General features: G+C 40.2%; 2 protein-coding genes across 6 annotated transcripts; both read right to left on the bottom strand.

Moving 5' to 3' along the window:
• Nucleotides 1–4,924: 4,924 nt before the first annotated feature.
• Nucleotides 4,925–13,774, bottom strand: SPON2 (spondin 2). The gene is made up of 7 exons (XM_007422871.3): nucleotides 13,618–13,774; nucleotides 13,372–13,431; nucleotides 12,127–12,359; nucleotides 11,501–11,724; nucleotides 10,632–10,823; nucleotides 7,687–7,861; nucleotides 4,925–6,871 (listed from the first exon to the last, which is right to left on the bottom strand). Exons 3-7 carry the CDS (start codon nucleotides 12,347–12,349, stop codon nucleotides 6,693–6,695), a joined length of 993 nt encoding a protein of 330 aa, XP_007422933.1. The 5' UTR covers nucleotides 12,350–12,359; nucleotides 13,372–13,431; nucleotides 13,618–13,774; the 3' UTR covers nucleotides 4,925–6,692.
• A 43,353-nt stretch (nucleotides 13,775–57,127) lies between these two features.
• CTBP1 (C-terminal binding protein 1) lies at nucleotides 57,128–118,196 on the bottom strand. 5 transcript variants are annotated; one of them, XM_088139442.1, is made up of 10 exons: nucleotides 118,142–118,196; nucleotides 113,829–114,044; nucleotides 82,931–83,085; nucleotides 69,081–69,225; nucleotides 66,204–66,410; nucleotides 64,976–65,190; nucleotides 62,437–62,567; nucleotides 60,115–60,242; nucleotides 58,463–58,580; nucleotides 57,128–58,248 (listed from the first exon to the last, which is right to left on the bottom strand). In XM_088139442.1, the coding sequence occupies exons 1-10, from the start codon at nucleotides 118,179–118,181 to the stop codon at nucleotides 58,062–58,064; spliced, it is 1,542 nt and encodes a 513-aa protein (XP_087995568.1). In that variant the 5' UTR covers nucleotides 118,182–118,196; the 3' UTR covers nucleotides 57,128–58,061. The 5 variants fall into 5 exon arrangements, with proteins under 5 accessions (XP_087995568.1, XP_087995569.1, XP_087995570.1 ...); XM_088139443.1 differs by having other exon boundaries at nucleotides 57,128–58,245; XM_088139444.1 differs by lacking the exons at nucleotides 113,829–114,044; nucleotides 118,142–118,196 and adding an exon at nucleotides 113,480–113,661.
• Between the last annotated feature and the right edge of the window lie 25,983 nt (nucleotides 118,197–144,179).

Below are 144,179 nucleotides of genomic sequence, written 5' to 3'. Positions count from 1 at the left end.
TCTTGGTGTGGTGTTCTTCTTGTCCAGGAGCGATCAGGCTCAAACCAATTATGCCTCCTCCATGGCCCATAAGAATGCAGCTGCTTTGTTAAGATTTCACCAGAAACTCCCCCATCCATACTTTGTCCCAGCTGCAATTAAATCATTCAGTGCAAAATCTGCTACACAGTTATTATATAGGGCTCAACTGGAACTAGGTTCCAGTTTTGCTCCTGGAGAGAAAGCACAGTCTGCAGGATGAATAAAGAGTGGCTTAATAACTGATAAGCCCAAACAGATATTGCAAGTAACTTTTATTCTGATCACTGACCAGAAAGATCTTCTGTTCTGTTCTCCTCTATCCTGTTCTGCAATTACTTTTACTTTCAGGTTATCCTTACTAAGCAATGGGACATAGACATGCCCATGCTAAAGGTAGGAAACTAAGCTAAATTTGGTAAAAATCCTTGGGTCAGAAGATGAAGAAAAAGGAATTAGGCTAAGACAACTGCCCAATGCTTACCTGCTTTAAATAAATTTAAATTTCAGGTTTTGGCTAGATGTTCCTTTGAATACTTTAGGTCATTAAACCTGAAAGCTCAAAAGCTTTCATCATTTTTGAATGATTGTGCTGCCAAGCTACTAAAATTTGATGAAGCATGTAACTGAAGATTTTGTAACTGGTTGCTGGGTCACAGTCAAAGAATATTTATCAGTGTTGTTTGTCAGTCTGGAGATAAGTGACAAGTAGGAAGACCCTTGATCTGGTCAAAAGTCTTTATTTAATAGACTTGGACAAAGGAATGAAGGGAGTCCCATCAAACTTGCAAACAACACACTGGAATGGGATTCAAGCTGACCTTGGCAGGAGGGAGAATTTTTAAAATAAATACATGTCAACTAAATTTTAGATTTATTGGCAAAGATAAAGCTAAAACTCTGAATTTAGCTGGAGGAGTCAGTTGCACAAATATTCAATTAATATCCCCTGAGTTTTCAGGAGTACATGTAAAAAACATATATGGCAGGGTTTCTCAACCTCAGTTACTTTAAGATGTGTGGACTTCAACTCCCAGAATTCCCCAGCCAGCATACTGAGAAATGAGAGATGAGATAGATGAGAAACACTGATCTAGGGGTTTCATAGAACTCCTGCTCAACTTAAGCCTGAAGTGTGAAGACTAATGAAATGGTCCTAATGCTCAGCTCTATTCTGGTTTGGTGGAACCTTGTCTGGAATATTGTATCCAGTTCTGGACAGCAGCAGAGACTGAAGTGAGACTGGTTTTTTTCCCCCCTTTAATAAAATGGTCTGAGACTCTCAGTTGAAGAATAATTTAATTCATAATAACTGCATATACAAGCTGCTCACAGTCTCTATTGTAGGAGACTGTGTAGTAGAAACATTCCTCCTGTTTCTGTATTCCTGGGTCTTCTTATCCATAGAAATTATTGATGACTTCTCTTTCTACTCATTGATTCTGAGAACATGTCACTGTTGAGATAACAACAGGCTGAAGAAATGGAATGTGTTTAGCCTGAAAAGCGAGAATCAAAGATGCAATACTTTCACTGTTTTCAGACAATTAGACGCTTATTAGACAGATGATGGAGTCAAATTATTTCTGTTGGTTCTAATGAGACCTGAGCCAATGGGTTCAGATCTCAAAAACAATCATGAAACTAAGCATTGGGAGTTTCTAGGAGACATAAATTGTTCAACAGTGGAACAGACTGTCCCAGCTGAAAGATTGCTTCCAACAATACCATGTTCCCCTTGTCAACTCTATGGATAGCTGGGAGTTTGACACAGGAGAAATACAAGTGGGCCAAATTCCCCCCAGATATAGTATTCAAAGAGCTAGTTTGAGATAGTGGTTAAAAACCGGGAGACCATGAGTTCTAGTCCTGCCTTAGGCACAAAGCCAGCTGGGTGACCTTGGGCCAGTCACTCTCTCTCAGCCCTGGGAAGGAGGCAGTGGCAAGCCACTTCTGAGATCTTGCCAAGAGAACTGCAGGGACTTGTCCAGGAGTCACCAGGAGTCAACACTGACTCAGGGCACAATCATCATAGCATTCCTATCCAGTAGAATGTTCTCAATCTGCCTTGGAGGCATTTACAAACCACTGAATTGTATTTTCTTGAGTTCTGAGATGGATTAAATAGAGCAATAGCAGACAGAGAGAACAGAGGCATTAGCATGGTACACTTTGTTTTAAAAAGTATCTGTAATTCTAAACACTCTTAGTAGAGAGGAAAGGGGCTTAAAAATCCAGTCCAACATATGAATATAGATGCTGGGCTTTGTTACCCACATAGTAAAAGCTTTTGTTAGAAATGGAGGATCTGAGCAGATAGAAATGGAAAGCAGAAATCTGATTCTTCAGAGGGCTTCTATCAGACTAAATATTTGCCTACCATTGCTTTCCCATGTGCTTTTATCTGATAAATAAATCCCATATATGGAATTATTGTAAAAGGAAAGAGAATACAGAGAAAAACAGACCACCTTTCTGTCTGGTACGTCAAGAGAGAAAGGACTATTACATGCTTGCTTTCTCTGAAGTGACATTGATCCAGACTTGTACAACTAACAGTTTTGTTTTCTGTATTTACTAGAAGCAGCAGAATCTTCTCAATCCGCAGTCCATCAGGGTACTCACATTGTAACTGGAGGTGTAGTTCAGAAGGTATGCCTGAAAAATAGCAAGGGTTAGGGTTTTTGTTCTCAGCCACTGATATCCTTCCATGCACCCCCCCAGCCCCCCCAGCAGTATATTTATGAGGCTCCCCAGAATCGCCTTTCAAGTTGCAGGGAGAGAAACGAGAAAGACCAACCCATCGCCTACCTCCAAGAGATCTAACCTCACCTGACCTTCCGTAACGATGTGCAGTAAATAGAGAGGGCCACGAAAGCCAAGATGAGGGCCATGACCTACAGCCAAATCCCTGCCCCCTTTTTATGTGTGTCACATGATGCATGTAAACAAGGAGCAAAGCTTCAGTTGGGTGGGCATTGCTGCCATCTTGATCTTTTGGGCTCCAGCCCTGCAGATGTGCCTGACGATAAAGATCCAGAAAAGTCCCAGACATGAAAGGGGAGTTAAACTCCTGCTTCAAGAGATGCCTTTCCACTTTTCACAGGTGGGCTGTGAAACTACTCTATTAGGAGTAGTTGGAAAACAGTTAGAAAACCTGTTTCTGGCCATGACTTCTTGACCCAAACCTGTGTCCAACAGGATGTTAAGGATGTGTTTAGAGATTTATTTATTTATTGCCATATATTCAGATAAGACACACTTCAGAATTAAGGATCAAGAAATTCAGGGAAAGCCTTCGCACAGCCCTGATCAATGTCCCATTTCACTTTCTCAGTCACACTCCCTTTGCTCTCATCTTTCCCATGATATGTCGCATATGTTTATTTGTTGGTGAGATTCATATTCTACTTTTTACCTCTAACAGCTCCTAAGGTTTGTTTACTAAACACACACAAACACACAGACAGAAATTCTAATAAAACACTGAGGGCTGATGTTAGCATTCAGCATAACCCTTTTAAGAAATATGGTTGTAAAGCATTGTACAACTGGAAAATGCAGAGAACCCCTTATTTTTCAAGAAGTTATCGTGCACAGATTTCTACTCTAAAGCTCAAGAATCCAATCTGGGGACCATTTTACTGAGTGTGAGGTACTGTAGTGCCCTCTGCTGTATTATCACAGTGGGATTTAATCTGAAATCAAATACAGTAGCAGAAAGGAAGGAATGTAATCACACTTCTGTTTGACACTTTTATAATATGTTAGTTTATTGCAAACTCATTCCTGCTGTACTCCATGTGGCTTACAAGGAAATAGGCCCAAGATTGCAGACTTATTTTATTAACGCTGAGTGCCAGGAAGAGCTATATTTTAACTTAATAAAAAGCTGTCATGAAAATTGCTCCATAGGTTGAAATGCTGTGCATAAATGTATAACATATAACCACCCAAATTACAATGTGTGAACTGGAAAAAACAATCTCCATCATTCCGTCATTTAACTTGGGGGAAATGTTTGTTTTTAATTTTAAAAATTCAGAAATATAGAACACCGTAAGTAGAGGAAGTATATCATATGTATTGGTACACAAACTTTTGAGAAAATTGTTTTTGCAGTTCTGTTTTTTAGGCGCTCATAAGTTCTTAGCTTTTCACAGAACAGGACTAAATTAACAGAAATCTGGATCTCTGTTAAAAGATAAAGTTTGCCAAATTTCATAGAAGTCAATCCAAGAGTTTTCAAAGGATAGTTTTAATTCTGGAGTCATAAAAACATCCATAACTCGTTTTGGATCGTAATGCAGTGAGGCCTACACCAGAAATAAAACCTGACATGAGGAATATTTGTGGTAATCAGCTGAGGGTTCTTACGCCAAGGGAAAGCAATAATGATGCCCTCTTCTGAAGTCAAGGATTGAGGGAAGGCAGAAATATTTCCATAAAAGAAAGCAGAGCCCTCTGCTTCAATTAGGGTCCTCCACCTGCGTATTCTCCTTCAGAGAAAGAGCGGATGCTGGGATAAGTCCTTTGGGTCCACCTCAGCTGAGTAACCCATCTGTATCCTTGCACATCCTGTCCTGATATTGTTTAGTTTCCCTGCTTAGGTAACAGTTGCTGGTTGACCTGATTCTGCTGTTGAGTGTGTTGTTGCAGTTGGAACTACGATGCTATTTTTCGGTGTCAGCTTTGGACATTTTGCAAGTTTTTATTATTACTTTATTATTGTTTATTATTGTGGTTGGTCGCACTGTCAGCCAGGTGTTTAGACTGGATTTGGCATTTTTATCCACCTGTTGAGTCTTTCCCAAGGACCTGGGATAGGCAGATGTTTTTGTCTGATGGTGTTAAAAATTATTATTATTATTATTATTAATATTATTATATTGTAACTTGGGTTGGGATTATTTTAAATGAAAAGCAGGCTAAACATTTTATTTATATATATTTTTTATTTATATCCTTCTTTTAATCTAGGAGCTCATGACGGCATACAGGAGCATTCAGAAGGATGGATGAAAAAAGTCAAAGTCTAAACCTAATTGCAGGGCTACAGCCACCAACTTGGCACATTCACACACACACACACACGTGGACACCCATGTGACAATCCTAGTCCTCCTTTCTCCCCACAATGAACCTGTAAAGAAGATTTTGTTGAGTGAGCATGACTGGCCCAAAGTGAGGCTATCTAGTGACCTTCCATGTCTTGTTTTATTTTTAATGTGCTCTTTTCTGCATTAGTTCTGTACAATTTCTTTACAGGAGTTTTGTCAGTTTGGAAGCTGCTATGCTATATTGTCTTTTCATCTCCATCTCTGGATTAAGTGCTGGAAGATTTTTTTTTTTTTAAGCCTTCTCAGTGTCTCCTAAAAGCTGACCTTCTTTGCTATTTTTATTCCATTCTACCCCCAAAGCGAAGACAAGCTTTGCCTGCTGAACTGGAAGCCATTTTGTGATTATGGCATAGGGCTAGCTTTCCATGGCATCTGCCAGGCGCCACTCTCTCCAGTGTCCCTCCCAAGCTTCAGGGAATTATCTGCATTACCTTCTTCCTGAGACTTTCAACTGCAGATGCCAAGAGTTAAATTGGGATCTTCTGCCTGCAAACATGTGTCCCACCTATGCTTTCTCCCTCAAACCTGGTGACCAGGTGATGCCCATAAAAAACAGATGGGGCTTTGATTGAGCCATCTTGCCATCTTGACTCTTTTGAACATATCTGCAGACCCCTCTGCTGGTGATGAAAGCATATAACATTTGGTCCTTCTCATTATCAGAAACCAGTAATTAGGGACAGGTGTAGGAATAAAGCTGTTGTCTCTCTTGCAACACTAGAATTTGAGGTGGCTGATGGAGAGGTGATCCAGAGCAGAAAAGTCATTCCTTTGCATATCAGGAAATTGATATGTTGGCAGGTACTCCTCTTGTCAATTCCCTACCAAGTTTTGTTGTTTGTTTGCAAAAACCGTGGATTGATATGTACCTGAAGTAGCATGGTTCTCAATGTGATGCTTTGTGAAGAAAGGAGGGAATGGGATAATGGGAAGAGGAGCCTGCAAGCTTAGGGTTACCATATTTGGGCTACACAAACTGACAACCGTTGGGATTCTTGTGTTCCAGCCTGGAAGTCCTACACAACTGAATTATTGCACATGAACAGATTAAGGACACTTTGTTCTACCTTGCTTATTACTAGTCATAGGATGACTGCAATAAGGATTGATTTGATTACTAGCCATATAATTTTATATTAGGACTTCTTCCCTCTTGAGAGAGACTTGGTATTTTTTTTCGTTCAAGTTGATCCCCTTAAAAACATATGCATTTTATTCTCTGGCATAGTGCAAGTCAGTAGAAACTAGTTCATTCTTCCTCAAAAGCATTTTCCTACATTAAATACATTCTAGAAGCAGAAGAGATGAAAACTCTCTTCAATGCCTCCTTTCTCCATACAGATGTTAGTAACTCCAAGTTTATGACATTTGTGACCTCTGGGTGGCACTGTAGGAGTTCACAATAAATGTGTAGAAAACAAACGTATCTAAGTATGTATCTATAAAAGTCAACAACATATTACAACTACCTTGAGCTATAAAAAACATTAACACATAGATACCCTACATATCTCCCAAATAATATGAGGTAAACAATTGTCCAAAGAAATTATCTCAGACACAATTATCTGGTTCACACTGTGTTTCTTCACTCAGATCTGGGCAGGGAGTTCCATTGTTGGCAGGCTGAAGAAGTATATACCGAGTTCGTTTTTTCACTCCTAAATTTCCACATGTGCCACGACAAAGGCCCCAGGAAGACCAGAGGGACGTCTCACAATCCAAGGGCGTTTCTGCAGTACAGAAGCAGTTGAAACACATGTCAGTTTTCACATACAACTACAAGATACAGCTTTTCTTGGACATTCAATTGATTTAATTTTCCCCAAGACAAACATACAGGATAAATGTGTGAAATTGCAGCATGAAACCCCAAAAAGCCACTGCAACAGCTTCAGAAAGAAGGGAGAAAAGCAAATAGAACTGACAAATTTGGCAGTGCATGAAAGGAGGTATGTGCAGATCAGGCAAAATTGGATCCAACCATTGATTCAATTCAGAAAATGAAATCTCATTCCAAGGAAGGGGGTGCCCATTTTTTTTTCCTTTGAGAAAGCAAATGTTATCAAGGAAGCTCTGAAATCTTGTTCACTGTGGTTGCTGATAGGTGATAAAGGACATGTGCTCTTCAAGACAATCCATTTAAACAGCAAGAAACCCATAATTCCTAACAGAATTTTACTGAAATAGCTAAATTCTACAATCTTGGTGTAAGATTTTCCATGCCAGATTTCCCACCAATCAGGAAAGCTCTCCACAGGGAGAAGCTACCATGAATTGATACAGATCCTGGAGGGTGCACAAATACGGCCATGTGGCTGTAATTTAAGGACTGGCAAAATGAAGGAACTATTTAACAAGATTTCCCAATTTCTTGAATATTTCTACTCACCATCATTTCCCTACCTTTATCCTATACTCTCATAGGGGACGTTTTACAGCTGTTGATTGGTGGAATATGTCCCATTTGCCCATTAGGGTATGCATTTCTCTGATGGCTGAATTATTAATACAAAACTTTCACTTTATCAAGGGATAAAGCACTTACCAGAGACTGAATCCTCTATTTCATTTTCTATGGTTGTGACGTTTGGTTGAGAGACTTGGAACCCCAACTTCTTTCTTTTAAGTTTTACCATGGTCACTCGGGCAATAGGAGGCAGAGTTTTAAGCTTGGGATAATAAAATGAGTTTGCTGGGTGACTTGGAGAAGAACAAGTTATCTGTGAAGTCAAGCACATACAAAAAGGAGGTGAATTTAGTCAACCACAAATTGTTGCAGTGGGAAGAACCCTGGTTAGGTTTCCAGCTCCTGTTTTCCACCCTCCCTTCTTTGCAGGCTTCCTTCCTCCTTCCAACAGCCAGCCAGCATTCCCAGTTCTCTCTGACTAAAACACCCTATAGCAGTGTTTCTCAACCTTAGCAACTCATTTAGCATGGCTGGCTGGGGAATTCTAGGAGTTGAAGTCCACACATCTTAGAGTTGCCAAGGTTGAGAAACATTGCCTTATAGTAATACTGAGGTATCCAATAGATAGGCTGGAAGTGTGAGAACATGAGAATAGACTGAAGTTGCCATAACCTAAAAAAGGAGTAGGCACGTATGCAGAGAGGACAAAAGCCAGGAATCTGATCAGAAGTTCCCATTGGGCGGTAGATAAGAAGGAATCAAGGCATTAAGGATCAAAGGAGAAATGTCATCAGAAGACAAAGGAGGCTGGGTGCCAAGCACACAGAAACCCTCCTAATCCCATCAGCAGCTACCAGATTTTGAATGAACAAAGGAAGGACTTTGGGGGATAAATTTGGAGTCATGAAACCTGCCCACTTTCTGAGTCATTCTGGGTCCAGATTTGATGGCTTTCATTCTCTAGTTAGTGCCTAAACAGTCTAGTTGAGAAGGATGTGGTAAGCAGGGATGAGTGTGCGAGAGAGCAAAGGTATATTGTAAAGTTTTGCTGCAACTTTGAACTCATCCAGTCTCTGTGGATGAATTTCATGCCTAGGTGTTCAGTTGAAAGTGATTTGCGTGCGTTCCTAATTATTTCCCAGCTGTTGACCAGGTCGTGTGACTCATGTGCTCTAGCTGACAATGTACCTGAAGACAATGTGAGAAGATGCTCTTGCTACTTTCTATAGCCCCCTAGACATTTCTAGTAGACCATTGCCTTATCTTTTTTTGTTTGTTTGTTTATTTCCTGACAAATGGGTACCTTTGCAAACAAGTGCAGGTAGAGGGTCCTTCCCCCATCTGTATGGGCCTGGTATGTTTAGTCTGTGCAAAAGGGGAACCAGTCTCTTTCCAACATCATGCTTATCACACACCATATGCTTCTGTTATTCTGAATTAATCTCAGATAATTTCTGTTCAGAAGTGTACCAAGGAGCTTCCAAAATAATGGAAATACTGTGTTGTGAACGTTGATGATGACGATGAGGTTGTCTCAGTCAACAAAAGAGGAAAATGCTAAAAGAGCCAAGAATGTCATAAAATGCCCTAATAAGCATGGACCTTCAAGAGACATTGATAAATTATGTCTCTACATGCACAAATAATCTTATTTTGAGTGTGTGATGATACAAACACAAAATTTGTAAGAAAAACTCCTTTATGTTTTTTAAAAATCAAACATTTTAGAAAATCAGAAACTCAATCTTGTGGGTTGTGGCATTACACATGAATTTTTGGTACTATTCTGAGAAACAGAAATCATCGGTTCAATTCCATTTATAAAAATTTATACCCACACACCCCAAAAAGGATTTCAGTGTGGTACACTCAAAATTTAAATATTCTTCTATACAATTTTAATAGTATAAAGACTATCAGTGCTAACATGCATAGAGTATGCAATCACCTACTGTACATATAAACAAAGAATATTTGTTTCCTTGACTGAAAAAAATAGCTCTACATTTCTTCTGACAAAAGATGACTTCCTCTAGAACAGTATTTCTCAGCCTTGGCACCTTGAAGTTGTCTCCAAGTTGCCAAGGCTGAGAAACACTGCTCTAGAATGTGTTTTTCAGTCTTAGAGAAAGTGCTTGACTTGCACTGTCAAAAGAGGAAATGTTGCTGGCATATGGACAAACTGATGGTCTCCCCATCCCTAGAATAAGACCAAGTTTTTAAAGCATGAGTCCAACTGACATCAACATAGACTAGTCCCTGCAGTTTTCTTGGCAAGGTTTTTCAGACATGGTTTGCCCTGGCCTCCTTCTTCCCAGGGTTGAGGGAACAACTGGCCCCAAACCCCAGCTGGCTTTGTGCCCAAAGCAGGACTAGAACTCAATCTCCCAGTGTGTAGCCTGGTGTCTTTAACCACTACACCAAACTCGCTCTCACATAGAACATTAGGGTCTTTTTAAAAAATTGCCCTAGGGAAATTCATTTTATTCAACCATAAAACATATTCTGTATTTCCCTCCCCAAACCTCTTCCCATCTCCTGTTAGTATTTTAGATGAACATTCAGTATGCTATCTTAAACTCAATCTATATTTAAACTTAACCATGATTAGAAATAATCCTGCCGGTTTCATAAGCAATGGTGAGAAGTTAGCTTACTTCCCCCAGTCATAGAAGATTGATTGATTGTGAGAATAACCACAGAAGCAAAAGTTTTCGTCTTGCCATTCCTGAAGAATGTATTTGGGTGCCGAGTCAATGTTGACTCCTGGTGACTACCTGGCCTAGTCCCTGCAGTTTTCTTGGCAAGGTTTTTCAGAAGTGGTTTACCATTGCCAGGGCAGAGAAAGAGGGACTGGCCCAAGGTCACTCTAGTGCTTGAGGTGGGACTAGAACTCCTAGTCTCCCTCTCTCTAACCTGTTCCCTTAACCACTACACCAAACTTTCTCTGTATGGCCAATATAGATATGAATATATAAGATATATATAAGATGAAGCCATCACAGTTGACCTTAATAATTAGCACAAAAAAATATTAATGAAATGGAGAACTCCAGGAGTTGGTAAACTGTAAAGAAACTTACTTCTGTGATTGTATCCCGGGGGATTGTTGCGAAGTTGGGTGAGGAAAACGTAAAGCCGCTATCAGTTCCAGCATCATATGGGAATAGGTCCATAGATACTTGGTGTTTCCAGTGATCCTTTTCACACAAATTAAAATTCTCAATCCCCACAAACCAGTCAGGACTGGGCACGATTCGTACTGCAATGGATACCTGGACATTTAGAAAAACAGTTGCGTCAAAAACTTGTCTAAGCATCGTTCTCTCTAATTAGATCATTTTACCACAGATCTTGATCTAAATAAGCCAATGTAGCCACATGCTAGAATTATTACAATCAAGGAGTTAGAAAATAATCCAAGTTATTTTCAAATTCAACTAAAAATATTTCCCAAGAAGTTCAAAGCAGTTGACAATAAAAATAGACAGTCAGCAGTGTGTGATAGATTAAACTTCCTAGACTATAAGTAATATAAAGTGAAGCATTATTTTAGTATAGTTGAATTCATAGCCACATGAGTCCTAGAGCTGCAGTCTTAGTAATGAGTTATATTTCACTGATGACCTTCTCAATGAATTAAAAGGTTTTTAATTAAAATTAAAAATCCAGTCTTTTTATGGTAATAAAATATGTGGGTGATAGGCACAGTCCTTAATCTTCAGTGCAATCAAATACAGCAGAAAATGCCAAGGCATGCCAGTTGAGATATATTCATGCTCCAAACCCTCTACTGATTTAATTGCTTGCAAATTTATGCAACGGTAATTAAAAGAATAATAACTGCTCATCTTAAGTATAATGGATTATTTCTTTAATCCATTTGCAGCTTTACTGCTTTGCGACGGTGCCTACTCCTTAAACAAAAGGCTACAAGACATTTCCAACTTACTAAGGGGTGTCTTGCATCGACTTCAAAGACAGTTGAAGTCTGTCCCGTCCCGGTGGCCACAGCAGAAGCAGAGAAGATTCCGTAAATGCTTTGCATTTTCTCTCCAGCTGCTTCTATTTCCTTCATGAGTGCCCAGGGTTCCCCTCTTTCAACAAAGTCACGCATGCCGTTGCTGGCATACTCGTTGGCTTTCCACATGCTGTAGTCCGAATTGTGGGCCACGCCTGTTGAAGACAAGACACGCAAAAGACAGATTTGGAATTACTTCATCAATAAAGCCATCTTGTTTCTCTCTTGTCTTTTTGAAGGGAGGCCGTTTGTGTCTCAAACCATAAGGAATGTTGTTTACTTCTGCTGCAGAAAATTGAAACCAGCCATAGACGCTCTCCCGGATCGTGCATTCTGTGATGTACTCAGGGACATGAATTTGGATGTAACTGAATAACCAGCAAGAGAAGAAGAAAGAGGTAAGGACAGGGGTGTCCCTAGGAGGGGTCAAAAAGTTAAGATGGCAGCCTCAACCACACAGAAGGATTGGGGCTTTGATAGTGTGGCCGTGCCCGCCATGTTGATTTTTGGTACTATCCTGTGGAGACCCTCGGATGAGGGCACTTGGTTTTCCTTACCTAGGAGTGAGGACCACTGTGCTGGAGGTCTATACAGTGGATACTGCTTTGGAAAAGCTACTTGGCTCCATTTCCCCGTGAACACAATGCTGTACGTCGCTGGGTCTCCTGCACCACAAAGGGTATCTCCATCAAGGGGGACGCAAACAGCACAACTCAGGAGTGTTACAAGTAGTGCTGTGATGGTCTTGTCAGAACCAGGCATAAGCAGCGAGTTTCCCATTTCCTTGCCCCTGGGGAGAAAACCAAACAACCAAATAAAAACAGCCACATTAGTGGATTCCACAATGCTTAATCTCTGCCTATAATTCATGAAGTCCACAGACATCACTTGATGCCCAGCAGATTTTTTTTTAAAAACCCATGCAAAGAAAAAGGCACTTTCGTTATTTCTTGCCAGAAAAAACAGACAGAGCAGCTAATCTGTTCTTGGGTAGTAATTAGCAATTGCCAGGCAAAAACAAGTCAGCGGGCCTGTTTTTTGCCAGCAAGGAAGACATGAGAAGTGCTTTCGTGCACATGCAGTCATGTCACTACCCCAGCCCTGCCCTGCAACACGATACAGGTGGGTAAAGAAGGGGTTTGTGCAGTGACATCACTGCAGGGCACAGCTTAAATTAACTTGGCCAGATTTACTACTACCGATACTCCTGTGCTAATTGTAGGTTAAGTTTCAAGCACAGAGAACATACCCTGCCAGAAAAATTGCTAAATTTAAAAGAGTAGGGTAGAAGAATTTCAGCTTTCTTTCCACTGACCATCCTTTAAAATTGCAACAGAAACTCAAGCATCCATTTCTAATTTGGGGGGAAAAATTGTGTTTTTCACAATATGCTTTTAACAGGCTGATTTGATTTGTGACCTTATTAGCATCATAAATTTGGCTTAATTCCGGTCACCAATGTTTCAGTACAAATACGTACGCTGAAGAATATATAGCGTTTTTGATTTTTCAGTCTAAGACCTATTTCTTTAAAAATAAAATAAAGAAGCACAGAATGCTCACTTAATCCATTTCAACTTTAATTCATTACCTAGCGGCAGTATTTCAGGGAGGGAGAATATTTTGGAAAACACCAGAATTGTATAAAGGCAAACAAACTTGCAATTCTAAGATTATAGTTAAAACACTAAATTTTAGCTTTCCTTTAAAAAGCTCTTCTGCTTTAAGAACTGGGCATAAATATACAATTGCTCAACTTAATCGCTGTACATTAATCATTCACACAAACATTTTGCACTTACGGGTGTTCCTGTGGCTCTCAGATTGTTAGGAGCACTTGCTTTGACTCCCAGCTGGAAAATCTGCAAGGGGAAGAGAGGAAAATCTAGCTATTTATGCCTGCAAACGTCCCTTTAGTCCAACTACACTAATTTTTCGACTCCCTGAACGCATCTTGTGCTGCTGGAAACATCTGTACTGTCTATGCAGTGAGTTGTATGCCAGCTGTGGAAAAAAGCTGTAAGAACAGTGTTTAAACTTTTGCTAACCTATGAGTTTGCCCTCCCTTCAAGGCTTCTGATGATGTCCATTGCTCTGCGCTCGCCTTCGCGCCCCTGAGCTAAAGAAGATCTGCTTCTTGTGCAAACCTTCTCTTGTGGAAGAGATCTGTATGAGAAGCATATTGCTGTTAAGTTTTATGGTCTGACAGATGGTTCTTCCAAGTATTTATTAAAATCCCTCCCTCTGATGGATCCAAATGCTTATCTCTGAGTTAGGAAATGGATGCCTCAAGAGAAATACCAGTTTTTGGAAAAGCTGCAATGTATGTCATGGGGAGTATCTGGGGGAAGGGTGTAAAACATGGAGCAAAAAAAGTGACTTGTTGGGGCGGGTGTACAATTCTAAGGCTTTACTGTTATCCTTGTCACTAATTAAATTCAGTTTGACTTAAATAATTGACGGGAACCCTGGCCTTTGGTGAGGATGATGGAAGCTCCTTTTCTTCCTTCTCTTGCTCCCATCTAGGTTTCTTTTCTCTGCCATCTTGGTTTCTTTGTTTTGTGCTTCTTGTACTGTTACTTGTTTTTAAATGTTTTTAACAATTTGTAAACCACCCAGAGTTGCTGGGAGTTGGGCAGCATATATATTTAATGAATTATTAAATGATTGATTGATTGATTGATTGATTGATTGATTGATTATGTACCATCAAGTTGCTTTCAACTCCTACTGACCACATAGATAGATTTTCTGCAGCATGATCTGTCCCCAACCTGGTCTTTCAGGTCTTCCAATGGTGTCCCCTTTGCCGCTATAACTGAGTCCACCTTGCTGCTGGTTGTCTTTTTCTTCCCTTTCCTTTCACCTTTCCATGCAGTATGGATTTTTCAAGGAACCTGGGTCTTTCATTAGATTGATTGATTATGTTCTATCAAGTCAGTTTTGACTCTTAGCAATCAAATAGATAGATTTTTCTCCAGGAGGATCTGCCCCCAACCTGGTCCTACAGGTCTTCCAACAGTGCACTCAATACCACTGTAACTGAGTCCATCCACCTTGTTGCTGGTCGTCATCTTCTCTTTCCTTCACATTTCCCAGCATGAGAGCCTTCTCCAGAGAGCTCAGTCTTCACATAATGTGTCCATAGTAGGATAAATTGAGCCTGATCATTTGTGCCTCGAATGAGAACTCTGGGTTGATTTATTCGATGATCCGTTGGCTTGTTTTCTTGGCTATCCATGGAATTTTCACAAGTCTTAAAAATACAGCTTAAAAGTAAGATATAAAATAGGTGTGAAAATGATCAAACAGGATGAGACCCTGAGAGAAATCCATCCTCCCTTATTCCTGCCAATTTAGCCTCTCTCCCCAGGTTTCATAAAACATGAGCCATTTTTATTCCTACACTAAAATAGGAATTCCAACTTGATGCTGATGTTCTTTTATTTTTTATATCTGTTATCAAAAATGGGGAAGTGGAAATGATTAGAAAAGTAGCTGTGTGTTTCAAAGGTTTCCACAGTTTGAGAACAAGCTGTGTTCATGAGTGCAAAGATTATGGTGTGGTCAGATCCTGAACTCAGAAAGGAGGCATCTAACTTTTTTTGTTTTTTATCAAAAGGGGATTAAATTTATGAGGATGTTAGGACATGACATGTAAAAAAGCATATCAAATTTCACAGAAATTAGTGCAGGGGTTTTAACTTGCATTTCTTTAAAAATTAGTCTTTTAAAGTATTAGAACTTCTCAGCAAAAAGACTATAATTTATAAGAATTAATAGATCACTATAAAGGAACAAAGCATGCCATATTTAACAGAAACAGATGCAGAATGTCATATTATGTGGTTTAAATTCTGATGCATGCACAAACGCACATACATTGTATACAAAAGTTTAGGCGCACTATGTCAAATTGTACGTTTTGATGGATCTCCAAATGAATCTGACACAATCTCTGCATGGTATAAAGTTCAACAAGGCAAATTTGTTTACAGATTCAAAATTAGAAAACAGTGAATATGACAGATATTTTCCAGTTAATTCAGTGCTACTTTTAAAAACTACTCTAAAATTGTTAATACGGTCCCAAAATATTATTGACTTTAGGCCAACGCTTAGGCAACTGAAGATAATTCCAGTGGAGCCCTTCTAATCTCTCAGGTTGAGATTGTTGTTTAGCAGGTTTTCCACAGCCACGAGCTCCTCTAAGCAGCTGTCTGAGGGTATGAAAATGGAGAGAATTCATTCTTACAAAGCGGATGATCACTTTTTTAAAAAAAAAATCTAAAATGGTTCCAGCTTGCAATTTCAACTGTGAAAAACATTACTGAGAAATTGAAGTTACATGAACTGTTGAAGTCAAATGCAAGATCTGGAACAGAAAAACCTGTGCTAGAATTGCCCCCAAACGGGCCAGATCTGCACAACAGAATCCACATATCATGGCAAACAACTGCTGAAAACGTTTGCTGACCACAGGTCCATAATACGGCGTTGGTTATACATCAATGATCTGCATGGAACAGTTATCAGTAGAAACCTTTGTTCCAACTCCATCACAAAGTCCTCATCTAAAGTATGCAAAAACCAACCTTGATTACTCTGAAATGTTTTGAAGCAAAGTGGTTTGGAGTGATGGACTAAAAATTGAATTCTTTGGCCACAGTTACTCAAGATACATTTGGAGAAAGAAAGAAAAGATGATATATTTGAAGAAAAGGACACTTTGCCAACCACTAAGCCCAGGAAGTTGCTGGATGTCAATCTGGATTATAGCAAGATATAAATGCAATAAAAAAGCAATCATGGCTCTCTTATGCCTTGTGGGCATGTGCAAAATATTGTGGGTGTGAAAGGAAGAGTGGGTTCAGCTAAATATCAACATATCCTAAAGTTGCATGTCAGTGAAGAAATTGAAGGTGAAAAGAGGTTGGATATTACACAAGACAACAAATTAGAACATACCTCCAAACCAATCGTGAAGTACTCACAGAAAAGAAAGATAAAGGTTTTGGAACGATCTTCATGAATATTTATTGAAGATCTCAAGCATGTATTGTATGCAAGGAGATCTAAGAATATTTCTGGTCTAGAAGAGTTCTACAAGGGGAGGGGGGAAAGTTCCATAATGCAAGAATAAAACACTCTTACCTGGCTACAAGAAACATTAGAATGCTGTTATTTCTGCCAAAGGTGTTTGAAAATACTGACTGATAATGTATCCAAATGTTTGCTCCTTTTTCCTTGTTTTCTTTTTTGTAAACTTATACATGACTGCACAGAAATAGTAAGCATACATTCACATTTGCAGAAAGCTGCTTTAACTGTATACCATGTAGAGTAGACGTTTTGTCAGTTCATTTAGGGATCCATTGAAACCTTCATTTTACCCATAGCATTTTTGTTTGAGACAGAATGTAATGAAATTTGCCACAGAAATGTACTCTGTAGCGAGAAATATCTGTGACAGATCTCAGGCAAGTAGGTTAAGGGGTTTTTGTGCAAAGAGAACGGGGTAGTAGGGACTAGAAATAATAATGCCCTTTGCTTACAGACAAACCTGGTGAATTTCTGCCTGCAACATTAGGAGTAGCACTGATTGAACTAGCAAGGCTGTGCATAAAAGCAAAATTAAAGACACTGGCCATTTGCTGAATGCACTGGGATGTCCTCTAAAAAGGGTCCACTTGGGATTGCGAGAAGCAAAAAAAATGACACTTCCCAGTTGTCCACCGAGCCTTTCAATGTCCATCAATGTTATTATTTACTGGAACAATATCCTGCCTTTCATTCAGAAGCTCTGGGGGTTACATTGCACTCTCTTCTCCTGTTTTTTCCCATAACCACGACACTGCGTGGTAGATGATGTTGAGAGATAGTGACCCAAACTTCCATCACTGAAGGTGGCCTAGAGCATGGACTTCCTGCTTCTAATCTAATACCTTAACCAGTACACTCCACTGCCTCCCAAATTATTACATCACAATCCCTTCCTCAGCACTCTAAATACAGAGAGAAAGAGCACTTTGATCCCACCATTAGGGCCATCTTGATTTTTTTTAATCATAAGCTGGGGACACCCCTGACTTAAGCTTTGCAAAACAACAACGATGACGACAACCACCACCACTAGGAAAAAAGGCTTAGACAATCCTGAGCTGTTTTTTCTTCCACACTTTCCTTCTCTGTTACAGTATTTCCTTATGCATTCATGTTGGGCTCTTTCTCTTATCAGCTTAATACTGCCTGAATCAGACCCAGGCACCCCTGTCTCTGAAATGATTTGCAAAATAAAGCAGAATTCAGTATGGTGCAATTTCTCTTCTTTTATCCCTTAGATGACATTCCGCATAGTGTTACTTGACAGTAAGTCCCATTGGACTCAATGGGACTTACTTCTGAAAAGGGGTGTGTGTGTATTTATACACAAACACACACACTTGCTTGTGTAAGATTTCATTTGCTTCTAATACTCTTGAAGTTAAAGTTCTTTTCATCACGTGAATCAGTTAAGCAGAACTTAACATGTTCCAGAAGTACAAACTCTCCTTTGAAAAGCTCCTTAGAGCTTGGAACATTGTTTCTTTTCAACTGAGAAATGAGAAGGATTATTTAAACAACAAGGCCCTGGAAACCACCTGGCACTTCTGTGGGAATAAACAGACTGAGGTTAAGTGCCCCTCACCTCTGAGTAAATGGCAAGCCTCAGTGTATGCCAACTAGCTGAACCCCTTCGCCCAGGAAAGCTTTGAACCAACCCAGCCTGAGAAAGCAAAAGCATTTTCTCCTGTCATTGTCCTGAATATGGAACTGAATGGAGAGGGGAAATATGTCTTCTAAAGAAGCTTAGAGGTTGTCCAAATAAGATTCAAGCTAAAAAACAGTGCCCTTCAAGTGAGTACTGATGACCAAGAAATAAATTCAACTGAACTCAGGATGGGCTTCCTTCTGAGCAGGCAAACAACTCAATTTCCACCAGAAAAACAAAATGGTGCATAAGCAAAATCATCTTCCTTTATGCTTGATCCTTGAAAGAGCAGAACCAGGCCTTAACTCTGGAAATACCTCAAGCGTTCTAACATGCTGACTTACCTCTGCTTGATTTTTAGTTAGTCTTGGCTAAAAAACAATGAACATCACACAACTTTCTTTCCCTTTAAGTCTCTTGAATCCACCATGAACAACAAAAAAGAAGTGATATGGAAATGTTTTCAATCATTTTCAATTTCTTAAGACATACAGGCAGTCCTTGACTTACGACCATTCATTTAATGACTGTTTGAAGTTATGACAGCACTGAAAAAAGTAACTTATGATCAGTCCTTGCTCTTATATCCATCGAAGCATCCCTGTGGTCACGTGATCAAAATTCGGTCACTTGGCAATAGGCATGTATTTATTTATTTATTTATTTATTTATTTATTTATTTATTAAACTTGTCCCCGCCCATCCTCCGCCAATGGGGGACTCTGGGTGGCTTACAACATATTAAAACAATAAATAAATATACAATTAAAATTTATAACAGGACACATTTACAAAGAATAAAAGGAAAAATTCAGGGGGCCAATGGAAGCAACACCAGGCCTCTAGGGGGCTAGCCAACCCCACATCTGATGACCTCCCTCCCCACCCTAGGCCAGATGACAGAGCCAGGTCCTCAAGTCCCTCTGAAAGGCTGGGAGTGAGGGTCCTGTCTCACCTCCAGGGTCAAGATGTTCCAAAGGGCGGGGGCTACAGCAGAGAAGGCCCACCTTCTGGACCCCACTAGTCGGAGTTCTTTTGCCGAGGGGGTCCGGAGCATGCCCTCTCTGTGTGATCGGGTGGTACAATGGTTGCAGTATCCTGGGGTCATGTGATCACCATTTGCGATCTTCCCAGGGGGCTTCCGACAAGCAAAGTCAATGGAGGAAGCCAGATCCACTTAATGACCATGAGATTTGCTTAACAACCACAGGATTCATTTAATGACTGGGACAAAAAAGGTAGTAAAATCAGGCATGACTCTCTTAATGACTGCATTGCTTAACAGCAAAAAGTTCCAGTCCCAGCTGTGGTCATACATTGAGGAAAGCCAGTACAATGGGACCTGGATGCAGGACATAACTGGACTGATCATTCTGTTCAAGACTACTCATTAGTAGATTGTCATCAAATTGGAGAGAGGTAAACCCGAGTCCTTTCTTCGTCAATATTTTCATTCAAGGTTTCAGTGAATCAATACCGAATGATTGGGTATCAGGGAATGGTTATCAATTGGCAGATGATATAAGTTGATTAGGGTTATTGTACCTTAGAAGACAGAATAAAATTTGAAATGGTCTAGGTGGGTTGGAGAGATCAGCTGAAGGTAGGAAAATGAAAACTGACAAAGACAAGCGCAAAGCCTTATGAAGCAAGACTGAAGAGTGAGACAAGGAAAGTTTATCAGGAGAAAAGATGACCAAGAGGGTTTGTGACTGTATTCTTCAAATACCAGGAAGGGTAGGTAGGTCAAGACCCAAACTCTTTCATTCCAGAAAGTAAGATCCATAACAAAAGGTAGCTTCCAACTGAACATTACAAACATTTCCCAACAGTGAGACCAGTTGGACAATAGAACCAATGACCCAGAGAGGTGGCTGGCTCCCTTTCCATCAATATGTTCAAGCAAAGGTTGGACAGCCATCTTTCTGCGATGATTTTAATTTGGATTCCAGCACTGAGCAGGGGGTTGGATTCAATGGCCCATCGGCCCCCTTCCAATCCTACACTTCTAAGAAAAGAGTCAACCATCTGGGGATTGTTTTGAAAATGTTTTAAAATTAACCAAGATTCTAGAATTCATTGTCCAACAAACTTGGACAATGACAGGCAGGAAGCAATTTTTTAAGAACTTCTCCAGGTTGGAGACGAAGAAGGAGAAAGAGCTAATGAAGCAGAGCATTATAACTGTTTGTTTATCTCTAATGCATGTCCACATAATAACTGTCCTAGGCAGAGTGCATTACTTCACCCAGAAAAGCTTCTGGTTATGTGAAATATTAACTAAATGGCACTATATTAGAATCAGGTTACCTTCTTTTTTATATAAACCAAATTTCAGGGAAGGGAAGTTTTACCTTTATGGAATGGAGTGTTCAGAAAATGAATAGCAGAATGTTAAAACCTCCAAACAACTTATGTTAAGGCAGCTGTTTCCAGGACATAATGAATCTAGTGTCAAGACAAAGGATTTAGTCTTAGTTACAAATGTTCTAAATTTCATCTCTCAGTGCCAGATATTTAACTCATGAAGTGGGTTATTTCCTTGATAGAAAATAAACAAGAAATAAATGTGTCTTTTTGTACCTACATCGTAATGATGAGTCATTATGGCATCAGCCAGCATTTTCCAGCTGAAGAGACCCAGAAAATTGCAAATATGTTTGTGATTAAACATAAAGAGTGATCTCAGTTTGCGCTATTGGATTTCATTCCAGTCCTTTTCTTCCACTTCATGAGGTCACCCAGCTTGGCCTCCATCAACTTCTCAATCTTTCAGCTACATCTCCCTTTTGCCAGCCATGGCAATAGGTGGTTATTCAAAATGCTCTGAAGGATAAAGATCAAAAGCCAAACTTTGCACGGAGCATCCGTTGAGGGAGGAGGGAATGTCCAAAAAGTGAAGATGGAGGTTGTGGCCACATAATCAAAGGGCCATCCATTTTTTGCAGGTGTCGCGCATGCCCACCGTTCCAGTCACCATCTTGACTATTTTCCCTTCTTTTCAACAGCAACATCTTCAAGACATCATGGGCACCCCAGGTTGGCATCCGCTAGGGCTTAAGAGTTTGCTATGCTATAAAAAAGGGGGCTGTTCCTACATGGACATCAAGGATCAATGCAGAATTAACTCTCCAGATGCAAGTAGAATCACGGGCTATAATGGGTTTTCCCTGAGGCTGGACACTAAAGCTGAAGCCCTTCCAGAATGCTACGACCTGCCTCCCCCAAGTCACTAGCAAGCAAAAGCCCAGCCATCTCATCTCATGTCAATTACTATGGCTTCCACTGAGTTCCTGCTGTGAATCCCTACTTTGAAAACCCTCAGGGTTAGAGAAATCACTCTTGGTGGCAAAAATCAAGTTCACCACTAGAGGACAGCAAAGAGATGCAGGACCAAACACTATTTGCTGCTTTCTGGTGCCCTTCTGGAGTTTTGCAGCCCAGGTATGGTTGTCCTGCTTGGTGTCCTCCTTCGGGAAGGCTAAGCTATCAACATTGGGGAGCAGAGCCTTTTCAATCGAAGACCCACTTTTAGACAATGACTGTTCCCAGGCCTCCTTATATTCCTGGCTCTTAGATGCTTCAGGAAGGTGACCCATTTTAGAAGACCTTTGGATACAGAGCAGGAACAATGATGCATTGTTGTTGTTTTTTTAATCACTGAACATTAAGCTTCCTTTGTGTATACGTTTTTAGTTGTGTTATTACAGAAAAAGAGAGCAAATTGCTTTACTTGTGGTTATCCATTGCACATTTCTCCCTAATCCAAAATGCAAAAGAGGCTACCAACCAAAATACAAACGATGGAAGATCCACTACAGTTTGGCTGACCTGTTTCTTATTTTGCAGGATAGAAAAGTAGGTCATCGTTTTCTCGTCTGCTAATCCCATTCTGAGAACCAGCATCTTTAAAAAAGATTAAAGCTTCCTTGGCAGTTTTTTCCCCCCAGCTTGCCTTACAAGGAATCAGGCATAAACCCAGAGCATTCCTATTCTTTCTCAATCCCGTTAGCAGCACAATCTTTTAGAATACATCCAGAAGCAAGCCCCACTCATTTATAAGTAAGGGGAGATAGATTTCCAAGTCAATGAAGTTGTAGGACAATAAAGCTTTCCACACACTGTGACATGCAAAATGTATGAGTTACTCAGTTCAGGAGAAGGGGAAATCATCACTTCATTTGATGGAACTTAATCCAGATTGTAAATATAAGAACAAAACAGAGGGGGAAAGCATTAAATGTTTGAAATATGAGCCATACGTGTTCCTGAACGAAATGGATAGGTAGATTTCAAAAAGGAATCTTCCATAGTTGCACATGTGGAAGATTCCTGAGGGGAAAAAATAACATTTGGCCTTTAAAAGTTCAAATAGGTGCCCCATTAGCAATGTGGTTTCTCTTCCTATATCACCTTTGGTTTTTTGTTTGTTTGTTTTCCTGATCAGAGGGAGATCCAGAGATTTTCTAATCTGTATAGGGTGGGAAATAGTAAACAGAGTTTGCTCTCAGCCCATGAGCCTAGTGAATCCATGTGGTTTTTACCATCTAGAGGATGTTCAATGCCAAATTTCTTGTCCTTAAACTAGGTCAATCAATGGAATAATCCATCATCCTAAGGATGGGATACAATTAGAGATTCTCTCTCCAAAAGTAATGGTGATAGTTTATCCAGAGCTGCAGTAAATAAAGTTACAATGAAGAGTCACTGACTGGATGTAAAGAAGTACTAGCTCTGAGAATAACCAAAAATAGTTACAAACCATTTAGAACTAGTCTTAAAGTGACAACTGTATCAAAACTGGTGCTAAAAGTAAAACACCATTATTTACATAGAATCCTGTGCCATATTCTGGCTTGCCTTGCCATGTCATTCAAGCCCAGGTCATCCAAAATCATCTGGAGGGCTTTAAACAAAATCAGGAGAGAGAGAGACAATAAAGCCAAATCTAAAACATAATCCCAAACCTACAGCAAGGAATGAAGTAGTAAGAAGGGAGTAATACTCAAGAATACACTGGGAGATGCAGCATTGAAACTTAAGATGGGCAGTAGACATGAGCTCAGATGCTTGTACACTAATGTGCAGAGTATGGGGAACAAACAGGCAGAACTTGAAGACCTACTACAGGAGAGCAAATATGATATTGTAGGTATAATTGAAACTTGGTGGGAGTTTCTCATGAATGGAATACAGTACTAGAAGGATATAATTTTTTTCAAAAGAAACAGATCCAACAAAAGGGGAGATGGAGTTGCACAATGCACCACTGTATGGACATTCATGACTCCAAAGATGAGACCATCAGCTAAATTATCATTAAGGAGGATCATATTAACTACAGTTTGTACCCAGAATATGTTTTAAATTTAATCACAGCTTGGTGTATTGTCCAAACCCAGGCTGAGGGCAAGCTTATGTTTTCAATTGCACAGATGAAGGAATGACTCTTAAACAGGGCCACTCTTATCCACTTTTCCCACTTCTCTTTACAGCCCATGAGGGCATCTGCAGATGAGTTCTTTCTCAAACCAAAGCATCTGGGGCAGTATTAGTCTCCTTGGGGTTTTAGAAATTCTTCTTGGAAAAATATAAAAGAAAGCAGGAGATACTAGGTGACCAGGTCCTGCAAACGTTGCTGGGATATTGAGCAAAAGGAATGCATCTGGCTATGTCATCCATGGAACATTCATCATGAACCTGCTCACACCGACTTCTTGGGGAGGTATGGCAAACTGAAGATGACAACCACAGCGAAGACCAAGGAACCAGTGAGTAGACCAGTCCCTTGAAACCCTCCGGATAAGGAGAAGACTGAAGATCACCCACGTGTGTTCTGGACAGCTGTTCCCTATGAGGAGACCAAGAACAGTAGTTTTCCATGGGTTTGAGCACCAGGAGATGAGGGGTTAGCCAACTCACTCACAACTTTTAAAGGAAACTAAATTCACGAACCTCACTTTCTAATCACTTTTGGAAATTGCTCATTAACTACTTCAAAGCTATATTAGAGACCTTCAGAATGACAAGTTTGAAAATGCTGGGTGAGTCTGCCTCTGATCCTGAACAAAAGAAAATTTTAATCATAAACCTAAGAATGTAAAGAATCTGAAATAAACAGCAAAAAGCTAAATAAGATTTTTATCTTAGAAAATTATAAACAGACTAAGGGTCCAGATAAAACTAGAATATTGAAACTTTTACAACAAGATCTGGGAATGAATTATAAATTACAAACAGCTTCTTATGGGAAATACATCTTGTTTTGGTTTTTACAAGAGATAACATAGATAAAGAATTTCATGATTTCAAAAACTGGATACTAGAGGGGATTAAATATTTTAGGTAGAGAAAAGATATATAGGCCTGCAAGATGGTACAAAATGTTATGACAATAAAAATACTGAAGGAGGCTTTTGAAGAATGGAATAAAAAATAGCCATTATATCAACAATGTCAGTAATGATGTCTGCTTCTATGGATAGACTATGTCCAAAGATGTTATGTAAGAAATATCTGATGTAGAACAAACTTTATCTAACAAGATAGAGATGATATCAAAAGTGGATTTACAACTGACAGGCCAAGATAATGCTTTAATAAAGGATATATTACTGGATCTACAAAAGAAATTGGCTGAGGTTTTAAAGTTTAAAGGGTAAATACAAATGACAAACCAAGAGAGTGACCTGGATAATTTTTTCCTACTGGATTTACAAAAGAGGCTTGTTAAAGCCTTGAAAAAACTGTGCAATAGGACAAAGAAGAAATGAAGAAAAATCAAATCCAGCTACAATATTTGAATGAACTAAAGATTAAGGCTGTTAGAAGTAAAAGGAAGGAATATAAAGTTGTTTTATTTGATCAAGGTTAAAATAAGTTATGTTGTTATTTGGTCACCTTTTATGGACTTTCTGCTGACACCAGGACTGAAAAGATGTTGTTTTATGGATTTGTTTATAGATAAGAGATGGGATATGGGATGAAGAGATAAGTGTTTGTAACTTTGGAGAGGGTGAAGAATCACTAAATCTATTCATACTTGTTGTGATGAAGGTTGGAAGTCATTTCTTTATATATTGCTTTTCTATTTCCTTATTATATTCTTACTTCTCTTTCTTCTCTTCTTTCTTCCTTTTTTCTTGTACTTTTTATTCTTTCTCTCTATTCTCTTCTTTTCTTCAAGTTTAGTTTGTATTAGATTTTACTATTATAATCAAAATTTTTAATAAAAATTACATACGAAAACAAAATGAACCTGCTCACACCCATGAAGCTCTTTGGAGCAGTCTCGCAGAAGGAGGTGATACCTCAGAGTCTACTATGACCAATTTGCAATTAAGGCTACTAATATCTATTCTGACTTAAAGCTAATCTAAGTCAGAATAAGGGGCACTGTTTCTATGTCATCTTCTACCTACCTCCAGCCCACTGGGAAGACAACCTTCATGCATCTTTTCCTCGTACACATTAAAGGTAATGTTTTCTCACTTCTGCCAGAACAAGCAGTCCTGCTGCATTTCATTTCACTGTAAGGCTCTTTTGCTTTGATTCTGCATTTGCCAGCAGACACTTGAAGAAGACGAGGTGAGACCAAGGTGTCTCACCTTACTTGTATGAGGCATATAGGCAAGTCCAACAGCCCTTCCCTTCCCCCTCTACCTCAGCCCAAAGTACCTCTCAGACACAGGGCTTTCCACCTTTATTTTAAAGGTGGAGATGAAAAGCAGGTGCTTGCTATGGCTCAATCCACAATACATCCAAGATTTATACTGAACTTTGAAGCTAAAAAGAAGCTAATTTAACTTCCTCTCTTTTGCGACTTCAGAATTAGGAGAAAGCCTGATCTTGTTTCCTTCATCAAGCCTGCTGGTCCCCTCACTGCGATGGGGACAGAAAGCAAGATTATCAGGTTCCAAGTGTATCCACCACCCCTAGATGGTGTATTCAGAGTTTCAGGGTTGCAGCAGGTATAAGCCCTCAGCTGTCTATCTTTCGATAGAGGCACAATTTGTATTCTTCTCTTTTTCATTCAACTTTGCTTCTAGCATAGTTGAAGGTCCTTACATCTCAGGCTTACAGAGCCATATGTCTCTTTATAAAACATTATTCAGATCTATAGAATCCATGAGTGAGTCCTGAACTACCAGGACTTTTTCCATGGTAGTTAAGCTGGATAGCTTTATCTCTTTGGAACTACTGTTATTGGTGGAGAATTGCTAAAGTGCTTAAAATAAATAAACACATGGGATAAATACAGGGGTTCTGCTAATCAAGGAATCAAGGGCATTTTTTCTTACTTTAATCAACATCATTCATAGGTTGTGTCAAACACTTGTGCAAAGATTGCAGATTGCTTGCAATGAAATAAGATGCCAGTCCAACACCGCCCTAAATATAATATACAATGCGTTTTTATTCCTCTTAGGAAAAAATTAAGCAAGACTTTGCATATTTCAAAGCTTCTCACTTGCATAGATGCCTTTTCTACTCTCAGTATAGAAAGAATAATTATAGTCAATCTCCACATTTTGTACTAAGAACAAAAATAATAAATGGACAATTTAAATGGTTAATTTAATAAAAATGTACCATCCCAATGGTGATTGGGGAATTTCTTTTTCTTAATTCTGATTAATGCAATGTGTATGTTTTACAGAGGTATGGTTTATGTTCTACTGTTAATATCTGTCTGTCTGTCTATCTGTCTATCATCTATCTATCATCTGTCTAGCTCAATCCCAGACTGTTAGGTTTGTCCATTTTTTTCACAGTGCACAATAATTCCAGAATTTGGATAATTATGTTGCTCCAAATGGCTGCAGTCAGCTTGCCAGTGGACAAGTGTAAGGTCAGAGCAAATTATACCTTCGTCTCATCTCTCCTTTGCTGCTACGCAGCTGAGATGGGGTAGCAATCGAGCTTTTCTCTATGCTGCAAAGCTTTTTTTATTGTCACACAGTTCATTGGGGGAAAGAAGATGGGGATGGTCAGCAAGGCAATATACTATAAAAGTGCTGACCATGATGGAGAAGACAGTGGTTAATAGCTGAGGACTGAAGTTAAGAGCTGTTCCTCAAGCATAATATTTTATTTTCACAAATTGCTTCAGGACTCTGGGCCAGCATTTTTCCTAGCTAGGACATATTTTATTTTCTAAAAACTGCTGTAGAGCTGACATTAAATTCTTTTCTTATCCAGAACAGTATTTTATTTTCAAAAATTGCTTAAGTACCAGCAGGAGGATATATTAAATACTCAAGTCAAGGGGCCTTGCTTATCCAAAATGGTATTTTATGTCTAAAGTTCGCTGCGGAATTAAAATCAAACTTTTTTCTTATCCAGAACGGTATTATATTTCCAAGATGTTATTGTTCCACCCTGCCCAAGTAAAATTCCAAGCCAACATACTGTACAACCACATTCAGTTTCTCATATTCTGCAGAGTGCAGGGGATTTATAAAGCCATCTGGAAAATGAAAAATGTACGACTTAGGTGCAACTGGCCCTGGGGTGGGATTTGCACAGCCGCACATAGGTATTGTCAAGGCTAGGACAAAAATCAAAAGCATTTAAAGTCCTCCTGAGCATTGAGGAGTTCTTGGTCCGATCTACACAATCCAGGGGCAAAGTAGTGAATGCAGAATTACTTTTCAAGGGTCTGTTATTGCAGCACAATTTATCATTTGCAGTGATTGATACTTTTAATAAAGTAGTAGACCATTAGCCCTCTTGCCTTACTGGGGGGGATTAGGGGAAGACTGCTCCCATCGTGGCAAATACTCTTTCAGCCTCAGCTATTCACCATCTTGGTCTGGTACATCTCTCCCCTGTAGGGTCTAAAAACCTAAGAGTCATAAATAAAACAAAGTTTTGCACTACTTAGTTCTCATTTATTATTTGAATATAGTTTGGGCCCCCACATTATGAATTAGGGCTTTAGCTGCTGTTATTAATGTCTTACCTGGATCTATCTTTTTAAGGCCTGAGAGACAGGCTTGAGTGGCAGATAGAATGTATGTTGTAGTGCAGAGTAATAAATACATAATACAAGTCTGGATAACACCATGCACCTACAACATGTAGTACATTGAATAAACCAAATCCTATTTCTGACCTTGACATATGTGGAGAACACTAGCCTTTGTTGGAAAGAAAACTCATGAGACTCACAGCTCCCTCTTCTTTCTCTGACAATGTTGCTGTTCTGACAATGAAGTTCACCCCACTTCATTCATCTATTCCAGTGTTCCATGCTGGCTGGGGAATTCTGGGAGCTGAAGTCCACACATCTTAACATTCCCAAGGTTGAGAAAGACCACGAACCCAACAGTCAGTATCCAAATAGTTGCTTTGGAACGATCTGCACAGCCTAGTCAGTCACACAAAAGACATGTTAGCAATACTCCCATGGTGAAAGATCGCCTCCCACCACCACCACTACCACCTACAAGCTACATCTACTTTACAGGAAGAGAGAGACTCAAATTACAAACAGATCATTGATGATAACGTAGGCGTCAAGGACTCCTGACTTGGATATAGATGAAGTTGTGGTAAGATAAGCATGCACATTAGAACAATAGTCAGTAAGCAATTACTTATCTCTACTGAGCTAGGTGCCAGGCCGTACCAAGTGCAGAAACTTCTCCATTTTCCTATACCTTCAAATTCAGATTAGGTGACCCTCTCTCAGGCAGAAGAGGAAGTGTTCTTATATGTCCTTCTGAAGGGCATATCTAATCAAATATATGAAGAGTATGGCTGGTCTCAAGCATGAACCATATGGGGAGAAATCTGCTAAAAATGTTCAGGGAAAAAAAAAGTTAACTGCTTTGGGTAGCAGGAAGTACCAATCTGGTAAATAAATTCAATTCAATTAAGTAAAGAAAAATAGGTGGAGTAGCAATGAGCTTTCTTCTTTTTTTTCAGAAATTCCAGTGATTACAGAGCAGAAAATAAAAACTAAAATCTGGGTAAGCATACAGAGAATCATCTACAACTTAAAATAAAGAAGTTGACAGTTCAAAATATCCAAGAAGTATATTATATATATTTTTAGGATAGGAGAAGCTTCCCTGATCAGAATTTGATACATTATTATCATTTTAGTAATCAAGCTTTTTTTAAAAAATGAAAGTCTTTAATCAGTTAAATATTCGTTCTTCTTTAAGATTAAACACAACCTGTGCTGTGTGTGGTGTGCATGTGTGATGTCATTTTTGTGATTATTTTTATTCATTCAAGTAGAACATCTTTCTCTCGCTTTGTCTTGCTTCACAATGTATAATTCACCACCTTCTCTTCTGTTTTAAGTTTTATATACAGGAATGACTGGTATGAAGGGCTGGCAAAGTAGAAACCAATTTGGAGAATTCCCATGTAAAAATCCTTGTAACACTGCAGACCAAAGCCTTACAAGACCAAAGCTAAACTATAGATTGCAATTTCAGCTAGTCAGAATGTCTCTCTTCTGATCAAACAAGGTGCATTCAGCCCTTTGCTCAAGTGCACAGTCATTCCTGCTCTTTTCATGACTTTATTTGGAACAGGCAATTCAAGTCCCATATTTGGAGTATCTGCAGGCTTCCCACTTAACTTTCCATCTAAAATGGCCTTTTAAGGGAGCTCAGGATTTCATTTGGTTTGTCATCTGATACCACCTTACCAACATTTGCAAATTCCTCATAAATGGGATGGAAAAGGTTTGCAAAGTTGATGTAGGCCCAGCTATCCCAGCTGAGAGATTTGTGGGCTTAAGTGGTTAGAAGTCTGGATTTGAATTCTTTTTCTGCCAGATAAGGGTTCCCCCCTTCTTTCTTCATCTTTAACAGCTAGAGGGCAAGTTGCTTCTTGTTGGGAATAACTGTCTCTCCTGCATTTAGCCAATACAGATGGGTGAGAAGTGTGTTTATTTGTTTTATAAGGACTTACCAAAATTCACCAGTTTCTTCATTTATGAAGTAGAAAGAACATAAAGACCGAAAAATAATATATGTGGGAATGAGATGAGTCTAGCCCTCCCTTCAATCTTGCCAGGTATTTTCTCTTTTTTGAAAAAAGATGTAGCAAGGCAGGTCAAAATCTACCCAAAGGCACATCCCAAGCCAACTTTGCCTATGATTCAGCTTTACACCAAAGAGGTGCTGTAGAAATCACTGAAAGCTACTGATTAGTCAGTTTGAGTTTTCCTCCTTGGAAGCCACCCAATCCTTAGGATCCCATCCTATCCTTACTTGATGTGCCATCCTGCAGTTGTCAAATGATGTGTCTTCCTGGGTATCTTCTGGAACTCCAGAGAGTCTCATGACTGGAAACCTCAAAGATTAAGGTTCCTGTTTAGTTATTTCAGACTAAGTGTTATTTTTAAAACGAAAACTCCTGTCTGTTCTGTCCTCATCTGTATTTCATAAATACAGTGAATTGAAAATTGGGACTGATTTTTGTCTTTTTGCCTAATGCGGCAAACGGTCTCACCTGGATCTACATATTTACTTGGTCTTTAAAGTTTTTAATTAAGGAAAGCCCTGGAGAGGGACCTGTCCTTCTCTAGAGGGATAACCTTTATGCCTTACAACAGGAGTTTTCAAACTTTTTCAGGTTGTAGAAACTGTCAGGTTTTGTTTTTTTTTAATTTAATCCTGGAACTCCTGTTTGAGAGGTTAAATTCTAGGGATAGAGCACTGGCAATAAAACAGTGTTCACTGCAATTTATTTATACAAAATGTTATTTGAGTTTCACAGTCGTGGGTGCCTCCAGTACTGTTCCAGAAAGTCCTTCCACTTATTATAAGTATAAAAAGTAAACTATTTATTGTAAATGCAAATCTAAGGTTTAATTCAAATTAAAACTTGAATTTTGCAATTACTTGTGAGGTTAATGTTTTAACCAGACAATTGACTGGGATATGATTACTTTTCCTTAGAAAAATTGTCATGGATGCCCTTGGATCCATTCATTTCCCCCTTAGTTTCTCATGGAGCCCTTCAATTTCTCATGGTTTTTCATGGTTTAAAAAACCCTCCTTAGGACAAGGTAATAGGGAGGGAAGAAGAAAACCCAGTGGCCCTCTGTTCAGTTTCTTTCCACAATGGCATCAAAGCACTTTGCTTTTTCTTGTGTCCATTAAATTATTCCTTTATCAGAGGGCAGCTGAACGAGAGTTTTTGCTGTCATCATCTTTGATTGGTTCTTTTCTTCTTCATCTCTCACCCAGTTTCTTGTTGCAGCAACAGTTCCTGGAAACTATGTTAGGCGACAACTTCCTGAGAATACCGAAATGGAATTTGTCTGGCTTTATCGCCCTCTTAAGTTTTCAAGTTATAATTTTGCTTTTTAGACATTTGCCAGAGAACTTTGACCGATAGCTTTGCACGCAGTCGACCTTTCTCTGTGAATGACTTTTCCTGACATAATAAATTTACTGTTGTTATGACAGATTGAATGTCAGAGAGCAACCATTTCTGTCAGAAAGAGAGCATAAACATCATCAGCGCCATCTGCATGACTTTCTTTATGAAGACCCATCCATCACCCTTCTTGCATTATTTCAGTCATTAAGGTTTTATTTGACTGGTGTAGTTTTAAAATATGTGTTTTGCCCAATCCTAAGTGGCAGAACAGCAGATGGCAAAAAATGCTATTCAGATCAACTCCTCAATTAGGATTAAAAAATGCTGGGATGCCAATTCATTAAAGCTGCTTCATTAAAAGAGCTTTATGACTTCGGCATGTGACTGAAGTGATTGTCAGAAGTTGGGTATCCTTCAAGACTGTCATTTCCTTTTAGAAAGGCTGTCTCTATTTCATGATTTCTCATTCAAAGGTTCAAATGTAATTGCTTTAGTTTGCATTGTAGATGTGTGCATGAGGCTGAGAGAGAAATTCCTGGCCTATTAGAAGGCAGATTTAGGAACAGGCATTCAACTTGTGTTGGATGGTTGAATTCCTACATTACCCTTGAAGACTCAGGAGAACAGCTTCCTTGAATCTGACTCTGCACTGAGAAGCTAAAGCGTCTCCAGTGGAAGGCACGCCTTTGCACAGATAAATGTGTGTGTGTACTCATTCCTGGCTATATCAAATCTGACGGGATAACTCAAGTCCTGGCATCTCCTGTTTGGATTTGTTCCAGGTAGGGCTGCCTTTGAAAAGTATTTAGAAACTTAAGCTGGTCCAGAATAATGATAGATAGATAGATAGATAGATAGATAGATAGATAGATAGATAGAAAGAAAGAAAGAAAGAAAGAAAGAAAGAAAGAAAGAAAGAAAGAAAGAAAGAAAGAAAGAAAGAAAGAAGACAGATAGATTTACTTCTAATTAAAACTAGTAGCTAGGAAGATCTATCATTTTGGAATCTAGGATTCTCCAATCCAAAATAAATTGTCCAATGAAGGGATTCCCACCCTCTTTCTGGGTAATTGGTTCCATTGTCAAATTGTTCTTACTGTTAGGAAGTGTTTTGCTTCCTGAACACCCTGTCAGGATCTCTCTGTAATTTTAATCCATTCTTCCATATCTTATACTCTGGAATGATAGGAAACATGTTTGGGCTCCCGAACAAAAGGCAGAATATAAATCTCATAAATAAAGTAAGCATCACCACTGATCTTGACCTCCTTCTGTGTAACATATTTCAGGTCTACTTTTCTGTTTCTTCTTCTCAAAGTTAAACATTCCCTGCTTTTTCAATCTCTACTCATATGTGAGTTACTTACTAGTCCCCCATAATCTAATTTATCATTCTCTGCATCTGTTCCAACCTGCTATTTTGATTTGGTCCCCTAAGTGAATAACCCTCATTTTCTCCTGTTAAATTTTATTCTGCTCCTTCTAGATTATTTATATACTCTGTGAATATCATTTTTAAGTTTATTTTCTATCTTCTAGGATATTAGCTGTCTCATCCAGTTTTGTGTCAAGTTTAATAAGTGTTCCCTCCATCTCTTTCTCCACTTCTTCAATAACATTTTGAAGAGTAAAAGGCCCAGGATTGAACCTTGTTATACCCTACTCAGTACCTTCTTCCAGTCTGATAAGAATTAATTGATAAACAGGCTCTGAGGGCTATTTTCAGGCCAGCTACTGTCATGCCATCCAACCCCCACTTAATTAGCTTGCTAACTTTAATGTTGTTAATGCTTTACTGAAATCAATATATATTACACCTATAGCATTCCCAGAATTTACTAAGTTACCCAATTAAAAAGCAAAAAAAAAAAAAAAAGCCTGGCAAGATTTGTTTTTGACACATCTGTGCTGACTTCTGGTAATTACTGTGTTGGTTTCAAGGTGCTCACAGATTGACCTGTTTATGACTAGTTCTGAAATTTTCCTAGGTATTGATGTGCAAATGCCTGGTCTGAAGTTTGCTGATCTTCCCCTTTTCCTTTTTTGAAGGCAGGAACATTTGTCCTCCTCCAGTTATCTGGCACCTCACCTATTCTCCAAAATTTCTCACAGATAGTACAGAAAGGCTGGGTCAGGCCATCAGCAGAGGATGTAAATCCTCTGGTTCACTTGGAGCTTATTCAAGTAAAATAGATATTCCCTGACAATGTTTTTATCAATCTCAAGCTTCAGTCCTGCCTTGTCATTCTTTTCTTCCCAATTGCTGGGGTGTGTGTGTGTGTGTGCACACATCCTCCCTCCCCCTTCTCCCCCTTGTTGGAGTAGCAGAAACAAAACAGAAGTTAATTGCCTTTCTTTGTTAGCTTTTAGCATTTCACCTCTTTATTGAGCAGCTAGTACATTGATTACTTTCCCTTCCTTTTATTCTGAAAATATCTAAAGAAATCCTTTTTGTTTTTCTTAGCATGCCTTGACAACCTCAGCACATTCAGAGATTTACCTGTCTTAGCATCAGCTGTGTAGTTCCAACCTGCTTGTCTGCATGATATCTCATGACCTATTCCTCTTTCCATTTCCTATGTATGTTCTTTTTAAATTTTCATTCATCATTGTGCATAGCCCCATTAGCTTCTTCTGAATTATCTGCAGTTGTGATTTTAGGAATTCCCTTTTTAGAAACTCACATTCTTTTTTCTGTTAACTTCTCCTATCATGGAATCCTACTTATCATAGAACTAACTTTATCAAAGTCAGTTAATTAAAAAAAAATGGGTTTAACTACACTCAGGTTTAGTTTCTCTTAGCTTCAAGGCTTCAAGCATTACAATGTTACTGTCGCTGTTTCGGTTACTTCAGCTCTGCATACCAGCTCTTCCCTACTGGCCAATAACAGATCCTCTTGGGGTTTTGTTTTGACTTTGGATTAAAATACCTCCACTTCACCTGGCACGCTTCTGTCTCCCCTTTTGCCTCCCCCGATGCCAGGGCTCTGATATCAGAGACACAAGAGTGTCAGGGGGTTCTGGGGTGGTGAGGGGCACATTGGAGATATCTGAAATTGGACCTCTTCTTCTGAGGATGGACATCTCAGCCTTCTGAGAGGAATCCTCCCTATCCAGTAACAGGCTCTAGGATATTAAATGATATATAAATGCATCACAAATAAATACTCATTCCTTTTCTGAAAACTATCCTGAAAGTAGACTGAAATGTAGTGGATAATGGGCTTAACCTAATATGCTATAATTATGTTGCTTGCAGCTGTTGGAAAATGAAGAAGTCCAAAGCTCTTTGGGACTTTTCCACAAGACGTCTTCACTCTCCCTTTGTTCTTTGTAAGCAAGCAAATTTCCTATTCATATTTATGCATGTATGTCATGAGAAAGAACCATAGGCAACTTTTATCTTCGTTGGTTTGCCTGCCTTAATTTTTGCAGTGATTTTCTAATACCAGATTAAGGAAAAGAATCTGGGAATAATATTCCCAAAGGAGGAACCATTTGCAACTAAAACAAAACAATTACTAAGGCTGTTTTGTTTTGTTTTTTTAAAAGTCAGTGTTCTTTGCAAAAGGCTGTAGAAAGTGGCTCAAAATATTTGACAAGCTGTGACACAAACGACAAGGAATGTTTGCAGTGGTGCAATGCAGACAGATTTATGGAAGCTGGAGGAATGAAGGACTACAACCTTTTCTGGCTAATGTTAAGGCAACCTGATCATTTCACCCATCTGGAAAGAGACATCATACTAATGTTTAACACAAGAAAATGTATCTATTTTCATGCCACAATGCAATCTAGAGATGACCACTGACAGCAGATGGAGTTTGTAACTTGTGCTGAGAGAGTCAAAGGCCCACAGAAGTTAAGTTTACTTATTATTTATTTTCATTCATGGCTTAGATACCACCTTACTGCTCCAGAGGCCTGGATGACCAACAGTTTAAAAAAGCAAACCTCATAAAAACAGTGAATCCCACTGTTACAAATTCTTCAGATCATAAAGTTGGTGGGAAAAAAGTGAACGGGGGAAAAATCAGAACATGGTATTTAAAAAAATGTATTTATTTTTGCTCCAGGAGACTAAATAGGATTGGCTGCATGCAACAATGGGTTTCAATCCACTTGACTTGTGAACTCAGCTGAAAAAACTCTTTCAAACACTGCAGAGAATGTGACTGGATTGTACTTTTAATAAGACTGAAGTGATGTGCACTCAGGTGTGGTAGATAGCATGTGTGAACTGAAGAAGAGAACCTGTAGACCATCTTTGTGATCAGGGTCTCCAAATGGAAACTGGGTGGCACATGGAGAGAGGGGACTCCAGCCCCAAGGTCCATGCACACTGACTTTTATTCTGTTTAGGCACAAGGCTCCTTTCTAAGGTCAGTTGCAACACTTCTCCCTCAGAAAAGCCATTTCATCATTTATATTTAATATTTGCTATAGTGAGAAAATATTGAGTACATTATGACAACTAATGAGCTTGCCTGCATCACCAAGCTGAAGGAAGGAAGAGCACCTAAAACTACCCCCCAATCCAGGGGTCTTCCATTCTCACATCCAGATTGCAAAAGTTTGCAATCCTCACCAGAAAACAAAAGATGTCTTTGAAGAGGCCTATCCAGGGCCATAGAAGCTAGTGCCTCTTGCATGCAAGCCAAGCCAAGAGATTTTAAAACACATCTTATGTAGTGGTGGTTTCTTTAATTGTCTGACCAGCCACGACCATTTGTAAATACTACAGCAATATTAAGCTACTTGCTTCCATAAATTTCTCATTTAATCTAACACTAATTATGACTGTACCTGAAAATTCATAGGAACTGGTGGGAACAATGAATGCATATCCTGACCCTTCCAGGACTTAAATATGCTTATGTTACTCAGAGTATATATATATATTTTTATCACCAAGGAGGAAAATCTCAGGCATAAATACTTATACTGATCCTTTGATCCAATGCAGAACATCCTTCCTATTAAATTGAATATAATTGCATTTCCACATAGTGTGATTTATGACTTGGTTTTAGATGTAAGTTTCCGTAGACTGAGATGGCAAAAGATTCCACAAGGTTGCAGTCAGTCACGTATTTGATTACATGCTTGGTAGCCATGAATATCCTCATTCATTGAATAATCTCAGCAAATCAGGGACAACAGTCATGAACAAGATGGTGTCATGGTGCCATACCACAATCACATTTGTCATATGAAAAATGAAATTGATCTGGAGTGAACTAGATGGGTAAGACAAGGGAAACAATTAGGTTGTGAAGACTAAATGCACATCGCTTGCCTTGTTGAGTTGCAGTCACAAGTTAACTGTCTGATAGAACTGTGGGAGAAGACTTTTGCTGTAATTGATCCCTAGTCATTCATGACTAATTGAGGCTGAACGGATTCTTGGTTCCAGTGGGTGAGGAGTTTTGTCCTGGATATCTTGCTGCCGTGACTGAAAGCAGCAAAGAAGGTGTGACATTTGGGGATCTAACATCTCTAGCCACCTACCTACGCTTATTAAACAATTCACTCCTAAACATTCCTATGGTCAGTTTCTTGTGATGGTTTTATAAATGAAGCTGAGATGTACAGTGCCAATAAGAAGGCATAGACATCTAAAGGCAAGGTCCAAGATGGCACTCTTGAAAAACCTGAAGAGATGCCACACAGAGGAACGTCAAAGCCTGTTCTCTGTCATTGCCAAAGGCAAGACAGAGAATAATACATTCAAGTTATAAGAAGGCAGATTCCTGTTGATGTTAGGTAAATTATCTGTTTTTATCTGAAAGGAAAACTGTCCTTTAACTTCAAAATAATTCTTTCACACTATAACATCCAATAAGTTTGTGGGGGAGGGGGGGAGGATAGAAATGGCAAGTAGTCAGAAGTAGACCACTGAGACTTCTGGGGAAGAAATGGTGGACTGAAGACAGCTCTGCATTTCCCAGAGTGGACAATTGTGGTAAGAACAAGGAACCGACAAGTAGGTCAGCTTTTTCAACCCTCTGTGGAGAAAGAGAGGACATGAGATTGCCCATGTTGCACTCCATATGGTTGTTCCTCACGAGGAGATTGCAAAGCAGCAGTCTCTGGAGGGTGAGAGAACCAGAATATGAGGGAATTTGCCATTCTTGCTCCATCCACAGTTGGAGCCTTCAAAAGACATTAAGTTCTCATTTCCTTGCTAACCACCTTCGGAAATTGCCTATTAACTGCTTTAAAGAAGTTAGACACCTTCAAAATGACAAGGCTGGAAACACCGGGTGAGTGCCTTCAATCCTTAATACAAGAAAATGAAGTGTATCTTTAAAAGTTTTAAGAATTCAAAATAAACAGCAAAAAGTAAGACAAGGTTTTGGGTACAGAAAATTTTAAATGGATTAAGGGCTCAGAAAAAGTTGGAATATTTGATTTTGAATCTTAAGACTTTGAAATTAATTTTAAAGAATAAATGCATTTTGTGGGAAAGAAAAATTATTTTCAGTATAGGAGATGTAACAGATTAAGCAATTTATAATGGTGTTCAGAGATATTGTTGAGGAACGGCAACAGGATTTTGAACAACATTGTCAGCTATGTTTTGTATTTTTATGAACACCCTGTTCCCAGATGAAGGTGTTACACCAGAAGATGCTGTTACAGGAAAATATGTGGAAGAAACCTATCTGAATTTATTATGAACAACGTAAACAAGAATTTATCACTGGATATACCAAAAAAAACAAAATCGGATGAAGCTCTAAAAAATAAGAAAATAAGAATACCAATTCAAGAGAGTAATTGGAATTTTTTTTTTCTTGCTGGACTAACAAAAGAGGCTTGTTAAAGTTTTGAAGAAATTCAAGACAAAGGATAATGATCATTCACATGGATCAAAGAACAAGATTGTTTTATGTAAAAAGAAGGAAGATAAAGTTGGCTTCTTTGATCAGGGTTAAAATGGGTTATGTTGTTATTTTGGGGGGTTCTTTCTGGACTTGCTGACACCTGGACTGGAAAAGACATTGTGTACTGGATTTGCTTACAGTTAAGAGTTGAGATATGGAATGATGAGTTTTATATTTGCTAACTAATGTGGTTTTTTTAGGGCTCTGTTAGGACTTTATGCTGACACCTGGACTGGAAAAGACATTGTTTATTGGTCTTGCCTATAGTTAAGAATTTGGGGGGGGGGCAAGGGGGTGTTCTTTCTCGACTTGCTGAGATCTGGTCTGGAAAAGATGTTGTGTATTGGATTTGCTTATAGTTAGAAGATGAGATAGGGAATTATGAGTTTTATATCTGTTAACAAATGTGTTTATTTTAAGGCTGTGTTTGGACTTTTGCTGACACCTGGACTGGAAAAGATGTTTATTGGACTTGCCTATAGTTAAGAGTTGAGTTATGGGATGAAGAATTATATATTTGTTAACTAAGTGGAGGTGAAGAGATTATGAAATTATTTATACTTGTGATTAGAGTGGGAAGTCGCTTTCTTAGAGTTTTTCTTTTCTTTTCTTTTCTTTTCTTTTCTTTTCTTTTCTTTTCTCTTTTCTTTTCTTTTCTTTCTTTTTTTCTTTCTTTCTATTTTTCTTTTTAGTTTGTATTATCTTTTATTATTGTAGTTAAAACTTTTAATAAAAATATTATTTTAAAAAAGTAGACCACTGCATATCTTGACTCTCCAGGTCAAACATGCATATAAGGATTTTGACCTCCATGATAACTAGCATGTGAGAATAATCAACCTGAATATTTTCTATAACCTCAGGAAGATTCCTAGTATCCGTTGGAGTTTCTTTCACCAATGGTTGTAAAAGATAATGCAAATAGTAGGCTAACGGCTCCAAAACAGCATTGATATTGGAGACAATGGCATGGTCTAGTTGGTTACATATTTTGGTAAAACAGAACATTTATTAATCAAAAATCTCTGTATATCCTTTAACCAGTGCACTGTGCATACTGTAACCCTGATGATTTTCACACCTTTACAAATAATCTTTGCTCCCATCATGTTCATATGCCCCTTCTTGCACTGCCTCTTAGCCTTTAATCATCTCTTTTATTTTTCTTTTGGGGGATCTTATAACTGCATCCAACCTAACTTTTAATTTTAATTATTTTCACTCCATTGGAGACTCCTTGTGCTGCCTTTTTCACCCACTTCCAGATCAGTTTCTTATTTTCATAAAAATTGTCCTGCATTCTCCCAGCCTCTTTTAATGTAACCGTTCCTCAGTCTCTTTGAATACATTCTTTGCCACTCTCATCTTTCCATATCCACTTTACAGAATATCTTTCTCTTATAGTCATTTCTTGCAGCAGGCATTTCCTTATACAATATTTTTTCTCATCTTCGCTTTATCGCTTCATCAAGCTCCTTTTTCATACTTTGCATTAGCGTCAATCTACACAGTTCTGTGGCATTTTGTAACATAATTCTTTCCATTCTCCTCCAAGCAGTTCCCATATCGTCTTGCTATTAATTCAGTTGGGAAATTAATCTATCTTCTAATACTTTTTCATGCAGGAACTCGTATTTCTCTGCCTGCCATTGTTTTACTTGTACTTCTGTTTCCCTTCCCTTCCCTTCCTTCCATGTCCCTTTTTCCTCAAATCCACTCTTGGGGTTACTAAATGGTCTGTTTCCCATTCAAAATCTCTCATTACCCTGTTATCTATCACCAATTCCCTCATTCCTTCATTATAAACAATCCAATCAGTCATGCCTTTAAACTGGTATTAATTCCTTTGCCATGAGCATACATTAATAGATTTATGCTTACTGCAGATTCTGAACAACAAATCACGTTAAAGCAGATATTCACAAAATACTCATGATCTTCAAATGACCCAGTAACTTTTCCTGTACTCGCTTATCTCATGTCACCTAACAGAATTTATTTTTCTCCTGGATTGCATTTGTTCAGAATATTGCAAATTTTTCCCAAGACTTTTTTGATTCTTCCATTATTCCCATTCTCTGGAGCACAATATGCACCTATCACCAATTTATGGATTTTTAGTTTCATATGCACCCACAGCAATCAAGGTGACCCCAATTCACACAATCTGACATACATGTTGGCCTTTTCCCCTTAAATAAGCATGTACTTCATTTCTCTCCATGTATTTGTCAACTCCACTCCACACAATCAAATCATCATCATTCATATCTATTGGTTACTTCTCATTTCTCTTACTTTCACAAACCCACAAACGTATCCATTTATCCTTTTTTTTTAATTTAATTCATTCATACCTGCTCTTTATCATTTAATCTGCTTACATTCCAAGTCATGCTCTTCAATATATTGTGGTTGTCACCAGATGGGCCCCCAGGTATTTGTCTCCATCATCCCTCAAGGTTTGGTTAATCAAGGCTTTCACAGAATGCTTGTTAATAAGAGAAGGGAGGGAAAGATTAGTTTACCAGTCTTAGGGTTCTTTCCACATCTTCTCTGCCGCCTTCCTCTCTCTCTGACCCCCAAGGACAGATCCCTCTCTTCCCCCCATCAGGGCAATCTCTGCCCTTACCTCTTTCTGAGACCATCACTGCCAGTTCCAATGTCAACAGTCTCATTCTTCTCTTGGAGGCAGCACCAGTGCTTCATAGGAAGTGAGGAGGAAATGAAAAGAGCTGCCATGGTGGAAGGCAATGGAGGTCACTAGTAGGAATATTGTGAAGGAATGTAGACTTGGCCTTGGGAATGAGGGAGGAATGAGCAAAACGTGAAGTGGGGAAGTTGCAAGAAAAAACGAAACCCTGAGAAAGTAGAAACTATGAGAAAGACATTTATAAGATCCCTACCTTGATTTTGTTCACATCAGAGAGATCAACTTTCAAGACTGATATCAGACTTTCGAGGTAGGCCAGGTCAGGAAACAGGCATGGTGGAAATTCTAGGAATGCTGTTTATTGTTCCAGGGTAGAACAACAGAATCTTGCAAGTCTGTTAAGAGTTTATTTCCACATTCCTGAGCACTTTATGTTATCAACTTGCTGTTGTTGGTATGGTTCATTGAGTCAGCTCTGACTCCTGATGACAAAAGTCCATGGAGTTTCCTTGCCAATATTTTTTGGAAGTGCTTTGCCCTTGCTTTCTTCTGAGTCACTGGCCCAAGGCCACTCAGCTGGCTTTGTGCTTACAGCAGGACTAGAACTCCTGTTTTCTAATCCAGCACCTTTAACCACTAGCCCAAGTTGGCTCTCATTGCCAGCTTATTCCCTATTACAAGGTATTTATGTCATGCTGAAATTGTTCCTGCTCAAAAGATCTGAGAAAGTCTATTGTTTCTATGGAATGAAAATTCTTCTAAATTCAAAGGGAGAAAACCAACAGCTAGGAGTACAGTAATTATAATACAATGATAGTGTGTTAGAGGCCAGCAGAAGCAATCCAAGTAGGGTTTAAATAGAAAATAAAATACCCCAGTCCTAAATTAATTTATTCCAAAGTAAGCCCTACTACACTGTATTGAACTCTTCTTAGAATATAATGTGAGAGTTTCTAATTTCAGGGAGATTTACTTTGAAGTAACTATGCCCAGGATTTCGGCCAAATTTAGAGCTAGCTTTAGGAAGACTCAGTATTTATATTAAAGAAGCACTATGCTAGCCAACCTCAGGAACATAAAAGCCTAAAAATCATGTGTTTTTAGGATCAGACAGAACAGGCAAAGAAAGCAATTGGTCTTCTGTGATGCATGTAAAAAGTGGGGGACATCAATCATATGGTTTCAGCTGCCATCTTTACTTTTTTGCCCCCAGTGGATACCCCTGATCCAATGGCTGGAGCAGAAGCGTTTCTCAGTGTAGCAGAGAAATTATTATATTGGTAGTAATAGACTAAGCTGAGGAACAAGAGGCTTTAATAACAACTGAACCCAAAGGGAAAAGAATAATTTATTTCAATTTGACAAGAAAAATGGGTGGTACTTAGAGATTTTTACTGATAAATATCATTTCTGGCTTGTGTAATGTTTAAAAATCAGAAATTATTGCTTCCAAGAATAGGAGGTCTTGTACAATTTGCCAAGACTGACAAGTACTAATTTATTCCTTCTTGACATTATGCCTGGGGACGGTTGGAGTGTGATCCAATTTAACTGGAAGACAGCAGGAAAAGGTTCCTCTGGAACTGATTCAAGATCAACATCTTTGTCAAAGTTGGGCTATCTGGATTTCATTTAAATCCAGAAAGGCAGGCAATAGAAATCTACAGGACAAACTGCTTTGGAAGATGGGTTTTTATCTTCCTCAACTTTTGCTTTTTATCACAAAGTAAAAAAGAGTAAACATGGTCACACATAGAGTTAATTAAAAAAATTCAGATGCAGAGATTGTATCCATGTAGTGCTCAGAGGAAACTCCAATTATTATTTTGGCCAGAACCTAAGGTGGTAGGTTTTATAACCAAGGTGAGATCTCTACTTTTTAAAAGCAGCTGAAAGGTTTGTTAAAGATGACTTTATGGCATTCAGCATTTATTATGCTGGTCTGGTGTTGATTCTGAAAAAGCGTTATTTGCATTTGTTGACTCCAGCAAGGTAGTTGTTACATTAAATTATATTTTTATATAAAAATTATTCTAATTTATTGTACTTCTAATTATGTTACTAGCTTGGTGATATTTTTTTTAAGTAGATTTGCCTGCATGGTTTGGTACAGATGGTTTGCAGATGGGGGCTGAATTTATTGTATTTAGGTACAAATAATTCTGCTTTGACTTCCTGGGTTTTTTTCAACTAAGAAGAAAGTTTTGTAACATGACAGGTGTTCTGTTCAGTAATTTGTTTAGGACATGGACACATTTCTATAACTGAACAGAGGAATGATAAACAGGCAGTGTAGCTTTCATTCTTCATCTGTCAAAAATCTTTTCAGATAACTCATTTTCAAAATGAAGTTGTTGCTAAGTGCTTAAGCCATTTTTGCTTAATTTTTTTTCCTCAGGCAAGGAATGTCTTAAATCTCTTCTACGATAATCTTTACTATCATGGGAACAAATACAATTCGGTGCTTCCCCACACTTGATAATATCAGAAGTCTGTAGTAACATGGAAGGAATTCCTGTAAATGAAAGTTGGGCTGGTGTGGGAAGGTTGAGCCCTGCCTCCACCAATGTTTTGGGACTTCTGACATTCTTGCCAACATCTTCCAGCTGTAGCCATTGCCTTCAAGTTTGGGCTACTTGACGTTGCCAATTGAGAATGATGTGAGAAGGTTCAGGCAGAATCATGGATTTGTCAATTCAACAAGTTGGAAGTCATCTAATTAACTACCTCCAGCCGTCAAACCTCCTCTTAACGCACAACTGCCAGTGTCTGTGTAGTTACCGAACTCCTTAACAGTTGGATACCCAGTCATGGCTTGAATACCTCCAACCAAGGGAGGGCCCATCCAGGCAGTTTATTCCATTGCTAAAAAGCTTGAATTGTACTCAGGTTAGCTTAGCTAAAATGTACTTCTCCCCAGTGTCTGCCCATTGATTCCAGTCCTGGAGCAAAGAACCCCACATTGCTTCCTCAACTGCATGGACGAAGGACGCATTCATCCTACTTTCATCTGGCCTTCTTTCCCAACAAAATTGAGAGGAAGAAATTTAGAGGTAATTGGAACAGCATTCAACTTTCAGGAGCTGGTGATAGTGAATTTAGTTCAAAGTAATTCAAGGGCTTTTTTTAAATACTATGTTTAGCCTAGGTGGTATTATTCCAGGAAATCTGTGGCTCCAGGCTGCTGTTAAATGTGTAGACAAGCGGCTTGTCCTGATATATGTATTACACAGACCTGGCTGGGGCCGGAGGGGTGCCCAGCTGGGTTTCGGGTATGGTATCAATCAAGATCCCAGGGCAGGAGTGGGGGTGTGGCAATTGTCATCTGGGATTCCCTACAGCTTTCAAGAGTGCTGCTCCACAGTTGCTGGATGAGAGACCCTGTTCATTACATTAGACTCCAGGAATCATTGGGGCTGTTGCTGTTGTACCAGCCTCACTGCTATATAACAACCTCCCTACCTGAGTTCTTTGACTCCATTTCCATGCTGGCAGTGGAGTTTCCCAGACTTATAGTCCTGGGGGACTTCAACCTGCCTTCTCTGGGGGTGGAGTCTGAGGCTGCTTGGGAGTTTATGGCCACTAAGACAACCATGGGCCTATCCCATGTCATCCAGGGCCTGACATGGGACAGCGGTTGCAGGCCTGATCTGGTTTTCCTGTTGGAGTAGTGACAGTATGATCTGGAATTGGGAGAGCTTTCTTGACTCCCCTGCCATGGTCAGACCACTCTCCAGTAACCACGGGATTCTCTGGTGCTGCCTCCCACTGGAGGGAGGAGGACTTATTCAATTGCCCTCCATCGGCAACTAACAGACCTGGAGGGGTTCCAGAGGGAACTGGGAGTTTGTGTGATGGCCTGCTGCATGGTCCAACAGAACCTTTGGTTGCCGCCTGGAATGAGAGGGCAGCAGGGACTTTGGATCAGATTGTGCCCATGCAGCCTCTCTCTTTCCATGGATCCCACCACTTCCCTTGGTTTACAGAGGAGCTGAGAGAGATGAAATCAGTTAGGAGATGCCTAGAGCATTGCTGGAGGTCAATGAAGAGCAACCTTGACTGAACATGAGTTAGAGCTGCAGTTAAGACCTACCTTTTGGCAGTAAGGGCAGCGAAACATTAGTACTTTTCTGCTCTTATTCCATCTGCAGACAGCCATCTGTTAACCTTGTTTAGGGTGACTTGAATCCTGTTGGGTGGAAGTCTACCTACAGGGCTGTTTGGAGGAATATGCAGGGCACCTGTTGGACAAAATCGCTCAGAATTACTCACAGTTGGATGTTAGCCTTTGTTTAGGTCCTATGGAGGTATCAACCTGGCTCTGTTATCTAGAATGAGTTTGAACCTGTTGGGCCTGGCGAAGGGCACTCATGACTGTGAGCTTGGCCACTTGTTTATTAGATCTATGTCCCTCATGGTTGGCGAAGGCCTCCCAGGAAGTAACATATAGTTGGATTTTGGTGATGGTGAACTCTTCCTTGAGAGGAATTGTCCCTCTGCCTCTTAAGGAGGCATTGGTCCACCCTGTCCTTAAGAAACCATTGCTAGACCCAATCATACTGGACAAGTTTCATCCAGTATCCAACCTTCCCTTTTTAGAGAAGGTTGTTGAGAAGGTGGTCACGCAACAGCTTCAGAGGATTCTGAATGAAGCAGATTATCTGGACCCTTTTCATTCTGCTTTCAGACCTGGGCAGGGACTGAAACAGTACTGGACATGCTTTTGGATGACCTCTGGTGTGAGCAAATTGAGGGTAGTGCATCAACCATGGTATCCTTCTGGACTGGTTATGGGGGTTGGGGGTAGGCAGCACTGCATTGTGCTGGTTCTCCTCCTTTCTCCAGAGCCAGTTCCAGTCAGTTTTGATCAGGAGCAAGAGATCCCAGCCTTGCCCCCTGCTTTGCAGGGGGTTCTGCAGGGTTCAGTATTCTCTCTGCTCCTGTTTGAGGCATCATCAAGCAATACCCAGCTGTATATCTCTGCCCCTGGCAAACTGAATGATGCTGTTAATGCCCTGTCTTGATGTTTGGAGGCCGTGGGGGGTTGGATGGGGAACAACAGGCTTAAGCTCAACCCTAGCAAGGCTGAGTGGCCTTGGATTTGGGGGCCTTCAGGTTCTGGGGACTTACCATCATTGGTTCTGGATGGTGTTGCACTGCCCCAAACAGACCCTGTACACAACTTCGGTGTCCTTCTGGACTCATGACTCCTGCTTGAAGAGCAGGTGGCAGTCCTAGCCAGGAAGGCCTTTGCAGAATTTTGCACCAGTTGCGCCCATTCCTGGATCGAGAGGCTCTACTCTCAGTCACTGATGTCCTCATTACCTCCCAAATGTTCTACAAGGGAATGCCTTTGAAGATCATCCAGAAACTGCAATTGGTGCAAAATACAGCTGCGCAGGCAGTTATGTGCACTGTTCAATCAGCGCACATTATACCTCTGCTCTGCAAACTGCATTGGTTGCCAGTTGGCTTCTGGGTTCAATTCAAGGGACTGGTAATGACTTATAAAGCCCTACATGGCATGAGGCTGGGTTATTTGAGGGACTGTCTCTCTTTGATTACATCTACCCATCCTATCAGATCTGGCAGAAGAGGCAGGCTCTGGGTCCGGTCTAGTAGGGAATGCCGTCTGACGGCACCCAGGAAGATGACCTTTTATACCTTGGTGCCCACCCTTTAGAACATCATCCCCCCGGAGGTTAGATTGGAAAGACTCTAAAGACATGGCTGTGTCATCATGCCTGGGGATCTGGTTATGGTGTGGAGTCTGCTAGATGGTTGTATTGATTGATGCATGACTTACACTTCCCGCTGATTGTGTTTTATGGTTTTAATTTGGTTTTTAATGGGGTTGTTTTATTGTCATCTGTAGTCTGTTTATTGTTTTTGTGGTTGTTTTAATTATGTGAGCCACCCGGAATCATGAAAGTAGTTATCCACTTTATATGAAACATAAGTGTGTTAAATCTCTATCCCTAGACTATCTACTCAGCTCTACATGTCAGTCCTAGTTTTTTCAACCCCTTCTCAGACCATTTGGTTTCCAAATCCTTTTCTATCATCCTCATCACCCTCCCTGGGATATGTTCCAGGTGATTCCAGCTTAATACTCCAGGATGATTATGAAGTATCCTGTGATCTGCAAACCACCCACCTCTAAATCTGCCTGAAGACTGTTTTAGCCTGTTTAAGAGAAGGGGAAATTGGCCAAGAGGATAGATTGGGACTGAAATGTCAAACAATATAACTGTTTAGTACCAAGCAGAGAAATTGCCTTCCTTCCCCTCCCCTGCCCAACAGTTCCCGTATCATTTGATGAAAGAGGACTTGCTTTAGGAATTATTTCAGCTAAGAAGGGAATACTGATGTAACCAGCCAGGGTAAAGAAATATTTTTCACCTGGTTCAGATTATTCCAAGACTAAAGACACAATTAAAAAGATTAAAACAAGTATATTTTATTGCACCTAAAAACCTTCCCCCTTTTTGTCTGGCAAGGAAGACCCTTACTTGTCAAGGATGTTGCTCAGGCATGACACTCCACTTTAGAGTCTAGGAACGAGTCCCAACAACCCATATATTGAAATAAGATTTGATAGGTTAAGCATACTAAGTCTGCATGATGCAACAATATGCTTCTCTCACACAATCGCTAATTACAAGATCACCCATCTTACACACACAAATTCCTGCTCATCACACAACACTAGTGCATTGGAAAAGTACAACCCTGTGATTTCCTGCCACTCCTAGATAAACGCTTCCCCCCCACCCCCAATGAAATGCAAGTTCCAGTACACTTCTGTGCTTGTGGGTGTTTTGTTTAAGAGCCTATTGTGCTCTTGCTCCTCAGATTGTGTTTCACAAGTCTAGCCTACTGGATTGGTAGTCACCCCCATTCTTGGGAAGCAGCCATGTGGACTGGTGAGGAACCTAGAACCATTCTGATTTCATAGGGCGAGTGCTCCATGAACTGAGTGCAGGTTAGGCCTGTGGGTATTCAGGCTGGGTAAGTATGGTTGAACAACTCTCTACATGCTCTGTGTATGGGCAGCACCATGAGGCTAGATGGTTTTCAAGATGCAGGTGGAGAAGAGGACGTGGAGAAAATGTGATTTCAAATGCATTGGGAAGGTGGAACAGACTACAGGAATGTGGGGCTTATGATGGGTTTCTTTCTTTTTCTAGAAGTGGTGCTACTGTCCCCACTAAGGGGGAATTCTGCCTTTAATGACGGGAGATGTTCTCTGCCTACTGATTTGGTTCAGTGGTGTTCAAGCACTGGACTAGGTGTCTCCTTTTGTCCAGGGGACTTCCTACGTGCACCTCTTTCTAGAAAAGAGTAGAAGAAACCGTTGAATTCCTTTTCTTCCAAATGCATCATGCACCTTCAGATCATTCAGGAGTTCTTTCATGCTCAACATTCAATATTTAGGAAACTTTTAACAGTATGACCTTTTCACTGTGAATGTGCGTCCTGAAATGAGACTGGGAGAGGGGAGAAAGGAAGAATCTGGTTGTTCTGGTGATATAAGGCATCCTGGTTTTATATTACATTAAGATTTAGGTTGACTGTATTTATATTATGATATACTTGTCAATTTTGATTGTTTTGTAATTGAGGGGGGTGGCAAGAGTTGAAAGGCAAAATCAAGAATCTTCAGAATGGACATTATATAAAACTATAGTAACAGAAAGAACAGAAACTTTAGCAAAAGTAATGTAAGCAATCAATAAAAGATGCAAAAAAAAATTCAAGGAGCGTACAGCAAAGAACATTAAGATAAACAGCAAAATTAATTAAAATATTAGAAGCTTGAAACTGATTAAGGAGACCACTGAGCTATTAAACATTAAAGATGTATTAAGGAGGATATGGAAAGGAACTTATCTTCCAGGCAAAATAGTAGAAAGTTAGTTCTTTATTACAATCATTAACCAGAATTCTGGAGATTACCAAGATAAATACACAATTTCTCTTTCAAATGAAATGAAATGTATAACTAGGTCATCAAGGCATGATGAGTTTTTTCCAGAAAGCATAAGAAAATTTTGCCACATTCAAGGAAACTGAATTGTACTGTCTGACAGGAATACATAAAATAAGTCAGAATTGCGTGGCTATTTCACCAAACACAGAGTTTAAAAACTTGTTGTCTTATAGAAGGCACAGTATAACTAAATGTGGGACATAGATTCAATGGGTTTGTCTACAATCTTAGCTTAGATGGAACTGGTTTTAGTATTGCCTTCCAGAACAGCTTTTGGGGGAGGGGGGCATCGAAACTTGCTCATCTGAGTGATCTTCAGAGTTTGGGAATAGTTTTTTTATTTACATATCTTCCTGGTTTAAAGAAGGGTGCTTGACTACTCAAAGATACAAACCTGGGTAGGGCATATTGATCCAAGTTTCAGGCACACTGCTGGAGCACAATGATAGCTCAGTTGTAGCCCATCATCAAAATAACTTCTGAGACTCTCTAGTGTTGTCATTTTTTAAAGAAGATCTTTCCCAAGTTGATTCATAATTACCTGCTACAATCAAGGATCCTTCTGGAAAAACCATTACTTTAGCCAGTGAACAATGATACCGATCCAAGTGCCTGCCTTCACTTTAGTCAGGCCTGCCTTCTTCCATAGCACCACATTAGGTAGATATGGGGGCACTTGAAATATAGTAGAAAGTAATTGAACATATAAAACACAATAGGTGGAAGATCAGTTTATAAATCAAATTAATAACATTATTAATTAATAATTAAGAACTAGCTTTGTTGAAAAAAAATATGGTGTAGAAAGTAAGGAAGATGACCTTGACAGAGAAGTATCTGTTGCCTAGGCAAAAGGGGCTAAAGAAAATTTATGTCCAGATAACATTTGGAAGTGACTCAGAGAGACACCTCCCTGCGTCACTGGAGTATAAGAAGGGGGAGGAGGCGCAGCACAATCAGACTTGCAAGTTCCTGTTATTAGAGCCCATCTCAACAGAAGTAGTTTTAGCCTCCCTGTAGAGTTGATTTCCTGGTCTGGTCCATCGAGAGGACTTGTTATCAGGCTTCCTTACTTAAAGGTCTTGTCTTATATAACCTTCAGACTCAACAGCCATAAGATAAAAGGACAGGGTCTCTATTTCCAAAGAACAGGAAACAAAGGGCAGGGGGCTCATTGTGTTCTGCAAAATGAGATTCCCCCAGGAATTGGTGCTGGGTTCTCCTTTTACATTTGTTTAATAATGCTCAAGAATGATTTTATTGGTTAACTGATTCCATTTTTTTTACTCGCTACAATTGAGAGACTTTAAGCAGATTACAATTCCAATAACGAAATGTCCACAGCAAAATATTTTTACATAACAGTAGGTAATAATTGAATGATGAATAAAATCATAAAACAATCAGTCAAAAAGCAATAAAAATAGAAGGCGATGTGATAATTCAAAGGCCCTCTTAAGCGGTGCTGAACCCTAACAAGATAGGAGCTATTTAGATTTTAGGGTCAAGGAGCACAGCAGAAGTGGTATCCCCACAAAAAAACCCTAAAGTTTTCAGGCCTCAATTTCTCTAAACTTTTGGATTAGAGGATTTTCCCTGGAGCTTTGCATCAAATGGGTCAAAATTCAATGGAAGACATGATATTGGGGTTATTTACTGATGCAAAGCCATGTAAATGTTGAAACCTGCACTTTGAATTGCATACAGAGGCTAACAGCAAGTGAGTACAGGGCCTGGAGCACTGGTGTCACACACTCATGTTGGCATGTTCCTGCCCACAAGTGGCCACTGCATGCTGGACTAACTGAAGCTTCCCTGTGGCCTTGAATGGAATTGCTGTAGAAAACACAAGTGGAGTAGCATTACACTAGTCCAATCAAATGGTGTTGAGGCCATAAGTCACTGTAATAAACCTTGTAAGATTGCAACTGGCACACCAGACAAAGATGAGCAAAGGGCCCCTTGGCTACTGACTCCACTTACCAGTCTAGCAGTAGCCATGAGTCCAGGAGGACTCTCAAGTTGTAAACCAGCTCCTTTAGAGCCAGGGTGACCCCATCAAACGGCCCAACTGAAGATGTCAGATTCACAGATTCTGTTGCAGCTTCATTGTGAATTTCTAGGTGAACCTAAAAAGTTTGGGGATAGCTCTTTGTCATTCAAATTTGATGAAATATGTTTAGAAACCTATGTAATATGACTGTTACATAGCTGAGCTGTTTTTCTAATCATGTCCGAGGGAGGAGACATTGTAAGACTGAACCATGAAAGCCATCTGGCACACATTGCTTGAGTAAGTTTCCAAAGCAAGATTCATCCTACAATTATTTCTCCAGTCAAGGTTGATGGTCTCAGAGTCCCCTGAGTGTGCTCTCCAGATGCAAATGATATTGAGAGCATGACCAAGGAAGTTCCACTTCTGAGTGTATTTTATAATGCCATGAAAAATACAAAGAAAAAGCCAAGACGGATAGTTCTAAGAATTCTTGAAATGGAAGTGTTGACTAGGATCCTTTGCAGGAAGAAATCACAGCAAAGAGAAATCCAGCCTGTGTTGTCTGGGAATTGCTATTCTACAGAAAATATCACATACTAGAAAAATTAATTGGGAAGGAAGGAAGGAAGGAAGGAAGGAAGGAAGGAAGGAAGGAAGGAAGGAAGGAAGGAAGGAAGGAAGGAAGGAAGGAAGGAAGGAAGGAAGTCGGTCCAGTGATTGTGATGTGAATTAATTGACCCCACCTATTCTGAACTCTGAGAAGTGATATGAGAGAAAGGAAGGTTTTTGCAGGAGACAACGTAACTGATTTTTTATCCTTTTTGCATGCTGTTTAGGTTAAATGTGACTGCACTAGATGTGAATTCTTACCTATCTACTCTGCTGGTACTCCCAGGAGCAAACTACTTCATGCTGGCCAAACTCTTTTCACACATAGTATTTCAAGCCAAATACCCCCAACCTATACCTAAGCATTTAGGTTTTAGCTCTAAGGGCAGAACTTTTCACTATTAAAATTTCAACATGCTATTTCCAATCCAATTTCTAACCTGTCCTTTTGAAACTTGTTCCTGCCAGTCATTTGCAAATCTGATAAACGTATCTTCCACCTCTTATCCAAGTCATCAATTAAATGTTCAGAAATTTGGTGGTCACATCTAATAGTAGAAGCATAATCTCAATTATGAACTTAAGTCACTGGACAACAGATAACCACAGCCTAGTATCTAATATTTATTCCCCTAAGTCACTGTGGAAGAAGAGCATCCAACAGCCCTCCTAATATCCATAGGGAGAGAGCTTCGTGACTTCTGGGGCCCTAGGCTTTATGGGTAATAATCAGTATACTAACATCTAAGTTATCTAACATATATAGTATAGTATACTAACAACTAACAATCTGTAGCTCCAACAATACAGATATGATCAGACTCTCACCTGTTAGGAAGCAACCAGCTGATTTTGTATCTAATGTAGCTTCTGGGAGGCCTTCAAAGCAGCTCCATGTAGATGGAATTACAGTAGTCCAATTGCAAGGTGACAAGGACATGAGTGACCATTGCCAGCACATCTTGTTCCATAGTGGGCCACAGCAGGTGCACTAAGTGAAACTGCACAAAGGCTCTCTTGATCCTGGCTTTCATCTGCTGCTCCAGGCACAATTCCAGGAGCGGAGTCCAGGAGTAGTACAACCCCATCTGCAGCCAACAATGGAAATATGCTGGGATTGGATGATTTCTGGATCAATAGTCCATCTTGCCAGAATTAAGCTTAAACCTGTTTCTTCCCATCTAGTCCTGTACTATAATTTAGATACCCCACCAGGAGTTCCGGTTTGGCCTGGGGTGATGTACAACTGCGTAGTGTCAGCATACTGATATTTTATCCCATGCTGATGGATGACCTCCCAGCTGCTTCATTTAGATGTTAAGCAAAGTAGAAGGAGAGCCAGACCTGAAGCATCCCACAATGGTCTCTTTCCCCCCACTTCCAATTGGAACTGCCCACTTAGGGAGGAGGCTCAAACAAATCCCAAATGAAATTGCAAGAGCTCATCCATCAGCTTTTTGGACTCTGCCCAGACAGTGTCTAATTCTGATGATTTCATCCACAAAATGCTTGGTAAAAATTCACAGTGGCCTGCCAAAAAGTTTTTGCAGGTCTGGGTCATGTTAAACCAAACTGGGTCATGTTAAACTACACAGTAAGTTCAGATAAATATGTTTCACTGCCCTTTCACTGCCCACCACCAAGGCAAACCCGGGTTCTTTTCTATGCTTGAATTTGCTATTTGTCTTCCACTTTTGTAATTTCATTTCCTAGAACTCTTCAATGAACCAAGAGAAGCCCCTGAATTGTTGAATAAGGAAAGGCAATCTTTTCCAGCAATTTCCATATTCTAAACATCTCCAGCAAGTCCTGAAAACCAGAAGGGTCCAGGTCTATGGGGCAGACCACTGTAAGTTCTCCCACTCCCACAGAGACTGGCTTTGCCAGCAAGACTCATGGTCACCAAAGACTAAACTGTCCGTAACAAAGAACTGATGGTAATGTCCCCCCTGTCAAATAAAGGACCACTTGGTCCAAGTGCTCTGAGATAAGTGCCAGGTCAAGAGTATGGCCTCCAAATGGGCAGGGCCTATAATGACCTATGATAAGCTTATGGTTGACACAGAGGCCATGGAATCCTGAGCCAACTCTGATGAAGGGAGGGGGAGGGAGGGAGGGAGGGATGAAGGTTGGTTGAAATCCCCCATCACTAGTGTATGTGGGAATTCAACCACTAACCTTGCAGAGGTCAAGAAGCTTGAGCAAGGATGCTACGAAGCAACAGGGTGGGTAGTGGCAGCATTGCTAACTTATCCTTCAAGTTGAACTTCACAAACAAGGTCTCACATCTAACAATCTGTGCTGGAGTCATGGGCAACAAAACACCCCAAACCCAAGGAGGAAAAATTTGAAATGGGAACCTCCTCCTTCACTTTCACTCGATCAGATTGCAGTAATACATTGCGTCTTCCCTCTCATCCGTAACCCAAACCATAAGAGCTCCCTTCACAACATCTGCGCATATCCACTCATATCTACCCTTCCCTCACCAACCCAAACCTGGCATCCCTCAACCCCACTAGGGTCTAAGGAAAGGATAGATATGCTACCCCCTTTACTCTTATTCTGGGCATGGTCTCCACATCCATTCCCTGCTTCTCACCCAGAAAAATGCCAATCTACCACAAGTCCCTCATACCAGCTAGTAAGTCCCAACACATCCTTGCAGGAAGAAGCATGGAAAGCTCTTCAGTCAAGGGATCTGTAATCACTAACTTTAGCAAACAAGTTCAGGAAGTCACAGTCAGGCAAACCAATTCATGAGTCTGTACTATGAACATTTTCATAGATTGAAAAGATGCATCTTATACTATGAAACAACTACAAACTGAAAACAAAATTGTTCAAATCATGTTTTTATACAAATCTGGTGGGTACGTTCTTGGAGTGCTGTAGTTTTTAAATGGTCATATCTCAAGAAGGATATTGTAAAACTGAAACAAATACAGAAGTGGGAAGGTGAAGAAGTATGGCTGGAATACTTGCCTGATAAGTGAGGTATGCTACAAGTGAAGTGGGCTCTTTTGTTTTTGAACAGAGACTGAAATTCCTTAAATTCTACATGGTATGGAAAAAGAAAAGACACAATTCCCCCTCCACCACCCCGCAACACACAGACTAAATCTTGAAGTCATCCAACAAAAGGCATAATGTGAGATTTAGGACAGACAAAAGGAAATGCACACAAATAATGAATGGAATTATGAGATAGATACTAGCAGATGGCATAGAAGATTACACAAATTTAGGAAGGAAAGATTAATGAGTAGTTACTATTTATTTTGGCAACAAGAGTAAATGTTGCGGAGAAAAGGCAGAAAAGATTTTCTACAGTCCTCCATTCCAACTCTGAAGACCTTCTAGAAGCATCTGGTTGACCACCAGAAAACAGTACACTGATATTAATTCATTCTATTAGTTCAAGGTGGTATTTAAATATGCCATTATGAAGATTTACATTTTATTAACCAATTGACACAAAATTTTGAGGTTGTGATACATCTACACAATCAGCAAATTTATTTCAGATTTGGGATGCTTTTAAGGCTTACAGTACATTTACAGCTGGTTATTGCATATACTTTATGGAAGAAAACAATCAATGCAATAATTTGGAAAAGTTAAGAAAACTTTTGAGTATTTATTCTATTTTGGAATGATTCAGTGCTTTTACATCTGCTAACTTGTAACATGGTTACTTGTAATGCACTGGATATTGAATAGTAAATTAAACCTTATAAAATAGTATCGAATAAGATGGAAAAATGTGGGGAAAGAGCAACCTATTTCTATAGTTAAGGATCCTCAGGATAAAGTATATAATGGTTCCTATTTAATAAGTCAACATTTAAATTTTTATACTCAACTCTTTAGCCCTGACTCAGTGTTTCCCAATGGATAAAAAATGGAACCATAAAAAAGGGTGTAAGTTGCAACAACCTAGATTTTGTTTCAGGAAAAACCTCTTGATGGTGAGATTTGAACAGCAATGGAACATTTTTCCTAGGAAGGTTGGGGAGAGGTATCTAAGAAGAGGCTGAGTAGCTACCATTTGAAGACAATTCAATTGGTTTTCCTGCACATTGCAGAGGATTGGACTAGATAATAATTGTGGTCAAATCAAGTGAATGGACCTCATGTAGATAAGGCCCATAATGACCTGAGATAAGCTGATGGTTGTCATGGAGGTCATGAAATCCTATGCCACAACTCTGACCCCACAAGGCAGGCAGGCAGGCAGGCAGGCAGGCAGGCAGGCAGGCAGGCAGGCAGGCAGGCAGGCTGGCTTGATATTCTCCAAAAGTAAGTCCATGATTCTATGAATGCAATTATAGTTTTGCATTGTTGGAATGAATTTACACTTCAGATTTGAAATCCTGGACTGAAAAATGTTTTCACTTACAGCCTATGAATTGGGCTATGAATTTAATAAATTTATCAAGATGTTTCTGTATGAGCAAAGCTTAATTTGTTATAACTGAGCTGCTTTTGTGTATGTACTGCAGTATTTGTGTTACATTTTTATACACACACTTTTTACAGTGTTTTTCTTCCCTGTTTTTGGTATAATACGCCAATAAAAATATTTTTTAAAAAATTGAACTAGACAGCTTGATTCAGGAAAAATCATCTGATGTTTTAGTTGCTTCAAACAGGGGCAAAACTTTCATAAAGTAGAAAATTTATCTTGGATCCCAAATGTATGGTTGAGGATAGCAAGTAGGTATGACAAAGATCATCATAAACACATGGAAACTATTAACCAAGATATAAAGTTAAATATTGAAAATAATGGAGGCAAAGATGAAGATTTATGGGTATGAGATGAAGAAAAATGAGATGAAATCAGTCATAATCAATGGAAATATTCTAACCATGACACCTTGGCTGAAAATGCTGGTATGAAATGAAAAGACAGATTTAAATCAGTACTGTATTTTGGTATCTGTGAAAAAGAGAATACAAGAATTTATGAAGTAAGTTAACCACACTGCCTAATCTTTAAAAATGCACATGCAGAAATATATAGGAAAAATAAGACTAAGACTGTTATTTGTTTTATTTATTTAAAGTAAAACTTTTATTGACATTATTCATTAAAAATCAACTCCCACTTGTGATGTTTCCAACCTCCTTCCAATTTTCTCTGTTAGAAGTTGGCAAGAATTGAAATAACATGAATTCTTTTCCAGCCTGCATTAGAAAATACTGGCTTTATAATGCTTTATTTCTAAGAAAGCCACGCAAAAATGAAGTATATCTATGAAATAATCAGTTTAATTAAGTTAAAAAAAATTAAGAGAGTCACATGTGGTTTGTTTGGAATTTTTATTTCTTTAAAATAATTCATACAAATGGATACAGTCACAAACATGATTTAACCCAAAATATTGCTAGCCTACTACATTACTGGGAAGGAATCCATGTAGGCAATGAATTTTTTTTACTTTTCAGTAGCCCTAGTGCCTTTCTCAGTCAGTCTCTCTCTCTCTCTCTCTTTCTCTCTTTCTCTCTCTGCATCCCAGCAATAATATATACTTTAACTGGTGACAAAAAAGCATGACCCCTTGTTTATACAAAAACTTTTTGCACCTCAAAATCTCTTTCAAACATCTTCATTCTGAAATATGGGAAATTTATGCCAAAATCAGGAGAAAGTGTTTGTATTTTATTAAATTATTCTAAAAAATAAGACAAGAAGGTAGAAAAAACAATGCACTGTATGGCAGAGAAAGAAAAATGGGTGGGCAGGTGGGTGGGAACCATTGTCCTGAGAAGTTCATCAACTGCCTCATTTTGGGGCATTTGTTAAACATATAAAAACAAAAAAGTTTTCAAATCTCAAAACTGGTTTGTCAAATGCCTCTCTTATGTTTTTGTTGTTGACAGCCGAGCAAACAAACCTTGGTTAATGTTCTAAAAACTGTACACAGACAAGTACATTCATGATATAATTAACTACTAACTTCTCTGGCTTAACAAAGAACCCACAGGACACAGAAACCGTGATTCAGGTCACTGGACAGGGACAAACTACATTTTATATGGAGGAATAAAGTTTTCAAATCTTCTTTCCATCTCCCACCATTTCTCATTATTATACTGCATATTGGACCAGTTCCTAAAAACATGAATGACCTGTCTCCAGGTGCTTGTTGTGGTTCGGCATCTGTTCCAAGTCCAAATGTTTTACCACGCACTTTCCAAAGTTGCGACCACCTTGTTGGGAATGATATTCTTGTAGGCTACAATTGGTCACTGGGGTGGTCTCTATCAGCTTCAGGTTTCACTGTCTGGCCGGGAGAAGGAGCATGGGGAGGATGAGCTACTGGAGGCAGCCCATGTGATAAAGACATGGCGTTAGGGACAATTCCTTCCACAGCTGCTGGGATGCCAGGTGGAGCCACACTTACAACACCAGGAGGGTACCTGCTGAGAGAGGGGAAAAGGAAGATCTGTCATACCTATGGACCATGGCTTTCACTGAACTGAAAGACTTCTGAAGAAGTCTCAATCCTGAGACTGCATCACCTACTCTATTGCCAGTATATCTAAGGGCTCTGGGTATGGTAGAATGTTACAAAGTTGAGAACGGTTGTTTCCCATTTTGGAATACGTGGGAGGTGATGGAAGTGGAGTGTCTTACCTGTAAGCAGCGCCATTGAGCTCCGGGTGAACAACTCCTGGATCCATGCTCGCCCAGTGTGTAGCTGTGGTCAAGTGTTCTTTGTTGACACAGTTTTTCAGACTGTCTGGAATACGACCTACAGAAGAAGTAAATATCACCACATAAACAATGCAACTGGGGCTATATGAAAACCGCATGTGTGTAACAGAAGCATGGTCAACATGTTTTGGCCACAGCCAACACCAACGTTATGGCTGTACACATTCTTTTCTTCTTTCTAAAGCTTGCTAAAGTTTATCATCTTTTGTGCCCTATAAAGAGATGAAATCTCCAGACAGCTTGCAAGAACTTTGGTATCAATTTCATTTTGCAGCACTTGTGCTACAGAGCTTGTGTTGAGATTATTAAAGCATTATTTACACCTTTATTTTCCCCTCTTCGAAATACTATGCATCCAAAGTCCCACTCTCTTTGGATGGAAGAAGGGCTGTTGCATTCTTCCAATGGGGACAAAGTGGCTTATGGGGACAACATGCATCATAAACACACCAAAAGGCGGGAAAGTGTTGGGGAGTAGACTAGCCTTGGCATTCCCTGTCTGGGCGTTAGGGCCTATCTAGCCTAATCAGCAAAGGAATCTGAACTCATTTCAACAGCTTTACTTCTTTCCAAAACCGCCCACCCCTTTGCTGGTCAATAAAAGCGAATGGATCAGCAGAGTAGTCCTAGCAGGGTAGATGGTAGATAATCCATATAAAGTTACAATTGTTTCCTGTGGCCCCTTTCCCCCATGTTTCTGGTCTTCTCCTTGGTTGAGCCTTTACAAATTTTCTTCCCAGTGCTTTCAATCAAAGGAAATTAGCTGATAGCTTCAAGGCTGTCATTGTTGTCCTCGCTCATCAGAGGCATGCGGAAGAGCTTCAGTTCCTGTAGACAGAAGGAATTCCTGAACCTACACCAACACGTCCCTTTATATGCCCTATTGCTGGCTGAGGAGTAGTAGAGGTTATTTTCTGCTACCCCAGTGAGAAAATCTCTGGCAGTGGTCTACCATTCCTCCTTCCACAGAGACATACGGCTAGAGGCCCCAGGTCTGAATAGAGCCCCTAAATTATTCCTCCAATTAGTTCTGTCCAATTCTGGACAGAAGGGGCAATTATTAAATAAATAAATGATCTTATTCAACTCGGCATACATGGTTTGTGGTTATGGAATCCCCATGATGTTCATATAGGACAACCCTTATAGCATCGGAGGGACCCCCCCACCTGAAGAATAACTTTAAATAATTGCCAGAATATTGAGATTTCAAAATTTCTTTGCTTTTGGGGGGGTGGACCTGAAAAGGGTGCTGACCCCTGACTCAACATTTTTGGACAAAGGAACCATTGACACAAAACTTGTGCAATTTTAAAAGTTCCAAGGTCACAAAGTTCCCTTCTAACGTCCTTTCTAAGGACAAGTGTCATGAGGGACAGGTGAAATACGACAACTGGAATACAAGTTATATCTCTCCTTACACATTAGAATTGTACCTAAATGTTACCATTAATAAAGTGTGGTTCTTTAGTTAACCTAGGCCCATCTGGTCTGTTCGGTACTGCAGAAGACAGAAGAATCGGTGAGCACATTAGGCCAAGGAGGTCACTTAAAAGAACATGGTTGGCAACCTGTGATTGCTCTCCTGATCTCCCGCGCTGCTTCTTCTCGCATCTCTATCGAGGCTTGCTCACTGTACCAGGCAGCATGGGGTGTACAGATGAGATTTGGTGCATCCTTCAAAGGGCCTTGGCTAAAGCTGAGGAAAGCAAATCACAAGCCATTGCATCTTCCTGAATAAAATTTCTTGCGCGTGCACGTTTTCTGAAAATTATGTCATCTAACTCTCAAGCTCTGCTTTGTTGCCAGTTAAAATTCAATCTGGATGATCCAGACTTCCATGTTGGCTCTCTCAATACCATCATCAGCCTGGAGAACAACATGATATTTCTGTAAGGCAGCTTTCCTCAAGCTGATGTCCTCTAAATGGGTTGGGCATCAATTCCCATACTGGCTAGGGAGTTATGGGAGTTGATATCCAACACAGTTGGAGGGTACCAATTTGAAAATGAGGGCTATAAATATTTAGGCAGTCTGAAGCCCAAAGACTTTTAAGTGTTCAATGAGTTTACAATAAAGAAGACAAGATAGAAACTTGATAAAAACAGCCACTCAGTTACGCTAACTCTGTTGTAACACAAGAAATTTGTAGTTTAGCACAACAGCTTCTTTTTACAATTAGCTCGTAAGTAGATTTGGCTGATCTCAAATAGCTAAACAAATTTGGTCCCTACTTGTACTTGGATGGGATATGATCAGGAATCCCAAAGCTAGAGGCTAGACTGGGAAGAAGAAAACACCCTAGAAATACACAATGGCAAACCATTTATGTAATATTATCAAGGAAACTGCCTGGACATGTCCACACAGTGGGAGTCAAGCTTGACTGGAAGACAACTCCTTTTTTAAAAACTTGATTTAAACCTTTTTTTTTTTTTTAAACCTTTAACCTGATTTTAAGGGATTTGGAAATGTCAGAAGAGATGAGACTTTAATGAATGAGTTAGCACAAGGTTTTCCTTACAGAATCCTGAGAATGATGAAAAGGAATAAACTAACCTTATTTTTTAAGGGATCTGTTCCTCACAAACTCTTTTTTGACTGACTTCACGGAAACAGTCCAGTTCAAGGTCATCTCCCAGCTTCTCTATGGTGTCCAAGTCTGTATTTTTAGAAATTTTGACCCTTGAAGCTACTCAGTCCAAGTTTATGAGAGCTATCCTCGCAATCCCAGTATGTATTAAGAATATGTTTAGAGACCAGCCTAGTCTCAGGAGATGCTAGAACGTGTTACTATCTTTTTAACCTCTGGCTAAACTTAATTTTTTTCCCAGTGGATCTGGCCCTGCTGGTTCTTAAAGCCACTTTACCACTTTAAGTCAACCTGGTTAAATCAAGTTCTTGGCAAGCTTCCCACCTAGGGCTCTTTGCCCATTAGGCGTTGATAAAAACACCACAAGCACTCTTAAACAATGTTTTTGGGATACTGATTTTCAGATCAATCTGGTTCCCAGCCTTGCAGCATGTGGGGTTATCTGCAATGGGTATGTGCCAGCTTCCTATCTCTCCTCTGTACAGTTCTGAAATTTTGCCAGACCTCCACTTTGCCCAGGCTGGATCCACTGCCTTCTGTCATTCTCTGGGGCACTACAAAACACTCCTCCACATCAGTGTATATGTCCTTGTGGGAATGGCTCTGTAGAGTCCTTGAGCCAAATGCTCTTTCGTTGATCTCTTTACAGGGAATCCCAGGCCACTTTTACCCACCCTACCCTGAAGAAATTTCCTGCCAGAGAGCATGACTTCTACTGGTCTCTTCTCCTACCTGACCATCATTCAGATACATCTCCCTGGGTTGCCCAATTCTGCACCTCTATATGGACCATCCACCTCTCCTTGTGTTTGAAAAACTGTATCAGTTTCTTTCCTTTTTAGCATCTTTTTACAAAAATCTGTTTTATCTGTATCTGGCTGCTGGCATTATAGCTGTAATAAAGATTTGATTGATTGGTGATGACTTCATATTAATGTGGGCTTTTAAATCACTATCACTGTTATCCAAATATGATCCAGTATCTCCCAGGGGCTCAGAGTTAAGAGAATGATGACAGAAACCATCCACTTTTCAGTAACTGGAAATAAGAGTGAACTGAAGGTACTGCTATCAAGGCCTATACATGATGAGTTCTCTCCCTCCTCCCCATCCCCAACTTTTAAATAAATCTTGCTTCTGTAGATGCTTGTTTTTTTCTGAGTAATCTAGAGCTGCTCAGAGGTGCTAAGAATGTTATAAAGAAAGGACCATATAAATACTAAGAATTCTTATGACGTGGAGATCATGCTATTATTTCAACGGACTTCAAACTCTTTTAAAGAATGAGAAGTCCAGTCACCTGAAAGGTTCCGACTCATGGACATCTAAGGCTGCTCCTCGTATCCTGCCTTCCTTCAGCGCCTGTGCTAGTGCCTTTTCATCAACCAGTCCTCCGCGAGCTGTGTTCACAAGGAAGGCCCCTTGTCGCATCTGCAGGATTTAAAAAGATGAAGCACCATGGCAGTCAGAAATTCTTTGGAACAGAACTCTCTGCAGAAAGGAAACACCTATGATGAAAAAGGCTGCAGAACACACTCAACTGGCCCCTGAACAAATGGGGAAAATATCACCCCATATGTCATTTAAACAACGGTCCAACCCTTTTAATATTCTGGCTTATCCGGAAGCAGCAATGGGGTTAGATCAGTGCCAATCTGCCAGCAAAAGTAACAAAAGATGGTTTCTCGTGGCTTGTTCAACACTACATCTTAACCAGGATCCTTGTGTTCTTCACTAATAAGTTAGAATCATGAGCAAAAGCAAATCCTTGATTTATAATGGGGGGTTTTAACATTTAAACCAGACAACATCTTGGTCAATAATGCTAAGCTGTAATTTTCTATTAGTTTTAACGTATCAATGAGAACACCAAAAACATTTCAAGAGTTGTCCAACATTACACAAAGCTGGCAACATGAAAGTAACAGGGAACTTATTAAAACTAACCAGAACACCTGTACATTTGACATTCATTTAGTGACGGTCTCTGGCAAAAGTAACTTTCAATAATACACTTATAACAAGCTCTTTTTCAACCAGAACTGTTTAAGCTTTTATAAAATTGCAATAAACTGTATCCTTTTATCTTTAATTCTCTGTCTAATATAATACCCATTTCGAAACACATTATGAATTTCATTTGTAAATTATGTCAATCTTGTTCTGCAAGTGGCTGGACTTTCAACGCTGAGACTCAATGCTTGTTCAGACTCATCTGATTCAAGATTCAGAAAGTACAGTGCACAAAGGAGGGCTCCAAAAATATTTAAATGGAAATGGAGGCCCTACTGGATCCATCTCCAAACAGTTCCTTGATGTGTACGTTGTTATTTATTCTGACTTAACAATCCCCCATTTCTACAGTTCTAGCCATTATAACAATAATATAAAATATTAAAAATTATACAAATCCTGTGGCAACAAGACAGCAGATTAAAATTAATTTGCTTCCTACACCACAGGTTCCAAGCAGCTTTCAACAGCTTCTGAAATTAAGAAGCGTCCTGTACCCTAGGGGCTCAAAATCTAATTTGGAAACCAGTATGGCTCAAAGACAGTTAGTTTCTACAACCGGTCTCAAAAGGAGAGGGAAAGATTACTGGGTACCACATGCCACCAACCCTTTGCTTGCACTTGTGATGGTGTGGAGGGCACACCTATGGGTGTAACTGAGTGCTCAGACAGAATCGAACCGAAGCAAGAGACCCTTAAAAAGTTTGGCCCAGGCTTCCTGAATTACCACCCCTTTGTCAGTGGTGTAGTTCGATAAGCAAACTCAGAGGAGCCTCTACAGATGCTCTGCAAGACTATCTTTTATTTCACTCTGCAGGTAAAGACAGAAGCAAGGCCCATTTCTACCAACGCTGTATAAGTGAGCGGCTACAGGTAATCCTCTCTTAACAATGGTAATTGGGACCGGCAACTCCGTTGCAAACCGACACAGTTGTAAAGCGTGACATCACATGACCATGCTAACTTATGACGGCAGTTGCAGTTGCTAAGCCAATTCCGCAATGTCGTTAATTGTGATGTCACATGATCGCCGTTTGAGACTTCCTGCTGGCTTCCCCATTGACTTTGCTAGCGGGAAGCCGGCAGCGGAGGTCACAAATGGCAATCACATGACTACGGAGCGCTGCAACTGTCATAATTGTGAGATGGTCACCGAGTGCCCGAATCACGATCATATGACCACAGGGACACCATGACAGCCTCAACTTCGAGGACCAGTCATAAATCTCATTCAGTGCAGTTGTAACTTTGAATGGTCGTTGAACAAATGGTCGTTAAGCAAGAACTAGCTGTACAAAATATTCTGGGAAATTAAAGATTCCAGTCAATGCTTAAACTTCTCGTTTTATTCTTCTCCACAAGCCATTTTCCATATAAATTCCTCAGTGTGTGCATGGGAACAGCAGGAATTTCTTATTATTCCCTTGGAACACAAGGGGGCGCCAATCCCTCACCACAATCTAATACTTATGGATTATCATGTGCAGAAATGTCCTGATGTTGCAGGTTTCAACTTGTAACTACACAAGTAAATAAAGATCAATATTAGATGGATAATGGCGTCATTTCCCCAAGAAAGAACTTGCTGAGAAATCAATAGTATAGGCCACACTGAAGCTAGCAGGAATGTATTTGCATAGCAGAACATTTCACCTGGTCATGCAGACCATAATAATACATCTGCAATATGGAGATAATGAGAGTACCCTGTCGTGCAATGGCTTCTATAAGGATTTCTAAAGATAAAGTTCACAGAGTACCTTGGACACTCAAAATCGCTATATAAATGGTTATGAACATCATTGTCTAATCTGATAGATCCTTACCTGTTTAATGGTGAAGTCGTTAATCAGGTGATGATTGTGTTCGTTGAGGCTGCAGTGCAGGGTGACGCAGTCGCTATGAAATAACAGATCCTGCAGAGTGCTCACCCGTTGAAGCCCAAGAGCCCGTTCAATGCCATCTGAGAGATACGGGTCATAGAAAATGACATTGAAGCCAAAGGCCTTGGCACGCAGTGCGACGGCTTGACCAACTCGTCCTGCAGGAAAGTATTTTACAGAAAATACACTGAGTATTACTGTCCCCTTTCACAAATCTGGATTGTATGGAGTGCAGAAATGGTTTAGAGCAGTGTTTCTTAACCTTGGCAACTTGAAAATGTGTGGACCAACTCCCAGAATTCCCCAGCCAGCATACAGGCTGAGGGATTCTGGGAGTTGAAGTCCACACATCTTCAAGCTGCCAAGGTTGAGAAACACTGGTTTAGAGTTATATGCATTAGCTTGGAGATTTGATTGTTCCTCACTTAGTTTAAGAGGTTTTAAGAGGTTTAAAACTAAGAGGTGATCGTTCTTCACCTCTTAGTTTAAAAAAGAAGAAAAATGTCGTACTTCCTCATGTCCAAACCAGAGGAAGAAAGTGTAGAGAACTTACAAATCCAAAGCTTATCCAGTAATGGTAAGTCACTGTTTGAATGATACCATACAAAATCTTTCCCATCTTTTAGACTACATCACCTAATAATCCATCCAACAGTACCAAAAGGTCAGACATGTTGGAAATTGTGGGAGAGACTGGAGGGATTCATCCTGGGGAAATCTGCTCTAGGATGGGGTCAAAAAAGGACTTCCTGTGAAACATGAACAAGCAGTGCCAGGACAGCTCCAGAGCTACACACCCTGAGTGAATACCGCTTTATGAATGCTGTAGCATAGGTTCCTACTACCTACTGCATTTCATGCCATAATAAATATCTGTTCATTTATCGTCTTAAATAAATGTAAAATAAAAAATAAAAAATAAAAAAAAGATCAGAGCAACTTTTCTAGAACCTGCATTCAAAACACATTCAACCATTTATAGATATATAGCCACACATGTCATAGAGTGAGAAGATAAGACTTTGTCCACCCGCACCTTACTGTAACCAAAATGGGACTAGGATTCTGATTGCCAGCTGTGACAAAGCCGGTATTTCTATCCATTTTTACTAGGAGTTGGAATAAAGCAGCCCTAAATATCCTTGGCTGTACAAAGATCATTTTGGCCTACCTAACCCAATAATGCCCAGAGTCTCTCCTCTGATTCTGGCAGCTCCAGATGCAACTTCTCGGATCTGTTCCACGCTCTGCACTCGTGTGCCTTCTCGCAAAGCCTGGTGGAGCCAGGTGGTTCGTCTGTACAGATTCAAGATGTGGCACATGGTCGAGTCTGCGGTCTCTTCTACTGATGCAGCTGGGACGTTGCAGACCGCAATCCCTTGAATAACGAAGCACGGTAAGTAACAGCTGACACAGTTTCGTTATGGGACTACAAAGCCATCTTGAACAGCTTTTTGGAAGAGTTAACTTGACACCAATGATATAGTGTACAGTTGAAAACCTGGGGCTGTACCCAGATGACACAATGGTCACAATGAAATCAAAGAGATTTAAGGTAACCAAGATGAATTTTTCAGCTTGATTTCAAGGAGGCTGAAGCACTGAACTTGCTCTGCATCAACCCGTTATGGTCTTTTCTAATTCAGAACCACTGACCTACGTAAAACTTTTTCATTAATTAAACCTTACGTTTATGAACAGATTCATAAATACAATGCTGTATTTAGGAGACACAACACAAAATATATTGCCTAAGCAATTCAAATGAGTTTCTTCCCACAATTTAAAAACTACTTCACTGTACATTTTCAGAATCTCAGTTCATCTAATTTTCACATAAATTTAAATTTTGCTTCATCTCTCAACATTATTTATTCATGTCTCCTCAGGAATCAAAACATACATTTTCAAATGATTCATCCCAAAGCCCAGAATGACATTTGGGAACACTACTACCATACACGAAAACTGGGAACTGCACAATATAGAAGACCTTTTGCTATTCTATTGGATACATAAAATGTCTGGCATGTTAAAGATAGATAATGACTAGAAAAGCATAGAGATTTTGGGATTAAAATTGCTGCAAGTAATCAATTTTGAGTGCATTTACATCTCCGTAAATATCATCAAATTAAATGAGGCATACTCTCAGGGAAGTGGGTATAAGCTTATAGTGTAATGGGCATCAAGTTGCAATATGATTTAAAAATAGTTCAATGAGATAAATTAACAAAGGAACATTGCCAGATTGCAAATCCACACAATCAAACATTTTTGTATGAGGCTGTGCACTGACTCAGGACAAAGCCTAAACCCATCTTGAAACATTTTTTTGCAATCAAAAAAATAAAATAATATACAAGATGTCTATGGTAGTTCATACTGGAGACACACTAATCGCTGCTATCTGAAAGGGTTGCTAAGAGAGCATCAAATGTGCCTTTGGACGAGGAATGCCACCCCGCCCGCCATCCTCTTGAATTCAGTTCCAGCTCTCTCCAAAGATCTGGAAATGGACTCTGCACCACCATGTGATGAAGATCTCAAGCAAAGTGCTTCTGAAGCAGTTCTGTACAGTTGGGTACCCAGAAGGAAAAGGACCATAGAGGACATCGCTTCATTGCAATGGCCAGTCGTTGATCACTTTCTTAAACCGACAAACCATTCTTTTTCAATAAACAAGAGAGAGAAAATTATCCAGTAAGAACAGAGCCTCATTTCCTTCCAGGTTCCATGCTGAGGAGCTGAGAAGATGTCAGAACCGTGCATCCCTAGACTGACAGGCTAGGACAGGCTATTTCTGAAGCATCAAGAAAGACGTACAGTCTCTACACAGCCTTGGGCTTAACCTAAAACACTCATACTTTTACAGCAACTGGAAGTCAACTACTTGCCGGCTCAGTGCATTACAAAACGTAGCACTTGTATCTATTCCTCTACTTCAAAACTGTTAAGAATAAAATTAAACTAAGCACCTGAAATAACTACCCTTGCAAACATTGAAAATGAATACTTGCAATCTGCAAGCTCCTGATCTAAAATGAGACACAACACAAAAGGGGGAAGAATAACACAGAAATGGAAAAAAACAGTTGAAGCTAATATGGGGGGTGGGGGGCAGGGTAATCATCTGGATACAAGCAGTTGCTGTTAGGAGAGAAAAGGGCCTTCTTTTCAATGCCAAATCTTTCTAAATGCTCCAAGGCTGTAATTTGAGTAGATGCCTATTAGGGAGATGTGACAAGCCAGTACAAGGTAAGAAACACCTAGGTAAAAGTAGTCTAACACTGCCATGTTAAACTTACTGAATATATCAAAATAACATCCTAATAAAATTTAGAGCCAGTTTGGTGTAATGGTTAAAGGCACCGGGCTAGAAGCCAGGAGGCCATGAGTTCTAGTCCCACCTTCGGCACAAAGCCAGCTGGGTGACCTTGGGCCAGTCCCTCTCTCTCAGCCCTAGGAAGGAGGAGGCCAGGGCAAGCCATGTCTGAAACCCCTTGCCGAGAAAACTGCAGGGACTAGCCCAGGCAGTCAAGCAGAGTCGAAAACTGACTCGAAGGCACAAATTAATAAACACATAAATAAAATTTAAGTGTGAAGTACAGACAGTTTTTATAACCCTTCAGCTGGTAAACATAGACCAGATCTCATTATCTAACATAAAGACTTGGGGCGTTTCCCAGTTTCGGCATGTGATTCTGATCCATCCACCAATTTTGTGCATGTGTAAAAGTACAAGTTGGGCTTTCAGTCCCTCACATTCTCAGCGATCTTGCCATCAATTTTCTCATCAGCCATGCCCGCCTACTGATCTTCACAGCAACGTTTTGGTCATTTTCTGGGGCTCTGGAACCTAACCCCTCAGTTCCTTTAGATTCAAGGTCTCATTATCCACAGCTTCTGGATTTGCAACTGTAAGCTAGAATGGATCCCTGCAAATTATGAGTACCACCTTCCAAACTACTGCAAGATCTGTCTGCTATTTTAATGCCCAAACTTGATTAATAACTATTACTTTCAAAGACATGAATGAACATAATACCTAAGTCACCAGCAGACTTAATATCAATGTTATCAAAACCACTTCCAATTCGAACGATTATTCGAAGTGCTTTAAATTTCTCCAAGTCCTCACGAGTTAAAGTGATGGTGTGATACATCAGGGCACCCACAGCTTCATTCAGTACCTACAAAACAAAAAGAGATACAGTAATTTTTCATACAGGGAAAAATAAACAATGACCCAGTAGTTAGTCTACCTTGCTGTTGAGCTGAAACGCCCTCCCTTCATCCACCCATCCATCCATCCCTGAATTGACAGAAAACTATACTGGCATAAAGTTTTCTGAACCCACTACCAGTCTTTATCCTGCTTTATCCTTTCTTAGTCACCGCAATCCTGTGACTTCCGTCCTAGGTTATGATGATAAAGCCTAATCTATTTTAAATCCATGACACTGCCCTTCGATGATGCCAGAAGAAATGGAAAAATAATACTTTAACATGGGTACAGCTAAGAATCACCAAAACCTATCCCACTCATGGGATGGTGACAAGATGAGGCAACACATTCTGGGGACATTGCAGAAAAAGGATACACAGATATTAAGCTTATTTTCCTCCATGTTGTTTAAGAGGGCAAAATCTCAAGTATTAAATTTTATGTGTTTGGTGGATTTAACTGCATGGAGGCTCCAAAGTTGGTGTTCATCACAAAAGCCCAGTTGATTTAGTGTGTGATGCAAGATTCATTTTTAGTAATTTCCTAGTAAGTCTAAGACATAAAATGTAAGATAAAGTTATGAATTTTCAAACACTGTTCCCTAGTTGCATACACACATACACTCATATCCATCATGTCATCCCCTTTTGGGGTAAACAATTTTATAAAGAGCACAGAGAGAAAGAGAGAGAAAGAGAGAATGTGGTGGGCAAAATAAATTAAAGACATGACATTAAAGAAAGGAAATACAGGTAATCCTTGGTTAACTATCGTAAGTGGGACACGGAAGTCTGTTGCTAATCGATACAGTCATAAACCACAACGTCACGTGACTGTGCTGACTTATGACGGCAGTTCTGGCAGTTCCAGTTGTGGTTGTTAGGCGAATCCCACATGATCATTAGGTGTGACATCATGGTATTGCCATCTGCAACTTCCTGCCAGCTTCCCCATTGACTTGACTTGTCAGAAGCTGGGAGTGAAGGTTGCAAATGGCGATCGTGTGACCGCAGGACACTGCAACCATCATACTTGTGAGCTGGTTGCCAAATGCCTGAATTGTGATCATGTGACTGCGAGGACACTGCAGTGGCTGGCCGTAAATCTCCTCTTTCAGCACCATCATAACTTCAAATCGTCGCTGAGGACTACCTGTATTCCTAGATCTAGTTCATGCCAATGCCATTTGCTATCCTTCTCTATCCCTTTCTGTCCTTGTTTCCACCAATTCATACACCTTCATATATTGATTTTCATTCAATAAACTTCTATCTTTTCAGGATTTCATCAACTCCATCCAGGCATCACTTTCTTGGCCTTCCCCTTCATCTCAACCCATTCCCTTTTCCTCCGTGTGTCTGTTTGGCGACTCGATCTTCATTCATTCATTCCCTCTATCTGACCAAACCAGCTCAATGTGCTTTTTTCAGATGGTTCATTCACTTTTATACTCAGACCACATTCAAATTTTGGGAGTCCAGCTAAAAGCCCCCAGCCCAAATACACCTTCTCAAGGAAACTAAAATTGCCTGCTGAGCCATAAAACATTCAGAAGGCCAAGGAATGCTGATAAGCTGGGAAGATACTGGAAGAAGAGCAGAACTTTGGAAAAAACAAAAGCAAGTAACTTTCTAGAAAGAAGCTATGTTCATAGGATACGGCCTCTTTGTTCTTTCAAAACCCCATTGTCTTTGTAGTCCTGTCCCATTACCTCATAGTTACAGATGTGGACAAAAGTATCACCATTTTCATAGGTTTTATTATTTACAAGAACAGGTTAACCAAAAACAAAGTGAAATAAAGAATGGTGGATCACATTTACTTGTCTCAGTTTCAACTTATTTCACAGCAAATTGGGATTCTTTGAGAAAAAGCAGAGGGGTATCAATACCCTAATGGCCTCACTGACCCCACTAGGCACATAATGTGTTGTATCCAATCAAAATCTGCTATAAGCTATATCCAATCAAATTCTTTGCTGCTGGATCCAATCACATGTATATTCTAATTTGCATTATGTCTATAAAGTGAGACTTTACATCACCCCGCTTTAGGCCAAGTCTTTGCCTCCAGCGCTGCCAATAAACCAATTTGTGCTAATGCGTCCTTGTCTCTGTTGGGAAAATTCTCCTACACTCCAAACTCACTTCTGTGTAACTCACTTCTAAACTCACTTCCACATATGGCCACTCCTATATACAACCGTTTTGCTTCTTTTGTCAAACATTCATCCCTTGTAATCCGCCACACACTTTTCACTATCAGTATTTGCATGCCTTAAAATTTCTCCACGTTCCATGCAGTGCTTTTCTACATTCAAATGGTTTCACTATCTTCAACTAAGCAGTGCAACAATAAAAGAATCATAGAAACAAGGGAGGGCACTGAGAAGTTTGAATGAATCTGAAAACCTTATTATAAGTAATAATGATCTTTGTCAGGCTTGGCTTATAAATTTTAGTGCAGTATGACTAAGAATCTGAACAAGTCACAGATTGCATGATAAAACAAATGCAGAACATGAATACAGTTACAGAGATGCAACAGTGGGAGTTTCAATGGAAGAAGAATATCACATTTACTTCGAACATCATACTCAGAGAAAATCGGTTTTATTCTTGGCACATTTACTCCAGTCTTTACTGCTAAAATGAAACTCTTTTTCTAAAACTTCTTGGAAATATAACAAGCAGGTTGGATTTTACTTCATATGGGGTGGCAATACAGTATAGCCTAACGATATTGAAAATGATTCACTGTAGAATGGAACAAATTCTGAAAGTTACAATCCCAATGCAATATCCCAGTAAGATATTTTTATTAAATTTTACCAAGCCTTACATCCCTTCAAATTATACTGAATTGGCACTGTATATGTTAACAGCTGTAAATAATTATATGCCTTTTATTGAAAAAGACTTTTGATTCCCTCTTTGGAAGAACAACTAACTAAATTGTGGGAGTATCCTTAATATCTTTTAAAAAAACTTTATTTTTAAAAAGTAAACCTGACACAGAATTTAATTTTAAGTGGAAATCATTCCTAGACTACATTCTTTTACATAGAATTCTGCCACACCCCAAATTTGGATTTCAGAGTTCATACTTTAACTTGTTGTATATATTATTGGTGGAGTGCATTATTTACTACTTATAATTTTCTTTCAATAATTTCAACAATGTTAACTATTTTTTTAACTTAAAGCTTAACAGGTATATATGGATTTTGACTAAAAAATGGGTATGAAATATACTATAAGTTTCTAATGCTGCTTTAAATCTGTGTGCCTCATGGTATTTCAGACTTGTTTATCCACTTGCATTTAACTATTTATACCTGATTTTCTTATTTGTAGAAAAATTCTAAAGATTCCTATTTCTTACATTCTTTCAAAATATATAATAAATGAAAACACACACACACACACAAATCTCAATTTTCCCATCCTTAGAAATACTCTACCAAGGTACACAAACTGATCTACAGTTCATTGGAAAAGTATTTGCCCCTCTCCATTATTTTGGATGTTTACATTTCTTTGCCAGTGGACATTATCAGAGACTCGTAGGTGTCCTAGTGTTATGTAAATGGAATTACAGTGAACAAGTAACACTGTTTAATGTTTATTTCATTTACTTCATGAACAAATTTATCCATTGCGCAAGATGGCAGCATGAAAAGTAATCACCTCTCTAGTTTTATCAATTCAATTAAGAAGTTAACTAGGACCAGTTGTTGAGTACTTCATTAAACAAACAGGATTACGTAAATTTTACAAACATTGGCTCTCCGCCTGATGGATTCTTCATAGTAGATACAGTACTTTCTACAGTACAACCTTGGTTTTTGCAACATTAATTTTCAGATCCTTACTCCTTGTTGCATCATTCTATCTATCTATCTATCTATCTATCTATCTATCTATCTATCTATCTATCTATCTAATCTAATCTAATTAATCTCTCTTATTCACTGCCATTAATCTGGGTTTTCAAATTCAAACCACAACACAGCATCATTTCCATATAAAAGTACTCATACATTCATAATCCTGACCAACATGCTTCTAATATCACCGCAAACATTCCTTATGTATTTATCATCCATAAATATATTACATACCCACTCCATATAACACATTTTTTAATATTTTGCCAGTTACACAATCAACACCTGCTGCCTTACTATTTTTCAACATTCTCACAGCATTTATTATTTCCTTTTCATCATTTTTACTTGGACAGAATATTTATAACTTTCATTTTAATTCTTTTCTTCAACACATCAGTATCATTCCCATACAATCCTCTATTACATTCCTTCTGGCATTCCTTCACTTCAGTTTTATCCCAGATCATATCATCCTTTTTAATTCCATTCAAGACTTCATGTTTAGATCTTCTCACCCTCTTCTAAACCATTTTATTCCCATCAAAATCACTCTGCATTCCCTCTACTTCTTTTAATCCTAACTGTTCTTTGCAATTATCTTTCTTTCTATACATACTACGCAACATCTTCCTTTCAATCTTGTTTTTTGCAGCAAACTTCTCTTGTATGCATTTTTTATCTAGTCTTTTATGTCTTCATTCCACCAAGCTTATTTTTCATACCCCTTATTAGCACATCTCTTCATTGGCAGTCTAACACAATTATTTTCACTCCATTTCAAACAGCTTCCACATCCCTTTTCCATTCATTCAGTGGAAGATTAATCAATCTTCTAATACTTTTTCATATAAATGCACACTTTCCCTCCCTGCTACGGTGGTACCTCGGGTCACAAACGCTTCTGTTCACGACCAATTCGGGTCACGAACAGCATCATTCGCAAAATTTTGCTTCCCTTCGCAAACTCCGCATCGGGTGACGAATAGGATCCGTGGCCATTTTCCCTGCTCTGACATGTGGTCGTGGCTTCCTGAAGGGAGGGGGACTCTCCCTCCAAACAATAACTGCCTCCCCACTCACCTTCCTGTCCTCCACGCCTCAAGCAAGGTTAGTGTTCTCTCTCTTCATACTGTACTGTACTGTACTTTGTGTCATATTTTTGTGGTTTAAAAAAAAATACATATGGTTCAGAATGGATTAACCATATTTACATTGAACCTTATGGGAAAATTTGATTCAGGTCGCGACCAATTCGGGTCGCGACCAGAGTCGCGGAACGAATTAAGTTCGTGACCCGAGGTACCACTGTATTATTTTACTTTCATTCTAGTTTCTTTCACTACTTCTTCTCCCATATCTGTTTTTTCCCAAGACCTACTCTTGTCACTACCAGACAACAGTCTGTCCCAACATTCAAAACCTCTCATTACCTTGATGTCCTTCACTAATTATCTCCATCTTTCATATAAACAAACCAGTCAAGCTTTTGGATTCTTTCCTTTTCTATGTGTATCTATGAATTGACTTTTGCTTAAAACACATATTCAGAACAGAGCAGATACAATCACCATACTCATTCTCTCCAAATGTCTGAGTTACATTTTCTGTATTCTCATCGCATTCCCAGCCATCCATTCATGACATTGAACAGAATGATCTTCCCCCTAGATTGCATTCATTCAGCATATTGCACAATTTTCCCCAAAACTCATTCCTACTTCTTGCATCATTTAAGTTCACTGAAGCATAACATGCAACTATTGCCAATCTTCACATTCCTGCCACAACAATCCTGATGACACCAAATGACACTTCCTAACATACATTTCATCCTTTTCATTCATGAATTAAAACTACACCTTCCCTCCCCTGCCTCTATTCACCAACTCCACTCTACAAAATCAGATTACCTTCATTCAGATCAATGGTATCCTTCCCCTTTCTTAGTTTCACAAATATCTATTTTTCTTTCTTCCATTTCATTTGTTAATTTACGCTCTTTACTATTTGCTCCTCTTACACTCAAAGTTGCAAAATACCATATGCCATGGTTAGCACCAGATGAGCCTCTACATATTGACCTCTACTGCCTGTTGTTGCTATGGCCAATCGAGATTTTCACCTAATACTTTTTAATAACACAGAAAAGGGGCAGACTAAACAACCATTTATACTTATCATGCTAAGGAGCCTACCAGTCAGGCTTATGGTAAACGCCCTGTCAGTCAGTTTTGGCACATTTGGGGAATTTGGGAAACCACAGCCCAATTTCACCTTAAGCCTGTTCATGCCACTTTATGCAAGATGTGATTTCTAATCTGGAGAGTAACTTATGAGTCAGCATGATCTTACTTGCACCCTACCAAAGAGAAGATACACCCAGTGCACTGACCCACTCAGGATACCCCTGGTTATAAAAACTGTTTTTTAGGAATGACTTTTATTTAAAAAGGATACCTTATTTTATTTTACAATAAAATAAAATTTAAAAACTCACTCTAGACTTAGAGACTGGCTTTGAGTTTATTACTCTTCCTTCTGCCTGTAAAATTTGTGTCCTCTGACTCCCGGTTCCCCAACCAAACCAGACCCCCAGTCAACAGCCCACTCAGCAGCACAGAGTAGGTCTAGGAGTTCTACTACAGCCTTGTTTTCTGGAGGGGAGCACTTTCTTGGCACTGGCTCTGGCCACCTTCTTCTTAGAGCCTTGAATCCTGATGCTGATGCCTACAGAAAGTTGAAGCGTCCCATACAGTCTGAATCACCAGGACCGCCACAGGAAGAAGTCCACTAACACGACATTGGGTTTCTTAATTCGATGTTTGAAAGAGCTGGGTGCTATTTCCTTGTTGAACAGATGGGCAGAATCTGTTAAATGCTGCAGGTAATATTTGACTACCACAACAGGCCGCGATAGCAGGCGCAGTTCTCAAGGAGTTTAACTTTTCCTTCCTGAAGACAATGTGGGTTTATCCACGCACTGCATTTTCCTTGTACAGCAAATTAAAACATCTAGATGTGAGATGCAGAAATTTGAGACAAAGTTTTTTTTTTTTAAAAAAAACCTCCTTCCAAACTGTGTGTTTTATCAGAATAGAAAGACTAAGAAAAATACCTGCCCTAAAGAAAGTGTGTGTTTTTAATGCGTTTTTTTTTTTAAGTAAAAGGCAGAAGATGTATTTGACAGCTTTGCTGTTGCAAATGAAAAAGGCAAAACAAGGAATAATTCTAGTACACTCATGCAGAAAGGCAGAGAGGAAAGAAAAGCTTTTTAAAGCTCTTCTATTAATGAAAGGTTTGGCATAATGGTTTTCAGAAACAGAGCAATGAATATACTTTATATACCCCATCTGCAGTAATTATTGTTTGCTTAGTGTACTATTATTACCATGAAGCCTACTTATTTACTTTTGATCTTTTTATTTTTATAAACAGGTATAGCCACATAATAATTTTAATTCTTTTCACAAGTATATTCATGTATTATAATATACAAGTAGTATATTATATGTATTGCTATATAGTACACTCACAGAGAGACACAGGTATATGTATGTTTCTGTATCTGATATTATACAGTCATCCGGCATTCCTTTATAACCCCAGTACGCTCTCTGAAAATGCTATGCAAACAGTACCAAAATAAGCCATATTCTATATTCCCAAAATAGAAGTCAACATAAATTTATTTAGGAGATACCCACAATCAAACCAAGTGATATCCTGAGAATGAAGATTTCCAAAACAATTCAAACTCAAAATGCTTCCAGATCGAAACAGCTGTTCTGAGTGGCTCATATTCCAAACAAAACACATGTTTTGCTTTTAGCAGCTCCGTGTGGCACTGTCTCGCATCTGCCGTGTCCTTTGAGGCGAAGCAGTCTTCCTTTTCTTGGAATATTCCAATCTGGGAAATTAGAGGAGAGAGGACCAGGGTGCCTCTTTTGCTATTGACTTAGCTGGTTGGGATGATCTGGGGGTGGAGTTTTAGAGCAAAACAGCTGGCATTTTAAGGAAGACAACCCGGATCTGATTGTTCTCCTACTCATTATGTTGTTGCCTGATTCCCCTAAAAGATGATCAATTGGTGTTTTTTTTGGGGGGGGGGCAAGGCTCTTATGGGGAAGCTCTACCATGTACACAAACATTCATTCATGCATGCATGCATGCATGCATGTAATTTGGAGCCCCCTCCTCCCCAACTTGTAACGACTCTGGATGGTTTACAACTTAAAAAAAAACAAAACCAATACCAGAAAAGAAAAGGATTCATAAGCACCACCAAGACAGAAGTATCAACAAAAGACCTATCCAAGAGGGGCTCCACCATCCATCTGTCCCAAGGCCAAAAGAACAGCAAGTTCTTCAATAGCTTCCTGAAAATCACCAGGGTGGAAACCAATTGGATCTCCTGGGGGGGATATCGTTCCAGAGAGCAGCCTCTCATCACAGAGAAGGGATGCTTTCCGAGCCTCACAAGATGACACCGCTTAGGTGACAGGACCTGAAGTGTGCCTGATTGCACCGGATGGGCAGAAACAACCAGAGAGGTGATCCATAACTCTATGCCATGAAGGGCTTTATAGTGATAACCAGCACCTTGAATTGCACCCAGAAGTCAACTAGTAATGGGTGGAACTCATGGAGCAGTGGGGTCACATGGGCATAACAAGGCCTGCCCATCACTGGCAGTGCCTCCGCATTCTGGACCATGTAGACCACATTACAGTAGTCTAATTGTGAGGTGACCAAGGCATGAGTGACTGTCTGAAGGGCCTCCTGGTCCTTGAAAGGGTGCAACTAATGTACAGAATACAGAATACTTTAATGGCCAAGTATAAAATATATACAAGGAATTTGTCTTCTATATATTTGTACCTGTGCAAAAGCCCTCTTGGCTATAGCTGCCACCTGCTCCTGCGCAGGGCCCGTTAAAAAAAGGAGGCAGAATGAAAATGTGGAAAGTACCAGTATGTTATTGGCTTGAACTGCCTGCTGAGACTGTATGTATGTACTCTATATATCCTCTGGGGTTCTACAGAGTTTGGGATTCAGGATGCCTTTATAAATGCAGTGAGTCTATTTTCAAAGGTCCTCAGAAAACTTCAACGGGGGTAAAAGAGCATACCTATGTTTAGCAAGCCATCAATATAGCGGAGTAAAGTCCTAATTTAACAGGCTTCAGTTTAGCAGACTGAAGGTAAAATTTGTCTGTATGCTGTGCACTTCAGCACATTTGCCCTTTTACAAGTATAAATTGCACAAAATATCCTTGTGTAAAATCTCGTTTCCATTTTTTGCATAAAATAAGTAAAATACACATGAGTAAAATCCCATTTGGATTTAACAGACATACTACTTTAATGGACACCCCCTCTGCCCATGTGTCCACCAAATCAAGAGACATTACTGTGTATTTTCTAAAGGTCTTCCATAATGACAACTTCTGTTGATGTGTTTAGTTATCTGAACACTGACTCTTTTGTAGTTTCCAACTGTGAGGGCATCTGAAAGAGCAACTGGCTGGTTGGCCTGCTTATCTTTGGTGTTCTTTGCCATTACATTCTGGCATTGTCGTGTATCTTTCTGTCTGCAGAGAATTCAGAATGCACTGGAAAATGCAAAACATTAGACCAGCTTGCCTGCTAACCTTAGGTGTATATGTGTACTCTGTCCATGCCCTTGCACACTGTTCAAGCACTCCATGGTGCATTGTGCTGCAAAGGCGTGTCTGAATTGGCTGGCTGGACCTGTTTGCTGCAGTCCTCCTCTTCCTCCAGCATAAAAAGTTGTTTTGCTGAGCAAAAGTTGTATGCATGACTCTTCACAATTCTTTTGTTCTGTGTGCTGCTGGGGATGTAAATTTGCTTTTAGGATAAAAATGCTGGCAGCCAGCAGGGAGAGATTTTTTTTGTGTTTCTCAGGGTGGAACTTCATTCCTGAGCAGGAATTCTTTCAGTTCTTTTGCTAATGTTCCCATTTTATCGGGCAGAAACTGCAATTCCTTTTTTTTTTTTTTTTTTTTTGGTGTCTGCTTTTGGCAGCCAACTAGTACCAGGTTGCCAAAAAAGAAAAAGAAAAAAAAGATTTGCAGGGCAAGCTTTAAATACTGTGGTGAAGGAAGACAGGCCATGTTTCTGACAATATGCAAGATTAGGTTTAGGCATATACAATTTAAACTAAGAAGAGGTTTACTTTAAACTCACGGGGCAAGATCACAACCAATGGATTAAAACTATATGGAAGCAGGTTCATCTGGAAGACCTCACTTTCTAGAGTTCTTCAAATAGAGGCTGGATACTCTGGTGCAGTTTCTCAACTTCAGTGACTTTAAGATGTGTGGACTTCAACTCCCAGAATTCCCCAGCTGGCTGAGAATAAGCTGAGGTTGAGAAACACTGCTCTAGTGGATACCACCCTAAGCAGGGGGTTGGAGTAGATTAAACTCCTTTCCCACTATCTTATTCTAAAACATTTGTTGAAAGAAATCCTTTTTATGATAATGGACTAAGTGGAATTAATTTTTTGCCAGGATGATCTCCTGCCCTAGTAATTGAATTGAAAGTGATTTTTGTGGTTACAGGTAGTTCTGCTTAACGATCGTTTGTTTAACGATGGTTTGAAGTTACAACAGCCTTGGAAAAAGTGCTCTACTGACATGACCATCACACCACCTCCTGTGGTCATGTGATTGCAATTTGCGACCTTTTTATGACAGTTGTAAAGCAAATCACTGTGGCCGTTAAGCGAATTTTGGCAAAAAAAAGTCTATTGGGGAAGATGGATTTGCTTAACGACCATGTGATTCACTTAACAGCTGCGATGATTCACTTTATGACCAATGTAAAAATGGTCATAAAATGTCCAGTCACGCAGTGACTCACTTAACGACCACCTCACCTTAACGAGCAATTTTCCGGTCCCTATTGTAGTCGTTAAGCAAGGACTACTTGTATTAAGGAGAGCCAGCATAGTAATCTCCCCTCATATTCTTTTCAATGTGTATACCCCTCAGGGCAAAGGAAGAAGGATAAACATGTACTTGAACACAAGGAATGCAACATAGATGATGAATAAAAATAAGGAAGCAGGAACTTTACTAGGTTCCAATTGCTTACTATAACCGAAACCCTTAAAACATTTTGAGCTTTGTTTCGACAAAGCATGAAACACCTAAAAACTAGTTCGAGTTTTGTTCTGCCCCAAACGAAACCAATTGGAAATGTTTTGATGGACCTTTAATCTTGAGCTCAAAGCAAAGCACATTTTCTGTGCCATGGACACCTCATCTTGATAACAAGACCTTCCTTACTGTTAAAAAAGCAGCTTCAAATTGGCGTAAGGATGAAAGATATCACAGAAACTTAAATGGTACCAGTTAGGTTGTGTGACATGCTATAAGCTTGGTCTTTATCAAACTATGTGGGTGTTGGTTACTTCTGGACCATAATGATGCTTATACAGAAAATGAGCTTTTGTCTCTAGCTTACTATCCATTCTGAATAAAGATCTTCCTTTGTTTCTTCTGACATGTGGCAACATATCAGCTGAATGGCACCTGACAAATGAATAAACTCTATCCGATAATAGTCAATATTATTCTTTACTCTGGCAGAGAAGCCTTATCAACAGCAGGGAAGAGCTCAGGGTAGTCCTGAGAATAGCTGGACAGAAGTCTGGGTTAAAAGCATTTTCCAAACTTCTCTACTGTTTAGCCCTCAACTACTGGTTGAGTCAGATTTTGCAGCTATGGTACTCTACTATGATTTCCTGGAATGTTTTTGTATCATCACTCCACTAAATGCATAGAAGATAACAAGTAGAGCATGTGAAATTAAAAGAGCAATCAAAGCAACACCAACCAATAAAAAAGTAAACGAAAGGGGAAATTGAAGAGTTTTAATGGAGACACACACACACACTTTTTTAAAGAAACTATTTCAAGTTAGCTGGGAAAATATGAAAAACACGCTCAACTGATCAACAGCTAATGCATGGGATAATACAGAAAGTGGGTAGGCTGATTTTAGGTAGACATTAGTCAACTCTCCCAGAATAGGCAATGTTATTTCCTTGAGATTAAATAAACCATTTCACCCAGCATCTATTTCTCTACTTTTAATCAGAGTCAAATACAGTTTGTTCATCTTCATTTTTCTCAAGGGAGACCTCAGAATTTGCACTGGCAATGAGATATTACTGGTACAGCAAAGACCTGAGCTCCTGGAATGAACTTACTTATCATTTTTGTACAGCTACTGATAAACGCTGGCAGAATTTGCCTGAATACGCCTCACCCCAAACAAGAGGAGAGAGATGGCATGTTCCATCATACCCGTCACCTCTTGTTGAATGACAAAAATTGAATGGGATACTCTTTAAGAAAAATTAGATCTTCAAAATATCACAGTTGAACTCTAGTGACCTTTGATTCAAAGTCACCAACATCAGACTGAAAATATCTGAGTGCTTTTGACAAGACAGAGTCTGAATTAAAGTGGTCCTGTAAAATGCTTCCAACATCTCTGAAGCATACTTCTATTTATTAGGGGAAATAAGTTTGACATTTTTCTGAAAAGGTCAGCCATGAACAATTTATAAAAATTATATTAATTTCTTTAGAGAGAAATTAATGTTACTTATGAGATCTCACAGCAGCTGACTATATTAGTCAACTATGGTGACAGCCTGGAGTAGGATCTGTAACTAAGTAGTTTAATCTAGCTCTTTAACTTGAACCAACTTGTTAACTTGTTTGAGAAATCCATAAATCCATTCTGCAAAATTTCTTCACATGCTCATGGGTTTAGAAACAAATCCTTACCAGACATGCACGTACCCAAGCACAATCTATCATAACCCTTCCCAATCTGATGGACATCTTGGATTATAATCCCCATCTCACTTTGTTAGCAAAGACAACTGATATGCTAGATGATGATGGGAGCTGTATTATATAATTTCTACAAGAACTCTGTCAGTTAATACCCTGTAAATTATTAATACAACCAATACACAGACAATGTTTGGAAGGCCCAACATCAAAGATCAGCATTTATTAAACCCATTTTCTGATTTCACACCCATTACTATTAAACCAGTTAAGATTCCATTTTTTAAATTAATCATACTTCTCCAGTCACTATCAAAACTAGCTGGAATAGTCAAAATTACCCTGCTACAGTAGAGCACACTTGCAACTTGCAATCCATCATTAGCTATTTTTTTCCCAGCCAAAACAAGTTCATTATCAGGGAGGATGTTAGCAATCTGCAACTAAGGCTGATTTGCCAGGGCAGACAGTGCTGTTTTACAGGGAACCGGATTAGTCTGGAGTGATTTCTAGCCTTCTATAGAGGTACAACAAAATGCACAGCCCTTGTGTTTCGTTTCAGAGAGTGTCAAAGAACTCTGTGAACTCTCGCGTTAGTAAAAACACAAGTATATTCCATATACTTAAAGACATTTACATGCAGAGTCCTTGGGGTTCTCTGAGCTTGGTTGTTTTCTTGCAGACGTTTCGTTACCCAGCTAGGTAACATCTTCAGTGCTAGATGGGAGTGGGGTTTGCTCTCTGTATATTGTGGCTACTGTATATAAACACAGAGCAAACCCCACTCCCTTCTAGCACTGAAGATGTTATCTAGCTGGGTAACGAAACGTCTGCAAGAAAACAACCAAGCTCAGAGAACCCCAAGGACTCCACAGTTCAACCCTGAGCTACACATATTCTCTTCTACTGGTACGTTTACATGCTTACAACAATTTTCAGATTTACCTTTTCATGAATTTCTTGTGTAGACTGCGCATCACAAAACGCCACCGTGGCTACGTCCTTTAGGATTGGCATTTCCACAGTACAATCCCGGCCATCAAGCAGTGCTACCAGGGGACGCGGGTGCATAGGTCCATTCATGATCGGAGGTCGAATGCCTAAAATGAAAAAAGGCAAGTCATTTCATACTCATATTCGATTCAACTGGAAAATGGGACGATATATACAAGGAGAGAATAGAATCAGAATGTTAAAGGGAAATGCTAAACTGAACCATTTGGTGAGTTTACGCCACCATGGTAGCAAATAGAAACACCAGAATTTCCCCAGATCATATAGAGGGAAAAAAGTGAATGCGTTATAAAACCCTATATAAGAACTCACTTAGCATATTCCCTCATTTCCTTGTCCTGATGAGAAAACCATTTACTATGGACCCCTAGAACTCACTATACTTGCCTGCAGACAGAAAAGATGCACTACCACAATTACGGTTTTCAACAGAATCACAACTGGGAAGTCTTGCGTGACAGTACTGACATCCACAACTCCAACGAGCAACAAACACGTTTTCGAGCATCTGCCCTGCATCCAGCCGAACTCAACAGTTCTAAAGGAATGTGTGAATGCATCTAGCATATGAGTGAGTCAGGCATGCAATCTGAATTTTGGGGGGCCCACTGAGAACAGCATTATCAGCTTGGTCCCCGTTCTGTTTAAAGTCACCATTTATCCTAGTATGGGTATACAATCCTGAGTTTAGTTTATCAGGTTTGTTTGTTTGTTTGTTTATCAGACTTGTCCCTGCCCATCTCTCCCCCAGTGGGGGACTCTGGGCGGTTTACAACAATTAAAACAAATAAATACATCATTAAAATTTATAAAAAGAGAAAAACACATTTACCCAAAATGAGAGGAGGAGAAAAAATCCAAGAGGCCAATGGAAGCAACACCAGGCCTCTAGGGGCCTAGCCAACCCCACATCTGATGACCTACCTCCCCACCCCAGGCCAGATGGCAGAGCCAGGTCTTCAAATCCCTCCGAAATGCCGGGAGTGAGGGGGCCTGTCTCACCTCCGGGGGCAAGATGTTCCAAAGAGTGGGGACTACAGCAGAGAAGGCCCGCCTTCTGGACCCCGCTAGTCGGAGTTCTTTTGCCAAAGGGGTCCGGAGCATGCCCTCTCTATGAGATCGGGTGGGACAGGTTGAAATCGTGGGGGCGAGGTGGTCCCTCAGGTAGCCTGGCCCCATGCCATGTAGAGCTTTAAAGGTGATAACCAACACCTTGAATTGGACCTGGAAGCAAACCGGTACCCAGTGCAGCTCATGAAGCACAGGTGTTATATGGGTCCTTCTTTGGACCCCAAAAATAGCTTGCGTGGCTGCATTCTGGACCAGCTGAAGCTTCCAGATACTCTTCAAGGGTAGCCCCATGTAGAGTGCATTGCAGTAGTCTATCTGGGAGATAACAAGGGCATGAGTGACCGTTCGAAGGGCATCCCGATCCAGGAAAGGGTGTGACTGACGCACAACCCAGAGCTGTGCAAAAGCCCTCCTGGCTGCAGCTGCCACCTGCTCTTCAAGCAGGAGCCGTGAGTCCAGGAGGACCCCCAAATTATGCACTGGGTCTGTCTGGGGCAGTGGTACCCCATCCAGCACCAACGATGACAATGTCCCGGATACAGAGGAGCCATTAACCCACAGCCATTCCGTCTTACCAGGGTTCAGCTGGAGCCTGTTGTTCCCCATCCAGACCCTCACAGCCTCCAGGCACTGCGAGAGGGCAGTCACGGCATCACTTACCTCACCAGGGATGGAGATATATAATTGAGTATCATCAGCATACTGATGATACCTCATCCCATGATGACGGATGATCTCACCCAATGGTTTCATGTAGATGTTGAAAAGGAGTGGAGGGAGAACCGAACCCTGCGGCACCCCACAGAGGAGGGGCCGAGGATGGGACCTCTCGCTCCCTATCACCACCGACTGGGACCGGCCCCGAAGAAAGGAGATGAACCAGCACAAGACTGTGCCGCCCACCCCCAAGTCCCTGAGCCGTCCCAGTAGGATACCATGGTCGATGGTATCGAAAGCTGCTGAGAGATCAAGGAGAGCAAGGATGGTCCCACTTCCACCATCCCACTCCTGCCAGAGATCATCCATAAGTGCGACCAATGCCATTTCCGTTCCATAACCGGGCCTGAAACCTGACTGATAAGGGTCCAGATAATCTGTTTCCTCAGACCCTTTGGAGCTGTGATGCCACCACTTCTCAACCAACCCCCAAGAAGGGGAGGTGGGAGACTGGACGGAAATTGTCCAGTATGATAGGATACAGGGAAGGCTTCTTGAGGAGGGGGTGCACCAACACCTCTTTAAAGGGCGCTGGAAACAACTGCATGTCACCTCCCGAGCTGCTTTCACCAGCCAGGAGGGGCATGGGTCCAGATGACAAGTGGTGGCCCTCACAGTCTGGAGGATCCTGTCCACTTCCTCAGGAACAACAGGATCAAACCGTTCCCAGATAACTGGGCAAGAACAATCCCCTGGTATCTCCCCAGACCCTGCGCCATGCTCAGAGTCCAACTTGGAACGAATCCAAGCGATTTTATCCTGCAGGTGCTCTGAAAATTCTTCCATGCGGCCCTGCAAATGAATCCCCAGCTCCCCCTTACTGAGGAGGGACCTATCATTGATTGTGATCTTTTAGTAGACTGAGCTTCTTACTCAGTTTTAGAATCTAGTTATGATGATGTTACCTAGTCGGGCAATGAAACGTCCGCAAGCCAACAACCAAGCTCAGAGAGCACCAAGGACTCCACAGTTCAACCCCAGATGTATTCTCTTCTATGAGATCTAGTTAGTTGCAAAAATACAGAGCCAAATGTTCTGTGAAAAAACAAATGTTAATTTGCTTTTTAAGAAAATATTGTTCTCTCATGTACCATGTGCTTGCATGGAAAAAATCTGCAGGTCCAGGACAGTAAATGCCCACAAATACTTAAGACAAAATATGTCAGTCCTTCCACTAACCATTCCCTCCAGCACCACAGCTTATTAAAAGCTTTGCAGATTCTTTTCATTCATTTCCAGTTCTCTTTCCTGGACCAGCAGTTGAACATTAAACTTGCTCTTTTCCAGCAGAGGAAACTCCAGTGGGCTTCAAAGCCACTGTTCTTATGTCTCACAGGCTGTGCTAGACTTGTTGAGTCACACAAAATCAACAAGAAGACGACTTGTGTTTGTTTGCTCGTCTTGTTTTGCTATACTTTCCAGCTCGCAAAATGTTGGAAGGAAATTTATGTCAAGGGGCTCAGGACCCTGTTAGTCTGCTGGATAACTCTCCAAAACATAACAGAATGGGGCCAAAGATGGCATGGGGGTTATAAGTCTGCAAAAGGAAACTCAAGTTCAAAAATGGACCTGATCTGGTTGGGGGCTACCGAGGGAAAATACTCTAGAAAGAAACCCCCAATGCGCCTCTGTAGAAAGAGCAGCTGGGTAGAGGTGCAGAATACTGCCCACCACTCTATTCTAAGCAACTTTACAACATGCTCATGTGATCCAGGTATCTGCAGCCTGCCCTGGGCTTCCCAATGCACACACCTACAAATGCACCACGTAACGATTTAACAAGTTACTTCACTACACAGAAGAAAATACAGACCTCGCTGGAAAGGATAACCAAAGCCCTTCTCTGTAGGCTTTCCCTACCTTGTTGGTTCTACATTGCCAGATTCTTAAGCAGCCTGAAGAGTCTGGAACTGAGAGATTCCTAAACTCGCCACAGATTCTGCTTGAAGCACCAACAAAAGCAACAGAAACAAGGGTTGGAAAATAATTAGCCTCACCTCGTCATTATTCCATTAATCCCTATGGGAGGGAACAGCTTCAGAGGTGACACTTCCCTTGTTTAGCCACAACCACATACCCTTGCTTGCTGTCTAGGAGGAGGTGGGAGAAGGGCAAGCTCTGATGATGGAGGGGACGCATTGCATGACCAATGCATTCCCTTCCTCCTCTTCTTTGCGACCCTTGATATTCAATCATTGGTGTTAGCACTGCTGGCAATCCTAACACACGAACCGGACCAAACCAATATGCTACAACAGGTAAAATGAAAATCAGAGAGCTGTAGAAAAGGCAGCTCCACAGAAGAGGACCACAGCCCCACGTTCTGGTCTAACTTGCCCAAATGTATTAGGGCTGTGCACACCTCATAAATGAAGTGCTGAAACTTTGCCCAAACCCAGCCCCTCTCTGCTTTTCATTTAAGCAACCCACCTTTTTTCAAGCTTGTACATAAGCCTGAAAAAAGATGCTGCTGCTTTAAAAAGTCAACTTATAATGCTCCTCTGAAAGCAGCTGGAACTTTTTTAAGGCTGCTTTAATGAGTAGCAAAGAGGTGCTGTACCCATGAGAAGTCTGAAGCACCTCTTCCAAGTTATTTTAAAAGCTTACACAGCCCTACAACATCCGTCGGAGATGGGGGTGTTAAACCAGGCAAGATGGCAGTCATGGCATTATAATCCAAGACCAATCCTCCTTGAACATGTGTCTACTTTGCACACCTGGGGCTTTAATCTTAATGCCACCGCTGCCATCTTGCCTCATTTGATACCCCTATGAGAAAACATAAACACTATAAACAATAACGCAGATATTACACTTCACATTAAGGCACTGTAACATCTTAATTCTGAAAATCTTTGCTTCAGGGGCAGCACTGAAGGAGCAGCTCCCTGATAAGGAGCACAACAACAAGCTGGTCAGCCACAGGCCAAGCTAAGAAAAAGTGACAGACTGAGCATACTAACTGCTAATGACTTTTACAGGGACCAACAGCAAAAACATAAACTCCAGATCATCATCAACCAAGCAGGGTCCTGAATTCCACTGAGAGCAGTGGTCATGTTCAAGCAAACATTAATTCAGGTGGACATCAGGGAAAAGAAAGAGCCAGTCTAGAATGTACACTCTTCTCAACCGAGTTAGAAGCCTTCATGCATTCAAGTGAATGCCAGAAGGGGGCCCTTATTCTGTAGATCTGCATGCAGGGGGCTGTGGATGCATATAAAATCTATCAAGCAAGATCAGAATTGAGAAGGATGGAAGATTGAGCCAACGTGTAGAAGCAGTGCGTTCAACCTTTTCAGATTTAGGGTACACTTTGAAATGCAATTTTAACTTACTATATTGTTTATGCATTACATTCTCCTCCACAAAATAAAACTGTGGCACCACTGAATGACTCATTGGCCAAAACCTCAAGGTAGAACTAGGCTACTGCGCTGATAGAATGGAAAACCACAGGGCACTGTCTATCGCTATAAACTGAATCTTATCTCTCCTTCTGCTCTTTCAGCTCAGATCTTTTAGTGGGCATGGAACAGCCATCTTGGGCCTAGTTACCACTGATGAGTCAACATCCTTTTGGTTGCCAAAGGGACCAGGAGGCACATGTAGGATGGGCTGTCACTTCCTCTTCCATCAGACTTGTGAACACTCGCCTTTGGCGATATGAATCACCTCCACAAAATAAAGGTCTCAGAATTTACCAACTGGAAGCAAGCTGGCTTTTTTCTTTCAGCTTCTGAGTACATCATACACAACTAATATGTATAGCTTAGAACTACTCTGCGAACCATTCACTTCATACCATTTCCCTTTATCCTGTTTTATCATTCTTCATTTCTCTACAACTTTACTCCTATTCTTCTTAAATGTGAATCTTTCTTCTTCTCTCAACTCCTTCAGTGTTTCTATCTCTGCTGTATCCCCCTAAATGTCATCTCCCTCTTTTCTTTTTTGCTTCTCTGAAAGAAGAGCCATGTTCAGGCATTATTTCTGTGAGCTCAGCCCTACAAGGAAAGAGAAGTTCTTCTCTTCTTTCAGTTGTGCTTCATGTAAGAAAGAGCTGGTGTTTATGTTTACAACATGATTATCTGTAATGGGGAACCTCTGTATACATGTGAATGCTTCCAAGTGAACATGAGTTTCCATTATTAGGTTTCCAATTATGTGGGTTGAGCATACAAAGGTAATGGAAACTGAGTGAAGATCTAAACAGAATAGGGTTTCCCTCGTTCCAGGGCCTCCTTCAATGCTAGGGGTCAGTTCTGGTACCAGATATGTAATGACCAACCACAGTCTCCAACCACAATGGCCGGGCTTGTGTATCTTATCATGCCAAGACCAGACCAAACCAACAAATTACATTAGAGTTCAGTGCAATGTGTGAACCCTTAATATAGTTTATGTAAAATGCTAAGCTTATTAAAGAACCCCTAAGTGACCTGGTTCACATGTCACACTAAGCCACCACTACTTGACATTGTACATGAAACAGCCCAGTGTCAACAGCTAAAGCAATTCTAAGCCAGAAGCTAAGACTTCGAAGGAGACTTGACTTCTGACACAGCTGCTCAGTAGACAGTTTAAGAGAGATAGCAAATAAAAGCTACATCTCAGAGTAAACAAGGTTTACACTAACCCAGTCATTCATGCCCCCCTCCCACCGGCTCTGCAATAAGGTCCTCAATACCTGGCTGGCTCCTATGTTCTCAAATATGAATACCTTTATATATTCTGGATTCAACTCTGGCAACACATAGTCAGCTGGAAAGCTGCAAGGGTATTTTGGAAAGCTATGGGAATTTTGTGATGTTAGGAGTCCAACATTCATCACCATGAAAATCTCAATACACCCTTTTCTTTCCCTCTTTTAAAGACAGGTTTTCTAGGTGGGGAAATGTAGAAACACTATATTTATTCTTCTCTTCCTACCAAAAAATAAATTGATAGGGTGTATTTGATGGTTTAGTTCAGCACAGCATGAATATGCTTATGCAAGTCTTGAATCTGAGTGCTCCTTCCCTTTTGAGACACCCCAACTTTAAATCTGAGGCATCTGCTTCCTGTTTCAACCTACCTACACCTAATTACATTTGAACTCAGGAAACTGTGGTTAGTTTAAACTATGGTAACTGATCAGGTTATCTAAACTCAAGTTAAATGATCCAGTTTCCTGCATTCACACAAAACAGGAACCCTGGTCTGTTTAGCATTGCACCCAAAAATGATCCTATGTTATGCAAATGTCTTATTTTCAAGACATCCTTAGGACACAATGATGTATAAGACTCAAGATAAAAATGCCCTGTGAGCTACAATTACAAATTAAATTAATACAAATTTTGACATGCATTTCCTTGATTATAACATAAGCTTGGTTAAAAACAGTTACAAGTTCATTCCAGGAACTCCTACCAACCTGACATTTCTTAAATTGGATTTTGGTTTCAGAATCATTAATTCCACTTTTCAGCTATTTACAATCTTCAGTCCTGGAAGGCAACCTGTTATTCGATCCTCCTTTTCATGTCTTTAATTTTTTGTTCAGCCTCCTGAAATCTTGAACCAAACCTTTTAAAATTCTTATTCACTGCAACCACTGTATCTTGGATGAGTTCAATGTTTTGTTTTGTTTTACTAAAAAATTAAAAACACACACAAAAATACAGAAAAACAACATTAAGGGTTTAAGAAATGCAAAAGCCAGGAAATTCAAATTTATAAGTCCTCATTGAGTCTTGTCAAATGCAGATTGTCATCTTCCATTAACATTTTACTGGCTTCAGCACCTCCTGAAGGCAAATAATAAATACTGATGTATCAAATATGTCACCCTTTTGCTCCTGCTGCCTAGGGATAAATTAACACCTATCTGTGGACTGGGTGTGGAAGAGTTACAAAATGCTGGAGCAAAACCTACTCTTTCCTGCAAATCTCTTAATTTTTGCTTGAAAACTGTAGCCCATGCCCTTCTACAAAGAAAGAATGAAGAACAGAAGTAGAGGCTACGGCCTGCTGAGTCCACAGTCAACAACAACCTCAGCAGGACAACTGAAAAGTGATTACTGCAAAGAGGACATTAAGTATATGTTACTTGAAGTTATAAACTCTCTGGATTTAGTGGGTCTTCAAAACAATGACAAAGAACTTCAGCAACCCAAAAGACATACATCACAAACATTGTAACATGTAGCTTAGGAACTAGAAGACTTAGGATCCCTACGTGTAACACATACCAAGGCTACTGTACTGTATATCCTTTACTTACTGCAGCTGTAAGCTATGTTAGATCCACTAAGAAACCTTAATTCTGAATGTGCAGGATTTAGGGAATTTAAGTTTAAACGCTTAACGTTTTCCAAACGTATTTTTAATTACTTATCTAACAATTCTATATAGAAAAAATACGTTATTCTACAGATGACTACTAAAGACATAGATTCCTCTATTTTGTACATAAAGGACCCCAAGACATTTAACCTGCATCACATTCTCTGCCTTGGTAGAGACTCATAATTTGGGGGTACTCTCAGTCCACCCCAGAGATTTTTCAAACTATTTTTACTATTAACTGTTTAACAGATTCTAAACTAAAACGTATTTCTTGACTGGTCATGATTTGAAGATTCTGCAATCTTTCAACAATATGGTAAAAGAAACGGTTCTGAAACCCCTGAATCAAGAAATAAAGATTTGTTAATGCTCTCAAAAGCCTTTCTATAAAGATTATCTAGGCCAAAAATGTAATCAAATATTAACATCTGTTAGTAAACAGTAACGCTGCTGTCAACTATAACCATGAATGACATTCATTACCTATATTGATGTCAACATGAAAGATAACTTTTTGGTGTGCTTGATTACCATGTTACGTGTATAAACCCTACGGTAAAAAGTTCAGCACAAACATTAACAGGATACCCAGTTCCCCTGGTTAGTCATAGCACTGCAAACCATCAATCCAGAAAGGGCATTATCCTCTGTTAATCTACCAGGTTGGAAAGCAAATAGATCAGACTTCTCAAAGTAAACCTCCAATTCAGAAACAAAATTACAGCACTCTTTGTGTAATATTATTCTTCATAATGCAACATTTAATTGCAAGAAGATTTCAGGAGTCTTTAGTAAATTGTCATGTTTTAAAAACAAAACACCCTTTATATTTTAAAAATTGATCTTTTTTTTTTTTAAGGGATATTTTCCAAACAGGGAGCCAACTTCTAAGACATTTAATCACTGGGCTTCTCAGGTATGAATTCTGCCTGTCCACTCTTCCTCCCCATTGATTTATTTAAGATTATATCTAAATAAACTGGGATTCTTGGTTTGCTACTCCCCTGGCAAGCCGAAACTGGAAACCAAACTTATTCTTGATTTTTGACTGTAGATCACTGGAAGAATAAAATCATCAAAAATCACAGTTCCTTTATCATTAAATAAACCATGGATGGAAGCTCCTAGCTTTTGTTTGGCCACCTGAAAGGAGAGGAATGAAGAATCCGTATGGGAGCATCCTTGGTTGATTTCAGGATTCTGGCTAACTGAAACTGCCACACTGGTCTTAAAGTTACATTGAAACTAGCAGGGTGGAAATTCCTATGGATTTTTAAACTGCTTGTTTTCTAGATTTGGCCATTACAGTCCGCAACTAGATGGGCTGATATGCATATCAGAATTAAAATTAAACCTCTTCTGTATGCCTTTTTTCTTTGATCTCTATAATTAAAGTCCTCAGTGAATCCCTCTGAAGATCCACAATCAAAAGCATTAGACATATCTTTCTATGTCTAACATCAGTTTGTAAAGCCTGTGTATTTTCTCATTTCTCCTCAAAACAAAGGCTTGAATTTTGCTTTTTCTAAAAAAATACACAAGTGCCAAATAAACAGAACCTAACACACTCATGAATAATCCTATAAATTACAAATTAGGAGAATATAACCCAGTAGAAAAGTGTTTAGTTTCCTCAGTTTAAAAATGTTGTTATGCATAAACGTTTAAAATCATCAGTCTCAATACAGGAAAATGATTTTAATTTTAACATAAGCTCTTCAACATCATTTGAACCACATCATTTGAAGTAATGGCATCTGTGGGACCAAACACAGCTATGAAAAGCCACTTCAATTGTGTTCTTTGAAAATTATAAATTAAATAAACTTGTAATTTTTAATTCCAAATTACATATTCAGAACTCTTCTTAGAGATGATTTACCTCATTGGAAAGAGAAGCATTTTTCCCTTCTTGAGACATTAACTTCTGGAGGTTTTCTACTGAGTAAAGCTTTCACTCTGATTCATATCCCCCTTGGCTAAATTTGCTATTTGCAGCACAATGTTTCCAGTACAATAACAGCACAGCATGGTCTGTTAGCATGTTTTTTTTAAGTTTTATTTAAAGCATACTGATTGGGGGGGGGGACTATTGCACTCCATCCCTAATTACCAAATGCCACCTGAGCATATTCAAATCTGCTACACGCAGGCAGTATGAAGCTTTCTGCGATTAAAAATGAAAGGTATTCTCATACAAAATAAGGCAACTCTCATGCCAGAAGGAAGAGAGTAGATTCAGATGATGGTTTTACAAAGTAGTAACTACTTTGTAACTGCTAAGTACTCTGCACGTGAGTAAACTGGAGATGCTAGAAGCTATCTAGTCATGCTTTTTGTCCAGCTAACTTAATAATTTCTACAGGTATTAGGGTTAGCTCTCCATAACTTCAGAAACTGCAGAAGCATTCCTCAGACGTAACTGCAGGGAGAAATTATATTTTCTACTGCTGAGTTAAGGGATATCCTGCCAAGACCTTTAATCTGGCAACCACACTGAGATTTTATTGCTTTAACCAGCAGGAAAGATAATATATACATTAAAAAACCCAGAATCAAGTAGATGTACGTGCACTGCAGCACTTATAATCAATATGAGGCACAGGTCAATACTGATCCACAAAATCAATTAGTCAGAACTGCCACTGAAGGCTCTTCTTGGAGTCAAAGAAAAAAAAGATGTGGTGGGAGAGAGGCCAACTCCCCGTTATCCTCCACCAGGCTAGTAAGAGCATCGAAACAAATGCGAGGTTTATAAAAATGATCAACAGAAATAAACTTGTAGAATGAATAACAAACTGAGCAGCCATTCCAGAACTGGGGATGACTATGGAGAGGATCCTTCCTCAGTAGCTACTCCCAACACAAAGCACCTACTTAAGGGCCTCATTTAAAAATACTAACATCTGTTGACATGTCAAGACAGGCTAACACCACAAGGAAAGCAAGTAGAAGTCAGCATTTCAAGGTTAGTGGGCGATTTCAGCCAAAGCTTGATTTAAGTAGACAATATAAATCAAACAGCAACTCAAGCAAATCAAGACATTTTGCTGCCTGGAGCAAAGGACACCTTCATTCAAGATAAAAGTTAGACTGGAAGCTGGGGATGAGCCAATACTCCAACAGAGCTAAGACAGCTTAGAGCAGTGTTTCTCAACCTTGGCCACTTTAAGATGTGTGTACTTCAACTCCCAGAATTCCCCAGCCAGCATGGCTGGCTGGGGAATTCTGGGAGTTGAAGTACACACATCTTAAAGTGGCCAAGGTTGAGAAACACTGGTTTAGAGATAGCAGGCAACCTTCCTTCTTTAATACTTCAATGAATTTGTACGAAATGCATCCCAGGGCTGCAGCATGTCCATCTGAGGGTTAAAAATCCAGCTCAGAAAAGGAGATTAAAATTATGCCTTGTTTACTTAATAGGATAAGGAAAGCTAACATTTCCTTCCCACGCACATTCCAGTGACTAACGTGGGCTACAATTTAGATTTAATTGTTATGACTATTTGAAACTGTTATACATAATGGTTTAGAGTAAACAATTCCAAGTTGCTTTATTCATTCATTTGTTCATTCATTCATTCACTCACTCATTCATTTATTAGTATAATAATTAGGACAGCCTTGTCTTCTCTGTCAGCTGTTGGCCATGTACATAAAAAGAGCAATGGATGAGGGACAGAGAAGGTTGGGAGCCTTGAGAGGCATGCAAGCCCCAGATCCCCACAAGCTATTTCCAAATGCAAGCAGTTCTTCCAAATCCAGGTTTCCTGCAAGAGTGAAATGTGTGAAGAGGCAATACTGCAATGTGTTAAGCAACTTCCACCATCACCTACATTTCAAGTTACATCTGTGTACGTAGTTGTAACTACTGGAATCAGAACCTTGTCTACAAGATATAAATCATTTAAAAACAAAATAACTTCAAAAATGTATGACATTGTCAGGAAAAAGAATAATCTGAGCATAGCAACAGTGAAAGCCATTCCACATTATTTGCAAGTCTGAAAAAAAACAGCCACAATTTTCATTTGGAACTTCCAAGTGAATCTGAGATGCCCGATTTAACCTAGGACCCATCCCTTTCTGAAGAATAAATGCTTACAGCCCAAAGCAGACCGCTTTGTTCTTATGCTTTTTATTCTGTATTTGTATGCACTTAGGAAATCTGCCAATGGCTTCAGTGTTCATCAAGGAATCCTCATTAATTGCTCTCAGTGATAACACCAATGGACATTAGGAAACAGGAACAGGAAACAAAACTGGAAAAGTGAAATATATTCCAAATGAGCTGTTGGCTGTGAATGGATGTTTGCAGGAAGTCATCAGCACATGTTCTGTTGATCCAGTTCATGTACATAAAATGGAAGAAGGCAAGAAAATGTTGATGGCTACAGGATGGCCACAAATAAAAGTATAAAAGAAAAATGTTCAAATGCCCGTTTGATTAAAATCGCTAAACATGTACAGGCTTGTCCTGCATACCAGCCCCAAGGACGTTATCCCATCTCTTCTTTTCTAAGGAGCCCAAGATAGTTCAATCATGAAAATAATAAAAGCAATTCAGAGAACAAAAGCATCCACAGCAAAATAAGCAGGGATATCTTGACAAGAAACCTGCAACAACAGAAATACTTAAGGCATATGGAGGAATAAGTTACCAAGGTTCTACAACGGCTTCGATCATTTAATAGAACTAAAAGGCAACGTGGGTCCAGGACAGCATTTAAACTGATGATATCATTCACAATAAGTAACATATATTTCGGAGTCAAGATACAAATGAAAAGGCCCTGCCTCTGTTGGAGCATCTGGAACCACCACCATCCCCGAGAATCTGAATGTTACTGAACAAAGATATCATACAAACTCATTTTTGAGAGTGGACTTAGTTACAAGTAAGCAAGGGTTTTGCTAAGTTGTAAAGAAGTATTCCTAAACACCACTCTCTGAGCCCTGTTGGAACCCCACAGAATAACATCTGGCTACCTACATCTGATGAGTCCCAAATAGGACGAAAACAATTCCCTCCTGTTGGTCAATGCTTCTAATCACTGCTGCAGCCAAAATATCAGATATAAAAAGACTGGTCTCCTTCATGTCCTAGTGTCCTCATGTATACCTCCATTTTCCTTGGCAGTACAGCTAGTGCCCAGGTTCAGAACGCCCAGTTTACGGACAACCCATAGTTAAGAACAGAGGCCACTGTAGCAAAATTTGAGTTAAGTACACAATGATTTCAGTTAAATACACAATGGTTCGAGTTAATTACACAATACTATTTCTATAGTATTATACAATAATATTATTCTGACTTACATACAAATTCGACTTAAGGACAGACCTTGAAACGCAACTCGTTCTTAAACTGGGGACCTGTAATACCAAAACAGCTTGCCCATCTAGCCTTCAAGACATGTTATTCTCCAGCAACTTCCCATCCAAGTATTAATGGGCCTGATCTTGCTTAGCGTTTCAACTGAGAGTTGAAAAGACTGAGATTTGGGGTATTTTTTCTCTGCTTTTTTCCTGGACAATTACCTCCCCCCCGCCCCCAGCTGTTCAGTTGGCTTCATCAGCTTTCAAAGAAACCACTGCTTTCTGACTCATCATATTTAACCATCTCAACCCCTTGGATGAGCAAGCCAGATCTCCATTGCAGCCATTTAATGACAGCACACAGGATGCGCCATCAAAATCCCAAATTTGCTCATAAACCCCCAAATATTGGGACGGCTGCAGTCATGTATACAACCAAAATACATCATAGTAGCTGTGAAAGAAATGGCAGCACAAACCCAAATATAATTCAAGCCATAAATAATATAGAATGGTGTAGCTATTATTAAATCCTTTACTCTCTAAAAAGCTAACTAAAGCTTTTTTTGTGGAAGAGAATGAGAGAGGGATGGCGGATGGATGGATGGATATAATCAACAAATGGATGGTATTTCATCAGAAGTTTCCAGTATTTGGGAGCCGTAAGAGCACTAGGCAAACAGCCGGTGCTAACACATTCCTTTCAATGTGCATTCCCCATTGTGTGCCTGCTTACTCTCTTGTAATCCCTTCTTCTCCAAATTCACTGCTCTACCAGGGGGAGGAAGAAAAAAACTGGGTCAGGCACAGGAGAGATTGCCTAAAGAGATTGCTTGTTTACACAATTATTTCTGCTCTGTGAGGGGGGGAAAAAAGAGAAAAAAAATGGATCAAGACAACACATACTAACTGACTGTAATGGTGAACACATGACTGAGAGAGCCTGCGAAGGTTGTAAATCCATGCCTTGGCCGTAAAGTTATTTTTTCAGCATCATCACAACTTGAACGGTTGCTGCATGAGGAGTCAGTAAGCGAAATCTACCTGTATTTCTATAAAGTTTCCTCCATCCCAGTTCTGGTTAGCCAGAAAAGATTATCATGTGATTAGTTAATGAAAAAAATTCTTACATTTTTAATTAAGTTAAAAGTATTTCAGTGGGAGTAAACAAGGAAAAGGCAAGGAAGAAGGAAGAAAAAAATGATTACTGAAGAGATATGCAATGGAAAAACATTTAAATATTTAGAGTTCAGGTCATCTCCCTTTTTGAACATAACCCAAAACAAACAAAATAATAGTTAAATCTATAGTGGTTAGACCTTAATATATCAGGGATCATTAGCATCTATGTGCCAAAAAGATATCACACTATATTTGCATTATTTTATATATACATATATCTAAGCTATCTTATCACAACTTTTCTGTTCTCCCTTTGAACAAGACCAATTCAAAGCTCACAGGCCTCTATTTCTCTTTATCAGCTCAGCTTTGGACCAGGTTCACCTGATCTACTACAGGCACTACACAAAAGAAGTACATTCAGATCCCTTTCAACTCAGCAGAACTCCAATACTTTACTGCGCCTTGTTTAACTTGGTGGAATTAGGTATGCAAGCAGAGGCTGATGTTACACAAGCTACAGCCATGAGAAGGATCATTTTCTTACAATGCAAGTGACACCTCATTTGGATTTAAAGAAGAGCTTAACAACCTAATCCCACATGTCCAAGGGAAGGTCTGACTCACTTTACTTAGAAACACAGTCTTCTATGCTACACATCTACTGATAGTGCCCAACCTCCTGTCCAACTCCTTTTCAGCTGTTTCAATATTATTTTAAACACAATTCGAAAAGCAAGGTTGGCATGCTGCAAACTCCCAGCCTCCAGAAGCATCTTGTTTCTAATAACATTGATGGATTCCAGAGAGACCCCACTCATATTCCTGATAGTAAAAATGCTTCATAATAAAAATGGAACCTGATGATAGATAAAAGGAAGAACTTCTTTACATATTATATTTAAAAGATGGATTTCCCCCCATGTTTTATATAATGTTGGTTGCCAACATTAGATTAAAAGGTAATTGTACGATTCAGAAGCCATCAAAGGTACTATTTTGGATAAATACACAGCACCTCAAATATTCATGGCAATATGCCAATATAAGTTAATGCGGGGCATACAGCAAAGATTGCTATTACCCACATCCCCCTGGCAACTGGTTGGTCAAAGGAGGAACTAAGCGCTATGAGATCTTTAAACAAGAAGAGCTATTCTGAATCTGACCTATAAAAAAGGTCTACTGACATCTATTTACCTTTCAAACAGAATTCTTAATAACTTGATGTCCAAATTTGTGAGAAAGAGAGAGACTCTGGAAGGGAAAACCAAGGTGAAAAGGAATTGATTTTTCAGGGGGATCTCTCTATACTCAGCATACAGTCCCTTGACCTGTGACCCTTCATGTTAGGGATTCAACTTAGCACCCCTGTCAAACAGAAACCCCCAGATGTTACAATTTCTTCACCTTAAAGCAGATATAGGTCTACGCTGCAAAAGGGGTATGGGCTCTTTGACCGGTTTCTAGACATTATTTAATGCATTTTATTATATTATATATGCCTAAATTGTTTATAATTTACATACTTTCTATTGTGCAGAATAAAACAAGGTAACATTTAAAATGTAAGACAATTATTGTAAGACAATTGCCAATACCTCTGCAATAAATATTACTAGAAAAAAAGGTAAATATCAAATGGGAAGGAAATAATGTGTTCAGTACTATAGTAATCAATTCATCTATCTTCTATCTATCTATCTACTAGTAAAACTCTCATTGTGTTTATCTGTTTGTATCCTCAAATTAGCCCAAACAATGCATTATTTATTTTATTTTATTTATTATTAAACTTGTATGCCGCCCATCTCCCCCAACAGGTGACTCTGGGCGGCTCACAATAACAAAAAAGGGAAAAAACACCAATCCCTCCAACGATGGCTAAAATCCATAAATAATTAAAATAGAAACATACATTAAAAATGTCCTAAAACCCCCCTATCAATTTTAGCCCTAAAACCTTCAAGATGCTGGGGGGGGAGCCAAACCCATCACCCCACCAGCCATCTCCACAGATACGAGCCCCCATCTGGCCCCCAGGCCTTCTGGCAGAGCCAGGATTTAACCCTTTTTCTGAAGGCCATGAGGGAGGGGGCACACTGGACCTCGGGAGGCAAGATGTTCCATAGGGCGGGAGCCACAGCAGAAAAGGCCCTCTCCCTAGACCCCACCAATCGAAATTCCTTGACCGGTGGGGTCTGCAACCTGCCCCTTCTGCTGGACTGAGTGGAGCGGGCTGAAATAACCGGGACGAGGCGGTTCCTCAGATAACCTGGTCCTGTGCCATGAAGGACTTTAAAGGTGATGACCAAGACCTTGAATTGGACCCGGAAACAAACTGGCAACCAATGCAGCTCATGCAACAGCGGTGTAATATGTGCCCTCCTAGGGGCATTGAGAACTGTCCGCGCCACCACATTCTGCACCAGCTGTAGCTTCTGGATACTCTTCAAGGGTAGCCCCATGTAGAACGTGTTACAGTAGTCCAACCCGGAGGTGACTAGGGAGTGACGTTGCGGAAGGCCTCCTGATCCAGGAAGGGGTGTAACTTGCATTATACTGCAAAAGTTTTGAATCAAGGTACCTAAAATCCACTAATGCTTAAAATTCCCAGGACCCCTTACTCCTGCAGAATTGAAATTTCCACGATGTTCAGGCCAGTTTTATTTGCAAAGTTGTGGCTGTTGCAGCGTCCCCACAGTCACATGATCGTAATTTCCGACACTCCCTGCCAACATCGTCAACAATCTACAATCTGATGCAGTCTATTTTCCAGTGCATTATTTAGGGCTTCCAATAAACTTGGAATACAATACTTTGATGAACTAATTTCAACCTCACGTCTAAACAAACAAAACTTAACACACTGTAAGACTTGTGTTTCACTGATGTTCATTGCTGGATATCTCAACTCTTTATTCCATAAATCATAAATGCTGGAAATTTCAACTTTAAAGCTTTGGATATAGATATATATCCATTTCCCATTAAGACCCAAGCCCGCCTTTGAGGATTACTCAATGGAGAATGCTGAATCCCAGGAAAATTAATTGCTGTCCTCAATGTATCAATCAACACAACTGGCTGAAAAAAGTTTTGCAATAGAAATGTATGGGTCTTTCATTGGAAGAAGGTTCCCTATGTAGGCCACTGAATTTTCACTGTATTTGGGATTTTGGCTTTTAATGGTTCGTACTCCTCAGCTCCACTTCCTTTATTGCTCTTTTAATTAGAATAATTAGGGCTATGGCTATGGCATCTCGGGTGAAATGCATATTGAGTGGACTTGCAGGATTTTATACAGCTTCACAACAACTGGATGCATTGCCTTCACTGTACTGCAGTTACTGCGTGAAAATTATGGTCTGTTATAATATTATGTTAGCTCCAATGATCAAGTAATACGGACTACTCAATAAAATACTCTGCAGCAGGGATGGACAAAAAGTAAACTTGGATTTTGTAACAGGCTAGGTTATGGCTTGCAGTAGTTTACCAAAACTCTAGGACTCCCAATGTTTTAAAATCAGCAGTGGCTTGCTCCCTTCTAAAGTAAGCTCTTAGAAAAGCTGATTTGCAATGCTTCAAATATAGACTGGTATTTGCATATACTGGTCACCCATTCCAGTATATTATTTATGAGATGCAGTATGCAATTGATTTGCCCTGAGCTCTTACTTTACATCTGATCCTCCTGGTGAAACTCACAAACCTCCAATTTTCTTGCACTTGCTATAAAGATAATTCCATCTTCTCTCATCCAACAAAATCCAGGGCTGAGTGATAGATAAAACTACTTCCAATTATGTAATCATCCATCATGAACATTATATGATCTTGCAAAGAATTTCAGTTCTCCAGTTCAGGTATAAAAAGCTATATTCAGGCTTATGTGCAATAAGGACTCTGGCCAAAACGCCCTCTCTGAAATCCTGATGTTTTGCTCTGATTATCCACACATCAGAGTTTATTCCTAATCCAGTTTCTGAATTAACTAGGTTAACTCATCAGTAATACATCCAAGCGTATAAAAATTTAATGTCTTTACAGACATTACATTTACAGAAATGCAGCAGTATGTAAAAACAAGCCCAGCATACGAGGAACATTTACAGTGTTACAAAGGCGTCTTTACTTTGCTTTTACATCTGAATGTCAACCTTGGTGGGGGGGGGACACTTAAGCCTAATATTCACAATCAGCTAACCAGCATCACAGGAAGAGTTTCTCCATGCTGCTCATTTTAAGTAATCTATTCTAATCCCACCATATCAAGAACATTCAGAATGGACAAAACAGCTCAAATTCAACAAATAACTAGACAGATTGTTATGTTATTACTTTCAACAAGAGTCAATCAGCTTTCCCATGGGCTGCACCTCTCTGTTGATGGAGAATTTCCTGTTACTAAAGCCATAAATATACATCTGGACAGGTCCTTCCCTTTTATTCATGCATGGAAGAAAATTTGGCATTCTGCAATTAGTATTCCAAATTACAGAAACAATACTCTAGGGTCATACTGCATTCAAGATTGCAAACAATAATATACTGCTTATCTTATTTATAAAATGTCTGTATTTCTTTTCAGCAATATATTCGATGTTCTTTACAAAACTAATCAGGTGGGAGGGAAAGAAAACATTATGAAATAGAATATCACTCAATATTGTAAGAAACACATTGGGTGGGTTTGTACAGAACACTAGGTTAGAATGTGATCATAACGTGGTTTAAAAAACTATAGGTTAGGAAGTTGTGGGAAAGGACCAATTTAAAAGGTTAGGATAGAAAAAAAAATCTTGGACTTCCAACAAAATTAGCTCAGTAATTCTCTCTCTGGTCACTGGCAATTCTTAGAATCTGGGGAGAACTGGAGGACAATAAATAATAATAAATACAAAAGAAATCTCAATGCAAGGAAAGCTCCCCTGGGAGTAAGCATTTCTTAGCATACAAGGTCTCAAAGCCATTAAAAGATAAACATCCACTCAGAAATAGAAAGACAAAGCTTGACATTTTGAAACTTGAGTCTGAGAACAGACAAGTGATCCTACATATAACAAAGGATAAAAACAGTTAAATCCCCATATTAATCTTTTTTTTTAATTATTAGAATGAGGTATGATTAGTGAAATTTAGTTTTTCCAACTCTCCCTGGAGCCCAACCCGATGCATTTTTACTTAGGGGTCAACCCAACAGAAGTCATGACTTTTAAAGGGAAAAGACAGAGAAGACCTCAAAATAACCAATCTGTGCAGGTATCCATTTCACTAGGCAGAACACTATAGATCTGCACTAGTGGGGCCATAGATCTTTAACCAAGAGGATACCCTACCTTCAGAAGATGCCAGGTTCCATCCTTTCATCTCTTGTTGCAATCTAGGAAACAATCTCCACCTCTTCAAGTTTCACCAAAGACAAGTACACTGATTTAGATGAACTAATCATCTAAGTCTAAGACAGATTCAGAAGATCCAGCATGCATGAAGATATAAAATATAAAGATTATATTAGATGTAGGATCATATAAGGCTATATAAATGTGACATATAAATAAATAAAATAAAGATACCATATTGTGACCAACCCTGTCACTGTCTGTAACTCTTATTGTAGAGGGCTTCAACTGGGACTTTCACCTGTCTGATGCTCTGTCCTTTTAGTGAAAAATTAACTAAAACTGTAAACTGACCATTGTTTTCTGGTCAGATTCTGAATATAATTACTGACATAAACTAATGCAAAATTCCCAGCTTGAGTATTCAGTTACACTGGGAACTTGCCCTCAAACATCCATAACTTGTCATTGGCAGAATCTGCAGATTAACAGATTTAGATTCAAACTTACGTATTGCCTATGAAAAGGCATGACATGAGGTTTTGCATGGCAACCTTAAGTATCTACATACTCAGCCTCTACTACAGAAGTTGAGAAACAGAAGTTTAAGCATGAAGATGAATGTTAAGCATTCATTCATTCATTAAGCATGAAGATGAATGTTCTTTTCTGGTACAACTTCAACATAATGGATATACTATTGGTGCATATCTAAGATAAAACTCTCAGGAATACCTTGTGGTTCAAAAACAAATCTAGAAAAGCCTTTGTGCTACTTTAACGATACTTGGTGGAAAAGATTTTGCCCCAAAGGTAACAACCCTGCTGGACTATGTTTCTCCATTGACTGTTTTCTGTATAGGTACAACTGTTTCTCAGCAAAATATAGAAAACAGATACATCATCCACAGCAGGGAGAAAAGCGAAGCTGGCGATGTACAGAGAACAATTCCAAAGGTTAGCTAGAATATCTTGGTAATAGTTCCGGGCTAGATCAATAGTTCTAGCAGCCTTAATGGAAGAAATAAGAGAGAGTCAGTTCTGATCCAAATTCTTAATTTCAACACTTCTCTCTAGTCTGTTACAAATAAGGGAAGCGAGAACTTGACTAAACTGGACAGCAAAAAGTTCTTGATCTAGTGCACTATGCTTCAAAGGAAAAGTTTAAACAAAGGAAGTATTATTCAGTGTTGCAGCCTTGCAGATAAAAACACCATAGACTTGAATACACATCTGTGGCTACACTCTCAGACTCAGAGTGATCAAAGACCTAAAGAGCTCATGGAAAGATTAAGTTGCTTCACCTTAGTCAACTCAGATAAACAGCAGAATTGAAAGGAAAAGGAACTGGAAAGAAAACATGAGATCTTTATAAAGCCCTACAGTGAACTTTGTCCCATTATGAATGTTATTTACAAAGGTGAGTCAAGAAAATTAGCAATTCCACTTCCAAGCCTACCTCATACCTAATTAATGATTCCCTATACAAACAGTACAAAAGAGCCATTGTACGGCTCTTCCTCTGGAATTTGTGCATGCAATGGTTTCTTTATCTGCACAGTTTAAAATACAGACTGTTTAAAATACAGTCTATTCTTCCTCAGACAAAAGGTTATTTTCTTAGATATTGCTGAGGCTTATAATAGAAACTGATGCCTACCTGCATCAACTTTAAAGATTGTATGGACAAGAAGAAACAAGCAGAGCTACTGACCAGAAATCTCACCAGACAAAAACAGAAACCAAATGTATATGCATAATTAAGGAGACAGCAGGATTAGCCCCCCAGTGAATCCCACCACTGAACAGCCTTGAATGAAGAACAAAACCCCCAAGGGGATGGCAGATCAGCAGGAAGTCCTGTGGGTTACAAGTGCCACCGTTCTGGTTCTCAAAGGAGAGAATTAGCAAAACAGATATGCGGCTGTGTGCACGTGTGCAACTCCCTGAAATAAGTATCAGCAACCTGGGACACAGAGTCATGACCAAAAAAAAATCAGGAGGAGTCTGGTAGCACCTTTTCCAATTAATGGATTTTATTAAAAGGCCCAGAAAAAGGCAGCTGTCGTCTTTAGATATGCATCAGAGCTCTGCATCTGATGGTCATCCAATCTATGCATCTGATGAAGTGAGCTGCAACTCATGAAAGATTGTGCCTTTTAATAAAAATCTGTTAGTCGGAAAAGGTGCTACCAGATTCCTGGTTTTTTTGCCACCAAAGCACGGCTCTGCTCCTATAATACCTACAATCATGAACCCTTAGTCATAAACCCTTTAACAGCCAAGATACAAACCTTTATTATCCAAGACTGCTGCTCAACTGTTGGGCTGGTAGAATTTCTCTACCTTGTCCGCAGGAGAAAAAGGCATCCACAGAAGCGGGCCTGCTTTCTTTAGCAGCGCGAGAGCAAGAAAGTAAAGCCACAATGTCAATGTTGACTGTCTTCATTTCTGCTAACGTACAGGGCAAACAGAAGCATGCCAATACAATGTGGAGATCAGGCCTTGCCATTCAGCTGGATCCAAGGGTGGCCACCAGTTCTCAACACATTTCCTTCCTTCCTGGGAGCGAAATCCAGTGTGGAGAAATCAGAGCAGCTATTTTGAACTATGGGACAGTTGTGGATTTTAACTTAGGCACTTATGATGCCTAACAAGCATGATTCCCCTATAAAGACTTTGCTCTTCCAACATGTGTCCTCTACCTGCGCCCTCTTCTGATGACCATAGCAAATCCCATACTTACTGGATTTATTAGCCACTATAGTCTTTGGAGAAGGGTTAGATACAGGAAGCTGAAGAACTGAGAAGAGGTGAATTTTTCTGGAAAACTTTCCTACAGAAGTATGATTCAAATTAACATATTTGTCTCAAAAGACATAGACTGCACAAACACTGGGGCTGCATTATTTGATTGGAGGGGGGGAACTAGCCTATTTTATGAGATTTGACCACTACACTAAAACTAAACACTTTGATATGCAGAGAATAAATCTTTATATTGGAAGCTTGAAAGCAATGAAGGGCAATAGGCAATCAAAAATATGCAATTATAATATATTATTAGCTTTTCTTTTTTTTTTAACCAGAGTCCCCTGAAAACAACTTTGAAACTGCCAAAGTAGTCTGAAGTAAATAAATAACCAGGGAAAATTTTCTTGAAATCTTCTTTCAAGAACAGAGTGGGGATGCTCACACACCAGAGCCCCTCAGCTCATAGACAGGTTAAATGCAAGACCACTCAGGCCAACTTCAGTCAAGGGAAGATTCTGAAACAGGAGTTACTATACAAACTATCAGAGCTGGGTTACTGGGCACAGGTCTGGAGCTACAGAATAGTCCACACTGACTTCAGCTGTACCCCACCTGAAGATTACCGAAGAAGGGACCCTCAGGAGTTATTTCAGCAGGGACAATCCTTAGTTCACTTTCAGATTTTCCAGAGTTCACTTGGCAGACTCAAGTGTTTTCATGATGCCTCCTGTTTCCATATTCATAACTGTAGCAGCAAGCAATTATCACAACAGGAATGTTCCTATCCTGCTGGGAAATCTCATTTTCCTGCAACATGGGGGCAAAAAAATATGGACAGAGGAAGAGGTAGCTGGGCATCTTCTTTAGGGAACGTGAGGTTGAGTCAAAACCAGGGAGAAGATTCATGACCAGATACAGCTCAAGAAGGAGCATGTTGGCCATAAGTTGGCTTCAGGCTTTTAATATTTCCATGGTGATTCTCCAGTTACACCCCAGAAGACTCTCTACAGTACACTGATTACATAATTCACCCAGGGCCTCCATGGGCTGGGTGGGTTCAGATGGGCTATAAATTTCAGACAAGGTTTGCAAAAGGCCATTCTTTATGCTGGGACCCCAAGTGCTCTGGCTTTTGGTGCTAGTTTGTGGCATGTCCGCCTCATGAAAAGGGAAACACAAACACTGCAGTATGTCCTGCCCTAGAGGTAACAGTCTAAATTTAGTGAAGTGGTTTTGTTGAAAAAAAAAATGAGAATGGTTCAGGAAATGCTGAGAAAAAAAATGTGTATTTTTTTTTTTACTCTAAAAATACATTTACTTTAATCTCTTAGGAGCAGAGAACCCTGTCAGAGAGACAAAAGACAGACTCCAGTGAAGAGGGAAGCCATTATGGTGACTGTACAACTTAGCCATCACAGCTTTCTCCTGGAGCTCTGAAAACAGAGGTGAATCTGTGGTCTCTCATGGAGAGCAGGGTAGCATGATTGGGAGTAGGATCTCATGATGGACAGGGCCTTCTTAAAGTGTTTTCACCGCTACTATTGGGAATGTATCCCTGGGCTGGGGAATTTGGGAGTTATAAGCCTAGTAAAGATGCTTGTCCTGAGCACTTAACCGTTACTTCATTCCATCATGTTCCTCCTGGCTACAGTTAGTGCTTGGCCTCATTTTCAGATGGAGCACTTCAGTACAAACACTGAGTGCTTCATCTGTGTTGCTTTGGCTTATGGTGTAAGAATACCATACCAGGCACTTCAAGGATACCAAAGGTTTCAGATCTAGCACAGAATAAATTGGAGGAAAATGCTGAACCAGAATAAAGCAATAGCAGTCAGGTCTCCTCCAGTTGTGTTAGTCTTCAATCTTGAAGCATTATAACTTTCGCTCATGCTGGCTGAGGAATATGGGTTGTGAAGCCCAATCAGTTAAGAAGCACTGCTGTAAAGCAGTAATGAATAGCAACAGGGATACTTCTGCCTACACTAATATATCTACTCATACCAAATTTTCTCAGTGCTTACATAGGCTGCCTGGCAATGTGCCCAACAGATAATGAAGTGCCATGGATCAGAACTCTAGTGATGGCCACACATAAAGACATAAGAACTTATTTGTTGCCACTGTGACTCCTGAACCAAGCATCCCTGAAACACCAAACTTCAAACAGCAAGCAGAGCTCATGCTCAGATTTAGCAAGTCACCATCTTCCAAAACACTTGGTGTACCAGACAACTGGTGACCTTGATCTTGAAAGGACAAGGCAGCTAAAGCACCAGATAGTGTTTTAAGATTTAAATCCCTCCCCTTGACCAAAACAACTTGCATATAACTAATTGCTAAAAATACATGGTGGGATCCATAATTTTGCTCTAATTAAAACAGTTCTGCCTTCCATGAGTGCAAGTCTCCTTTTTACACAATATAAACTTTGGATCTTATTTATAAATTTTCCAAATAATTCTGTGAGTGGTGAATATGAACTGTTGACAAACCCAAGTGAGATTATCAGGATTCCTGAAGAAACATTCATAGGCTGCATTTTCAAGGTTCAAATCAGTTTACAATAAAGTGCTGTATCAATTAAAAAAAACTGAAGAACTACAATTACCACCATTACTATGAGATAACAGCATTCAAAGTGCTCAGCTCAGCTAACAGTTCTTAAATCAAACAAATATCTTGCAACCATTCACAGCAATCAAGGTAGGAAATGCCACATCTCTCTGTCTGTCATCTCCACAGCTCTGCTCCAATCAGCCAAGAATGTAATGCAGATGAAAGTTATGGAGCACAATCTGATTTGAAAAGTCCAGTGGTACAGTAGCTGATATAGTTAGAAGCAGTCTCCAAATAATACAGAGTCATGGAAATCCATGATGGGTAAGTTGGGCTTATCATTGTATACTTTAAAGGTTACAATCTAAACCTATGGAAGGATGAGAAGCTCAGATGTCCAGTGATGTGATGTAACATATGCCAGAAATGCTCCCAGTTCCCAAAATTCCAAGGGATAGTTCAAGCAAGTACATAAACATCTGTCCGCTCATCAACATTATACTGTCAAGCAAATACAAAAACATCTGTCTGCTCATCAGGATCAGGACTATTGTACACGGGGTGCAAAAATCCAGATGCGCATTAGGAAACTCTGGCTGTTTGCTGTCATCTATTTCAGTTCGCTGTCACCTAATGATGCTCTGGATTTTTACAGCCTGTACATGGTAGCCCTAATCAAGATTGCCTTTATCCAATCCAAGAAGCAGCTGGGCCTACAAAATAATTGCACTATTGGAAACTAAAGCAATCTTTGTTGGGTTCACACATTGTGCTGACCTATGGCTTGTTCAACTGTGGTTTATTAAACAGGAGTTGACGAGGTTCAACATGCACAGCCATGAACTCTGATTCATAAGTCACAATGACCAAGTTCACTTAATATGCTAAACCAAACAAAGTACATTAAAGCTTAATTCACTGTGTAAAACCAAGTGTAGGCTCCATTCCTATTCACTTTAGGAGACAGTTACTTCTTCTGCCACTAAAAAGTCCACTGGTCTAAAAAATCGAAGTTACCCTGAAGTTAATACCAGCCAATTCATAGAAAAAGGCCTCAATAAAAATAACGACACACAAGTCTCTGAAAAATGCTTTGCAAGAATGTGAAATACATGAAGAAAGTTGGCATGACTCATCTAGTATATGTGGTTATTGGTTTGAAAATAAACCAGGCATTAACCCTTGAGATATCAAACTTTTAAAAAGTTCTTCTCAGAATAACTAGATGACAGCTTGTCATCTGTGCCAAACTTTGTCTTCTAGGACTTGGGTCACCACCTTGGCAAATAGTCTAGGCAGAAAACTTTTGGAACTCTCTGCAAAAGCTTATTTCAAGGTTCACGTGCTTCAGTCCAACCCTGATTCTCCATAAATACAAATGACAGATGCCTCCCTGTTATATTGTATCTAGCCAAACTGCAGATTGGATACGGACCCACAAAAATGAGTCACAGCATACATAATACAAGTTGTTACTGCCCCAGGTCATCTTTGCTTCTGCTAGTGTGGATCCACTGGATGGAAAGAATGGTTGTTGTTTTTTATCTTAATGCTATAGCCCCAAGATCTGAATACAGAGATTTCCATTCTAGCCAGAAGAAAACTAGGTAACAACAAAAGACTACGCTGTAATGGTGTCTTTGTTGGGAGAACTTCTTTCTGTAGCAGAGCACCAACTGAATATCCTTACTAGATAATCAACTGATTAAATTATCTCAACTTTGGATCTATGAATTTCAGGCTGTCCCTCGTATCTCAACCCTACTGCAGCCTGTGTGCAATGCTTTACTACACTGCCATTAAATAAATCTTGGCAGAACTTGGAGTCTTCAGATTTTTGACCGCAGAGCTCTTTCTGCTGCCAACTGCTGCAAGATTTTGCAGTCCAAAGGCACTGCAAGTCCAGGGATTTCAGAACTGTCAGAACTCCCAGCCATAAAGCCACAGTCATAAAATAACGTTAGCTCCATCTCAGGTTATTCAGCACCTGTTGTAAAAGTTGTCCTACAGCCACAATTATCTAAGAAGCCTAGGTTTAATGCATATACGCATTTACTGTAGACGCCCAAACAGCTCCATGGACTTCTGAGTTACTATTCCCATTCCAGATTTCTCCAGAAACTCCAAGGGACCTGCCAGGTTCTAAAATTGCTTCAGGAAGCCACGTAACACCATAACATACATTTGGTGTACCTCATTTTGTTAGCTATTTAACACAACTCCAACCCACTGAAAACAATGGTCAAAAGAGTTGTGCTTCTGCTTAATTCCTTGACCAAAGTTGGCCACTGGCAGCCAACCGTTAGTTGGCAATCAGTTTTTTTCCTACGCAAGTTCTTTCAACATCAGCTCCAGAACTCTAAGGGCCATTTCAGGCCTAGTTGTAGCTCCAAGAAAACTGAGCAACTGCCCTAACTTCATGCAACAGCCCCAGTGACTGCACATGGCAGAGAACCGTGGAAATAGGAGGTGTGTCAGCTGTCAAACAGCTGGTCCCCCCCTTTACTCTAAAACCCTTCTTGAGAAGCATCTGAAGAGTTTCAAAGCCACTGTCCTACTTAATAAGTAGCCAAATAATGTTGATAAACACTGACAGACTTGTAAATTCCAGCGCAGACTTTGAAATTATATGCCCAAAGAAAGGCGTCCCTGGGCTAGATTCAAACTGCAATCTTTTACGCCTTATGTGAGAGGAAGCCACTGGCCTTAATGAGACTTCCTTCCAAAAGAGATGCAAAGGACTGTGCTATGAATTTTTCTTACTCATTCAACCACAGCTAATTCAACAAATAACTAAGAAATCTCTTTCAATCAGCACTAGACTCTTTTTGACATGAACTATTTGGCTAGAACAATTATTCCAATATTCTCCACCCCCTTAATTCGCATCATGGGGGTATTTCCTGTAACTTGAAAAATACACATCATGCATGGAATTGGCTACAGGGAAATTCCACTGTAATTGAAAATATCACCTCGCAAGACTGGAGATCTCCATCCCCTTTACACCCCAACCGTGTTTGCAGCAGATGGAGAGAACTGATCTTAATCATAAAATAAACCAGTATCTTGTTTGTTTCATTAAACAAGATGGGAAAATGAAACCTGATTTCACCATTGTGTCCTTTGTTCTATCTAACCCATCTTTCCATCATTGCTGTCTTTTCTACTTTATTACTACTTATTCTTACACAAGATAAATTGTCCTTTTCTCATATCTTGACCATTCTAAACTGATTTATTTAGCACTGCACGCACAGATGCAAGTGATGTGCATGAGAAGGGATGTGTATTTTGTACGTGAACATAATAAATACATAAACAATCTTTTTTGGGGGGGAAAACTTGTGGGGTTTAAAATACCAGCAAACCACAACTATAATTTGAAACAATATTAATATGACACTTTAAATAACATAACCCAACCTTTATTATTTTTAATGGTAATAAATTCCTGCTATAATAAACAAGGATATCTATGGAATTCTTTGCTAATAATTTCAGGAATTATTAAGGCACTTCACTGTCATATTTACCAATCTGAATGTGCTAAAACATGAACCTTCATAGCATTTGCAACGTATTCATGGCCTCTACCCAGTAATAATTTTAGGTCTACAAACTACATCACACGTAAAAACATTCATGAAACACTACTTAATGACAAAACAAAGCTCTCCAAGGTTAGCAAGTAAAAAGTAGCACAACATTAGGTTATGTGTCAGGAAGATCTTCCAAACAAATCATATGAAAAATTTCCAGGAGTGAAGTCCAAACAACTGGATTTTTTTTTTTGCATTAGATATTTGTTGCTGATGTCATAATTTACCCACAAATATTACCATCTTTTTGATCTTATTAAAAATGAAACTGCACCATCCCCTTTAGCAGAAAATAGCAGTGCTGGGAAAGCACTGTAGCAATCTGCTTTTCAATGAATAAGCACCAGAAACTAGCAGAAATCATTTGTATTTTGCATAGTGCTGTAAAATGATTAAAATAAAATTTGAATCCTCACTACCACCTAAGGCCTATTTTGTACACTTTTAAAAACCGAGCAAATTATTAATGCCCCAAAGATTTTCACTGCTCAGCCACATCTGTCTTGGATTAATTAATCCATCAGAAAATATTGGACGTAATTCTGTTCTTCAGAGCCACTGATCAAAATACATGCGGCATTTTTTAAGGAAACTTTCCTTGCTAACATTGGCCTGGAGTTGACAGTTCAGACGGGCTACTTAGACCAGAATTATGTTATCTTTAGCTGCTGCGGCTTTCTCTAAACCGCCTGAAGTCTGGCACATCCCTGCCACCGTCTAAATGCCCATCAATTATGCCTTAGCACCTTTTCTTTCCTGCTCACTGACTTTACGATCCTGGAACAAAACACAGGCCTTCCTGATTACAAGTCCCATAAAACCCGACAGAAAGGACGTTGCAAGCCCGACTTCACCCACCCCACTGCAAAGCCAGGCCAGGATCCTTTAAAACGGGCACCGCCAGCAGGGCTGGGGGGTGGGAGAGAGAAAAGGCTCGTGTTTTCCGGGGTTTCAGAGCGAGATGAAATCCAAGATTGACTGGGGGGGGGTCTCCATCTTGGAAGAGCGACGGAGGCTTTGCTGGTCGTGGAATCAATCGGAGGGTCTTTCCCTCCACGCCCAATTTCAGGGCAGGGAGGGGAGGGGAGGCCTTCGGCGCCCCCTCGCCCAAGGGGCAAAGCTGCCCCCCCCGTCCTCTGCTCTCGGGGGATCCCAGGGGAAACCGGCGCCGGGTCCAGGCGCCTCTCGCCCACTTCTCCCGAGCCCCGGCGGGAGCGCACCCCCCGGCCGCTGAGCGTCGGCCGGAGCCGGCGATCCGATCCGATCCGATCCGACCCGACCCGACCCGGACGGAGGCCCTTGCCTTCCCCAGAAAGAGGCCCGCCCCGGCGGCGCTGCCCCCCAGGCCCCGCGGCCTCTTCGCCCCTCCGCCAGCTGCCCCGCCAAGGCGCTCTCCCCGCCCCGGAGCCCGCCCGCAGCGGCTGGACGCGGGCAGGAAACGCGGGCGGAGCGCCGGGCGGCGGGCCTGCCGCGCGGAGGCCCCCGTCCCGGCCCCCTCCTCCGCCCGGGCAGAGGGCGCCCGGCCCGGGAGCACAAAGGCGGCGGCGGCGGCGGCGGCAGCAGCAGCAGCGAACTGCGCGCAGGGAGCCCCGCCGGCGGCAACAATGTATCCCGCGCAGGAAGGCGGCAGCGGGAGGCGAGTGGGGCCGGGCGATGCTTACCCAGCGGCAAGGCCTTGTTGAGCAAGTGGGAGCTGCCCATTGAAACGCGCGTCAGGGGCAGAGCTCCGGCGGGGTCCTGGGCGCAAGGCGAAGCATATGGCGGCCCCGTCGGTCCCCCCTCCAGTCGCACCGACACTTCGCCCAGGGAGGGGAGGGAGGGAGGCGGGGAGGCGGGGAGGGAGGGGAGGAGGAGGAGGGGGAGGCGCCCAGCCCCGGGCCGGCGGGAGGGGCCGGCGGGCGGGGCGCCAGGCTGCCAGCTTAATCTCCCGTTTGCTGCCAGGCAGCTGCCAAGAAAGGCGAGCAGGCGGGCGGCCGAGAGGGAGCCGCGGGCGAGGGAGCGCAGTCTTACCCGCGGGGCCCTCCAGCCTGGCGAGGCCGGCCAGCGCGGCCCGATGCTCCTCCGGCGCGGCGCTGCAGCTCGGGCGCCACTTCCGCCACCCGCTTGGCGGCCGCGCGGGGCCCAGTCCGGCGAGGCGGGGCACTCGGGCCGGGCAACCGGGGGCGCTCTTGCTCGGGTCCCTCGCCGATCCGGGCCGCCCCTCTGTCGCCGCCTGGACGTCGGGGTCTGCAAACACGTGTCAGTATCACATTGACGTTACAGTTAGAGGCGCCGATGCCATCGTCACGGCTTCATACAGGTTTTGGAAGTCAAAGGAAAAACAAAGTTAGGCGGCCTTGTGACAAGGGGGCAACATTTGGCCAGGTAGTGAAGACTGGATGGTTCATAAAGTCCTGTGGATACGTTTATCTTCTCTCCTTTGAAGCTTCTCTCTTCCTGCAACGTGACCTAAAAGAACTGTTGTTGTTGACCCTTTTTCCAAGGGGGGAAAAAAAGCATTACGCGTACACAATATAAACTGTCGGTTGACTGGTTTCCACACCGAAATTGCCCGTTCAGAAGTCTCAGACTGCTACGTTGACCTCGGACTGGGATCACTTCCTAGACAACGTAATCCCCTGGAACAGGGTTTCTCAATCTCGGGGGACTTTAAGACTTGTGGACTTCAACTCCCAGAATGGCTTGCTGGCTGGGGAATTCTGGGAGTTGAAGTCCACAGGTCTTAAAGTCCCCCGAGATTGAGAAACCCTGCCTTAGAGACTAAGTCAAACTTTAGAAGCCACCTTTGGGGTTCAAATTCTCCCAAACGATCATGCAAAATAAAACCCAGGGGAAAAAACCCCCAAAAAGCACATTGTTCCAAGGCAGAAGGGCTGGCTTGGCCTCCTATCTTATCTCTAGCTTACCTGAATTGGATCACCCTGCTGTAGAGAAAGAATTAACTTTTATTAGATGGTTTTTTTTCTTTGTTGTCTCCCCCTCTGGTTCCCACAAGCATTGCTCCAGGCATTAATCTCAGCCAATCCTTCCTCCAGCCTTCCGAACTGAACTCCAGATCTGTTCTGCTACCCTCATTTCCAGCCTCCTTATGGCTTGCGGTGACCGAGAGGGGTTAATGGCGTGCCCAACTGCACTGATCATTTTGTCTTGGCATCTGACCACAGCATCTCAGGATGGGGGGCAAAGCACATCCAGAGTAGTGGATGGACTTCCCCAGAGCCTGAAGGAACATCTGTATTCTCATTACTGTAGGAGGAGGAGGCACGTGTACAGGAGGAACAACAAATGAGATGCAGTCAAGAACACACACACACACACTTTGCCCACATGGTAAGCACAATGGCCATGAAAGCTCTAGCAGGGGCAGAGATCACCACGACAGTCAACTTCATTCAACTGTGGTCGCCATATGATTTGTCCAAAAATGCCCTTAAAATTAATAAGTGGCTACATTTAGCAGTTCATACGTTCAAACTGCTTGCTATTCGCCCTGGCATAATCTTAATGAGAACCAGAAATGGCAGGAGGCTTTAGCTATTGTCTCGCAGTTGACTCAGAGGCACTGAGATGCCTAGGCACCACTAGATCCCACCCCCACCCCCCATGATCTCTGCAGAGGGTATGCTTGTCACAGGATGTGGTGATGGTTGCTAGCTTGGAGGGTTTTATGAAAAGAGGCTTGAATCTGTGAAGAGTACCTGCAGAGAACATCCATTCAGAGACATCCTGAGCACCTCTGAAGGGAGCCCAGATACTGTGAGAGAGAAACGAGATTCTAAAAACATCAGAACTTGTTTCACGCCTTGTTCCGGTTAAGCAAAGAAAGCATTCAGGCAGTGAAAAACACACTAAATGTGTGTGTGTGGGGGGGGGATTAAGGAGGAATACTTCCCCCACAAGAAGTGGGTAGTAACTGTATTTATTGCCCAATATAATATTTTCATGGAAAGCTTTCTGAAGACTTAAAAATTCAGGGCAAGGGTGGGAGGAAGGGAAGTTACGATTTTAAAAAAAACAGTCTTACATACATGCTTAAAGCAGCAGGAGGAGGCCCGGTGCAAGTCTGAGCCAGTTGACTCAGAACTCTCTTCCCCTGTAGCCACTGGGGCTTTTTCCAAAGAAAACTTGCTGAGGATTGGCAGCCCTGCATAGCGCAGACTTCAGACGCAGGAGCTCAGACTTGGGGGTCTACGTGGCACCTTCAGCTCTTTAAAGGTGTGAATCTTGCTCCATTCTCATTAACGAGTGCAAAAATTAGAAATTGCAGTATTCTCATGACATCACTCATCTTTCATGACTGGAGAGAGGGTAAAGGAACAGTGGGAACAGGGTGGCATGAAATATGTGTGGTCTGATTGTGGTCATTGACCAAATAAAGTAGTTATTGTTTGCTGTTTGGTTGTTCTTCCTCTTCCCCCTCCTTCTCCAATGTGAAGAACAAGGGGGAGATTCAGGCTTTCCACATATTCTTTACCTGCACTAACAGTGGAATTGTATTTCAGCCCTGCACCTTCCACACACCTGAGGGAACAGGTTAGTTTCAGCACTAGCGGTGTACATTGGGAAAGTTTAGAACAAATTGTTCCCATTTGCCAGATCTCTGCTCCAGTTTCTCTTGCCTGAAGGAGCCACCTCATGGGAAAGACCAACCCTGGGTAGAAATGACAGCGTATAACAGTGGAAAATCTCCATCATTGTATCATGGTCCAGAGCAGCATTTCTCAACATTGGCAACTTTAAGATGTGTGGACTTCAACTCCCAGAAATACCCAGCCAGCTATGCTGGCTGGGGAATTCTGGGAGTTGAAGTCCACACATCTTAAAGTTGCCAAGGTTGAGAAATACTGGTCTAGATGGAAGGAAGTCTTTTCTGCTGAAGTTATTTACTTATATGTTTATAATTCTGGGATTCACCAATATCATCTTATACTTTCTATCAGTAGGTGGCCTTGTCTGGGCCGGGAAGCTAAGCTGCGTTGGGTCCAGTTAGTACTTGGATGAATGACCACAGCAAATCCCAAGCTGATCAGCCAGGCTGAGGAGTTGAAAAGCATCTTGGAAGAAAGCCACCTTCAGCAACTTGGGTAGTGACACCCAAAAAACGATGCGAGATTTGTAATGTGAGAACTACATCTGGGAAATCTCTAGAAGTCCAGTTCCACTTTGAAGAGAACTTATTTTTTTTCTTAAAAAACAGGAAAAGTTTAAGAACTGGGAGTTTCCTGGCCAAACTGTTAAAAAAACATCAATCTGCTGAGTTCATAGATTTTAGGTGTCTCCAACAGATGAAATGAAAAAAAAAAACTGAGGGCCCCGACAGAGGACCCTCAGTTACAAAAACATATTGATTACTCCTGCCGGAAAAAAACATCAGGTTGAGGAAGGATGCTGAGAACATTGGGCAGCAGTAACGTAAAAGGATCTGAATTCAGCCCTTCCTCCCTCCATAATTTGCAAAGAAATTAATCAGGAGACAAGGTTAGTTGATTGGGGAATAGCATACGGTCCAGTTACACAACAGGAGCTGTGTGAGCGAAAAGCTGCTTGCAGGGAGCAGCGCCTCGGGAAGATTATTCCTCTGCGCACGTCGCTGTTTGCAGGGAGCCGCTTCTGGGCAGATCAGCCGCCACTAAATAAGCAAATAACCTCGTTTCCTTCTAGAAGCCCGCAGCCTGAAAAGCGGGGCGCTTCTGCCCCCCTCCCCGCCGCTGGGCTCCTGCAACGCTTCCCCGGTTGAAGCAGCAGGGGGCACGCAGCGAACCGCAACGGCGCCCCGCCACCGGGTTCAAACCCAGTGCGACGGAGAACAGCCTTTCTTTCAGCAGGAAAACGAAAGTGCACGCGCGTATTCTCACGTCTGGCGGGAGCGGTGCGAGTTAATAGCGGCAGAGTTCATTTTAAAACTCTCCATTTCAAACAGAAAGACCGAACGCCAAGCCTCGCCCTCTTTCCTTAACTTTTCCACGTTTCCCCCTTGTTTTAACGAAGTATCCGCAGTCTTGCGGGGGTGGGGTGGGGTGGGGTGGGGTGGGGTGGGGGGAGCAAGAGAGGCGGCCAACCCTCCCGCCCGGCTCGAGCCGAAAACTCCTCGGCGCGGCTGGCCCGCCGCCTCCCAGCCCGAACGCTTCGCAATTGGGTTTGATCCGCTCCGTGAGAAACGCTCCGGAGGGAGACGTCAAACCAAATATTTCGCGCAGGCTGCTGCCTGGCTGGGTCAGCTGACTTGCATAATGCAGTACACACCAGACTGTACGTGGAGGGGATCTAGGGAGAATACAATTAACTCTCATAATGGCCGTGCACTTCACGGCGCAGTGCTTTACCTGACTGGAAATGCAGCCATTGATCTCGGAGCCAGTACATGCCCGCCGCTCGCTGCCCCCGTCCGCCGCCGCCGCCGCCGATCAAAGCGGGCTCCGTCCTCGCAGGAATGTGGGGACGCGTTTCTTATTGTCCTCGTTATCCACCGGTGGAAACTGAATGTTTGCACAAGAGGATGGAATGGAGATTATCTTCTAACTCGCCATAAAGGAAACCTGACACTGTTCGGGCTCCCTCACCCCCGCCTAGCAGTTGAGACCTTTTCTGTTGTTTGCATGTTAAAACACACACACACACACACACACAACAAACAAAAGCCGTTGCTCATTATTCAAACCCACAAACAAAAACAGAGTAACAAAATCATCCAATTCATACAAGAGTGGAACAAGTTCCAGCTACTGATCGATATAGGTAACTACATTGCACAAAATAATACATTGTTACTAACCGGTTGAAATAATAAGTCGAGAGCCTACGATTATGATTCAGCCTTTTTTGTTTTAATTTTCAGAGCCCCTTCAGAACTGGTTGCTGCTCCAGTGACAAAAGCAGCCTTTGAAAAGCTTGCTGCAAATGTGGCAATTGGGCTAAATGGTTCGGTTGCAAAGTAAGGCCATGATCCAGCTTGAGTGGAACTGAATGACATACATAGATTTTAAGAACAGTCAAGCCCGCTGTTAATTTCACCCAACTGAAATCAATGACAGTCAAAAAGGCTTAAACAGTGTCTGAGCTGAGTCCTCAGGACTTCATTTCTACCTTGCATTCATGCTTAAAACTAATTATTACAGGGAACCAAGGTTATATTTTTCCCAACCCCAGTGGTCTTAGTCCATTCTCTTTAGGAATAAAGAGCATTTGAAGAAGTAAACAGGCTTTGCCCTCAGAGAAATGGGATGCATAAGGAACTGGCCATCTGGACCGGGAGACAGCATAACATGCAACCAAAATCAATAACCACAATATTTAATTTTTCAGAATTCTGGATAGCCCACACTTTACAACAAATTTTAATGTGGGTTGCATGGGTTCTCCTGGCCAAAAATGACTGGATAACCATCTATACCCCGTTACTTTATCAGCATGTTGATCAAATGTTTCTGAGAAGGAAGAACATCTGGAAACCACAGATCTGGACAATCATTTATTATTTTATTCATTTATTCAACTTATATAGCTGTCCATCTCAAACAAGTGACTCTGGGCTGGGAGTCTGGCACCATATAAAAGTAATAAATTGTTATTATTAAACAATAACAGCTATTTGCAGCTAACGGATACTAGCAGTTCATAAAAAAAACTGGAATAAAAAGATTTTCACTGGTAAGAAGGTATAATTATGATATCTTTAAACAAAGCTACAGAATAAGTTTTACCATCTAAGAGAAGCTTAGATGCTTTATGTGACTATATTTTATCCACATTCTATGGCAACCAATATGATATTGGGAGAACTTATTAAATAATTTCATTTCTAATTTGCTATTACACAGGAACAATGAAGCCCAGTGGAAAAATTGATTTTAAATATTGAGGAATGTTGATGTAGAATGCTCTCTGCATCAGGAAAATAACCAATCAGTCAACTTTACATAATCAAAAGGGCCCTATGAAACTTTGCAAACCAACATCTCCCTTTAAAAATGCAAGGGGAGCCATGGTTCTTGGCATTATGTCACTCCCAAGCTCTCATCTTGCAATTCCAATTAGCAAACTATTGGATGAGGCCAATACATCTGGATGGTTCCTCGCTCTCTCCATCCTAAAATCCTAGAAAGGGACAGTTAAACCACTGGGGGGCAGGAATCCAAGGAAGAGCATCCCCCACCAATGTCTGTCTAACCATTTCCTTGAATAAACCCTGATAAAGGGAGCCCACCAGCTCTCTGGATAATTGATCCCATTACTGAACAGCTCTTAACATAAGACACGTTTCATAGCTTTCAATGGAACATGTCCTGCCTGTATCAGAAGAGAAGAAGTGAAGGGTGGGGTAGGGAAGGACAGAAATCAAGAAAAAACAGTCATTCCTGAGTCCTTCCTTTTTATGTTTTTTGGGAGAACTAGGAAAAATAAATTATGTGACCTTTCAAAAAGAGAAGCCACCTTTGGAAGAGTAAGATGTGCAGCTGCATCTCTCCTTCCTGTAGAAGGCAGAAGTATTCACATTTGAAGTGGGGAGATTGGTTCTTGTCTGCCAAGGACTGGGAGAGCAGTGGGTCCTGCTTCCTTGGACGTGTTCTCCAAAATGGATTCTTTGCAGAGGACACCGAAGAGCAAGAACTGGGCAAAGAGAAAGAGAAGGCCAAAACAGAAGTCCTAGTGCTGATGGAACTATACTTCAATGCCCTCAGCTCTCTGTCCCTGACATAGAGATACAGCCTCCTCAAAACTCATGTGAATTTATTTAATTAGTTAGGAGCTTCATAAACCATTTTAATCTCAGGGGACTCAGCAATGCCTACAAGGAGCAACAGCCACACTATCAGAGCAAAACAATACAATGAAACATAAGACACAGCCTTGCAACAAGCAATCTTCACTACACAACAGCCATCAGATCTCAAAGGCCTTCCAGAACAGCCAAGTTCTTACAAGCTCTAGACGGCCATGAGCGAAGGAGCCACCCTCATCTCAAGGAGCAAGCTGTTCTAAAGTAGGGGAGTCCAGAAGGAATGCCTGCTTTCAGGCGCCTTCCTGTTGTACCCCTCGATCGGTGGGCTTAAGAGATTGCGAGGAGTCTAAGGAAGTAATGGGAAGAATGCTAGACATGAATGACCAATGTACAGGAAAGGAGTTTGCTAGTAACTTATCTCAAAAACAGCAGCTCGGTCCAGACTGCAAAATCCTCAAGAAGAGATCCAGATCTTTCAAAGAGACTCTACTTTAAGACACTCACTAATAAAAAAAAGGCTGGAGGGTCCTGTTGGTTTCCAAGATTCTGAACTTTATTCCTAATTCCTGCATTAAAACATCTTCTTGAAGTCTCTGTGGTTCTTGCTTTCTATGTAGGGTAGGCAGTCAGGAAGATACTCAGGTTCTGGCTTTATGGTACAGAGACATACCATATATGTTTAGAGTTAGAGGATAACTGGCACCTTGAATTGCGCTTGGAAACACACAAGTAGCCAACGCAGCTCCTGCAGCAGTAGTGGAACATGGCAGTAAGCCTACATTGTGCACCAGCTGAAGTTTCAAGGTGGTCTTCAAGGGCAGTCCCATGTAAAGTGAATTGCAATATACCAGGAGAAAGGGGGCAAGGGCATAAAATATCACCTTCAGTGTTTCCTGTTCCCGGAAAAGCTACAACTGGTGCACCAGCTAGAGGTGGGTAAAGGCCCTCCTGGACATAGTTTCTATCTACAGTTCCAGCAGGAACCAAACTGGGCTTCTGCTCTTCACAGTAGAGCACAACCTGTTACATAGATGTTCCTGCATCAATAAGAAGCTAACGATTGTCAGATTGGGAGGAGGGGGAATCAACTACTTGGGAGTAATAGTCTACACAGGAATAAGTTAATACTATCAAGTAACTCTGTTGCTGCAGCCAGCTCTGATCAGCACCAGCTGTGTAGCTTGATTTGCTGGAAGCTGCTCTTAATGATAGTGGGACATCCCACAACCCAGGAGGTTCATTTCCATGCTAACACACAAGCAATAATGCACTTGTATTTCCACCTGAATGCATCCTTAAAGGACTAGATTGTGTCTGGGGTTGTAGTATAAATTGTAGGAGCATGCAAAGACCAACAGGGGAAACTTGGTTTGCTTATGATCTAGAGAAGGAGTTAGTTGGGGGATCGAATGTATTTCTTATACAATACATTTATAAACTTTAGGAGATATGCCAAATTTTTAACATCTATAGAATTCCTGGCCAGAACTACATATGTATGAAAGAACATTGTTTTAGGAACTAGGTTGTTGATCAAAATAAAAATACTTGGACCAAACTTCAACATGATCCCATATTGATGCATTGTTCAACTTTATAGATGTGTTTATTTTTCTGCTATTAATTCCTACACTTTTAAGTATCCCTGATGCAAAGAAAGATGGATTAAATTACTAGCAGAGCTTCAGTAATTTTTAGCTAATCAATTCAGTCCTTACAAACTAGTTACTGGCTAAGTTCACACACTCTGTTGAATCATAATTCATTGGATATGCTGAGTTTCCATGTTATGCTAAGCCATAAACAATTTGTTAACCATAATGTCCAGATTCGTCGAACATAACCAAAACCAGATTAAAGTTTAGCATTCCATGCAAAAAGTAAATAATCCTCTAAATTCACCTGAAATTGCTTGACTACAAGGTTTTTGAGGCCATGTTCATTCTACTTATTAACTCTTCCTAGAAGGAAGCATGACTTAAGCCTTTCTAGAGAGAAAAGATAGAAATCCATTTTTTTAAAAAGATAGCTGAGGACTAGCAGGTAAATGGTTCTAACTACTACATGTAGCATACTAAAGAGGAGTTTCCTTAAACTAACAACAACAGGGCAGAACCTATTGTAAGATAGTGCTATAGAAAAAGATACAATCTATGCAAGTGTTAGTTAGACCTCCTGATTTGTTATGTTTTATGAGCTTTCCATGCATTAGACAAACCATAATAATATGACTGATTGTTTTTCTAGTTTGGTTGGTTGTGTAACAACTCACTAATTGCTATCTTCCCAGCTTGAGTAGGAAGACCAAGGTAAGTCTGTAAACAGCATCCTGAAGAATGGTAGGGAATGCTGAAAAGCATCCTCATTGTTTTGCTTGATGAACAGCTTTAGGTGGCTGATTTTATATATATATATATATATATATATATATATATATATATATATAAAATATTAAAAAAGAGAGGGGGAAAGATATTATCTGAATTCGAGGACCTCCCAGAAGATGAGGTTAGCTCCTGGTGGAGCTTAACGAAGAAAAAGTGCTTTCTGCATCCCTCTTTTTCACCAGTTCAGAGGTACTAGACCTGGTCAATTGTTCTACCACCAGAAATTCTATGAGTTCTCCTTTTATGTAAATCATCTCCTCTGCTGACAGTCAGCAGACCTTGGTCGATAAGAAAGCAACATGAGGCCTCCTGAACGACCGAGGGTTCATTTCTAGGAAGGAACTGCTGGGCGGGGGGGTATATAGCAGTTGTTTTGTGAATAGGTGGTGAGACATCTAGCAAGGAGAAGGTGGCAACCTCACCCTCATGGTTCAAATGAAAAGCAGAGCTACTTGGTGGAACTTGATTCCTTTTCTACTGGCTTCTTCCAACCCAAGATCAACCTACCTTGTCTGTTCCTGGTTCCCTACCAAGATGGAAACTTAAAGGTCTCACTTGAGCCAGTAACTCTCCACCTTAAATTGTTCACACCCATTAGCTCCACCCCCAGCAGTTCCTTCCTAGAAATGAACCCTCGGTCGTTCAGGAGGCCTCATGTTGCTTTCTTATCGACCAAGGTCTGCTGACTGTCAGCAGAGGAGATGATTTACATAAAAGGAGAACTCATAGAATTTCTGGTGGTAGAAAAATTGACCAGGTCTAGTACCTCTGAACTGGTGAAAAAGAGGGATGCAGAAAGCACTTTTTCTTCGTTAAGCTCCACCAGGAGCTAACCTCATCTTCTGGGAGGTCCTTGAATTCAGATAATATCTTTCCCCCTCTCTTTTTTAAGAGAGACAATGCCATTGTTTTGGAATCCCTACTGTAGCAGGCTGTGATTGTTTGGTAATGAAGAAAAGGCTCCTTCTTCTGCAAGAACTTAAGTATTGCCACCATACTCCAGGGATCAGCCCTGTTACTGAAAATAAATGGTGTTCAGCCCTGCCACAAATTGACATTTACTCCCCACCAGGAACAGTTACATTTTCTAGCTACTGGAGATGTTTCCTACCTCTCTGATTGTATTTGTAGCTCTGTAGTTATATTAATTCCTCTGTCCATTAGAAGGTGCATTTCTGTTCCATATGATTCTGTTCTGTAGGAATGTGAGAATCCCTTAAAAATCACAGAATGTAAATGGAGTTTCTTGTGTACAGCACTCAAAGTTCTCAGAAAGCCTTCAGTGTTGTGTTCAACATTTCAAATATGAAAATTCCAGTCCCCAGTTGAAATGCTCCTTCCCTCCTCCAGTTAGCTTCAACTTCCATTTTTAAGGAGGTATAGAAGCATCTCTAGAGCCAGGTAAGGCAGCTTTAGGAAGGCAGCAGCCATGGTGCTGATGACTCACATACTGATGGGGAAGGTGGCACGTGAGTCCACTTTAAATCAATACAACTCAAGGGGAGGTGGACTCAACTTGATTTGGGCTTACTGTAACAAACCTGAGTATGAGGGGGAAATTTACATTCCTGCTCTCAAATATTTCACAGGCAAGAGGATCCTTAGCTGCTAATGTTCATTGGAACAGAGACAGAATTAAAACAGCCGTGCTTTTTTGAGTATTAAAAGTGTGCTGAAAGCAACTAGAAGAGGTCATGAAGCTAGGGCTTTTGGGAAAGTTGCATGACAATCCTAGGAGCAATAACAGCATCTCTGTATCTCCATCTAGAATACTGCTATGTTCAGTATCGTCTTGAGACAATATTACATTTCAAGAACCCTGAAAAAATAGAGAAACTTTGCTAAGCCAAGATGATTACCTCAATTTTAAAGATGGTATTGCAGTTTGGAAGGAAAAAAAACAGCATAAGACCAAACTAGTGGAAACAATAAAACAGCAGAGAACAGTTTAGGGAGATTATTTTAATCTCCCCCCCCCTTTTTTTTTTCTTTTTGTAAAAGCAATCACCTGATTCCCCCCATTTTTCTAGCAGGGGGTGGGGAATGACAAATTAAATCTGAACATCAGCTCCCTATTGGTCACTGCTGCTGTAGACCACATTTATGGAGGATTACCCTCTGTCTGAACCTGTTAAAACTGAACAGTATCAGTGAGTCATAAGCAGGAGGAACACTTCACTAGTTTTGATGTCTTTTAAGGGGTGAATTAATTCTCACACCAAAATGTCACCCCTTGGGACAACAGTAAAAGTCCTTCAAGATCACACCAAACTCTTAGTGATAAAATCACCGCATTTGGTAGAACAATATATGTCCAGATTAGCTAGGGGCATGAAGTGTAGAAAAGCTGTAGTTTGTACCCATTCACAAAGAACACCCCAAAGCCAACTTTCCTCCCTCCAGTAGACCGGAACATTTTTTCCACATGGCATTCTCCAAAACATTAGAGACCGAGTTGCTCACACCTGGCTTAGACGTTCTTTTTCTCAGCATAGCCCCAGCCTTCTCCTTCCATACTCCATAACTGGCAGCAAGCACACTCACAACCTGAGGCAATGCCTGTTGGAGACTCACTTCCTCAGCTGGGAAGATCATGTCCTCATGAAAAATGTGCTCACTTCCTCCAATGCAGAAATCTGCACCTGACCTGCAGCTTCATTTTCTATTCTGTATACTTTGGTGTTGATCCTGAAAAGAACAAAGCATCCTGAATCTGAAGTCAGCATTAGCAAGAGTCAAACTGCAGTGGTAGCTCAGCATCAAACATGGGTGTCTTCTGCACTGCATTTACTATTGCCTGTCTTTGATGTTTTCTTGGCTACTTTATGGAAATAGTTTGCCATCATCTTCTTCCACAATTTTTTTCAGTTATCTAGTCTAACCAATAACCCTGAAATTCCCAGGTCTCCAATCCAATACTTAACAAGAGCTGATCCTGCTTAGTGTCTGAGCTAAATAAGATCATCTTGGTCCTGCTATTTGCAGAAGCATTCTTGTTTGTAATATATCATAAACAGCTGTAGAATTTGCTATACCAATAGTCATTATTAACTTATTTTATATCACACTTTTCCATCTAATCAGGATGATTTAGATGGTTATTGTTTAATTGATTATGTGCCATCAAGTCATTTTCGACTCCTAGCAACCACTTAGATAGATTTTCTCCATGATGATCTATCCTTAACCTGTTCTTTCAAGTCTCCCAAAGGTGCACTCATCACCACTGTAACTGAGTCCATCCACCTTCCTGCTGCTTGTCCTCTTCTTTCCTTCCACCTTTCCCAGAATCACACCCTTCTCCATAGCTGGCTGGAAAATTCTGGGAGTTGAAGCCAATGCAGCTTAAAGTTGCTAAGGTTGAGAAACACTGCTCTAAGCAAATAGGTGCTTTAGAAGTCTGAGTATCCTAAATTTTTTTTTTTTTTTTGATGAGGGATAAGGATTTTATTGCAAAGTGGGATCTGTCTTGCAATAACTTTGGCACATAATAATTTCTCATGAGAAACTGGCAGGCAACATTTTCAAAAGCATGAAAGAATTCAGTAGTAACATCCTTTTCCAATGAGATAAAACCAGTCTGACATCTAAACACAAATTGCTATTCCTTCCTTAACCTACATGGGCCGTATAGACAGGCTGCAATCAATTTTCCTCACATAGGCCCAATCTTCTTAGAAAACTTCCTCAGATTGACTTATGGAGAAATATCCTTTCTGTGTTTGCTTGTTCGAACATTTTTGAATCCCAGTAAAGAATGGTTCTACTTTTGTCTCCAATCTCTCTCTCCCTGAGAAAGGTATTTCATAGCATCTCAACCCCTGTCTAGCACCCTCATTTCCACACCTTCTGGACAAAATATTGTAGTTTAAGTTTTCAGCCATTTCAGTATCGATAACTTATTAACATGATGAGTAATCCATACAACAGGATTTTCTTTCTTGGTCATATTATAAACACGGTATGAAATTTCTATTACAGTTTGCTTGCTAAAATTCCCCACAAATACTTATTTGCATGCTTAAGTTATGCCAATATACTGTATGTTGACAAAGCTGGCATAAATTGATTCCCTTAAAAACCAAGGGTAAAATGTATGAATTTCTGGGCAAATCTGGTGAGGGGGATAAAAAATGGCAGCCAAAACTTTGTGATTGAATCCCTGCCCCCTTTTTATATGCACCACACCCATGACACACATAAAAAAGTGCAAGACATTGAGTAAGCAGATATGGGTGCCATTTTGATTTTCCCATACCCCCCGTGGACACCTTTGGGTGAGGGACTGTTGTCAGAATCAAAAGATTACCTTTGTCAAAATGTGATCTGGGTTTAGTTGCATATTTGAAAGCATTGCCATAACAAAAGAGTTCATTTTTATTTTTAAAAATATCTTTAGTATATGTGGTATGAGCAATTATCAGTTAAAATTTAATACAGTAAGACAGCACAGCAGACAAGTGTATGTTCCAAGTTGGCGTGTTTATTTGTAATTTTCACAGTCACACTCAAAACAATCTAAGAATCACACACTTCATTCTGTATTAAAATACAGTGAAAAATCTGTTTGTCTAATTATTTAAAAGGTAGTCGTTTAATTATTCACAGATGTTGAGTAATACTCCCCCAGCTATTTTAGAATATAATATCCCTATCTGGAAACTTTCCCACATGTCTGGTACAGCTGCACCTATTTACATATGCACATAAATTTTATATTTACCAGTTCTGACTGTTGCTCAAATAATGATGAGGGGAAAGCTAGTGTCTAGATCCTTTAGAAGCTCTAACAGTAGATCATATTTAATGTCATTATAGCATTCTGTTCCTAAAATAGATGCATTTTTTCCTGTCAAGAATTTTTTTAGAAACTATACAGCTCAAAAAACTTGGTAGCATTTCAGTGGATTCAGCCACTGCCAGGTAACCCTGAACATTATATCTGTCTTTCGGACTGATCTAGATAAAACAAGTGAAGGGAACAAACTCATCTTCACTGTCTTAAACCCCTTAAAGGCAGCATAATGAAAAAACCTAAATCTACTGTAGTGATTAAATAAACTTCCTCCTCCTCCTCCTTCCTTCCTTCCTTCCTCTTCCTCTTCCTCCTCCTCCTCCTCCTCCTCCTCATTTAGAGGCTGCCTGACTCCAGAATGACTCTCTGTGGCTTCCACTTAAAAAGATAGAAAACAAAAAGTAAACATATAAGTGTCTGACAAACTATACTCCATAAACACAACCGAGACTCAATAACAAGCCTAGCCCAAGGCCTGGGAGAACAGCCAAGTTTTTAAAAACTTCCAAAACATCAGGGTGGAAGCCAGAGGGCTCCCCCTGCAACCTCCCGTCTTCCTCATTCCAGAGGGCTGGTACTGTAACAGAGAAGGCACACTTCCTGGGTCCTGATCATTGTTTCATCAAGGGGATCCGAAGTGCACCAACTTTGGCCCAGCTTACTGGACAGGCAGAAACCAAGGGAGATAGGTGGTCCCCCAAATAACCTGATCCTATAACGTAACCCCCCCCCCCAAAAAACCAGTTGGTGAAAAAAATATCCATATAAGTGGATGGCTCCATACGTATAAATTCCTATATGGAATAACTTCAATCATTGAGTTCATTAACTCTTGACCATTTAACAATACAATGTATCATCTCATTTTTAGAGCACAACGACTTTTCAGAAATAGATAACAAACTCAGATCTATTCCTTAAAATAAGGAAAGTAACTTTCTACTTTTAGCTAAGATTATCCTCTTTTTGCTATATCCCATGCCTGATAAAGCCAAAGCTCTTCATAAGGTGACAAATTCCATATTTTAAGAATATAATTCAACATCACATCCAGATCCTTAAATACAATGTTTCTTCCCAAAATTATATTAATACATGTGCTAATTTGAAACAAAAACAAAGCAGAACAAGATCAAATCACATGAGTTAAAGAACCTTCAGATTTCTTACATCACCAGCATAAGAAACCTAATGTGCGTTTATACATACATACATATCAAATTTGTTACCACCCATCTTGTTGAAACGACTCTGGGCAGTTTACAAAACAGTTAAAATCAATTAAAATTACAATATATTTTATAATAAATAAAAATAAATAGATCCAAGAATAGATATAAAATTGGCAGTCACTCAGGGAGCGTCATCAAGGCGCCAGCCACCCCCAGGATTGGGTAAGATTGTTATCACCCCATGCAAGCTGGCAGAGCCAGGTCTTTAATCCTTTCCAGGGGAGAAGGGGGGAGAATATTCCAAAGGGCAGGGGCAACGGCAGAGAAGGCTCTTCTCCTGGGCCCTGCCAGCTGATATTCTACATGCCCTTTCTGCCTGATTGCGTGGCATGGGTTGATGTGACGGGGTGAAACAGTCCCTCAGGTAACCTGGACCCACGCCACGTAGAGCTTTAAAGGTGATAACCAACACCTTGAATTGGACCTAGAAGCAGACTGGCACCCAATGCAGCTTGTGCAGTAAAGGTGTTATATGTGCCATTCTTGGGGCACCCATCTCTTTTCAAGCATTATTTGAGAAGTCCAATAGATATGAAATCATATTTTCTGATGGATTGGTTTCATTTTTGAATCATAAGAAGTGTATTTCACATTTCCACCAATCCTAAATTATGCGAGGTGGAGAAAAGGATGAGTGCACCCCAGAAATTTAAAACCATGTTAAATCCAAGGGAGCAAGAAGGCATTTGTGAAGCCAATTGAAGCTTTGGGGATTATGTTCAAAAAAAGATGTTTCTTCTTCTCTTGGGACAAATAAACAGAGACTGGGTACAATGGCTGAACCAGCTGACCAATATCTAAGACCAAAGCAGACACTCCTCCTCCTAGAGAGCATTGGCAAATGTACAGTAGTTGCAAGTGATAAGATTTAATGAGCACCTGAAACAGAGGATAAAGAACTTTCCCCCATCTGATAAAATTAACAATATCTGGGTCTCTAGGAAGATGCCGTTATATTAGCATTTCAACATGCATGAGTTTTTAATATCATTATTTATTTATTTAAATTTATTAGCTCCCCATCTCCAGTGGACTATTGGAGACAATAGTCTTATCAGTTGCAGTTTCTCACTAAAGGGCATATAACCTCAACTCATGATATCTCCTCTATGATTAGCTGAGCTTGTGATTGTGTCTTGTATATTGGGACTGGGATGATGAACTCTGTGTTGTGTGCTCAATGAGTTTTCTTGTTTCCTTAGCTTCCAACCTGACTTTCACTTGACTGAAGACATATTTGATGCTTCCTGGTTTGCTGATATCCACCATAAAATAGGACAAACAAATTAGATCTCGGAGGAATCCAATTTGATTCAGTGATTCAAATTGACTTACCAGTTTAAGAACCTGATTTTGATTCACAGAGTCTTTGAAACTAAGTTTCCAAATCTGTACACCCCTAATAGGGACATATAATTAGAGAGATTAACTACTGGCTGCAATTTGATTAAAACAGGCAAATTGAGTCAGAAAATTAACTTGATTTGATCCAGAGGTTAAAACTGATCCAGACCAATGTTTGTACATATGTTTGGGTATGTATATAGGTATATATGTGTGCATGTGTGTACACACACATGCATACACACATACACATGACACTATTCCCTTTTGGGGCAAATGTCATTATGTAAAACTCAGAGTAAGAAGTAGTGAACATAATAAATTAAAGGCAAAGAATAAGAGGAAATCTAGATCTGATTTATACCAACTGCATTCAATATACAATAATAACAATAATGATGATGATGTAAGATAATAGTTGGATGAATTGGTCATTCTCCATCTCTGCAAACTTCCTTTGAAGAGAAGAGTAGAGATTGTGTAGGAGGTAGGAGAAAGCCCAGTTCTGCTTTCACACAAGTTGTTCCTCAGCCTTATGGTCTTCTTCCCTCTCAAGAGAGACTTGGACAGCTGAGCCAGCCCAGAGCTCTGTAAAAAAACGGTAGTAGCTCCATGTCCCTTGAGGCCCCGGTGGTAAGGGGCCAGTTGAGATCAGCTTGCAGCATTTATCTTCTTATCTGCCTTGCTTCCTCAGGTGATATTTACACACCACTATTATAAATGATCACATGTGTCCTCACCATCCATCCAAATCTATCTGTATGTGTACTTCCACAGCAAAATGGAAAATTTATGCTTTTGGAGGGAGAGTTGAAAAGATCAGTCTTGGTACACACCACCTAAAGTCAATAAATAGTCTTTAATAATTACAACACTACTGTTTTTCAAATTACAAACTATTCTCTGGCACTGCCAGAACATATTATTAATAGGTATGTTTTCAGAGAGCCTAGTACAATTAAGAATACTTAAATAGCACCAAATAACATGAGGCTCTCAGCAAGCTCATGAAAAATTTAAAAATAACTAGTCTCCAGGGCTAAATGCAAAATTGCCAAACTATTGGTGCAAAATGCATTTCACTGATCATTAAAATCTTCTTTCCTGCTTGAGAACTGAGGGATTAAAAACGACCTCCTCATTAGAAAAATGAGCAAGAAAATCTTCCTCTGTGCTTGGGTATTTATGTAAACAGAAGTAATTTTATTTGTGTAACAGGAGTAATTCTATCACGTCCAAAAGTAAACAAAATAAACATTCTACGAAAAATAAAAGAAAGAGCATTATGAACAATATGGGAGTCAAGTGTCAGTTGCTTACTTACATGTTTGTTTCAGTGTCAATTCAAAAATCAAATCCAGGGCTTAAAATGTGATTTCATTAGAAATCCACCACATCCTTTGTTAATAGACTATGGCCTCTATCAGGATTTATTCCTATTAGGTAAAAACAATTTATTTGGTGAAAGCTAAACACAGAACAGAGACACTATTTAAAATTACCTAAGGTCACTTCATGGGCAAAACAATGCATTTAAAGTAAGGTGGTGACAACATGTTTAATATTTCTCCATGGAAATGGCTGGCTTGATTACAATACATTAAAATCCTCATTGAATATTCATGGGTTTTTGACAAGGCTGCGTGACATATATTGTTAGCCTTAGAAAGCAATAACTCGCTATTCTCACTCTATTGGCCGAGGAGGGGCTGGACTTCCTGCATCATCTTTGCATTCCTCACAAGTCCAACTGCAGCTGGACAAACCGGTCTGCTTTTAAGGTCATGCTAAACCACGCACAAAGAGAAGCAGAAGGATGTATCTTGAGCATCTCGGTAGGATATCACATGGAAATGAAAAGAGAAATCCTCTAACTTCTGGTAGTGTAACATGATCACTGTAGGCAGAATTAAACTCCCCAATCATGGCCTAAATATCAACAATACTTCTAATCACCAAGGCATGCTTAACAGGGAACAGCGTTTAAATGATTTGCATATATCAGTTAGGTTGCCTTCTACAGCATCAAGTGTATTGGTTTTCTCCCAAGAACATAGACTGACTATGGCAGAAGATATCTCAAAGACATGTTGTTCAGGGGAATAGTTTAACATCAGTAGAAGGGAGAGTGAAGATGACTGGGTGTCTATATACAGTAGCTTGCCCTGCCAGTCTTGGCTGGGGTGTGGCTTCTTTGATGGCTTGTTGGTATATAGATATCATATCCATTCCTTGATTCATATCAGTTCATATGAAAGAAGAAACCACACCCCAACCACGACTGGCAAGGTAAGCTACTATATACTGTGTCAACAGCTAGCCAAGCCCATTGTCCCTCACACTGATGATGTTACCTAGGCTGCTAACAAAACCTGCAGGAGAATCACCAGAACGCCAAAGACCCAACAGTTCAACCCTGAGCTATGCGTATTCTTTATTATTGAGTTTAACATTCAAACTTCTGCAAAGTTCAGGGACTTCTAAATTAGATACATCTATCGTGGCTGAACATTTTTAAATGATTCTATGGCATTCGTTAGTCAAGACAAATGCAGATGGATAGGAAAGACAAGTCTATACTAAAGTTATGACAGAACACAAAAAGTGTTTGAATATACAAAGGGGCAAGTCATCTTTTTCGGTCTGTAATTATACTTTCCTCTAGAGAAAGTGCCAATTAAATACAGTACAGGGTATGAGTTGGTTCTCCCCCCCCCCCAATCCAAATCAGTTAATGTAAATCATTTATGTATATCCTGTCTAACCTCCATGGAATTTTACACACTTCCATCTGAGTGCCAGGGAGAAGGAGATGCCACATCTGGGTTACAATCTGCTGTTGGCTATAGGCAAAATAGTGATAGCAAGGACAGAAGCCATAACAGGTCTTGCTTGTCATAGCAGAGATCCCCTACACCCCACCCCACCCCAAAAAAACCTCTGCAAAGATTAGTTGTTCTTCCTACCTTGGCCCATCTCTATGAGACCCATGCCCAGGACTTTTTCATAGTGTTTTGGACATTTTCCTGATGCCAGATATACTCCCTACTTCATGCACCCCATGCCCAGTATTCCTGGTAATCCAGAATTGCTTTCTAGAGAAACAAGTATCTGATTGAGATATCTGATTAATGAAAACCTCTGCAGTTTTCAGCTTTCTTGGCAGTTCCACCCTTATTCAGAAAATAGGCCAGAGTCTTCTTCCTAGATTAGATAGAACCATCCAGTCGGCTTCTGAGATGAGTTTCCAGCACTTTGTGGAGAGACAGCCCAGTACTGCCCAGCTGAAATTTGCAGGAGAGACTATTTTGCTCAGGATGTGGCCAGAAAAGAAACTAACGTGGTTGTCCTTATTTCCGAAAGCCAGGACAATTGCCTACTGCCTGAATCCACTGGTCTTTGTGGCTTCTTCCGGGGCAAAGAAAGATTCAGTAAGCCATCTTTAAGAATGGAGATGATTTCAAATAAAGCATTCAAGGTAGAGATACATATTAAACTAGATTGTCTGACCCTGCTATTAAAATTCTAGTTAGATGGATGGGTGAACAGATATCTAGGGGAGAGATAACTGTTACTGCTAGGAGCCATCTGTGCTAGAAGCTCACACACATTGTAAAAGTCTTGGAGACATTAGTCGGGAGAGGGCAGGCAGGCATCCAGGTGCCTTCCAGATGTTTTACAGTTAAGTTTCTATCCATCCCACCTTAGTAGTTTATGCCAAGGGATTGTGGTCATTACATGTTGAGCTTCTGCCCAGCACGGATGGCTCGGCTGGAACCAATTAAACAGGCACACAAAAATCCAGAAACTTCTGATTAGGAGTTTTATTACAGAAAAGCAAGGAAGCCATTGTGAAAGAATACCAGTGACGGCTGTGTATCAGAAGAGAGACCTATATGTAGTAAATTCAGTATCTACTGTCTGTGCTATGGGATGGGCTGGATGGTCCTCTCTTGTGGGCAGATGGTCCAGTTTCCTTCCAACTCAATGAACTTTCATTCTTGTTTTGATAATGGACAGATCAGAAAGCAGGTTCTCCTCTGGCTGTAGAGAACTAACTCATACACCAACTCACATTTTCACTCTTTTCTTGGATATTTTCTCCTCTGTTCAGTGAAGATGCTGCCCATACTTGTTGGGATGATGATCTTCTAATCTTCTATTTGCCCCCTTATTAAAATGTTCATCACTCCAACTGCTCAGAGTATACACTGTACATCAGGAAATTTCTTTAAACACATACAGGTCTGGCAAGCAGAAAGTTGCATTATAAAGTTCCCAGGGTCAATGAATCCACTGGGACACAGCTCCTAAGAAGGCAATCATTTTCTTCGTGAATGGGCTGTGAGGGGAAAAGCAGAAGGCAACTGAAGCAAGAGAGATGGAGTAGAAGCAAGGATGATCTTAGATAAGGGATCATAATAAGGTACCCTGTTATAGATATACTTATTGTAGGTCAGATTGGTTGTTTTATTGACTTTGTAAGTATTTCCCACCCAGAATTATTAAGCTGGGTTGACTTTTGGGTTGAACTGGGTTTGACTTCGGGTGACTGCATGGACACATTTTCTTGGGAACTGTTTGCTATTGGTTTCTTCCAAGACTTTATGTCCATTTCCCAGTCTAGCCTATGATCTTGGGATTTCTGAATGGTCTTGCATCCAAGTAGTAAATTAGCCAAGATTTCCAAGATACTGCCATCTGCTATTAATGTTGTTTGAGGTGTGGCTACTCCTTTAATAAAGCTAATCTTCTGTACTCTAACTGAAATGGTCATTAAAGATAATCCCTTACTCAAGACATCCTAATGCCTTACATTGTTAAAAGTGAAGATCACCAGAAAAGATAAAAGCAGAACCCAGAGAGAAAGATAACCTGTACACAGAATATTTTTATGGGCCAGCCATAATATTTTGCTTTCAGCACTATTACAAGGTAGATACTCTAAGATCCCATATAAGGAACGTGTTTGCCCATGTGGAACTAGGGATATTGAAGCAGCTTATCCTGTGTGTTATTTTACTGTAGCAACCATAAGGACATCTGTATTGCTTACATCTTACCCCTGCTTCATCAGTGCCCTGGAAGAACAGATAATTTTTATAGGAGTTTCCTCAGACCTCCAATCCTCTATACCTCAGGTTGCAGCAAAATCCGATGCAACGGCAGCAAAAATGAGGCACCAATTAAGGTAAGGACTCCCATAAGTTATAACTCAGTTTATTTGTTGACCGCTTTGATGTCATCCAATGTTTTATTCAATTTCATCACCTTTACTGGTATTAAGTATTCCTGGCCCTTGGCCATAATAAAATATGAAGGTGATCAATACAAAATCTATTTGGATTTATAATGTGTTGACCATGGTTTCCCCCAAGATTCAAATGCTCCCCCACTATTGGTGTTTTAATGGGCCCTGAAGACCTGGTTCTTTGCCCAAACCTTTGGCGAGGGGGAATGAAGCCCCCTTTTCTTCTTCTTCTCTGTTCCCATCTGGATTTGTTAACTCTGCCATCTTTGTTCTTTTGTTTTGTCTTGTTTTGTGTTCTTCCCTTTCCTTTAAATGTTTTTTAAGAATTAGTAAACCACCCAAAGTCACTGGGAGTCAAGCAACGTGTAACTTTATTACATTATTATTTCTAGGTATATTTGCCGCTTTGAGTTATATATTAAAAAAGTGAGATAAAATAACAACAACAACATCTGCCTATCCCAGCTCCTTGGGAAGGACTCGATAGGTGGATAAAAATGCCAAATCCAGTCTAAACATCTGGCTGACTGTGCGACCAACCATAATAACAATAACAACAAAGCTTATAGTGATTTCTAATCATTTAAAAAGCCATACTTTATATTTAATCATTCATAATTTACTAGATATTCCAGGAAACTATAATCTCCGTGACATTTTTTTAGATTCCTTGTTTACTTATTTTTATCTGCTTTCTCTTTTCTCTTTGTTTTTGTTTATAGAGTTTCTCTAAATAAAGTTTTTTTAAAAAAAATACAAAATATGTGCTGACAATATACCAACCAAGAAAGAAACTCTTGCACTATGAACAGTACGTAAAACTCTTGGGTGCCAGGAAACTCAGGGACAGGCAGAGGTGGAATAAGAGTCTTCCACATACTGTGTTAATAATGTAAAGTCCTGTCATACAGACCACATTTGGACTGACCCACAAATACCTATTAAGAAATACCATGATATTTCTTAGGAGGATAATCCATTTAATGACTTTAACTGTCAACCCAAAGGATTCCTGGAGAAAGAGCTGTACAAAGAGAAAGCTAAGTACACAGCCCTAAATACTTATTTATTGCTTTAGAAGACTTATATGACCACCTAACTTATATATCATAATCCTAGGTGGCTATGGAATAAATATAACCAACACAACCCCACAACCACATCATCGGATGCTCACATCTAATGGAAGAAAAGAACCACCATCCAATACATTATGCCGATCCCCAATTTCAAAATCAGAAATTCCACTGATGTCACTTCAAATATCATTTGATCCATGTGGGCAAAAAAGATTCTGCCTTATAATACCTGCATTACTCAAAGCAATTTTAGAGCTTTGGAGGTGGAGTATCAAAACGTTGGTGGTCAGGGACTGTGTTTAAATTTGGGAGTGGGGAAGGCTAGGGCTTTAGAAAATCTTTAGTCAGGATTTTCTGTGGTTTCTGAGATTTTTTTTTATTTTTATCTTTTAATTTTGGTCCTAGACCAGAGCACTTACATGCAAACCAGCGACTGAATGAATACCCAGAAAACAATCCAAGTCAAATAAACCAGTTTTAAAATGTAGAACTGAATAACAGCATTTGCCAAAGTAACCATCAGACCTCTTGTAAACATGGCATTGGAATGAAATTTGGAGGATTTCTTTTATATACAGTATATTTGCGAGGGATATCATTCATATAAAAATATAAATCACAAAAAATATTGTCTCCAGCAAAAGCAAAGAATAAAAAGTGAATATCTCTCACAAATGGTATAATAACCGTGTAATGTATCTGTGACAAAATGTTCTTCTACAATCAACAGCAGAGAAATGTCAGTAACAAATACTAAAGCATGATCAATTGATTCCACATTCCCCTCTTGACATGGAGAGGAACACTTAGCCTAAAGTATCTTTTTGTATCTTTCATACTTGGTAGAGGATGGTAGAGTGTGTGTTGTTTTGGGACTCCAAAATATTTCAGAAGTTTGCTGGCTGAAAAAATATGTCGGAGGGGTATCTTCTGTGTAGACCTGTGTAGATCTTATCTTGTAGACCTGGGTCCCAGTTGCCTTCTTTAACAACTTCTGAAAGATTGTTTTTAAAACAATTATTACATTGGAGAGAATGTTACATAGTTATATCTCAGTATTAATAAACCATACCACTGATTTTTGGCAAATGTGGTTGAACAGGGTTCTGTGCACCCCCTTCAAAGAGATTTTGGGGCTAAGTGGCCATGAGCTTCTGATTACCCACCTCTGCTTTACAACTACCATTTGATTTGCAAGAAGTGGATCTTCCCCTCCTTAAACCATATCTTCTTTCTCCTCTAAAGAAAAATATTCTACAAGATACCTGCTGTTGAGATTTTGGTATCTTAGCAATTACTGCCTCATTTTCAGTCTGGCTTGGAGTGTTCTTCTTTGCATGGAGAGGCCAGATGTGTGAGACTCCCGAGGAACCCTTATTGCTGACAATGTTCAAAGTCAAGATGGTAGTCACAGCTCTGACTAGAGACCGATCATAACACCAAGTCAACTGTAAGACACGAAGCTGTGCTGTGTAGAAATGATACCTTATTTGGGGATCTTCTAGATTCATATCGCATGACAAAAAGTTCACATCTCTTTGCAAATAAGTCTGCAAAAGATCATGTGGAGCGCTGGAAAGACACAGGATTCCTCACTCTCAAGTAGGAAAGTAGCAAAGACAGACCCATGTTGGAAGTGCACCTAATCGTCTTTCAAGCGACAGGTATTTTGGAAATACACACTGATAATCAGCAAGAACATTTTGGAATATGGAATTTCTTCCCACAATAAGGGCCAATATGTCTTCAAAAAAGACAAGACTGGGGTCAGGAATGTTTATCAATTATGGTGTTCTCATTTTCCATGTGGTAATTTTGTTTTGCCCCACTACCACATCAGGTAGTGGGGCAAAACAAATTACCATGTGGAAATATGATATTGAAGGACCACCCTAAAAATCATGGAATAAAATTATGAAAATATCATAATCTTGCAGTTGGTTTATCCAAGAAGGTGGGAGGATCCTAAAAGAGCATTCAGGAAAAGTGCGTAATTTTGTTAGGCAACATGGATAAAACAAGGGACATAAACAGCCCCAGACCAGGAACTGTCATCTTCCTGTGTCATCCTGACTGTATCAAAGAGGACATTTGTTACAATGGAGAAGGCTTCTCTGGTATTGGAACCCAGATATGATCTGCCCTTCTCACACAACTGCCCTGACCCCCAAGCTTACAGGCATTTAGTCATTAGGGGAAAAACACAGTGAGTGGAGATGGGTCCAAAAAGTTAAGATGGCAGCTACAACCATGAGATCAAAGCCCCGCCCCCTTTTTTTACATACCACTTGCCTAATGTTGAGATAGGAAGAGGACCCAGCCCTCCCACTAGCAGGAACTAATACTATATGTCATGGTTAAAAATCAGGGTTATTAAATGAAACAAGCTTTCATCCAGTTCCTCATGATCAACATTGGAGTGGAAGGTTTAACCAGAACCAGCACAAAAGCAGCAACACAACACTGTCCATGAACTAAAAGCCAGAAAAGAAAGTTTTCTAAATAGAGTAAACATTCTTTATCATTGCTATCAACATGCATTTAAACTTACAGGAAATCAAGTATAACAAACTACCTACTTGCAATAAAGTTGCCCAAACCAGCCTAGGCTAACAGGATAACTTTGAAGAGCAGCACTGATATTTATCGTAAATGGACAAGAGAAGTCAACCAAGCCTTGAAAGCATAGCAAAGAATTGAGGGAAGACTTCAGATCAGGTGGCAAAACTTTTAGATCTTCAAAGGGGCCCTTCAGCAGATCCTGGCACCCAAAAGTTGGACATCAATAGAAAATGTAGCTTTTTCCAAAGTGGGACCTAAGCTATGTAGAAATTTCCCCTTGGAGGCTGCTGCTCCTAGCCAGAGTACAAGAAGGGATCTAAATCATTTGTTCTTACCCAGGCTTCCTATATTTTTTTACACTGCCTATTTTTATGGTTTGTCTTGTTTTTTAATGGATGTTTGCAAGCCATCCACATCTGCAAAACAGATGATTTTAAAATAATAAACAGGAGGGAGAAAGAGACACCAAGTTCTGGATGGATACTCTTTATGTATCTAGTGCTTTATAGTAATCTATGTGGCCATGTAGAGGCACATCAGTATGAAGCAATAAATTCAGAAGGGCTGTAAAGAGACTGTTCAACTCCTCTCCAGTTCTGGAATATGACTGAGAAAAAGAGAAGTCCACTCTCCCCTGTCATCTAGCATGGAAATAACAACAACAACAACAATAATAATACCACCATCAAACAACATCTGCCTATCCCAGGTTCTTGGGAAGGACTCGATAGGTGGATAAAAATGCCAAATCCAGTCTAAGCATCTGGCTGACTGTGCCACCAACCATAATAATAATAGATTTGACAGTTGCTGATAAGAAAGACAAAAAAGTCTGGGTAGTGGACCTTTCAATACCTGGAGACAGCAGAATAGAAGAGAAAGAACTGGAGAAAATCACAAAAAGAAGTGGAATAACTATGGCAAGAGAAAGCAAAGATAGCACCAACAGTTATAGGTGCCCTGGGTGCAATCCCAAAATATCTGGAGCACCACTCAAAGACCATCGGCATTGACAAAATCACCATCAGACAATTGCAAAAGGCAGCTTTACTTGGGAACAGCTTATACTCTGCGACGATACCTTTAGCACCATAAAACAACATCTGCCTATCCCAGGTCCTTGAGAAGGACTCAATAGGTGGACAAAAATGCCAAATCTAGTCTAAACATCTGTCTGTGCGACCAAGCATAATAAATTTGCGACTGGATAAAACATAAAATCACAGAGTTGGAAGGATACAACCTAGCAGTAGTATCATTTACCCCATATTTTCCCTGTATTTTGGAGACTATCAGGATAGGCTTTGTTGAAAGCTTTGCTGTGGTCTTGGAACAATATGTCTATGGCGTTCCCTGATTTATTATGCTAGTAACTCTATCAAAGAAAGAGATAAAGTGAGTCTGGCCCCCTTTCTTTGTAACAAACCCATGTGGACTTCTGTTAATCATAAGATGCCTATCCAAGGGCTCACAAACATACTGCTTGGTAATTGAAGATCTCGCCCAGTTCAGATGTCAAGCCAACAGGTTTGCGGTTTCCCAGGTCTCCTTCCCCTTTTTAAATGTGGAGAAGATGTTTGTTCTCCTTCAGTCTTTCTGGGACTTCACCAGTCTTCCCAAAGTTCTCAAAGATTCCTGAGAAAAGTGCCCCAATCACCTCTATGTGTTCCTTCAGTACCCTGGGATGTAATCCATCTGGCCCTGGATTTTAATGACTTCATTTAAATTAGTCTTATCTCTTCTTGTCTATCCCAAGCTGCAGTTCCAGTGGAATTACCATCATCAGCTAGGGCTCCATTCCCCTTCAGAGTGCAGATGCAACAGAGGAATTAAGTTCTGCTTTCTAACCATCACCCATGACCGCTTAACCACTTTCACCTTGCAACAGACCTACATCCTCTTCCTTTTCTTTTTGACACATCCAACAATATTAGGAATCAGGAGAAGGTCTTCTTTTTTATATATATTAAAAACTGTTTAAAGAGTTCATAATCTTTTTCTTTTTCATCTGAATAACATTTACAGTTATGAGGGGATAATATATGCCAAATTCCTTAGAAAACACTAGTTTGGTTGGTTGGGTTTTTTTAGTTCTGTTGCTTCTTACTCTTTGTGACCATAGACACCATTTCTCTGTGTCATCTGTCAACAGCAGCATCTTGGAGTTCTTACAACCTCCTGCTTCTGCCATCAGTAATAGCATCATCTTGTCATCTGTCAGTCTCTTTGAGTTCAATTTTTGTAAGCCTTGGGGCCTTCTCCAATGCTTTCATATTATGTGTCTAAAACATTAAGGCTTTAGCTTCATTACTAGTGCTTTCAGAGTTCAGTCTGGTTTTACTTCATTTACTATTGAATCATTAGCTCTTCTTTGTGGTCCAAGGTATTTTATGAACTAGGCTCCTTCAAATATATTATATTAATATATATTCTGATAACATTTTTGGTTTGAGACAGAATAAATTAACATCATGAGAAAAATAATTGTATATTCCAGACAGATACTGGGATGTGCATGTAATGGGAGAGGAATAGTATGGAATAAAGTCCCTTTCTGAACATGATGCATTTTATCATTGGGGACTAAGGTAAGGAGAAATGAGATTAACTGACTGGGATTTTTTTAAATCATAAAACAAGTTTAAGAGCCTAGAAAATAATGAGGCTGAGCAACAGAAATGAACCCTTCAACTTTTGTCCATCACTCCTAAGACTATGATTAGGATGAGCAATAGGGGTACAATGTGGGGTTGGAGTGACTAATGGCAGTTTGATAGAAGGGATCCTCAGAACCTCAAGCCCCCTGCACATATTTCTTTCTCTCCTAGTACAGGTGGGTCTTGATTCGTGCTGACAATAAATCCCACAAAATGGTTGCATGATTTGAATTCACGCTACTCGAAGTGGTATTTCTATGGAAAATCGGGTAATTGGTTCCAGCTTGGCAGAAATTTTTAAACGTAAATTTTTATATATTTATGAATGAAATATAACAGTAAAAGATTAAACCATTATGGTTGGTTGCACAGTCGGCCAGATGCACTGGATTTGGCACCTATCAAGTCCTTCCCAAGGACCTGGGATAGGCAGATGTTGTTGTTTGATGGTGTTAAAGGTATCATTGCAGAATGTAAGCTGTTCCAAGTAAAGCTGCCCTTTGCAATTGACTGATGGTGGTGGTATTATTATTATTATTATTATTATTATTATTATTATTATTATTCCTTTGAGTCAGTGTTGACTCTTGGCAACTGCCTGGACTAGTCCTGCAGTTTTCTTGGCAAGATTTCAGAAGTGGTTTGCCTCCTTCTTCCTAGGGCGGAGAGAGAGGGACTGGCCCAAGGTCACCCAGGTGGCTTCATGACTAAGGCAGGACCAGAACTCACGGGCTCCTGGCTTCTAGACTCATATCCTTAATCATTACACCAAACTGGCTCTCTAAAAGAATATACTTACAACTTAAATTTATTTTTAACAAATCACAGAGTAGTTATAGAAAGCAAAATAAAAACTAGCAAAAAATTCTAAATATCATTCCTATCTATCTTCCAGATACACAGATCTCATAAATACTTAAAATAAATATATCAAGCAAACAAATGACAAGCTGTAGGATAAACCCATATCCAAAGCGTGCCTGCTATCTCCTGTATTCTGTTGTAGTTCTTCAGTATGGGCCTCTTATTTTTGGAGCTTTCCTCAAATGGAACTTTCCTTTTCTCCATTTTGCACAAATGATGATTAGTGCCTAAAAACCCAGTGGCAACTCTGCATGCATTAGCTTCAACTGCGTGCGTGCTAGCCTTGCCTGAACTGAATTTTGGCTCGCGTTATAAACGCAACCTGGTATCAATTTATAATTTGCACTAAATGGAATATCACACTATTCGAACTTGCACCAATCGCGACCCAGGGTATGGCGTTTCATGGAAGGAGCATCTGTTTGTTTTCGGCAAACTGGTTGCGATGTGCCAGTTTCCTTTTTTTTTATAAGAACTTTATTAAGTTATAAAAAGCATAAAGATAAAAGCAAAGAAGAACTAATAATCAAGGAAAAAAGTAGAGAACAGGAGAGTTAGAAATAAAGAAAGAATACGAAAGTGATGGAAAGTAAAGAAAAGGGAAGAAAGGAAAAATTACAAACAGAATGACTTCCGACTTCTTATTCAGCAGATATAGAAAAATCATATAGTGACCTCTTACTCTAAAATCACATCTTAACATAGGTATTTTGTATAACCTATTAATTTAACTAACCATCAAATCCACATATCATAATTTCATTGCGATGTGCCATAGCTTCCAAACAACAAATTAGGCCCAGAACAGGATGGAGATTTTGAAGCGGAGCAGAGATCTATCCATCACATAGTGATCTGCCTTGGAATGTGGGTTTTGTTTAATGTATAAGTATTTATGGAGTTGGTGAAACATAGCTGTGACACCAAGCCTCTAAGTGACTGTCAGTTTATCTTAATGCTTAGTTTCTATTTAGATTTTGATTGTGTTAATGCCATTTGCTTATATTTTGCGTGTGTTTTTTACTGTTATAAGATGCCTTGATTGTGGAATTGAAATCCAAGAAATCGATAAAGTAAACCCAAACTGCAGAAAAGTTGTATCTAGAAGATACACTTTTATGTTCATCATCCAAACCAGATACAAACACATTCCCCAAATCATTTGCCCCACCTGACTCTCTTGGGTGGGAACTACATGGAACACATTCCCACAGCTTTAGGATCTGTGGCAAGTACTCAAAAATATAATGGAACATTTAGAGCCCAGAATATACAGCTTTTACTGTACAATTGCTTTGTCTGAAAAATGGAAATTTGTGGGCGGTCAGGCATTGCCATTTTCTGTTTCTTGCTATTTTCTGGAAGTGTTGTGCCTTTTAAATGGAGGTGCTAGGACGTGTCAGTTTGAAGCACCCAAAGCAACGACAGGTTGACACCACCTACAGAAACACATACACACACACACACACAC

This window comes from Python bivittatus, unplaced genomic scaffold (genome assembly GCF_059951505.1).
Source record: "Python bivittatus isolate LINGU-HERP-01145 unplaced genomic scaffold, Pbiv_v1 ctg000210_np1212, whole genome shotgun sequence".
Lineage (NCBI taxonomy): Eukaryota > Metazoa > Chordata > Lepidosauria > Squamata > Pythonidae > Python > Python bivittatus.
The sequence above is the reverse complement of the archived record's forward strand: the minus strand, read 5'-3'. Positions and strand labels throughout refer to the sequence as shown.

Coding starts and splice junctions, on each gene's coding strand:
- CTBP1 (XM_088139442.1), bottom strand. CDS start 118,181: ATGTACTGGCTCCGAGATCAATGGCTGCATTTCCAGTCAG. Junction 83,086..113,828: donor CAGGCTGGAGGGCCCCGCGG/GTAAGACTGCGC, acceptor TTTTCATTTTAG/GCATTCGACCTCCGATCATG. Junction 65,191..66,203: donor TCTGGGCATTATTGGGTTAG/GTAGGCCAAAAT, acceptor ACTTTCCTGCAG/GACGAGTTGGTCAAGCCGTC.
- SPON2 (XM_007422871.3), bottom strand. CDS start 12,349: ATGGGAAACTCGCTGCTTATGCCTGGTTCTGACAAGACCATCACAGCA. Junction 11,725..12,126: donor ACAGTGGTCCTCACTCCTAG/GTAAGGAAAACC, acceptor TGTCTTCAACAG/GCGTGGCCCACAATTCGGAC. Junction 10,824..11,500: donor TCGATGCAAGACACCCCTTA/GTAAGTTGGAAA, acceptor CTAAATGTCCAG/GTATCCATTGCAGTACGAAT.